The following is a 135,549-nucleotide window of genomic DNA, read 5'->3' on the forward strand; positions in this document are numbered from 1 at the left end:
AGATGTGAGTGGAATAGAGAAAGTGTAGAGAGGATTCACCAGATGTGACTGGAATAGAGAGAGTGCAGAGGGGATTCACCAGATGTGACTGGAATAGAGAGAGTGTAGAGAGGATTCACCAGATGTGACTGGAATAGAGAAAGTGTAGAGAGGATTCACCAGGATGTGACTGGAATAGAGAAAGTGTAGAGAGGATTCGCTAGGATGTGACTGGAATAGAGAGAGTGTAGAGGGGATTCACCAGATGTGACTGGAATAGAGAGAGTGCAGAGGGGATTCACCAGGATGTGACTGGAATAGAGAGAGTGTAGAGAGGATTCACCAGATGTGACTGGAATAGAGAGAGTGCAGAGGGGATTCACCAGATGTGACTGGAATAGAGAAAGTGTAGCGGGGATTCACCAGATGTGACTGGAATAGAGAGAGTGTAGAGGGGATTCACCAGATGTGACTGGAATAGAGAAAGTGTAGAGGGGATTCACCAGATGTGACTGGAATAGAGAAATTGTAGAGGGGATTCACCAGATGTGACTGGAATAGAGAGAGTGTAGAGGGGATTCACCAGATGTGACTGGAATAGAGAGTGTAGAGAGGATTCACCAGATGTGACTGGAATAGAGAGTGCGGAGGGGATTCACCAGATGTGACTGGAATAGAGAGTGCGGAGGGGATTCACCAGATGTGACTGGAATAGAGAGTGTAGAGAGGATTCACCAGATGTGACTGGAATAGAGAAAGTGTAGAGAAGATTCACCAGGATGTGACTGGAATAGAGAGAGTGCAGAGGGGATTCACCAGGTTGCTGCCCTGGACAGGAAGATTTTAATTATGGGGAGAGATTGGAGAAGGTGGGTTTGTTTATCCTGAAGTGATGGAGGCTAGGGGGTGATGAGATAGAGATGTGTGAGGCATAGGTTGGGTACATAGAATCTTTTTCCCATTTTATCAGAACAATAGGGAAGGAGTTGAAGGTGAGAGGACAGAGTTTTAAAGGGGATCTGAGGGATCAGATTTTCTAGGGAGTGGGTGATCTCTGGAACTCACTGATAGAGTAGTGGGTGGTATTTCTCTGTTTAATAGATGTAGAGACAGAAACAAAACTAGGCAAGGATTAAAAGGATGCAATCCTAATGAGGGCAAATGGGATTAGTGTAGGTGGCCAAAAAGGTTGAGATGGTGAATGGGAGCAGAAGGGACTCTGTGACTATGACTCTGGCATTTTTATGGTTTAAAGACAGTAAGTGATAAGCAGCAGCTCACTGACAGCACAGTCCATGTCTGGTCAGTATGATCATTCAAGAATAAAAGACAAGGGTGGCCCAACACTGGATTTTGATTGCACCACTGCGGAGGTAAAAGCCACTGTCAACAGACTTGCTGGTTTAGATGATGACTATAAGATGTAGAAACAGAATTAGGCTATTTCTGTATTGCAATGTGCTGCTGCAGTAAACCAACAAATTTCATGACATATGCCAGTGATGTTTAACCTGATTTTGATTCTTGTGAGTACAATCAGGACCTTGGTTACCAGTATATCAGCCAGTAACCTGTTAACTTATCATAATTTAGCAGGATGGAGGAGTCAGCTAATTAGTGTGAGCTCATGGGACCAGGAGAACTTGTTGGATCTTGTGGAGAGGTTCAGATCTCCCTGGCCAATACGACATGGTGATTCACTGCTCAGTCACAATCCCTTCCTGTCGTTTTCAACAGTTAATGTGCTTTTAAAACAGGAAATACAAGCAACTGGAGCCCATCACTGATTTATTTTTACAGCGTCAAGATCTGCCAGAAGTGTCGAAGAGGACATTTGGGGGTTGGGGCAAGGATTGTGGGAACGAGGCCTGGGTCACGGATCCAGGAGCAGTCGATAAATTCACAGTGAGCAAGCAGAATGCGCTCGGCAGGCAGCCCACACGTCACTGAGAACCGGGAGGGATTTGTTTCATAGTTTTCTACAGAATAAGATACAGATGGCAGTGGTGGGAATCTGATCAGCTCAGTGATCCTGGGAAAGGGCTGACGCTGTGACCGGCAGAGTGGGGAGTGGGAGAAATGTGAAGTCAGATACCAGGTGTTTGTAATTCAGCCCATCCACTCCATACCGACCTCCAGCACCCACTCTCTCTATGCCTGTCACCTGAGACTCCTTCCCTTACCGTCACTAATCCACGCCGAACTCTGCCACTCACAGTGACATCTAACCCACCAACCCGCACATCCCGAGGGCTGGGGAAGCCCGCACAGTCACAAGGGAAACAGACCATGGTGGCATAGTGATTAACGTGACTCTAAGACAGTTTGGGGTGTCGGACTTCAATTCTAACGTCCTCTGTTGGGAGTCTTTGTGCATCATCGTCGTAGAACGTATGGGTTTTCTCCGGGTGTTCCCACAGTTCAACGATGTACTGGGCAGGTTAATTGGTTATCATAAATTGTCCCGTGATTAACTAGATTAGGGTTAAATCAGGGTTGTTGTATTTCCAAAGTAAAATAAATAAATAAATAAACATGCAAACTCCACACAAACAGTGCCCAAGTTGGGATCGAAATTGGGTCTCTGGAGATGTGAGACAGCAGCACTACCTCCTGCCCCACACCGAGCCCCACTGGTCGATTCATCAATTGGTGTGGAGCAGGTCCGTAGACTGTGAAATCCATCAATACAGCTCAGAATCCTATCTGTTCAGCACCACCCCCACTCCAGTCCTGTCACCAACCCACATTCAAGGCAAATACTGACCTTCCCTCATCACTCCCCTCCCCTTGTCTGTCTGCCTGAGGACACAGGAAGGAGACCCCCACTAAATTAGTGTGGTCTGCATTACCACAGGCCGTCAGTGGTGGGATCCAGTCCGGGACCCAGACTCAAGTGGTTCTCCGAGCTCCGGCTGGGGCTGACCTCAGTTGACTTCAAGTTCACTCCGTGTGAAAAGCAGCAACCTCCCAGGGTATTTCAAATCTGCAAAACAGTCCCAGACACTCGCTTTTGGCAATTAACAACGTACAAATTCCCAAAGGATAGTGCAGCACTTGGTTTTCAGAATTTCACTTTAATCGTTCACAGATTCTCTGCCGAGCTGATTTCTGCCTCTTGTGACAATGCCTGCCAATCCACAGTACAATCTGCAAGCTTTTCTCATTGGCAAAGTCTCCGCTAGAACTAACTTGGCAACCAGAATCACAATCAAGTTTAATATCACCGGCATACGTTGTGAAATGTGTTGTTTTGTAGCAGCAGTACAGAGTAGTACATAATAATAAAGAATAAATTATAATAAGTATATATAAGAAAAATTAAATTAAATAAATAGTGCAAAAAAAGGAAAAATAGTGAGGTAGTGTTTATGCATTCATTGTTTGTTTAGAAATCTGATGGTGATGGGGAAGAAGCCATGTCTGAATCGTTGAGTGTGTGTCAAGCTCCTGGACACCCTCCTTGATGGTAACAATGAGAAGAAGGCTTGTTCTGGATGATGGGGTTCCTTAAGGATGGATGCTGCCTTTTTGAGTTGTTGCCTTTGTAAATGTCCTCAATGCCCATGCTTGTGGAGGCTTATGCCCATGATGGAGCTGGCTGCATTTACAACCACAAGCTGAGGCAGTTGCTAACGATTCCCGGATCCAACTATTATGGAATATCACCGTCCCTAGAGCATCCAATCACCTCCCCTCCTGCTGTCCTGGGAGAGGCTTCCTGGGGAAAACCTCCCACGATGCTCTGAATCAGAACATGGTGTGGACTTGTCAACTCCAGCTGGACAGTCCTGAAGGTTTTATCACATGACCCCACACAGTCAATCATTCTGGTCCTAACGTACAACATAAGGGTAATCAAGAGGGTAGATGAGAAAAAGCCAGTGGAGTTTGTCTATTTGGACTTTAGCAAGGCATTTTGACAAGGTCTTGCATGTTAGGCTGGTCTCACAGGTTAGATGCCACAGAACTCAGAGCGAGCTACTCAGGAGGTTTCAATATTAGCTTGGGGGTAGGAAGCAGGGGGCAGGTTCAAATTTGTTTCTGGGAGCAAAGGCCAAAGACTAACGGTGTGCTGCCGAGGTCAGTGTTAGAACCCTTATTATTCATTATTTATATAAATGTTATTTATGTAGAGATACAGTGCAGAACAGACCCTTCCAGCCCAATGAGCCACGTCCCCACCATCCTGCAACCCACCGATTATCAGTGGCCTAATCCCAGGACCACTTACAATGACCAATTATATGTATATTAACTTACTAACCAGTACATCTTTGGACTGTGGGAGGAAACCAGAGCACCAGGAGGAAACACATGCGGTCACGGGGAGAATGTACAGACTCCTTGCAGGCAGCGCCGGAATTGGACTCTGACATCCTGAGCTGTAATGGTGTCACACTAACCACTTTGCCACCATGGTGCCCTTGATAAATGACTTAGATGTGAATGCACAAGGCTTGATTAGGAAGTTTGCAGATAGTGTGAATCAGGAGCCTTACGGTTGTAGGGTAAGATCTGTTCCTGAACCTGATGGTGTGGGGCCTAAGGCTCCTGTGCCTCCTGTGTAATGGTGATATCAGGAACAGAGCATGACCTGGATGATGCAAGTCCTTGATGAGCAATGCTGCTTTCTTGTGGTAACACTCCATGTAAATGTGCCCAGTGGTGGGGAGGACGGAGTGATGGACTGGGCTGAATTCGTCACTTTCCGTTCCTAGGCATTGGTGTTTCCATACAAGGCCACGATGTAACCAATTAGGACTCTGTACATTTGTAGAAGTTTGTCAAAGTGTTTGATAACATGTTAAATCTACATACGTGGTGTCTCAGTGCTTTCTTACATTTGTGTAAAAAACCTGCCTCAGAACGTTAACATTCATTTCAGAAACACACAAAAAGAAAATGCCGGAGGAACTCAGCAGGCCAGGCAGCATCTATGGAAAAGAGTACAGTCGACGTTTCTGGGCTGAGACCCTTCATCATTTTGTGCGTGTTGCTTGGATTTCCAGTATCTGCAGATTTTCTCGTATTTATTTCAGAAAGCTGGTCATCTAACATCGCTTAAAGCCAAGCTGTGAGTGCCACATCAGCTGAGGTGAACACCTCTGAGTGCCAAATAGCTGATCGCAGACATTATAAACGGAAATGCTTCCATCTGGTGGAGAAATGCAGAACAGGGAAACAAAGTCAATGACAAAGTGAAGACCTGGCTCCCACTGAAAAGATTCAAGATTGTTTAATGTCATTTCCTGTACACAAACATAAAGGAGAACAAAATAATTACTACTCTGGATGCGACGCAGCACAAAATAAGCACAATAAGATAAAGAACATAATAATGCAAAAACACAATAAATATAAATACACAAGATAGCTTATATACATAGATTGCTAGTATAAGACCATAAGATATAGGAGCAGAAGTCAGCCATTCAGCCCATTGAGTCTGCTCCACCATTCAATCATGGGCTGATCCAATTCTTCCAGTCATCCCCACTCCCCTGCCTTCACCCCATACTTTTGGATGCCCTGGCTAATCAAGAACCTATCTATCTCTGCCTTAAATGCACCCTTAAGGTGATGCTAGGCACAGGAGCGTCTGTACATAAGTAACTGACAGGAATTGATGAAGTAGTGGTGGTTGAGGGTGTGAAAGAGGAAAAGTGTTGATCAGCCTTACTGCTCGGGGAAAGTAACTGTTTTTGAGTCTGGTGGTCCTGGCCTGGATGCTTCATAGCCTCCTTCCTGATGGGAGTGGGACAAACAGTCCATGAGCAGGGTGAGTGGGATCCTTTGTGATGTTATTGGCCCTCTTTCAGCACATTTCTATGTCCTTTATGGCAGTTCGACTGCATTAGGGCAGTGATCTGTTGGACAGTTTATACTTCTTGTTGTAGAATCTTCCTGTTCACCACAGTGTGGTTTCCATACCAGGCAGTGATGCAGCTCTCTAATGCACATCTGCAGAATGATGTGAGTATAGATATGCAAAGTCCAGCTCTCTTCTGTCTCCTCAGAAAGTAGAAGTATTAGTAAACCTTCCTGTGTGTAATGTGTTCTGGGACCATGGGAGGTTGTGTGAGATGTGCACACCCAGGAGACTGAAACTGTCGTTGATGTATGGGGGAGTGTGTATGGTGTGAGTTCTCCTGGAGTCGATAACTACCTCTTTTATCTTGTTGACATGAAGGAAGAGGTTATTTGCCTGGCACATAACCTCAGGGTCTTCCACCTCCTCTCTGTAGGCCATCTCATGGTTGTTGGAATGAGCCCCACCACTGTCATGTCATCGGCGACTTGACAATGTGATCAGTCGGGTGTTTGGTTGTGCATTTGTGTATGAGCAGAGTTTACAGCAATGGGCTCAGCCCACAGCCCTGGAGGCCACCCATGTTGAGGATGATAGGGATGGAGGAACGGTTGTGAATCCTGACTATCTGAGCTGTGTTGGTTTGGAAGTCCAACACCCAGTTGTACAGTGGTGTATTTATTCTGAGGAGTAGAGGTCTGTGGGATAATAGTGATGAATGCCAAACTGAAATCCAGAAATAGCATTCTGGCACGACCATAAGACAGAGGAGCAGTAGGAGCAGAATTAGATCATTCAGCACGAGTCCACTCTGCCAGTTCATCACGGCTGATCCAGTTTCCCTCTCGGCCCCAATCTCCTGTCTTCTCCTCATATCCCTTTATGCTCTGACTAATCAAGAACCTCTCAACCTCCACCTTAAATACACCCAATGATTTGGCCTCCACAGTCACCTGTGGCAATGAATTCCACAGATTCACCACCCTCTGGCTAGAGAAACTCTTCTTCATCTCCATTCTAAATGGTCGCCCTTTTATTCTGAGACTGTGCCCTCTGGCCCTAGACTCCCCCACTAGAAGGAACATCATCTCCACATCCATTCTATCTTGGCCTTTCAGCATTCAATGGGTTTCAATAAGATCCCCCCTCATTCATAGAAACATAGAAAACCTACAGCACAATACAGGCCCTTTGGCCCACAAAGTTGTGCCAAACATGTCCCTACCTTAGAAATTACTAGGGTTATCCATAGCCCTCTATTTTACTAAGCTCCATGTACCTATCTAAAAGTCTCTTAAAAGACCCTATCGTAACCGCCTCCACCACCGTTGCCAGCAGCCCATTCCACGCACTCACCACTCTCTGCATAAAAAACTTACCCCTGACATCTCCTGTGTACCTACTCCCCAGCACCTTAAACCTGAGTCCTCTTGTGGCAACCATTTCAGCCCTGGGAAAAAGCCTCTGACTATCCACACGATCCACATTCTTCTAAATTCATTTGAGTACAGGCCCAAAGTCATCAAATGCTCCTCATATGATAAGCTTCTCTATCCAGGAATAATTATTGTGAACCTCCTTTGAACCCTTTCCAATGTCAGCACATCCTCTCTTAGATCTGGGACCTAAAACTGCTCTCAATACTCCAACTCAGGCCTTACCAGTGCCTTATAAAGGCTCAGCATTACATACTTGTTTTATGTTCTAGTCCACTCGAAATGAATTCTAACATCACATTTGCCTTCCTCACCACTGATTCAACCTGCTAATTAACCTTTAGGGAATCCTGCATGAGAACTCCCAAGTCCCTTTGCACCTCTGATTTTTGAATTTTCTACCCATTTAAAAAATAGTCTACATTTATATTTCTTCTACCGAAGTGCATGATCATACACTTCCAGAAATTGTATTCCATCTGACACTTCTTTGCCCATTTTCCTAATCTGTCTAAGTCCTTCTGCAGACTCTTTGCTTCCTCAACACTACCTTCCCCTTCACCCATCTTTGTATTGTCTGCAAACCTGACCACAGAGCCATCAATTCCATCATCCAAATCATTGACATATAACATAAAAAGAAGTGGTCCTATCACAGACCCCTGAAAAACACCACAAGTCACTAGCAGCCAACTAGAAAAGGGTCCTTTATTCCTATTCTTTGTCTTGTCAATCAGCCAATATTTTATACATGCTAGAATCTTTCTTGTAATACTATGGGCTCTTATTTTGTTAAGCAGCCTCATATGTGGCATCTTGTCAAAAGTCTTCTGAAATTTCAAGTACACAACATCCACCAATTCTCCTTTGTTGTTCTGCTTGGCGTTTCCTCAGAGAATGCTAACAGATTTGTCAGGCAAGATTTTCCCTTGAAGAATCCATGCTGACTTTAGCTTATTTAATCATGTACCTTGAAGTACCCTGAAACCACGTCATTCACAATTAACTCCAACACCTTCTAATCATTGAGGTCAGACTAACTGGCCTATAATATCTATTCTTCTGCCTCACTCCTTTCTTGGAGTGGAGTGACATTTGCAATTCTCCAGTCCTCCGGAACCATGCCAAAATCCAGTGTTTCTTAAGCGTCCTTGTTTTCCAGGTGTGTCAGGGCCAGGTGCGTGACAGATACCAGAGCATCTGTTGTAAAGCAGTTTTGTCGAAGCAAATTGGTGAGTGTCCGATATGGCAGGAATGGAGTGTTTAGTATGTGCCATTACTAGCACTTGATGATGAATGGTGTCAGTGCCACCAGGCTTTAGTCGTTTAGTTCCGAAGATGTAGAGTTCTTTGGTACAAGGATGATGCTGTCTGATTTGAAGCATGTAGGGACAGCAGCCTGGATGAGTCAAATACTAAAGATGTCAGTGAGCTGGTGTGCACACTCTCTGAGTATTAGGCCTGGGATGTTCTCCAGCTGGCTGCTTTAGAACACTGACTCTCTGCAGAGTCCTTCTCACATCCACTGCTGTTACAGACAGGGGCTGCTCACCTGGGACGGGGTGGGGGGGTTAGGGTTAGGGTTAGGGGCTGACTCTCTGCAGAGTCCTTCTCACATCCACTGCTGTTACAGACAGGGGCTGCTCACCTGGGACGGGGTGGGGGGGTTAGGGTTAGGGGCTGACTCTCTGCAGAGTCCTTCTCACATCCACTGCTGTTACAGAGAGGGGCTGCTCACCTGGGACGGGGTGGGGGGGTTAGGGTTAGGGTTAGGGGCTGACTCTCTGCAGAGTCCTTCTCACATCTGCTGTTGTTACAGACAGTGGCTGCTTACCTGGGAGGAAGGAAGTGGTCAGTTTGCTAGTTTTCAGTTAGGTCCTACCACCAAACATTTTTATTTCCCCCCACCCTCCACACTTGACTTTCTGCAGGGAGTGTTTCTCCATGAATCCCTTGTCTTTTTAACTCTCCCCACTAATCTTCCTATGGTATACTAATTATTGAGGGGAATTGACTCAGCAATGCTCTGTGCTAACTGCCTATTCACTGTCCCATTCCTTCACCCGATGGTCACCCAGCTACTCACCTCCTGCAGCTTAGGGGTGACTACTTCCCTGTAACTCTGATTGATTATCTCCTCACTCTCCTGTACAAGCTGAAGGTCATCCAGTTGCTGCTCCAGATCCCTAACACGGTCTTCAAGGAGCTGCAGCCAGATGCACTTCACACAGATGTAATTCTGTGACTCCAACATCTGGCATGAAGAACACACAACGGCCATTTAAACTCCACTAAATACCCCTGATGTGGTAAGAAAATGGAAAACTTAACAAAAACAAAAACTTACCCAGCAACTTACTCAGAGCCAATGCCTCTTCTGAGCCAAAGCCTGGCACTCCCACTCTCACCACTGGCCCACTCCCAACAATGGCCACTCTGTTTGTCCCTTCTGTACTTTTATTTACTTCTCTCTGAACTGGTCCCACCACTGATTAGGCTACTGGAATGACACCAAACCCCCACCAAGCTCTCCTTTTAAACAAGTACCACCAACCTGCGAGAAATCTCTTTGCTGTGCACTGCTCCCACTGCTGATTGGGCCACCAGAATGATGGAATTGTTAAGCAACTCTGCTCCATCTGTCAAAAGCAGAATTTCCCAACCATTTTAATTCTTATCCCATTCCCATTGCAACATGTCAGTCCATGGCCTCCTTTTCTGCTACAATGAGGCCTTTCTCAGGGTGGAGGAGCAATACCTCATATTTTGTCTAGGTATCTTCCAACCTGATGGCGTGATCATCGATTTGTCCTTCCGGTAATTTTTTCTCTTTCCTTTCTTTTTTCCTCCCCCTGCCCTCTTCTTCCATTCCCCACTCTGGGCTCTTACCCCTTCTCCTCACCTGCCTATCTCCTCACCCTGGTGCCCCTCCTCCTTCCCTATCTTCCATGGTCCACTCTTCTCTCATATCGGGTTCCTTCCTCTCAAACCAATTGCCTTTCCCACCCACCTGCCTTCATCTATCACATACTAGCTGGTTCTTCCACTTCCCCTACCTTATTCTGGCATCTTCCCCCTTCCTTTCCAGTCCTGATGAAGGCGCTCAGCCTGAAACATTGACTGTTTATTCATTTTCATAGATGCTGCCTGACCTGCCCTGTTCCTCCAGCATTTTGTGTGTGTTGCTTCAGTTTGCTATGCTGTACAGTACAGGAAAGATTGGCAATTAACCGTCCTGCACATAGGCACATCCAGTTAAAGTCGACTTCATTGTCTGTGCACAGGTTACTTACAGACACAGCATAAAATAATCAGCATTCACATGAAAATCAATAAATTAAGCATAAAGTATACACAATTTTTACAAGAAAGAACACAATTAGAACAAAAAATGTCTGTTTTAGTACAGATTGATTATAGTCCTCTAGTGATTATAGTTATATTGATCGGTTCAAGAACTGAATGGTTGAAGGGAAGTAGCTGTTCCTGAACCTGGTGGTGTGGGAATCCTGATTTAAAGCTGCCCTGGATATAACTGTCCTGTGTGTATACGAGGAGTGATTGATAAGTTTGTGGCCTAAGGTAGAAGGAGTCAATTTTAGAAAACCTAGCACATTTATTTTTCAACATAGTCCCTTCCTACATTTACACACTTAGTCCAGCGGTCGTGGAGTATATGGATCCCTTCTTTGTAGAAGTGGTCCACAGCAGGGGTGATTGATAAGTTCATGGCCTAAGGTAAACGGAGATGAGTTATTAACTTCAAACCTTCTGCATTATCACTCAAAGAGTTGAACCGCATGTGCATGCAACGAGAGCGTCTTGGACCTCCAGGTGGTCCACAACAGGGGTGATTGATAAGTTCGTGGCCTAAGGTAGAAGGAGATAAGTTATACAGCTCTCATTACACGCACGTGCAGTTCAACTCTTTGAGTGAAAATGCAGAAAGTTTGAAGTTAATAACTCATCTCCTTCTACCCTAGGCCACAAACATCAATCACTCATCCGTAGACGCTTTCTGGAGGTCCAAGATCCTTATGCTCCACAACCGCTGGACTAAGTGTGTACATGTAGGAGGGGACTATGCTGAAATATAAATGTGCTAGGTTTTCTAAAACTGACTCCTTCTAGCTTAGGCCATGAACTTATCAATCACCCCTCGTACATGCAGAAACGATCAGTATTGTGCTGCTACACATATACAACTGCACTGTTGCATGTATATATCAAGGAATTAAACTTGTTGTGTATGTACACTCCTCTAAACCAACTGTCTGGTTTGTGTATGCATTAAGTAGCAACAGCTGTCCCATGTGCGTACACATATACTGTACAAATTTAGTTGCCCAATATGTGTGCATCTTTAGCAGTTAACTGAACTATGTGCATACAGTTGTAGGAACCAGCTCCGTACACGCCCAGGGCTCAGCAATCCTGTACACCTTGCAACCAGCAGTCACGTGTGTACAGATAAGTGGAACCAGTTCCCTATTTGTGTACACGACCATTACCTGCAGGTGGGTCTGTTGGTTTATACTGTTTAATTATTACTTTTCTTGTAGCTTAACAATTAATTATCTGCTTGTGCTTTATATAACAACTTATATACATGTAACTGTTTAGTATGCTTACAAGTGGTCACAGTATGTATATGCAGTTGTTCAGAGTGCCTCCAGTGGTCACAATGTGTATATGCAATTGTTGAGTATATCCCCTTGTTCAGTAGTCACAGTATGCATATGCAATTGTTCAGTGTGTCCCCCAGTTGTTACAATATGTAGCACTTGTTAAGTGTCCTCTGTCTGACGGAACTGATCCTCACTTTCAATAATTTCTCCTTCAGCTCCTTCCACTTCCTTCAAACCCAAGCTGTATCCATTGGCACTTGCATGGGTCCCAGCTTTGCCTGCCTTTCTGTTAGCTCTGTGGAACAGTCTATGTTCCAAGCCTACACTGGTATCACTCCCCAACTTTTCCTATGCTACATCGACGACTGCACTGGTGCTGCTTCCTGCACCCATGCAGAACTCATCGACATCAACAACTTTGCCTCCAACTTCCACCCTGCCTTCAAATTTACCTGGTCTATTTCCAACACCTCTCTCCCCTTTCTCAATCTCTCTGGAGACAGTTTATCTACTGATATCTTTTATAAACTCATGAATTATCACAGCTACCTGGATTATACCTCTTCCCACCCTGTCATGTAAAAATGCCATCCTCTTCTCTCAGTTCCTCCATTTCTGCTGCATCTGCTCTCAAGATGAGGTTTTTCATTCCAGAATGAAGATGTCTTCCTTCTTCATAGAAAGGGGCTTTCCTTCCTCAACTGTCAATGCTGCCCTCACCTGCATCTTTTCCATTTTGTGCACATCTACACTCAGCCCATTCTCCCACCATCCTACCAGGGACAAGGTTTCTCTTGTTCTCACCTACCACCCCACCAGCCTCTGTGTTCAGCATATATTTTTCTGTAACTTCGGCCATCTCCAATGGGATGCCACCACCAAACCCATCTTTCCCTCCCCTCCACTTTCCACAGGGATTGCTCCCTATGCAAATTCTTTCTCCATTCATCCCTCCCCACTGATCTCCCTCCTGGTACTTATCCTTGCAAGTGAAACAAATGCCACACCTGCCCCGACACATAGACACGTCAGTTGATAGCCTCCTTTACTGTTGGAATGAGACCTCACTCAGATTGGAGGAGCAATACTTTATATTCCGTTTGGGTGGCCTCCACCTTGATGGCATGAATTTTTATTTCTCAAACTTCTGGTAATTGCCCCTCACATCTCCTTCACCATTCCCATTTCCCTCTCTCACCTGCCCATCACCTCCCTCTGGTGCTCCTCTCTCTTCACTTTCTTCCATGGTCTTCTACCCTCTCCTATCAGATTCCCCATTCACCAGCCTTTGTCTCTTTCACCAATCAACTTCCCAGATTTTTACTTCACCCCTCCCCCCTCCTGGTTTCACCAATCATCTACCACCTTGTCCTTCTTTCTATCCTCCTCTCCCACATTCTTACTCTGACCTCTCATCTTTTTTTCTCCACTCCTGATGTAGGATCTTGGCCTAAAACATCGATTATTTACTCTTCTCCATAGATGCTGCCTGACCTGCTGAGTTCCTCCAGGATTTTGTGTGTTTTGCTTGGTCATGTTATGTTACTGCAGTTGTTCAGTGTCCCCTAGTGGTCACAGTATGTATATGCGATTGTTCAGTGTGTCCCCTAGTGGCGACATCGTATATATGTTAGTTGTTTTTTTCTCTCTCTCTCTCTGCCCATCACTCTGCCTGTTCTCCATCTCCCTCTGGTGCTCCCCTCCCCCTTTCTTTCTCCCTAGGCCTCCCGTCCCATGATCCTTTCCCTTCTCCAGCTCTGTATCACTTTTGCCGATCACTTTTCCAGCTCTTAGCTTCATTCCACCCCCTCCGGTCTTCTCCTATCATTTCGCATTTCCCCCTCCCCCTTCTACTTTTAAATCTCTTAGTATCTTTCCTTTCAGTTAGTCCTGATGAAGGGTCTCGGCCCGAAACGTCGACAGCGCTTCTCACTATAGATGCTGCCTGGCCTGCTGTGTTCCACCAGCATTTTGTGTGTGTTGTTTGAATTTCCAGCATCTGCAGATTTCCTCGTGTTTGCTCGTATATATGCAGTTTTTTTTACAAAACTATAAAAGTTTCTTTACAACACATATACACAAGGTACAGACAATCAATATTTACAAGACAGTAAGTATACACAAATTAAAATATGGTTACTACCATCTATAAAACAGTTGTTCAGTGTGTCCCCTAGTGGTCACAGTATGTATGTGCAATCAACACCTCCAGGAGACAAACTGTTTCTGCTTGGTGACACATAACACGAGGGTTGGCAAAAACGTCAGAAACTGGAAAGAGGAGCTGGGTCTGCATGGTGTTGGCAAAATGAACAGTAACAGTCTGCTGTTGTTGAGCCTCTGTGCTGCAAATGATCTGACTATCACCAACACTCTGTTCAGGCAAGCTGACAAATACAAGACAACGCAGAAGCATCTGAGATCCAAACAGTGGCATCTGATAGATTTTCTTATCACTAGGAGGTGGGACGCTGGTGACTTCAGGACAACCAGAGCAATGAACGGAGCAGGGTGCTGGACTGATCATCAGCTGGTTAGATCAATTCTTACAATATGCATTGCTCCTCAACATCTCAGGAAGCCAAAGGCCATCCGACAGCCATTCAAGCCATCCGAAGCTGAACCACCCCTGGCATCGGGAACAATTTGTAGACAATCTGGGTGACAAGTTGATGTTACAAGGCTCCCTCACTGGAAACCCCACACAGAATGGGAGGACTATAAAGCCTGGGTAACAGAGCTGGCTACATCTGTTCTGGGGTCTAGAAAGTGAAACCACCAAGTCTGGCTTGATGAAAATGATGTGAGCATTGCCAAGATCTTGTGAGGAAAGCAGGAAACACTTACTGCATGGCAGAATGACTTGTCTTATATTATGAAACATGATCAGTTTAAGCACCTCCAGAGACAAGCACAGAGTCGCTGCGCAGAATGCAGGATGCATGGTGCGACGGAAAAGCAGAGAAAGTTCCGGTGGAATATAAAGTCAATCTGAGCATAGCCTCATCATGACTGTAGAGGAGGCTATGGTTTGACATAACAAAATGAGAATGGGAAGTGGAATTAAAAATGGTTTAAATGAAAGTGGTTTCAATGAAATTGCTATCATTTTTGTGAACCTGCTTTGAACTCTCTCCAGTGTCACCTTTCTAAGATAAGGGGCCCAAAACTACTCACAACACTCCAAGTGAGGTCTCACTAGTGCTTTATAAAGCCCCAAAGTTAATCCTTGCTTTTATATTCTAGTCCTCTTGAAATGAAATGAATGCTAACATTGCATTTGACTTCCCCACTACTGACTCCACCTGTAAATTAACCTTTAGGGAATCCTACACAAGTCCCTTTACACCTCAGATTTCTGTATTTTCTTTCCATTTAGAAAATCGTCAACCCTTTTGTTTCTTCTACCAAAGTGCATGATCATACACTTTCCAACACGGTATTCCATCTACCACTTCTTTGCCCATTATCCTAATCTAAGGACTCCTGTAGCCTCTCTACATCCTTGAATCTTCCTGCCCCTGAATCTACCTTCATATCATTTGCAAAATTTGCAACAAAACCATCAATTCCATCATCCAAGTCATTGACATATAACGCAAGAAGAAATGGTCCCAACTCAGACCCTTGTGAAATACCACTAGTCACTGGCAGCCAACCAGAAAAGGTTCCCTTCATTCCCGCTCTTTGCCTCCTGCCAATTAGCCACTACTTTATCAATGCTAGAATCGTTCCTGTAATACCACGGGCTTGTAGCTTGTTAAGCAGCCCCATGTGTGGCACCTTGTCAAAGCCCTTCTGAAAATCCAAGTACACATCAACCAATTCTCCTTTGTCTACCTTGCCTATTATTTCTTCAAAGAATTCCAACAGATTTGTCAGGGGAGATTTTTCCTTGACCATGGCCTATTTTATCTTGTGCCTCCAAGTATTCCGAAACCACATCCTTAACAATCCACTCCAATATATTCCCAACCACTGAAGTTAGACTAACTTTCTTCTGCCTCTCTCCCTTCTAGAAGAGGGGAGTGCCATTTGCAATTTTCTAGCCTTCTGGAACCATTCCAGAATCTAGTGATTCTTGAAAGGTCATTACTAATGCATCCACAATCTCTTCAGTCATCTCTTTCAGAACCCTGGGATGCACACCATCTGGTCCAGGTGATTTATCTACCTACAAACCTTGCAGATTTACAAGAACATTCTCCCTAGTAATAGCTAATTCACACACTTCTGATCCCTCACACTCTTGAATTATAGGCCGGTTAGCCTGACTTCAGTAATCGGGAAGATGTTGGAGTCCATTATTTAAGGAAAAACTTCTTCTCCCAGAGAGTTGTGGGGGTCTGGAATGTACTGCCTCAGAAGGCAGTGGAAGCCAATTCTCTGGATGCTTTCAAGAAGGAGCTAGATAGGTATCTTATGGATAGGGGAATTAAGGGATATGGGGACAAGGCAGGAACCGGGTATTGATAGTAGATGATCAGCCATGATCTCAAAATGGCGGTGCAGGCTCAAAGGGCCGAATGGTCTACTTCTGCACCTATTGTCTATTATTAAGGATGAGGTTTCAGGGTATTGGAGTCCAAAGTCCAAGTGGTTTCCTAAGGAGAAATCTTATCTGACAAATCTGTTGAGACAAAGGAGAGTCAATGGATGTTGTTTACTTGGATTTGCAAATGGCTTTTGACAAGGTGCTCTGCATGAGGCTGCTTAACAAGATAAGAGCCCATGGTATTATGTGAAAGATACAAGCATGGATAGAGAATTGGCTGATTGGCAGGAGGCAAAGATGGGAATAAAAGGGGCTTTATCTGCTTGGCTGCTGGTGACTAGTGGTGTTCCACAGGGCTCAGTGTTGGGACCGATTATTTTTATGTTATATGTATGACGGAATTGATGAATTTGTGACCAAGTTTGCAGACAATACAAAGATAGGTGGAGGGGCAGATAATGTTGAAGAATCAGGGAGTCTGTAGAAGGACATAAACAGATTAGGAGAATGGGCAAAGAAGTAGCAGAAGGAATACATTTTGGTAGAAGAAGTAAAGTCATAGATTATTTTCTAAATGGGGAAGAACATTTAAAAATCAGAAGTGCAAATAGACTTGGGAGCCCTTGTGCAGGATTCCCTGAAGGTTAACTTACAGATTGATGCTAGCGTTCATTTCAAGAGGACTAGAATATTAAAAACAAGCATGCAATGCTGGGGCTATGTAAGGCATTGGTTAGACCGCATTTGGACTATTGTGAGCAGCTTTGAACCCCTTACCTAAGAAGTGTTGGCATTGAACAAGATCCAGAGGAGATTCACAAGAATAATTCTGGGAATGAAAGTCTGACTCTGTGATTCAGAAGGGAAGGGGGGAGAAGAGGTGAGCTGTAGTGATAGGGAATTCATTAGTTAGAGGAACAGAAAGGAGGTTCTGTGGGCGAGAATGAGTTTCCCAGATGGTGTGTTGCTTCCTGGGTACGAGGGCCCGGGACATCTCAGATCAAGTCCTCAGCATTCTTAAGTGGGAGGGTGAACAGCCAGAGGCTGTGGTCTGTGTAGGCACCAATGACATGGGTAAGAAGAGTGACGAGGTTCTGCAAAGGGAGTACAGGAAGTTAGGTGCTACATTAAAGGGCAGAAACTCCAAGCCTGTGATCTCAGGATTGCTGCCTGTGCCATGTGCTAGTGAGCCACAAATAGGAAGATTATACAGTTTGTGTAGGAGAGAGGGCTTCAGATTTTTTGAATCATTGGGCTCTCTTGCAGGGAAGCTGGGACATGTGCAGAGGAGATGTTTTGCACCTGAACTAGAAGGGGACTAATATCCTAGAGGGAAGGTGTGCAAGTGCTACGTGGTGGGGTTTAAACTAGAGTTGTGGGGGATGGGAACCAGAGAGCCAGAACAGTTAGTGGAGAGCTTGTGGAGACTTCTGATAAAGTCAAGAATCAAAAGGTTGAGCATGGTGTGGCTAATTTCCTGAGCTGCATACATTTCAAAGCAAGAAGTATCATAAGAAACACAGATGAGCTCAGGATCAACACCTGGAATTATGATATTGAAGCCATTAGTGGGACTTGATTGCAGGAGGCGGAGGACTGGCAGCTCAATATTCTGGGCTTCCATTGTTTTAGATGTGACAGAGCGTGAGGGATTATAGGAGGAGAGGTGGCGTTAGTATTCAGGGAAAATGTCACAGCAGTACTCCATCAAGGCAGATTGGAGAATTTGACTAGTGAGGTGTTATGGGTGGAATTGAGGATTAAAAAATATATGACCATGTTAATGAGATTATATTACAGACCACTCAACAGTCTGAGGAATTTAGAGGAACAAATTTGTAGAGAGATCGCAGACTGTTGCAAGAAACAAAAGGTCGTTATAGTTAGTGATTTTAGCTTTCCACATATCGACTGGAACTCCCATACTGTAAAAAGACTGGATGGGATAGAATTTGTCAGATGTGTTAGGGAGAGTTTCCTTCCTCGGTACGTAGAAGTCCCAATGAGAGAACATGTGATACTGGATCTGCTATTAGGGAATGAGACGGGGCAGGTGACATAAGTTTGTGTAGGGGAACACTTTGCCTTCAGTAACCACAATTCCATTAGTTTCAAAGTAAATGTGCAAAGAGCTAAGTCTGGTCTGTGGGTTAAGATTCAAAATTGGAGAAAGGCCTATTTTGATGGTATCAGAAATGATCTGGCAAGTGTGGACTGGGACAGGCTGCTTTCTACCAAAGGTACACTTGGAAAGTGGGAGACCTTCAAAAACAAAATTTTGAGAGTACAAAGCTTGTATGTGCCTGTCAGAATAAAAGGTAAAGATAACAGATGTATGGAACCTTGATTTTCGAGAGATATTGAGGCTCTGGTTAAGAAAACAAAAGGAGGTGCATAGCAGTACAGGCAGCTAGGAACAAATGAGGTGCTTATGGAGCATGAGAAATGCAAGAGAACACAAGAATAAATCAGGAGTGCTAAAAAAAAAAGGCACCAGTTTGCTCTGGCAGACAAGGTGAAGGAGAATCCTAAGGGATTCTTCAGATGTGTTAAGAGCAAAAGGATTACAAGGGATGAAACTGGTCCTCTGGAAGATTAGAATGGTAATCCATGTGTGGAGCCAAGAGAGACGGGGGTGATCTTAAATAATTTTTTTTGCATCTGTATATACTCAGGTGATGAACACAGAGATGACAGAAGTGAGGTAAAGTGGCAACAACTTCATGGGTCTGATACAGATTACAGAGGAGGAGTTGTTTGTTATCCAGAGGCAAATCAGGGTGGGTAAGTCTCCAAGGCCTGTCAAGGTTCCCTCACACCCTGCAGGAGGCGTGCAGAAATTGCCAGGGCCCTAGCAAAGATATTTAAATCATCCTTAGTGGCACTTGAGGTACCAGAGGATTGGAGGACAGCTAATGTTGTTCCGCTGTTTAAGAAAAGCTCTAAAAATAAACCAGGAAATTATAGTTCAGTGAGCCTGACATCAGTGTTGGGAAAGTAATTGGAAGGTATTCTGATGAACTGGATATCGAAGTATTTGGACAGACATGGACTGATCAGGATAGTCAGCATGGCTTCATGTGTGGTAGGTCATGTCTAGCCAATCTTTTCGAGGAAGTTACCAGGAAAGTTGAAGGCAAGGCAGTGGATGGTGTCTACATGGACAACATATTTGACAAGGTCCTGCATGGGAGATTGGTCGAGAAGGTTCATCCAAGCCTCTCTGTCTGGAGGCCTGCGACTAGTAGAGTGCTGCAGGGAGCAGTGCTAGGTCCATTGTTGTTTTTCATCCGTATCAATGATATGGATGATAATGTGGTTAAATGGATCAGCAAATTTGAAGATGACACCAAGTTTGGGGGTGTAGTGGACAGTGAGGAATACCATCATGGCTTGCAGAGGGACCAGGACCAGCTGGAAAAATGGGCTGAGAATGGCAGATGGAATTTAATGCAGACAAGTGTGAGGTGTTGCACTTCAGAAGGGCCAACCAGGTAGGTCTTACAAAGTAAACGGTAGGGCAGTGAGGAGTGTGGTAAAACAAAGGGATCTGGGAGTACAGGTCCATAATTCGTTGAAAGTGGTGTCACAGGTAGATAGTGTCATAAAAAAAGAGCTTCTAGCACATTGGCCTTCATAATGTATTGAGTACAGCAGATGGGATGTTACGTTGAAGTTGAATAAGTCATTGATGAAGCCTAATTTGGAGCATTCTGTGCAGTTCTAGTCCTCTACCTACAGGAAAGATGTAAATAAGCTCAATAAGTAAATAAGCTTAAGAGAAGTTTGGAGGGGTATGGAGGGCCATGGTCTCAGTGCAGATCAAGAGTTTAAATGGTTTGGCACAGAAGGGCCCATTTCTATGACTATGAAAGGGTATAAGGCGCATTTGAAGTTCTTGGCCTGTACTCATTGGAGTTTAAAAGAATGAGAGGGGATCACATTGAAACTTATCCAATATTGAAAGGCCGAGATAGATTGGATGTGTGAAGATGATGTTTCCAATAGTGGGGGAGTCTAGAAACTGAGGGCACAGATTCAAAATAGATGATGTATGTTTAGAAATGGCAGACGAGGGGGGAAGGAGGAATGGGGGAGGAAGGGTGAAGAGGGGAAGGGGAGGGGGAGAATGAAGGGGTTAGGATGGTGAAGGAGGAGATAGGAGGGGGAGGGGGATAAGGAAGAAGGTAAGGAAAGGGAGAAAGGCCTTATGCCATCTCAGCTAATCAAGGGAAGGCTGTCGATGATTGCAACCTGCCAACCAGTTATCACATGTGTACACAACAGGATAGGCACTAGCTGCCTTCTCTACACATCCAGGGGTCAGATGTTCTATGTGGGACCCATTCTGGGATTGAAACAGGGAAACCTGGAGACACTCAGCTGGTCAGGCAGCAGCTATGGAGAAAGAAACCATCATCCAATTGGTGAGTGATCCTTCGTGAGGATATTCAGCATCCATATACACACCAGTCGTGTGTAATTACACACCGGGTAGTGTCCACAGGCATCTGGAAACAGGCAGTCCTGTGTACAAACTCAGGGGGGCTATAAATGCCATGGAATCGATGGGCCAGATGGTCCAATTCTGCTCCTATGTCTTACGGAATTAACTGGAAAACTCACAGAGCAGGAATGAAAATCTATGGAGGGTGAATAAACTCTTGATGGGTATCTCACTGTAATGGTGGGGTATTAAATTCCTAGAGTGGAGATTAACCCCTGAATTCCTAAAGTGGGGGAATTAACCAATAATCCCATAGTGAGTATTAGCCCAGAATCAGAATGAGGTTTATTATCACTGACATATGTGGTCAGATTTGTGGAAACGATAGGGTCTTTTAAGAGATTCTTGGACAGGTACATGGATCTCGGAGAAATAGAGGGCTACGGGTAATCCTAGGCAATTTCTAAAGTAAGTACATGTTCAGCACAACATTGTGGGCCAAAGGGCCTGTATTGTGCTGTAGGTTTTCTATGTTTCTAAATGGCAGAGCAGACTCGATGGGCAAGGTGGCCCAATTCTGCTGTTATATCTTATTGTCTTATGGAAATTTACCAGAATACTGCCTGGATTGGAGAGTGTTTCTTCTGAGGAAAGGCTGAGCAAGCTTGTGTTTTTCATTTTGGAGCAAAGGAGGATGAGAGATGTACAAGATGATCAGAGGCATAAAGAGCTAACACCTGGATGAAAGTGCTAATAGGAGAGGGCATCATTTAAGGTGATTGGAGGGACATCAGAGTTTTATTTTACACTTAGGGAGGTAGTTGTGTGGAACACTCTGGTGGTGGGGTACAGGCAGATACATTGGATATTCAAGAGGCGCTGAGGTAGGCACATCAGGAAAGGAAAAGTGGAGGGTTATGTGGGAAGGAATGTTTGATTTATCTTAAGAGTAGTTGAAAAGGTTGGCACAACATTGTGGGCCGAAGGGCCTGTACTGTGCTCGAATATTCTGTGTATCCGCCTTTACCACCATCGTCGGTAATGCATTCCATACATCCACCATTCTCGTGTGTAAAAAAAACTTACCTCTGACATCCCCCTTGTACCTACATCCAAGCACCTTAAAACTATGCCCCCTCGTGTTAGCCATTTCAGCCCTAGTTTTACTCTCCCTTTGAAAGCGAGCATAAATGAGCCCATCTGGGAATGAAGTATCACTGCTATTCATGACATTAGGTTTCATTTCTGTAGTGAGGGAGCGTTTATTAACTCCCCGTAGTGGCGATTAGACCCCGGGAACGTACTGTCTGCCCGAAGATTGGCTGGATCGCCCATAAAATCTGAAATCGCGTTCTTGGCACCCAGGGGCCCGACTACGGTTTAGTCTCGGCCGGGGAAAAGCTGCCAACAGCGGCTATCGGCCCTGCCCCAGTTCCGAACGGCACGCAGTCCCTTTGCGACCCCGCCTCCACCCCAGTACAGTACCACCCGGTCCCCGCCCTTGAACTTTGCTCTGACCGCCGCCGTTTCCCACTTGTCGGCCTGCGCCATGGATTTGAGCAACTGGCAGAAGGTGCTCGGAGTGACGGGCCTCGGAGTGGGCTTGGTTGTAGCAGTGGGTCTGGGTGAGTGAGTGATCGTGACGCTCCTGCACACCTTTCACTTCCTTGCCTTCGTCTGCCGACCGGACTCGCCTTGGCGGTCCCTGTACGCAGGGTGCTTCCTCTGTACTCTGGGACCTGGGGTGGAAGCTGTTGCGTCGAGCAGTCTTGTACAACAGGTTCCTCAGCAATTTCATGGCTGTCCATGCTGCGGTGCGAGGAGTACACGGGATGTGAGAGGTTCCAGTCCCACGCTCCTCATCTACGGGCAAGTTGAGGGGGTGAGAGAGAGCGGGGAGGGAGGGGGGTGAGAGAGAGCGGGGAGGGAGGGGGGGTGAGAGAGAGCGGGGAGGGAGGGGGGGTGAGAGAGAGCGGGGAGGGAGGGGGGTGAGAGAGAGCGGGGGAGGGAGGGGGGGGTGAGAGAGCGGGGGAGGGAGGGGGGGGTGAGAGAGCGGGGGAGGGAGGGGGGGTGAGAGAGAGCGGGGAGGGAGGGGGGTGAGAGAGAGCGGGGAGGGAGGGGGGTGAGAGAGAGCGGGGAGGGAGGGGGTGAGAGAGAGCGGGGGAGGGAGGGGGGTGAGAGAGCGCGAGGAGGGAGGGGGGTGAGAGAGCGGGGAGGGAGGGGGGTGAGAGAGAGCGGGGAGGGAGGGGGGTGAGAGAGCGGGGAGGGAGGGGGGTGAGAGAGAGCGGGGAGGGAGGGGGTGAGAGAGCGGGGAGGGAGGGGGGTGAGAGAGCGCGGGGAGGGAGGGGGGTGAGAGAGAGCGGGGAGGGAGGGGGGTGACAGAGAGCGGGGAGGGAGGGGGGTGAGAGGAGAGCGGGGGAGGGAGGGGGGTGAGAGAGCGCGGGGAGGGAGGGGGGTGAGAGAGATCGGGGAGGGAGGGGTTGGGAGAGAGCAGGGGGAGGAGGGAGGGAGGGGGTGAGATCCTGTGTGTATAGATGGGGAGGCACTAACTGCTCTATATGCCTAGAAGACAGTTGACCTGTGTGGGTCCTGTCCTGTATTGAAATGGTAAGGTCAGTCAATGGAGTTTGACATTGTCAAGTACAGTGATGATGTCACCAGTCTGGGACAGAACAACACCTGATGTGAGGGAGTTTGGAAGAGTCAATGAGAAAGAGTTGTTCAGAGCATGAAAGTGTTGAGTCACTATATATACACTGTCTGATTAAGTACTAAGATAGGCAGCCAATACACAGAATACAGATTTTGAAAGTAAGTTTAACATTAGTTGATTAAGAATGATGAAATCTGAGATCCAAAACTTCCAATGTTTTACGGACAAGAGAAAATTTGCAGATGCTGGAAATCCAAGCAACACACAAAATGCTAGAGGAACTCAGAAGGCCAGTCTGCTTCTATGAACAAGAGTACAGTTGAGATTTCAGGCCTCAACCCTTCAGCAGGACTGGAGGAATAAGGATGAGGAGTAGAGTTAAAAAGTGAGGGGAGGAGAAACACAAGGTGATAGGTGAAACTGGGAGGGGAGGGGTGAAGTAAAGAACTGGGAAGTTGATTGGACAGAAGATTGGATAGGAGAGGACAGAAGGCCATGGTAGAAAGAGAAGTTGTGGGGGGTGGGAATTACCAGAAGTTTGAGAAATCGATGATCATGCCATCAGGTTGGAGGCTACCCAGACAGAATATAAGGTGTTGTTCTTCCAACCTGAGCGTGGTGTCATCGTGACAATCGAGGAGGCCATGGATGGATATTGATGGATGGGAAGTGGAATTAAAATGGTTGGTCACTGGGAGATCCCGCTTTTTCTGGTGGACAGAGCTTAGGTGCTCGGTGAAGTGGTCTTCCAATCTACCTTGGATCTCACCGTTATACAGGAGGCCACACCCAGAGCACCAGACGCGGTATATGACCCCAACAGGCTCACAGGTGAAGTGTCACCTCACCTGGAAGGACTGTTTGAGGCCCAGAATGGTTGTGAGGGAGGAGGTGAAGGGGCAGGTGTAGCACTTGTTCTGCTTGCAAGGATAAGTGCCGGGGGGGGGGGGTGGGGGGGGGGGAGATCAGTGAAGAGAGGTGAATAAATAATGGAGTCGCATAGGGAACGATCCCTGCGGAAAGCAGAAAATAGGTGGGGGTGAGGGAAAGATGTACTTGGTGGTGGGATCCCATTAGAGGTGGCAGAAGTTATGGAAAATTATGTGCTGGTGGGGTGGTAGGTGAGGATAAGAGAAACCTTATCCCTGGTACGTAGTGGTGGGAGGATGGGGTGAGAGCAGACATGCATGAAATGGGAGAGATGCAGTTGCGAGGTGTGTGGACCATGCCACTACAGGGAAAAGTCCTATCGAACTTCTCTACGACTGCAAATTGAGAAAGAAGTTACCAGACATCAAGGAGGTACACACAGCAGAACTGGGAGTATGAGACTGGGACACAGAACAAGTATCTACTGTAAAAGAGGCGCACAAGAGTCTACTGTAAAAGTTGGGGGACGTGGTGCTTATCCAGCAAGAAAAGATGGTGAATTCACCATACCTTTCAACACAACACCACACTGGGGGTGGTGAGGAAATCAAGTGGTAGTTGAATCTCCAACTGGAGTGCAATATACAAGGAACACCACACATAAAAAAAGTTTGACACACAAGAGCCTTTTGACAAACAGGAGGGAATTAAAGGATTTGCTAATGAGATACTGGGACAGGAGAACAATATGATGGACAGTTACAGACAAGCTCAGGTTCACGGTGAACAAGAGCCATTACCAGATATTAAAAGCGAAAAGGTACTGGTAGAAAAGCATTAGAAAACAACTTCTGAAGTTTAATGATTTTGTATTAAAGTAGAGCTTTAAGTTGTGGGTTTTGAAACAATTAAAACTGTTGGAAGTTGAAAATGAAGTTTTCAGTTCCAGAATTATCATTAAATGTGTTGGTTATAGTCATGCATATCAGAGAATATGTGTTGAATTGAAATGGTTAAATCTGTGAGTCGAATGTGTACTAATACTTTGAAGTTCATTTTTCAGGAAAAAAGGAATGTCATGATATATCCACTATCTAATTAGTACTAAGATAGGTTGCAAATGCGCAATAGGACTCATTCTGGGATTGAAATAGGGAAGCCTGGAGGTACTCAGCAGGTCAGGCAGCAGCTGTGGAGAAAGAAACCATCAACCATAAGATGCAGGAGCCACTTTTGTATCAAGGTCTTTCACCACTCAATAGGTTTCAATGATGTCACCCCTTATTCTTCAGAATTCTGGTAAATTCAGACCTAGAGCCAGCATACACTCTTAATATGACATCTGGTATGATTCTTCATGAAGACTTTCAGTATCTGTACACACACCAGTCGTGTGTAATTATACACTGGACAGTGTACACAGGCATCTGGGAACAGGCAGTCCTATCTACAAACTCAGGGCTATAAATGCCATCAGCAGGTATCAGCACTGCCCCAGTCCCCATTCCCCACCCACCAGGCTGGACACAGGCCCTGCCTCAACCCTGCCATAGTGGGGGAGTGAGTATTAACCCTCTGCAGTGGGGATTAGGCCCCGGGATTGACTGGAGCACACATAGGCCCTGACTGCGGTCCAGGCTGGGCAGAAAGAGCTGCTAACAGCAGGAATTGGCACCATCCCTGTTCCAACCCCCACCATCGGTCGGTCAGTCCCACCCCTGAGTGAAGGAGGGGAGAAAGGGTGAAGGGGAGGAGGAAGCAGGGAGAACATGAGAGAGAGGGAGGGGGAGAGTAGGAAAGAGGAGAGGGACGGGGATAGGGCAAGAAAGAGGGAGGGGAGAAAAGGGGGAGAGGGGCCTTGCACCATGTACAAAACCATGTGCTTCATAAATAATATCATTGTACTTGCCTCGATCACTTCCTCTGGCAGCTCCATCGGTATATTCACCACTGTTTGCATGGAAAAGTTACTTATTAGGTCCTTTTTAAATCTTTCTGCTCTCTAAACCTCGGCCTCCTGGCTTTGGGCTCTACTACCCCGCAGAAATGTCCATCTTACCTATGTCTCTTGTAGTTTCAAACATTTCTGTAACACTTAGACAGCTTGGACTGAGGAATAATTGTAGGAGAAAATGCAAAGGTTGAGGTTGCTTTACAAAATTATTCACATTTGCCCTAATCTGTAATTGGAGTTCCCAGAATCTGAGGCACTATTTTCAGAATCAGGTTTATTATCACCAGCATGTGTTGTGAAATTTCTTAACTTAGCAACAACAGTTCAATGCAATACATAATATAGAAGAAGAAGAAAATGAATTACAGTATGCTTATATTGAATAGATTAAAATCATGCAAATACAGAAATATATATTAAATAGGTGGGGTAGTGTTCATGGGTTCAATGTCTATTTAGGAATCGGATGGCAGAGGGGAAGAAGCTGTTACTGAATCGCTGAGTGTATGCCTTGACGCTGCCTTTCTGAGAAACCGCTCCTTGAAGATGTCCTGGTACTTTGTAGGCTAGTACCCAAGAAGGAGCCGACTAAATTTACGACTGTCTGCAGCTTCTTTCAGTCCTGTGCAGTAGCACCCACCCCATACCTGTCAGAATGCTCTCCTCAATACAGCTGTAGAAGTTTTTGAGTATTTTTGTTGACATTTTGAATCTCTTCAAATGTCTAATGAAGTATAGTCACTATCTTGCCTTCTTTATAGCTGCTTCGATATGTTGGGACTAGGTTAGGTCCTCGAGATCTTGACACCCAGGAACTTGAAATTGCTCTTCCACTTCTGATCCCTCCGAGGATTGGTATGTGTTCTTTCGTCTTACCCTTCCTGAAGTCCACAATTAGTTCCTTCGTCTTATTGACCTTGAGTGTAAAGTTGTTCCTGCGACACCATTCCACTAGTTGGCAGTCAGCTGAGAAGATCATCGGGGTCTCTCTTCCTGCCATCACGGACAGTTACACTACACACTGCATCCGCAAAGGAAACAGCATTATGAAGGACCCCACGCACCCCTCATACAATCTCTTCTCACTCCTGCCATCTGGGAAAAGGCTCCGAAGCATTCAGGCTCTCACGACCAGACCTTGTAACAGTTTCTTTCCCCAAGCTATCAGACTCCTCAATACCCAGAGCCTGGACTGACACCTTGCCCTGTTGTCCTGTTTATTATTTATTATAATGCCTGCACTGTTTTTGTGCACTTTACGCAGTCCTGTGTAGGTCTGTAGTCTAGTGTAGCTTTCTCAGTGTTTTTTTTTTATGTAGTTCAGTCTAGTTTTTGTACTGAGTCATGTAACACCATGGTCCTGAAAAACGTTGTCTCATTTTTACTATGTACTGTACCAGCAGTTATGGTCAAAAGGACAATAAAAGTGACTTGACTTGACTTGACCTTGCTCCTGTATGCCCTCTCATCACCATCTAAGATTCTACCAACAACAGTTGCATCATCAACAAGATTATAGATGGTATTTGAGCTATGCCTAGCCACACAGTCATGGGTATAAAGTGAGTAGAACAGTGGGCTAAGCACACACCCCTGAGGTGCAACAGTGTTGATCGTCAGCGAGGAGGAGATATTATCACCAATCCACACAGATTGTGGTCTTCCTGTTAGGAAGTCAAGGATCCAATTGCAGAGGGAGGTACGAAGGCCCAGGTTCTGTAACTTATCAATCAGGATTGTGGGAATGATGGTATTAGATGCTGAGCTATAGTCGATGAACAGCATCCTGACATAGGTGTTTGTGTTGTCCAGGTGGTCTAAGGCCGTGTGAAGAGCCATTGAGATTGCATATGCCATTGACCTATTGTGGCAACAGGCAAATGCAAGGGGTCCAGGTCTTTGCTGAGGCAGGAGTTCAGTTTAGTCATAACCAGTCTTTCAAAGCATTTCATCACTGTCAATGTGAGTGCTACTGGGCGATAGTCATTAAGGCAGCTCACATTCTTCTTCTTGGGCACTAATATGTGAAGCAAGTGGGAACTTCCACCCGTAGCAGTGAAAGGTTGAAAATGTCCTTGAATTCTCCCACCAGTTGGTTGCACAGGTTTTCAGAGCCTTACCAGGTACTCCATCAAGACCTTCTGCCTCGCAAGGGTTCACCCTCTTTAAAGACAATCTAATATCGGCCTCCAAAACAGAGATCACAGGATCACTGGGTGCAGCAGGGATCTTCACAGCTGCAGTTATATTCTCCTTTTCAAAGCGGGCATAGAAGGCAGTGGATTCATCTGGTAGTGAGACATCACTGCCAATCATGCTATTGGATTTTGTTTTGTAGCAAGTGTTTTTCACCAATGTCTATTGCTTTATATGAGATTATATTGTTAATCATGTTTATTTTTACTGTGTTGGCATGTGGCCAAGTGGGTAAGGCAATGGTCTAGTGATCTGAAGGTCGCTAGTTGAGCCTCAGCTAAGGTAGTGTGTTGTGTCCTCGAGCAAGGCACTTAACCACACATTGCTCTGCGACAACACCGGTGCCAAGCTGTACCGGCCCTTGTCCTTCCCTTGGACAACATCGGTGCATGGAGAGGGGAGACTTGCAGCTTGGGCAACTGCCAGTCTCCCATACAACCCTGCCCAGGCCTGTGCCCGGGAAACTTTCCAAGGTACAAATCCATGGTCTCTCGAGTCTAACAGATGCCTATTATTATTATTTTTTTATTGTAACACCATTATCTGTATTTCTGTTCACACCTTGGGATTTGTCAAGTTAATATTTGCATGTTTTTAGATTAATTCAGAACTGCTTTGTCTTTCCTTCAGGGAAGAGGTTCTTTTCTCAGTGTCATGTAAGATCTTTTAAGAGTCACGGAGGTGCCAAAGATGATCCTTTGATGAAATACCTCCTACAGAATTCCCTGCGGGAACATCCTGTGCTGCAGAAGCTGAAGCAGGTCAGTGAAAAGCAGTGATGATTACCCCTGCAGTATCTACGCCATCAGGCATGAGGCAGGGCGTAAGATTAGCCACGGTTACAGGGAGACTCTCAGCTGAAGCAAATTGGGTGACATCTCTGGACTGGGTATGCACCCCCCCCCCCCCACTGTAGACAGGGGGAGCAGTTTATGTCTCCAGTTACTGAAGGAATGGCTTTGGGATTAGTAACTGGTCCGGGTCTCTGCTGAGAAGAACAGGCCCCCAGTCCTTGGGGTCGCGTTGTCAGTGGCCGTTGGCAGGGGCATCTTAATGCGCTCGGCAGAGGATAGTTCTCGGAGAAGCTGTGCCGGAGAGGATGGTTGGAGGCTTGGAGGTTCGACAGACTCTGAGTCCGCTGCAGTCGGGGTGCTTTCAGTGTGTGCTATGTCTGCAAGGCTGGGTTCAACGGAGCTTTCATTGTATGCTGTGTCTACAAGGCTGAGTCGGGCAGCGCCGTGGAAGTCCATAGCGGGGTTATTCCCTTCTGCCGCCTGCGTGGGATGACGAGTCTATCGGGACCCTGAGGACTTGTGGAAACTGTGTGGTGGTTTATTTCGAAATTATAGTCTTTTAATGTCTTTGGACTATTTTTACTGTGCCCGTGGTCTGTTTTTTTATCAATTATGCTATTGTTTGCACTGTCGTAACTATATGGTTTTGTGCAGGTCTTGTAGCTTTAGTTTTTGATCTTGTTTTGTCTGGTGGAATTGGAGCTCCTTTCCGGGGAACATGCTAAGATGGTAGCGCGATATTAATACGCAGCAGCCTCTCCGGACTCTGGATTGGGGATTGCCAAACGTTATGTTGGATTTTCTGGTGTAGTCTGTTTTGTCATGTGCTTTTATGATATCATTCTGGAGGAATGTTGTCTCATTTTTTAACTGCATTGCATTTGTGGTTTTGAAATGACAATAAACTGAATCTGAATCTGATATAGATAAAAAGATTAACTATATTCTTCACATGTACATTGACACATACAGTGAAATGTGTTGTTGGTATCAATGATCAACACAGTCTGAGGATGTACTGGGAGCAGCCCACAAGTGTCCCCACGCTTCCAGCACCAACATAGCATGTCCACAATTTACTAATCATAACCTGTATGTCTTTGGACTTGGAGAAAACCAGAGAAAATGGAGGAAACCCACAAGGTTATGGGGAGAATGTACAAACAGCAGCAAGAATTGCAGCAGCTAGCATTGTAAAGCGGTTGTGCTAACCTCTACACAGGGGAAGGGAATGTGAAAGTTTGGAGATGTGCAGGAGTGTACCTCCCTGTGATTAGATAATGAATGTTTTTCTCCTGTCGTGTCTGCATTCCTAAGTTATATGTCTGGCCTGAAGGTTGTTAAGAGAAGAGGGTGTGCAGCTGGTACCACTAGGAACGATACTGGGGTGATAGTTGTATTATGCTTTGAAGGTATCTTAAGGAGTATAAAAAGGGCACTTTCTTGATGCAGTTGTTTTAGGCTAGATCATAACTTTGGCTAGTGCTAAGGACTGGAGAAGACAGGGACAAATACATATAGAGATTTGGGGGGGGCGGGGAAGGCTGCATGAAGCTTGTCAGCATTCTGCAGATTAGCTCGTTTAGTGAACAATAAGTATTTTGATCACTGTAGACATTTATCTTTCTTTGTATTGCAGTTCTAATAAAGTGTGTACTTGTGTTTAGAAGGTATGCGGTGCCTCCCTTTGTAATTGCTTGAGCTGAATCAGGAAAGAATACAAAACAAATTTTAAAATAATAAACCCCTCTCACTCAGTATCTTCTGAAATTCTTCTCCAGCGGACTCTAGAGGATCAGGGTTATTTAATGATGGTGTCGTGTGAGGAATCTCAGCTACTAGCAAACCTGGCCACGCTCATCAAAGCCAAGAAGGTTATCGAAGTAGGTGAGTTCCATCTGAGAAGCCTGCCGCAAGAGCTGCCTGATGCCCATCACTGTGGGTCACCACACATAAGACAAAATCCAGTTGAATTAAAGCAATATGAGCAGAGGTTCTTCAAGGGATTGTCACCTCACTTGTCACTGTTGCTATTTCTACTGCCACTCCCCTTCACCTGGATCCATCCATCACCTGCTGGCTCTTGCTCCATTCTGTCCCTCCAGCTCTTTTTATACCAGATATCTCTCCTCTACACTTTCAGTCTGGATGAAGGGTCTCAATTGACTGTCCATTTCCTTCCATGGAGTTCGCCTGACCCTCTGATTCCACCAGCAGGTATTTAAGGTTGGTGTCACAGATAATGGGCTCTCCTCCCTTGTACCTATCATCCCACCCACACTGCTCATGGACTGTTTTCCACTCCCACCAGGGAGGAAGCTACATAGCATCCGCACCAAGACGAGTACTTTCCCCAAGCAGTAAGGCTGATCAACACTTCCAACACTACTTTATTATTTCCTACCAGTCACCTATGTACAGTCTAGTGTCACTTTATTGACGTACAATTACATAAGTGATCTTATGTATTTATATATTTTTTCTTGATTATTGTGTTCTTTATCTTCTGTGCTATTTTATTTCTGGAGTAATAGATATTTTGTTCTCCTTTACACTTGTGTACAGGAAATGACATCAAACAAACTTGAATCTTGTTGAAAAGTAGCAATTGCAAGTGTTATAAAAGGTCCCCATAAACCTCCTGAGGAAAGGAAGTTACCTGCTCGTGAAGCAGCTGCAGAGAGTGAGGGATTGCATTGTCACTCTGGGAAGGGAAAGGCTGGGAGGGGCCAGAGTCAATGAGTAGGAGGGGCTCAGCTGCAAAGGGAGAGGATAGGGGCAAGATTACCTGAGTCAAGGTGGGTTGAGTTTTCTTGGGCTGTGCTCCGCTGAGGGGGAGAGCTGAGCTGGTTAGGTGGTGGACAGCATTGTCATGGAAAGGAGAGAGTCGAGTTTCGACAATGGCTTTGGGACATATTTAAATAGAAGACAATCTCGGAGATTGCCAACTACTTTCTGTAGGTTGTACCGAGCAGTGTCCCCACAGCTGTGATGGAAAATGATTGTAAAAATAAATCATTAAGTCCTTCATAACCCGGAACAGCAGACTTGAGATCTATGGCTTTGACAGTCTGAGGCTGATGAGAGAGCAGTCAATCTGAAGCTGGGACTGATGGGACAGTGAACTCTGAGGGCTGACACACTGATGGTCTGAAGCTGGAATGAAGAGGGCAGTGGACACAGGTCCATCACACTGGCAGTCTGAAGCTAGAACTAACGGAGCAGTGGACTCTGAGGTTGATCACACTGGCAGTCTGAAGCTAGGACTAACAGAGCAGTGGACTCTGAGGTTGATCACACTGGCAGCCTGAAGCTGCCATCTCCTGTCACATCTGTTTCTTACAGTATTTGAGAGTGCAGTTGTAGACTGATTGAATTATCTGACAAATCTGGTTTGTATGACTGGTGGAGCAGTGTTCAGCTCCATCTTTGTGATTTTGCCAAGGGATGGAGGGACCTTCATCTGAAAGGGTCAATCTATTGGAAACATTTGATAGCTCTGAGCCTGAACTCTTTGGAGTTTAGAAGAATGGGGGGTATCTAATTGAAACCCATCAAATATTGAAAGGCCTAGATAGAGTTGTTGGCCTATATGTTTCCTATAGTGGGGGGAGTCTTGACCAGAGGGTACATTCAGAACAGAGATGAAGAGTAATTTCTTTAGCTGGTGGGTAGTGAATCTGGAACTCATTGCGACTGACAGCTGTAGAGGCCAAGTCTTTGGGAATATTTAAAGCAGAGGTTGATAGGTTCTTGATTAGTCAAAGGTTACAGGGAGAAGGCAGACAAGTGGGGCTGAGAGGGATAATAAATCAGCCATGATAGAATGGTGGAGTAGACTCGATGGGCTGAATAACCTAATTCTCCTCCTATGGCTGCTGGTAGTCCACTGCGTCCCAGAGCCCATGCTAAGCTGTTGCCTGGGGCTGGGGCAGTGAAGTCTCCTCCAGCTCAGGGTGTAGAGAGCACTCAAGATAATGGACTGACCACAATCCTACAGAATAGGGGAGCAGCTTTCCTTTGTCTCGCCTTGGCCAGTTTGATGGCGATGGTCTTGGTTTTGTGCTGTTTCTTCAGGAGTCTACACCGGATACAACATGCTGAACATGGCCCTGAGGCTGCCAGCTGATGGTGTGGTCGTTGCCTGCGACATCAACATGGACTTTGCCAACATTGGGAAACCATTTTGGAGAGAGGTGAGAAGAGATTTCAAATAAAACGAGGTTACTTCCAAAGAGTAAACTTTTTTGTGAGTGACGGTTTTCAAACTAATTGTCCCTGCAGAGAGTGTGTATGTTTGTAGAGAAGGGGGTTTGTAGAGAGTTACCACTGTTTATTTTGCTTTGGACTCTGATAAAATGTTGACCTCATACACAAACTTCGCTTTTAAATTTTGATCTTCTGAAGTTGTGCACCTCATGTTGCATTACTTCAATGTCGACATCTGCAGGTAAACACAAAACACCTGTCCCAGTCGCTGGGTCTGTACTGAGCAGAGGCTCAAAGGGAACAGTGAATAAGGAGAAATAGACTATGGAAATGAATTGTTCATCGTGTAGAGTTCCTGTGAGAATATACATTGTGGATATTTACGCTGCTTGTCTGCTCCTGCCACTTTTGCTGATGGCCCCACTGTGTACTGGGCTGACGTGAGTCAGATGCAGAGGGTCTGAGGCAGTGGAGTTTCCAACCAGATTCCTCTTGGCCGCCAGCCAAGTCTATACTGAATGCAGTGAGTGATTCGTCTTCAGTGTGATATCTCCCCCCCCCCCGCTCCCTGTTCCCGATCTCCCCCCCGCTCCCCGTTCCCGATCTTCCCCCCGCTCCCCGTTCCCGATCTCCCCCCCCGCTCCCCGCTCCCGATCTCCCCCCCCGCTCCCCGTTCCCGATCTCCCCCCCCCGCTCCCCGTTCCCGATCTCCCCCCCCGCTCCCCGTTCCCGATCTCCCCCCCCGCTCCCCGTTCCCGATCTCCCCCCCCGCTCCCCGTTCCCGATCTCCCCCCCCGCTCCCCGTTCCCGATCTCCCCCCCCGCTCCCCGTTCCCGATCTCCCCCCCCCGCTCCCCGTTCCCGATCTCCCCCCCCCGCTCCCCGTTCCCGATCTCCCCCCCCCCGCTCCCCGTTCCCGATCTCCCCCCCCGCTCCCCGTTCCCGATCTCCCCCCACCGCTCCCCGTTCCCGATCTTTACTCTTTATTATTCTCCCTTAAACCTTCATCATCAGTAATGGCACTGAGGCCAAATTTAGCAGTTATTTGTTGCTCTCCACAGCAGAATGGGATATGTATATCCTATCTTGCTGATGGCTTTGTCAAGCGGGCAGGGTCACTAATTTCACCTGAGCATTTATACACCAACACTTGAGGGCTCATGCCACTGAGGGTTGAGAAGAGAACTGAATTTATCACCTCGTATTCCATCCGGGTAGCTCCCAACCTGATGGTATGAACATCGATTTCTCTAACTTCCGATAGTTTCCTCTCTTTCCTCCTTCTCTTTTTTTTATCTTTCCCCTTTCACTTCCCTCTTACCCCTTCTCTCCTCACCTGCTTATCACCACCCACTGGTACCCTTCCTCATTCTCTTCTTTCCATTGACTACTGTCCTCTATTAACAGATGTTTTTCTTCTTCGGTCACTTGCCTCTTCCATCTACCACTTCCCAGCTTCTCACTTCATCCCCCACCCCCCCAGCCACCCACCTTATCCCATCACTGGATCTCACATATCACCTCTCAGTGTGAACTGCTTCCCCATCTCCAGTTTCTTATTTTGGCTTCTTCCCCCTTTCTTTCCTGTCCCGATGAAGACTCTTGGCCTGAAAGGTTCCACATGGTAGGCTTATTCAGAAAGTCAGAAGGCATGGAATCCAGGGAAGTTTGGCCAGGTGGATTCAGAATTGGCTTGCCTGCAGAAGGCAGAGGGTCGTGGTGGATGGAGTACATTCAGATTGGAGGGTTGTGACTAGTGGTGTCCCACAAGGATCTGTTTTGGGACCTCTACTTTTTGTGATTTTTATTAACGACCTGGATGTGGGGGTAGAAGGGTGGGTTGACAAGTTTGCAGATGACACAAAGGTTGGTGGTGTTGTAGATAGTGTAGAGGATTGTCGAAGATTGCAGAGAGACATTGATAGGCTGCAGAAGCGGGCTGAGAAGTGGTAGATGGAGTTCAACCCAGAGAAGTGTGAGGTGGTACACTTTGGAAGGACAAACTCCAAGGCAGAGTACAAAGTAAATGACGAGATACTTGGTAGTGTTGAGGAGCAGAGGGATCTGGGGGTACATGTCCACAGATCCCTGAAAGTTGCCTCACAGGTAGATAGGGTAGTTAAGAAAGCTTATGGGGTGTTAGCTTTCATAAGTCGAGGGATAGAGTTTAAGAGTCGTGATGTAATAATGCAGCTGTATAAAACTCTAGTTAGGCCACGCTTAGAGTACTGTGTCCAGTTCTGGTCGCCTCAGTATAGGAAGGATGTGGAAGCATTGGAAAGGGTACAGAGGAGATTTACCAGGATGCTGCCTAGTTTAGAGAGTATGGATTGTTACGAACCCCGTAACTGGGTCACTTACCAGCAAAGATAGAGAGGTCCGTTGAAGTCTGATGGTACTATTTTTAACAGTGTTTATTAGTAAAAATACACAAAAATAATATCAATGCAAACATACAGATAATATATGTCGTCAATACTAAATCTAAAAGTGCGGGTATAATAATAATCAATAAGAAATAAGCTCTATCGTTGTCTAGGGGATAATGTATTGTCCGATGGAAATATAAAAGTCACTCAGTTCATTCAGGCTGCAGCCTTTGGTTGGAGAGAAAGAGAGATTTTTGAGAAACTTGCCGGCTTTTCTTTTTATGATTTCGATCCTTCGGGAGTCCCGTTGGGGTGGTCGTTCACTTGTGGCCTCTCCTTCTTCCGTTCTTCCGTGGTGAGGCCACCAATCCCAGGTAAAGGGAAAGGACGCACACAAGCCCCCCACCGGCTGTCACTATTAAACGCTGTCACGGGATTTCTAGCATTTCTCCTGGTGCGTCTAAAGGGGTTGTTCCCCAGACCCTCTTTTATCCTTACTCACGGGGTCTCAGATGTCAATCAGGTTGGGATGATGCAATCCCTGAACCAGCCCACTCTGGTCATCCCCTGAGGGGCTTCAATGAATAGTACAGTACTCAGTACACAATTCTGTCTCCAAGAGACAATAGCCGTTATCAGGGGTTTTGTTTTCGCTGAGGCCAGGACACATTCCAAAACCTTGTGGATTCTCTCTCATTTCCTGGGTCCCAGACCCGAATTAATAGCGATCTTGCGATTCTCAAAAAGGAGGGGGCTACTTTGTACCCTTCGGCCCCTCAGAGTTGTGGCACATTCGTAACAGGATTATGATCAGAGATTAAGGGAGCTAGGGCTTTACTCTTTGGAGAGAAGGAGGATGAGGGGAGACATGATAGAGGTGTACAAGATATTAAGAGGAATAGACAGAGTGGACAGCTAGAGCCTCTTCCCCAGGGCACCACTGCTCAGTACAAGAGCACATGGCTTTAAGGTAAGGGGTGGAAAGTTCAAGGGGGATATTAAAGGAAGGTTTTTCACTCAGAGAGTGGTTGGTGCGTGGAATGCACTGCCTGAGTCAGTGGTGGAGGCAGATACACTAGTGAAGTTTAAGAGACTATTAGACAGGTATATGGAGGAATTTAAGGTGGGGAGTTATATGGGAGGCAGGGTTTGAAGGTTGCCACAACATTGTTCTATGAAACATCGTCTGTTTATTTTTTGCCATAGACATGCCTGACATGCTTATTTCCTTCAGCATTTTATGTGTGTAAGCTAATCTTTATAATTGGAGCAAGCTGTCCCTACTCTTGTACTCAAATACTCTTGCAAAAGAAAACCAACATGCCATTAGCCTTTCTGATTTTTTTGTTATATTGGTACGGTTACTTTCAGTGGCTCATGTACTGTATAAGGTTAAACAATCTGCTGGAGGAACTCATTAGGTCATGTGGCATCTGTGTAAGGAAAGAAATTGTCGATATTTCAGATTGAAAACCTGTATGAGGACACATACCAGGATGCCCAATGCCTCTCAAATTCTCACTTCGTAGAGACACCACTTTTCTATTTCTTTCTACTGGGTGATCGTACAATTTTCCACATTTTATTTCATCTGCCATGACTTTGCACATTGTTTATTTCTCCTGAAACCTCTCTGTATCCTCCAACTTGCAACCTAGCCTTGCATCTTCAACAAACTTGCATAAGAAATCAAGTACAGGCAGTGCACAATCACATTACAGTGCCAGCATCAATTGGGGTTTGGTTCCTCCCCATGACCATCTGGGTTTCCTCTGAATGTTCTAGTTTTCTCCTACGTCCCAAAGGCTTATAGTTAGGATTATTGATTTATGGGCTTGCAATTTTTGCACTGGAACCATGACGGTACTCATGGGCTGCCAGCAGCATATCCTCAGACTGTGTTGGTTATTGATGCAAAATGATGCGTTCTACTGAGTGTTTCGATATTTTGATGTATATGTGACAGACAAAGCTGATTTCTCCCTTCAGTGATTTGGCATTTCCAAATCATTGATATGGATTGAAACCATGCATTAAACCCTATGTTTCTCCACTAGTCCCAACCTCCCAAATCAAAAACAAGACACTTATTGTTCCTGCTATCTGACCCTGAACCAATCTTCAATCAACACCAGTATATTGCTCCCAAATTATGAGACACTTTATCAAAGGTCCACTGAATGCCCAACTATTCCTGTCAACTGGCTCATCCTAATCCGTTCTGTTACAACCTCAGAACATTAAAGATTCAAAGTACATTTATTCTAAGTGTATGTGTGCAGTATACGACCCTGAGATTTGTCTTCCCACAGACAGCCATGAAGCAGAAACCCATTCAAAGAAAACATCAAACATCTAACATGCGAAAAAAGACCAAATTGTGCAAACGTCAAAAAAAAGTGAAAAACACAGAATATAAAACATCAAGCTACAAAGTCATTGAAACAGCCCAGGAATGTTCAGTTTGTTCAGTTCAGATCAATTTAACGCTGTATCATTTATTGACTGCAGGCCACTGAGCCAATCAAAATCACATAAAATAGCAATAAAAAGAAAGAGTAACCAGAAACCAGAGACACATCATAACATGAACTATAGTGTCCAATCCACAAACCATGTTGAATAAACCTTGCCCCCAGCCCAAGACTCCGGCACCATCCTCCAGCAGCATTGAGCGAGAAGGAGAGAGACAGAAACTGGTCAAATGTAGGCAGGTGGCGCACAACACTTGCTCGCTGACCTTGTTGATGTCAGTCTTCCTGGATGCTTCAGTCAGCAGGATCGGTGAGAAATGGAGTTGATCATGGGCTCACCCACCATCTTTGGGCTTCTTGGCCTCCAATCCACACACTCTGTTCAAAACCTCACCAAACTCCCTTGAAGAGAGCAAAGTGCCAGATCGCTCAATCGGCCTGAAAGCACATGATCAAAATATAAACCACAGGGTCCAATTGTAGCAGGATCATATTTGAAAGAAGTAAAAGAACATTAACAGATTTGTCAAAAATTTCCCTTTCATGTATCAATGTTGATACTGTCTAATTCTATTATTTTCTCTTTGTCCCTCTAACTACTATTTATACCACTTACTTAATAGTGGATTAGAGTATTTTCCCTCCTGCCAACTTCTATCAAATTGGTCCATCACTTTCTGTTTATTTATTTATTTTTATTTAGGGAGACAACACGGTAACAGGCCCTTCTGGCCCAAAGTTTCCATGCTGCCCAATTACACCCTTGTGAGGAATGAACCAACTAATCCATATGTTTTTGGATTATGGGAGCAAACCAGAGCACCCAGAGGAAACTGATATAGCCACGGGAAGAACGTACAGACTCCTTATAGACACCGGTGGGAATTCCCTTCCTCTCATAAATAGTGGGATTGGGATTATATTTTTAATCATGGGAATCATTCTAGACTGTATGGAATTTTGGTGGATTGATGCATCCACTGGTTGAAAAGAAAGGCATTTCCTATGTTATTGCTTAAGGGTATTGAGAGAGAGTTCTGTGGCCATGAAAAAACTTTAGTGACTTCATTATATCCAAGCAAGCCCCATTAATCACCCATTGAAAATTGTCCTCACAAAGAAGCAATGATGTAGGCAGTTTTCATGATGAGTTCTCTCATTTATGTACAAAATGACAGATATAATCAGTTTTACAGTGGAGTAAAGGAAATCACAGAGCCATGAGTGAAGACTTGGCCAGACTTGATTTGAAAAGAACACTGGCAGGGAATTTCTGGAAGCAATTTGGAAGGCATGGGATATATACATCTCAAAGAGGAAGAAGTATTCAAAAAAGGAAAGATGACACAACTGTGGCTAATGAGAGAAGTCAAAGCCAACATAAAAGCCAAAGAGAGGGCATATAGTAGAGCAAAAATTAGTGGGAAGTTAGAGGATTGGGAAGTTTTAAAAAACCAAACAGAAAGCAACTAAAAAAGTAATTAAGAAGGTAAATCAAACCAGGTTTAATTGTCATTCAACCCATACATGGATACAGCTAAATGAGACAGCGTTTCTCTGGGGCGAAGTGCAAAAACATACAGGTGCATTCAAAATAGCGAGAAAGAAAAGAAAAGAACATAGTCACGCAAGAAAACACATTTTTAGTCCAGGACCCTGAACGACAAGTCCTGCAAATTGATGGTTCTTGGTAGTCCAGCCTGTAATTCTGCTGATCCAACACTGGAGGGCAGCACAGATGGGAGCGACAATCCCAACTGAGTACAGACACCACGGAAACCCAAGGATTGAGACCTAGTCCGCACTACAACCGAGGCAACACTGCTGCCTTATCATCTGTCTCACCACCAATCAAGGGAAGCACACCTGCGGCAATCAATGTCCAACAGGGTCTTGTGATTGTAAAAGGAACAGCCAAGACAGGACTTATGGTTTCACTACACTCCACCTTCATGCTAAATCCGGTGCCTTCAAGTAGCAGGCAGTAGCATGATCTCCATGCAGCTCAGATCTTCTGAACCCAATCCGTCTGCTCTTGCGCCCAGCCACCTGAGATGAATCTCCTGGCATGATGGCCAGACTTGAATCCCCAGGCCTGATGGCCCAGTTCGAATCCCCAGGCCCAAAGGCCTGGCTCGCATTTCCCAACCTGACAGCCAAACTTGAGTTCCCTGGCCCAACAGCCGACTCAAATCCCTCGGCCAGAAGACCCACCTTGACCACCCCAGCCTGATAGCCTGACGTGACTCTCTCGGCCCTGTGGGGTGACTCGCCTTCTCTGAACTGCTAGCTGGCTCTTTAGACATCCCAGATGACTACCTGAACAATGGGCAGCTCACCGATGTAGTGGATGTGCTGTACACATAGTTGCTGGTGTCATGAATAGTCTAAGTATAGAAATATATTTAACAAAGTGAAAAACACCTTTGGTTGGCTCCCAAGATGCCGCTGCGTGCATATGTGCTGCTACCTTACCGGAAATAAAGATGGAATACGAAAGTAAGCTGACCAATAATATTAAGGAGGATACCAAAAGCTTTTTCAGATACATCGTGTAAAACAGAGGCAAAAGTGGATAGTGGAGAGTGGAAAATGATACTGGAGCGGTAGTAATGAGGGACAACAAAATAACAGATAAACTGAATAAGTATCTTACAGCAGTCTTCATTGTGGAAGACACTAGCAGTATAGTGGAAGGTCCAGGCATCAAGGGTCATAAAGTGTGAGAAGTTACCATAACTAGAGAGAAGGCTCTTGAGAAACTGAAAGTCTGAAGGTAGATAAGTCACCTGGACTAAATGGTGTACACTTCAGAGTTGTGAAAAAGGTGGTTGAAGAGATTGTGGAGGCATTAGTAATGATCTTTCAAGAATCATTAGATTCTGGAATGGTTCTGGAAGACTGGAAAATTGAAAATGTCATTCCACTCTTCAAGAAGAGAGAGAGAGCCTAAAGGAAACTATAGGCCAGTTGGTCTGACCTCAGTGGTTGAGAAGATGCTGGAGTTGATTATTAAGGATGAGGTCTTAGGGTACTTGGAGGCACATGATAAAATAGACCTTAGTCCACATGGTCTCCTCAAGGGAGAATCTTGTCTGACAAATCTGTTGGAATTCTTTGAAGTAACAAGCAGGATAGACAAAGGAGAATCGATTCTGTACTTGGATTTTCAGAAGGCCTTTGACAAAGTGTCACACAAGAGGCTGCTTAACAAGCTGTGAGCCCATGGTATTATAGGAAAGGTTCTAGCATGGAGAAAGCCGTGTCTGATTGGCAGGAGGCAAAGATTGGGAATAAAGGGAGCCCTTTCTGACTGGCTGCCGGTGACTAATGATGTTTCACAGGGGTCTGCTTGGGGACCGATTCTTTTTATGTTATATGTAAAATATGCCAGACTGCGCAGGCCTGTGATGTCCGCCATTGAGCGCGAACAGTTTAAAAAGGGCAAGGAATCTGCAGAAGTTTTTGATTCGGAACAAGAAGGCAGCGGGAGAGCACCTAAGGATTTCCAGCAGGAAGACATTTTGAGTTCTCGGGGGAAGAGAGAGGCCGGACTGTGCAGGTGCGTGACGTCAGCCAGTTGAGCACGAACAGTTTAAAAAGAAGGCAGCCATATCCAGCGGGCAGCAGAGTGAGAGGCAGAAAAGTGAAAGGGCTTTGGCTCCACGGCCTTCGGCGGTAATGGGACAAGGTGAGGCAGTTGTTGATTGCAAAAGGAGGTAGTATGTGTGTGAGACCAGTTTTCTGTGGTCGGTGTCAGATGTGGGAGGTCCTGGAGTCTCCCGGCGTCCTGGACAAAGGGACCTTGGGGTTCAAATCCATACATCCCTCAAGGTCGCTGCATTGAGGTTGATAGGGTAGTTAAGAAGGTCTGTGGGATGCAAGGCTTCATTAACAGGGGGATTGAGTTCAAGAGTAGAGAGGTCATGTTGCAACTCTACAAATCTCTGGTGAGACCGCACTTAGAGTATTGTGTTCAATTCTGGTCACCTCATTATAGGAAGGATGCGGAAGCTATGGAGAGGGTGCAGAGGAGAATTACCAGGATGTTGCCTGGTTTGGAGAACAAGTCATATGAAGCAAGGTTAGCAGAGCTGGGACTTTTCTCTTTGGAGCGTAGAAGAATGAGAGGGGACTTGATAGAGGTCTACAAGATTATGAGAGGCATAGATAGGGTGGATTGTCAGCACCTGTTTCCCAGGGCACCAATAGCAAACACCAGAGGGCATATGTACAAAATTAAGGGAGGGAAGTTTAGGGGAGACATCAGGGGTAAGTTTTTCCACAGAAGATTGTGAGTGCCTGGAATGACTTGCCAGGGATAGTGGTGGAGGCTAAAACATTAGGGGTATTTAAGAGCCTCTTGGACAGGCACATGGATGAAAGAAAAATGGAGGGTTATGGGGTAGTGTGGGTTTAGTACTTTTTTTTAAAGGATTATGTGGGTCAGCACAACATGGAGGGTTGAAGGGCCTATACTGTGCTGTAGTGTTCTTTGGTTCTATGTCAATGATTTGGATGATGGAATAGGTGGCTTTGTTGCAAAGTTTGTAGACAATATGGATATAGGTGGAGGGGCAGTTAGTTTTGAGGAAGTAGAGGCTGCAGAAGGACTTAGACAGATTAAAAGAATCTGTCTAAATGGCAGATGGAATGCAGTGTTGGGAATTGTATGGTCATGCACTTTGGTAGAAGAAACGGAAGGGTTAACTATTTTCTAAATGGAGAGAAAATATGAAAAACTGAAGTGCGGAGGGACTTGAGAGCGCTTGTGCAGAATTCCCTGAAGGTTAATTTGCAGGTTGAGTCTGTGGTGAGGAAGGCAAATGCAATATTAGCATTCATTTCAACATTTAAGAGAAATTTGGATAAGCCACAAGGATGGGAGAAGAATAGAGGGATAGGGTCCATGTACAGATCAATGTGAGTTGCAGAATAAGAGTTCGGCATAGACTGGATGAGCCAAACAGCCTGTTTCTGTGCTCTAGTGCTTTATGCCAAAGTTTCCAGCAGTATAGGAGTTCTATTTCACTCTCATCTCTACATATCACTTGTCTTCATTGCCAGAGTCGATTTGGATTAATCATTCTCGGGACAAGAAGAGCAGGACAAGTGGGAGAGTAGAACAGCACAACTAATGGAGCTGCTGCTCCACATCTCCAGTGATGAGGGCTCAATCCAGACTGCCACAGTAGTTTATGTGGAGCTTTGACCGTGTGGGTTTCCTCCAGGTGCTCTGGTTTCTGCCTACATCCTACAGATGATTGTTTTGGTATTTTAATGTAGGCCACACTCTCTTCTCACTACTACCAGACATGAGGTATGGGATCCTTAGGTGCTACACCACCAATTCAGGAGCACTGATTACACTTCAACCATCAGGCTCCTGAACCAGCGTGGATAACTTCACTCACCTCAGTTTTGAACTGATTCCACAAGACTCAGACTCACTTTCAAGGACTCTACATCTCATGTTGTCAGTATTATTTATTTATTATTTGCATGATTTGTCTTTTTATGCACATTGTTTTTTGTCAGTCTTTGTTTATGTATATATTTTTTATAAATTCTATTGTATTTCTTTAACTTCCTCTTAAATGCCTGTAATAAAATTGATCTCAAGGAAGTAAATGGTGACATTTACGTATTTTGATAACAAATTTACTTTGAGTTTGGCTTAATTGACCACTGACAATTGCCCCTTGCATGCAGATGCGGAAGAATCCTGGAGAAGCTGATGGGAATATGGAGGGAATTAAAAGGATTAGCATAAATGAAAGTTTGATGGTTGGTGCAGACAGTGGGTCAAATCTTTCTATGTTATGTGAATCTGTATAACTCTTCCAATGGGGCCTAGCAGACTGGCTGGCAATATTCTATACTGTATTGTGAATTGGTGAAGACAGCAAACATAATCAGAGACAAATTGAATATATGTGTTCTACTAAACCTTGTTCATTCTTTTGTGCCAACACAACACACACCTGATTCAGTAACAAAAATGGGGCATGGAATATGCTCCATTTGTGTAGTGAATGTTTATGATTCTACGAAAGGACCTGGGCTTGTATCCAAGTTGCCCTCAGGAAGGAGCCTCCAACTGTGAAGACAAAGAGATACCCCTGCAACAGCAGGCCAGTGGAACTAGTTATTCATTCTTTATAGTACTGCATTGAATCAAAGTTTTAAGATTTCTGTCATTTGGAGAACTTTAATGTGGAATACCAGAAGTAATTCAGGTGCAGGTAGGAGCGGAATTAATCTGTGGGAGACCCTAAATTTTACACAGTAGTACAAGTAAACATAGCTTATCCTTACTGGTGTTAAATAAGCATCACTGTGCAAAAAGTACTAATGGATTAATGACTCTTTGTCCTTGATAAATTCAGTTCTATTTCCAACTCTCAGTGGCAGGAGCTCTCAGGTGTTCTGCTGTAATAAATGATCTGGTGAAATCAGTGAACCTGTGCTTGACAGAGCCATCAGCAAGTTGGTGTATACGCATCTGATACTGCTCTAGTGAGCAACAGGTCACTACTAAATTTGGCCTCAGTCCCATTACTGCAGATGAGGGTTTAAGGGAGAATAGTAAAGAGTAAATAGCGCTGATCAAGTTCACATGTGAAGAAAGGCCAACTTGGTTAAATGACTGAGTTCTTGGTGTCTGACTAAGGGAAGCCAGCCAACGAGGGTACAAAGGTTTGTGTATCAGTGTAACACACATACAAAATGCTGGAGGACCTCAGCAGATCAGGCAGCATCTACAGAAAGAAATAAACAGTCAATATTTTGGGCTGAGACCCTTATGAAGAGTGACAGCCTGAAATGTCGACTCTTTATTCCTTTCTCTGATGCTGCTTAAGTGGTGGGGTGGAGATACGTCCCTACCAAAGGAGGTGTGAGGCACTCCTTCCCTCCGCTAGTCTGCAGGTCATCCTTGGGCAAGGTGTTGTACCTGCTTAGACCGCAATCAGGATCTCATGAAGCTATGGGAACAGGTGGTGGATGTTCATATGAGCAGCTGGTACACATCACAAGTCCATGATCACCCATGTGAACGTGACATGGCACATAACGATGATGATAGACACTGCCTGACCTCCACAATTTTGTGTGAGTTACAGCATCTGCAAGATCTTGTGTTTATGGATGTCAGTGTGCCCAGTAATATCATTATCATATTTCAACAAGAAAAATATGCTTCCATTGAATAAACATCGCAAATTCATAAAGAGACAGACAAACCATCAGTGTTAATTGCTCTCTCGGCACCACCCACACTATTTCAAGCCAGTTTGTGCGTTAATGCCAAGTGGTGCATCTCAGGACAGTGTGGAATTATAAACAATGAATTAAGTTATCCCGACAAGAAGAGTTGCTCCCGTCGCGAGAACTCTGCCTGCAGGATCAAGTTATACACTGAAGTAATGTAGGAAAGAGCTGTTTTGCTGCTGTTCAAGGATTTCTGTAGATCCATGAAACAAATCACAAGTGGTGTCCGACCTGTGGGGAATGCACGCTGGGTCTAGATGGAAGTGTGGCAGTGACTCCGGAAGAAGTGAGGACACGAAGTGAGTGAGCATTGAAGCTAAGGTTCAGCTAGGACAATGAGTGCAGAATGTGAAGGTCTTTCCAACCCCAGCTGCCCATGGGACCAATCTATTACAGATATAGTGGAATTCCAGGGGTTACACAATATCAGTGATACCCCTGGCTGCAGCCCAACTCACAGATTCCAGCCATACTGTTGGCAGAGGAAACCAGTAATAAATCCTTATATTGAATATCTTCTTGTGAACCTAGTCCCAGAGGGTCTATTTGTATAGAATTCTATTTTCCTGGTGATGCAAACTCATATTTAACTTGTGATGTGGTAGCAATTTTCCATGTATATTGTTATATATTTTCTACTGAATCATGCAATACACTTGTAAATCCTTTATGAGCTGCCTTTTCTGGCACCATACCATCTTACATATACTAAAAAAAATCTGGTATACAGCAAGCAGGCTGTTCTGCACCAAAACTGAAGCTAAGTGAACCTTAATCAATTGGTATAAAAACAAGCCTCTAGACCAGGTTATTCCAATAATTTCTGTTCTGCTTCCTGCAAAGCTCGCCCTCTATGCAACTTTTGTCCACTTGTTCCTCCTCATGGATCTCCCTCCGACCATTTCCCCCTGCAAGCAGCCCAAGAACTACACCAGCTCCAACATCTCCTTCCTCACCACCACTTAGAGCCCCAAACAATCCTTATGGGTGAGGCAACACCACCTGTAAGTCTCTTGGGATCACCTATATAGGGCGCTCCCAGTGTAGCTGCCTCTACATCCCCCCCCCCCCGCTCCCGATCTCCCCTCCATGCTCCCGATCTCTTCCCCCCCGCTCCCGATCTCTTCCCCCTCCGCTCTCGATCAACCCCCCCCCCCGCTCCCGATCTCCTCCCCCTCCGCTCTCGATCCCCTCCCATTCCCTGTCCCTGATCTCCCACCACTTCCCTCCATGGTCTTGTCCCCCCACTTCCTGTTCCCAACATCCTGCACCCCCCGTCCTGATATCTGCCATTTCCTGCTCCCAGTCTCTCCCTTCCTGATCTCCCCACTTCCCATTCCCAGTTAGTTTTATTTGTAAAGTGTCTCTGTATGTCCTCCCCAGGGAATGCACGTGTTTTCTCAGATTCTCAGTTTTCCTCCCAGAGTCCAAAGTCAAACTGGGTAGGTTAATTGGTCTTTGTAACTTGTCGGGTGATTAGGTTCGGGTTAAATTGGGGCTGTTGGATGTTGCTGGTGTGACGTGACTCTAACCAGAAGGGAATGTTCTGCACTGTATTTCTAAATAAATAAATAAGCTGAGGAGGAATTGCATTTAACTCTTTCCTTACAGTGGATGAGGAGGTGAGTTGTGTGGGTGTTCAGGGAGAGTGGGGAATGGGGCTGATTAAGATGGGAAGGGAATGTGGAGGGGTTCATGGGGAGGGATTGTGGTGGTGAGGAGAGGCGTGTGGGACAACTGTGATAACCAGAAGGCCTGGCCCAATGAGTGGGTTATCTGCCTCACCCTGAACACCACCACAACCCCATCTCCAACATTCTGTGCAGCCCTGAGCCTTATTCAGGCCCTGATATTGTCCTCATGTCAAGATCCCAACCTAACCGTTGTCCACCATAATGAAATTCCTGTGAAATGGGGGGAATGGAAATGTGGGAATCAGGGTCAGTGGATCTGGTATCGATGGCTATGGACCTCAGCACCCTGCCTTGCTGTGTCATCTCAGCCACTAAGGCAGGGGTTCCCAACTCTTTGCCTGCCATGGAATCCTACCATTAACCAAGGGGTCTGTGGACCCCAGGTTGAGAACCTCAGAGGCTGTGGTCCCAGCACAGAACCCCTGTGTGATATGTACATATCCTCAGTGTCTCAGACAGTGCTGCAACCCGTAGGAACAAGTCACCCGTGGTATTGTTCACTTATCGTGTGATGTGTCAATTGCAGGCTGGAGTGGAACATAAAATTGACCTTCGCATTAAACCGGCTTCAGAGACACTTGGTGAGTAAGTCCCACACCAGCGAGGGAGTAACAGTGAATGTACTAAACTCCTTCAAACCTCTGGTTGTTTTTGGACCAGAGTTCTGTCCCAGAGGCAAGGTAAGTGGGTGATCTGGTCAGGGAGCCACTTTCCCACAGCCAGCAGCACAGGGCAGTCCCTTCAGAAGCTCAAGTCACTCTGTGGACCTCATTGCTGTTTATCCAAAACCCAAACATGTCAGTATGGATCGGTGGACTTCACATTTACGCCTGGGCCTGGAGGTGTTGAACCCAAATTGCAAGGACAACCTCCAGTGTAACTGCCCATGTACTGGACACCTGCACCATTCTGTCCAACTATGCTCCCAGTGAGTATCAGTAACGTGTGTCATGTGCTTGTAGGGTTCTTATATACAAGAGGAAAGATATCCCCTATAATTATACAAGACCTTGTTTGAAAGCACTTTAGGAATATCATCTGCAGTTTTGGTCATAGTACCTGAAAATAATTTACTTGCTATGGGAATGCAGAGAAGATTTCTGGACCAGTTCCAGGTCCAGGAGGGAAGGTTGAGGAGATGATACATTTATTCTCTGGAGCTTGGAAAAGTGAAGTGTACAAAACTATTGAGCAGATTCAGAGTGAATGCCTTCTCCTGTCCCAGGAGTTCACAGACTTGAGAGAGAAACAAGGAAAAATCTGTTTGGTGGTGGGTGGGGGTGAATCTCTGAAAATCTGTTCGGTGGTGGGTGGGGGTGAATCTCTGAAAATCTGTTCGGTGCTGGGTGGGTGTGAATCTCTGAAAATCTGTTCGGTGCTGGGTGGGTGTGAATCTCTGAAAATCTGTTCGGTGCTGGGTGGGTGTGAATCTCTGAAAATCTGTTTGGTGCTGGGTGGGTGTGAATCTCTGAAAATCTGTTCGGTGCTGGGTGGGGGTGAATCTCTGAAAATCTGTTCGGTGCTGGGTGGGTGTGAATCTCTGAAAATCTGTTTGGTGCTGGGTGGGTGTGAATCTCTGAAAATCTGTTCGGTGCTGGGTGGGTGTGAATCTCTGAAAATCTGTTCTGTGCTGGGTGGGTGTGAATCTCTGAAAATCTGTTCGGTGCTGGGTGGGGGTGAATCTCTGAAAATCTGTTCGGTGCTGGGTGGGGGTGAATCTCTGAAAACCTGTTCGGTGCTGGGTGGGTGTGAATCTCTGAAAACCTGTTTGGTGCTGGGTGGGTGTGAATCTCTGAAAATCTGTTCGGAGCTGGGTGGGTGTGAATCTCTGAAAATCTGTTCGGTGCTGGGTGGGTGTGAATCTCTGAAAATCTGTTCGGTGCTGGGTGGGTGTGAATCTCTGAAAATCTGTTCGGTGGTGGGTGGGTGTGAATCTCTGAAAATCTGTTCGGTGCTGGGTGTGAATCTCTGAATATCTGGACCTTGGAGAGCTGAGGAGACAATCATTGATGCTGTTTGATACTGAGACGGAAGAATGTCGGGAATGGAGGGAGAAGGCAGGAAAAGGTGTTTTGAGATGGAAGGTATTGAGTGAGGGATTAGGCACAAGGGGCTGAATAGACTTGTCTGATTTTGTGCTGTGGGTACAGAGTACCTGCCTTCTGTAAACGACCAGGCCCAGGCCCCTGTCCAGCCCAAACTGCACTGATCTGAGTGGTCTTCCAAGACCTAACAAAAACAAGAGTGATCTAGAGATCACTAGAAACCAGTAATCTAGAGAGTACTGTAAGACCCTGGAAGACTTCCTTACCTGGAGAGTGTTCATGAACCAGATGGGATTCTATTGTAATCTAGAAGTTTCATGGTTAACATATTAAACAATATTGACTGGTTACTGCATAGTGGAGATTGGCTGAGCCAGAAGCAGTAGGAAGTAGGCTCCATACACAGAGGACCTCAGCTTCTGATGGAGGGAGAAGGGGATGGATTGCTTTAAGACTCAGAATCCCAGGAAAGTATTCATGAACCAGGCAGGATTCTATAGTATCTAGAAGTTTCAAGTTGACAACATTTTGTTAAATTCCAGGTATACCTCTGAATCAATTAACAATTGAAGTTTTCTGCTACCTGGAACTGTATCAAGGTGAATGGATCACAGATCTGATACACTGCTGCAGGGCAGGGTTTCCCAGCACATAGACGTAGCAATTAGTTTCCACGTTGACACTGTGCCTTGAAGAATTTATCCCCTTGTTTCAGAACAAGGTGACACCGGGAATAGCTAAATGCTAACTTCAGGTTGAGCTTGTGTCATTCAGAGGCAATTTGCACTGATTGGCTTGAGGCACCATTGATGTTATTTCCTGATGGTCTGCTCCACCTTCTGACACTCCCCTTTTGTATGAGTTAGTAGTCCTAAAATTTGTGGAATGAGCAGTAAGTCAGAAACTGCAGGATTGGCATGGATTCATAGTAAAAATCCCTCAGACTAATTACCTGAATACACAAGGCCATGAGATTCCAGTCCTTTAAACTGTTCATTGTTTGGAATTAACTTGTGGTTATTTTTTTGCCAATTAATCTTAATTTGTTATTTTAGAATTTCAAATTGAGTTGAAGATTAATTTTCAGCTTGCTAATTGAAACTACATCGGCCGCATTGTATGATCTTCCCAACATATGAAGCTATCACCATGAAGCCCATTGCCATTAATCACTTTGTGAAGAAAAAGGATATAGTGCTTTCCTGGTATATATGACGATTTCTCTGAAGCCCATCATCATTAATCAGTTTGTAAATTGAACGGGTTCCACTCCCTGTAAGCATCCTAGCCCCGTCTAGGACTGACCGCAGGTGTTTGAGTGAGGCTGGTGCCCATGCTGTGAATAGATTGTGATGCCACACTTGCCCTGGCTCAGTAGAAACACGGCCCAGCCTTACCCTGGAGTGGCGCTCACAGCCCTCGACTGCGGGAAGGTCTGGTGCGGGGCAACACAGAGATGGTGTGGTTGTAGAGATCTGTTGACTGTCCCACCACCAGTGTCAAACCCATTGCTTTAAGATAAAAGGTTAGTTTTATTTGTCACATGAACATTGAAATATACAGTGAAATGAATTGTTTATGATAATGATCAACACAGTATGAAGGTGTGCTGGAGACAGCCTGCAAGAGTCACTACACTTCCAGCACCAACATAACATACCCAAAACCGGTATGTCTAACTGGTATGTCTTTAGACTGTGAGAAGAAACCGCAGCACCTGGAGCAAACCCACACAATCATGGGGAGAACGTACAAACTCCTGACAGAATGGACTTGATGGCAGTTATAGCCTGAGCGTTCTCCCACCTCACCGGTCCAGCTATCTGTCAATCAGAGCCAGTGCCTCAGACAGCACTTATCCGGAGTATTTGAATTGAACCAGAGTCCACCTCTCCCAGTGAGAGCCATTCCCTGCCCACTGAGCTCGCAGCGGAACTTAATGAGATCCACAGAACAGGGAGACAGGATCCATTGAGGGCCTTATGTGATTTTTTTTAAAAGACTTATTGGAAATTTAGAGCCACTGAAAAATGTGGATACAGCAGACAGGATCACTGATGTGAATAGTCATAAACGTAATCAGGATGTGTACCAGATATCTTCCATCTACACGGTTAGAAATTGGGGAAATTAATTTGCAGACAGTGTGGTCTGGTTGTTCAGAGTATTTGCTCAGGGTGGTCTGCTCAGAGAAATAAAACAGTCCATCCCCTTACACCTCCATCAGAACCTCAGATCCTCTGCACAGGGACCCAACTGCTTCAAGCCCAGTCAACCACCACAATGCAGTAACGAGTAAATATTGTTTAAGATGATAACCATGAAACTTTTAGATTACAATAGAATCCAGTATGGTTCATAAATAGTCTCCAGGGAAGGAAGTCTTCTTGTGTCTAAGAGTGCTCTCAAGTTTAAATGCTCACTCTTGGGATTCTTCAGTGTTGGAACAACACTCAGAACAGGACAGTTTGGACTGAACTGGGTGGCAGGCGTTGTTGTTACAGTTTGGACTGGATGGTAGGCGTTGGTGTTACAGTTTGGACTGGACGGTAGGAGTTGGTGTTACAGTTTGGACTGGGTGGTAGGAGTTGGTGTTACAGTTTGGACTGGATGGTAGGCGTTGGTGTTACAGTTTGGACTGGACTGGACGGTAGGAGTCGTTGTTACAGTTTGGACTGGACTGGACGGCAGGAGTCGGTGTTACAGTTTGGACTGGACTGGACGGTAGGCGTTGGTGTTACAGTTTGGACTGGACGGTAGGCGTTGGTGTTACAGTTTGGACTGGACGGTAGGAGCTGGTGTTACAGTTTGGACTGGACTGGACGGTAGGAGCTGGTGTTACAGTTTGGACTGGACTGGACGGTAGGAGCTGGTGTTACAGTTTGGACTGGACTGGACAGTAGGAGCTGGTGTTACAGTTTGGACTGGACTGGACAGTAGGAGACGGTGTTACAGTTTGGACTGGACTGGACGGTAGGAGCTGGTGTTACAGTTTGGACTGGACTGGACGGTAGGAGTTGGTGTTACAGTTTGGACTGGACTGGACAGTAGGAGCTGGTGTTACAGTTTGGACTGGACTGGACGGTAGGAGTTGGTGTTACAGTTTGGACTGGACGGTAGGCGTTGGTGTTACAGATTGGACTGGACGGTAGGAGCTGGTGTTACAGTTTGGACTGGACTGGACGGTAGGAGCTGGTGTTACAGTTTGGACTGGACTGGACGGTAGGAGCTGGTGTTACAGTTTGGACTGGACTGGACGGTAGGAGTTGGTGTTACAGTTTGGACTGGACTGGATGGCAGGAGTTGTTGTTACAGTTTGGACTGGACGGTAGGAGTTGGTGTTACAGTTTGGACTGGACTGGACAGTAGGAGTTGTTGTTACAGATTGGACTGGACGGTAGGAGTTGGTGTTACAGTTTGGACTGGACGGTAGGAGTTGGTGTTACAGTTTGGACTGGGTGGTAGGAGTTGGTATTACAGTTTGGACTGGACTGGGCGGCAGGAGTTGGTGTTACAGTTTGGACTGGACTGGACGGTAGGAGTTGGTGTTTCAGTTTGGACTGGACGGTAGGAGTTGGTGTTTCAGTTTGGACTGGACGGTAGGAGTCGGTGTTACAGTTTGGACTGGACTGGACAGTAGGAGTCGGTGTTACAGTTTGGACTGGATGGTAGGAGTCGGTGTTACAGTTTGGACTGGACTGGACGGTAGGAGTTGGTGTTAGGGTTTGGACTGGACGGTAGGAGTTGGTGTTACAGTTTGGACTGGACTGGACTGGATGGTAGGAGTCGGTGTTACAGTTTGGACTGGACTGGACGGTAGGAGTCGGTGTTACAGTTTGGACTGGACTGAACGGTAGGAGTCAGTGTTACAGTTTGGACTGGACTGGATGGTAGGAGTCGGTGTTACAGTTTGGACTGGACGGTAGGAGTTGGTGTTACAGTTTGGACTGGACTGGGCGGCAGGAGTTGGTGTTACAGTTTGGACTGGACGGTAGGAGTTGGTGTTACAGTTTGGACTGGACTGGACGGTAGGAGTTGGTGTTACAGTTTCGACTGGACTGGACGGTAGGAGTTGGTGTTACGGTTTGGACTGGACTGGACGGTAGGAGTTGGTGTTTCAGTTTGGACTGGACGGTAGGAGTCGGTGTTACAGTTTGGACTGGACTGGACGGTAGGAGTTGGTGTTAGGGTTTGGACTGGACGGTAGGAGTTGGTGTTACAGTTTGGACTGGACTGGACGGTAGGAGTCGGTGTTACAGTTTGGACTGGACTGGACGGTAGGAGTCGGTGTTACAGTTTGGACTGGACTGAACGGTAGGAGTCAGTGTTACAGTTTGGACTGGACTGGATGGTAGGAGTTGGTGTTACAGTTTGGACTGGACGGTAGGAGTTGGTGTTACAGTTTGGACTGGACTGGGCGGCAGGAGTTGGTGTTACAGTTTGGACTGGACGGTAGGAGTTGGTGTTACAGTTTGGACTGGACTGGACGGTAGGAGTTGGTGTTACAGTTTCGACTGGACTGGACGGTAGGAGTTGGTGTTACGGTTTGGACTGGAGGGTAGGAGTTGGTGTTACAGTTTGGACTGGACTGGACGGTAGGAGTTGGTGTTACAGTTTGGACTGGACTGGATGGTAGGAGTTGGTGTTACAGTTTGGACTGTACTGGACGGTAGGAGTTGGTGTTACGGTTTGGACTGGACTGGACGGTAGGAGTTGGTGTTACGGTTTGGACTGGACTGGACGGTAGGAGTTGGTGTTACAGTTTGGACTGGACGGTAGGAGTTGGTGTTACAGTTTGGACTGGACTGGACAGTAGGAGTCGGTGTTACAGTTTTGACTGAATGATAGGAGTCGGTGTTACAGTTTGGACTGGACTGGACGGTAGGAGTTGGTGTTACAGTTTGGACTGGACTGAACGGTAGGAGTCAGTGTTACAGTTTGGACTGGACTGGACGGTAGGAGTCGGTGTTACAGTTTGGACTGGACTGGGTGGCAGGAGTTGGTGTTACAGTTTGGACTGGACGGTAGGAGTTGGTGTTACAGTTTGGACTGGACTGGACGGTAGGAGTTGGTGTTACAGTTTGGACTGGACTGGACGGTAGGAGTTGGTGTTACGGTTTGGACTGGACTGGACGGTAGGAGTTGGTGTTACAGTTTCGACTGGACTGGACGGTAGGAGTTGGTGTTACGGTTTGGACTGGAGGGTAGGAGTTGGTGTTACAGTTTGGACTGGACTGGACGGTAGGAGTTGGTGTTACAGTTTGGACTGGACTGGATGGTAGGAGTTGGTGTTACAGTTTGGACTGTACTGGACGGTAGGAGTTGGTGTTACGGTTTGGACTGGACTGTACGGTAGGAGTTGGTGTTACGGTTTGGACTGGACTGGACGGTAGGAGTTGGTGTTACAGTTTGGACTGGACGGTAGGAGTTGGTGTTACAGTTTGGACTGGACTGGACAGTAGGAGTCGGTGTTACAGTTTTGACTGAATGATAGGAGTCGGTGTTACAGTTTGGACTGGACTGGACGGTAGGAGTTGGTGTTACAGTTTGGACTGGACTGAACGGTAGGAGTCAGTGTTACAGTTTGGACTGGACTGGACGGTAGGAGTCGGTGTTACAGTTTGGACTGGACTGGGTGGCAGGAGTTGGTGTTACAGTTTGGACTGGACGGTAGGAGTTGGTGTTACAGTTTGGACTGGACTGGACGGTAGGAGTTGGTGTTACAGTTTGGACTGGACTGGATGGTAGGAGTTGGTGTTACGGTTTGGACTGGACTGGACGGTAGGAGTTGGTGTTACAGTTTGGACTGGACGGTAGGAGTTGGTGTTACGGTTTGGACTGGATGGTAGGAGTTGGTGTTACGGTTTGGACTGGAGGGTAGGAGTTGGTGTTACAGTTTGGACTGGACTGGAAGGTAGGAGTTGGTGTTACAGTTTGGACTGGACTGGATGGTAGGAGTTGGTGTTACAGTTTGGACTGTACTGGACGGTAGGAGTTGGTGTTACGGTTTGGACTGGACTGGACGGTTGGAGTTGGTGTTACAGTTTGGACTGGACTGGACGGTAGGAGTTGGTGTTACAGTTTGGACTGGACGGTAGGAGTTGGTGTTACAGTTTGGACTGGACTGGACAGTAGGAGTCGGTGTTACAGTTTTGACTGGATGGTAGGAGTCGGTGTTACAGTTTGGACTGGACTGGACGGTAGGAGTCAGTGTTACAGTTTGGACTGGACTGGACGGTAGGAGTTGGTGTTACAGTTTGGACTGGACGGTAGGAGTTGGTGTTACAGTTTGGACTGGACTGGGTGGCAGGAGTTGGTGTTACAGTTTGGACTGGACGGTAGGAGTTGGTGTTACAGTTTGGACTGGACTGGACGGTAGGAGTTGGTGTTACAGTTTGGACTGGACTGGACGGTAGGAGTTGGTGTTACGGTTTGGACTGGACTGGACGGTAGGAGTTGGTGTTACGGTTTGGACTGGACTGGACGGTAGGAGTTGGTGTTACAGTTTGGACTGGACTGGGCGGTAGGAGTTGGTGTTACAGTTTGGACTGGATGGTAGGAGTTGGTGTTACAGTTTGGACTGGACTGGACGGTAGGAGTTGGTGTTACAGTTTGGACTGGACGGTAGGAGTTGGTGTTACAGTTTGGACTGGACTGGACAGTAGGAGTCGGTGTTACAGTTTTGACTGGATGGTAGGAGTCGGTGTTACAGTTTGGACTGGACTGGACGGTAGGAGTTGGTGTTACAGTTTGGACTGGACTGAACGGTAGGAGTCAGTGTTACTGTTTGGACTGGACTGGACGGTAGGAGTTGGTGTTACAGTTTGGACTGGACGGTAGGAGTTGGTGTTACAGTTTGGTCTGGACTGGGTGGCAGGAGTTGGTGTTACAGTTTTGACTGGACGGTAGGAGTTGGTGTTACAGTTTGGACTGGACTGGACGGTAGGAGTTGGTGTTACAGTTTGGACTGGACTGGACGGTAGGAGTTGGTGTTACAGTTTGGACTGGACTGGACAGTAGGAGTTGTTGTTACAGATTGGACTGGACGGTAGGAGTCGGTGTTACAGAATGGACTGGACGGTAGGAGTTGGTGTTACAGTTTGGACTGGACGGTAGGAGTTGGTATTACAGTTTGGACTGGACTGGGCGGCAGGAGTTGGTGTTACAGTTTGGACTGGACTGGACGGTAGGAGTTGGTGTTTCAGTTTGGACTGGACGGTAGGAGTTGGTGTTTCAGTTTGGACTGGACGGTAGGAGTCGGTGTTACAGTTTGGACTGGACTGGACAGTAGGAGTCGGTGTTACAGTTTGGACTGGATGGTAGGAGTCGGTGTTACAGTTTGGACTGGACTGGACGGTAGGAGTTGGTGTTAGGGTTTGGACTGGACGGTAGGAGTTGGTGTTACAGTTTGGACTGGACTGGACTGGATGGTAGGAGTCGGTGTTACAGTTTGGACTGGACTGGACGGTAGGAGTCGGTGTTACAGTTTGGACTGGACTGAACGGTAGGAGTCAGTGTTACAGTTTGGACTGGACTGGATGGTAGGAGTCGGTGTTACAGTTTGGACTGGACGGTAGGAGTTGGTGTTACAGTTTGGACTGGACTGGGCGGCAGGAGTTGGTGTTACAGTTTGGACTGGACGGTAGGAGTTGGTGTTACAGTTTGGACTGGACTGGACGGTAGGAGTTGGTGTTACAGTTTCGACTGGACTGGACGGTAGGAGTTGGTGTTACGGTTTGGACTGGACTGGACGGTAGGAGTTGGTGTTTCAGTTTGGACTGGACGGTAGGAGTCGGTGTTACAGTTTGGACTGGACTGGACGGTAGGAGTTGGTGTTAGGGTTTGGACTGGACGGTAGGAGTTGGTGTTACAGTTTGGACTGGACTGGACGGTAGGAGTCGGTGTTACAGTTTGGACTGGACTGGACGGTAGGAGTCGGTGTTACAGTTTGGACTGGACTGAACGGTAGGAGTCAGTGTTACAGTTTGGACTGGACTGGATGGTAGGAGTTGGTGTTACAGTTTGGACTGGACGGTAGGAGTTGGTGTTACAGTTTGGACTGGACTGGGCGGCAGGAGTTGGTGTTACAGTTTGGACTGGACGGTAGGAGTTGGTGTTACAGTTTGGACTGGACTGGACGGTAGGAGTTGGTGTTACAGTTTCGACTGGACTGGACGGTAGGAGTTGGTGTTACGGTTTGGACTGGAGGGTAGGAGTTGGTGTTACAGTTTGGACTGGACTGGACGGTAGGAGTTGGTGTTACAGTTTGGACTGGACTGGATGGTAGGAGTTGGTGTTACAGTTTGGACTGTACTGGACGGTAGGAGTTGGTGTTACGGTTTGGACTGGACTGGACGGTAGGAGTTGGTGTTACGGTTTGGACTGGACTGGACGGTAGGAGTTGGTGTTACAGTTTGGACTGGACGGTAGGAGTTGGTGTTACAGTTTGGACTGGACTGGACAGTAGGAGTCGGTGTTACAGTTTTGACTGAATGATAGGAGTCGGTGTTACAGTTTGGACTGGACTGGACGGTAGGAGTTGGTGTTACAGTTTGGACTGGACTGAACGGTAGGAGTCAGTGTTACAGTTTGGACTGGACTGGACGGTAGGAGTCGGTGTTACAGTTTGGACTGGACTGGGTGGCAGGAGTTGGTGTTACAGTTTGGACTGGACGGTAGGAGTTGGTGTTACAGTTTGGACTGGACTGGACGGTAGGAGTTGGTGTTACAGTTTGGACTGGACTGGACGGTAGGAGTTGGTGTTACGGTTTGGACTGGACTGGACGGTAGGAGTTGGTGTTACAGTTTCGACTGGACTGGACGGTAGGAGTTGGTGTTACGGTTTGGACTGGAGGGTAGGAGTTGGTGTTACAGTTTGGACTGGACTGGACGGTAGGAGTTGGTGTTACAGTTTGGACTGGACTGGATGGTAGGAGTTGGTGTTACAGTTTGGACTGTACTGGACGGTAGGAGTTGGTGTTACGGTTTGGACTGGACTGGACGGTAGGAGTTGGTGTTACGGTTTGGACTGGACTGGACGGTAGGAGTTGGTGTTACAGTTTGGACTGGACGGTAGGAGTTGGTGTTACAGTTTGGACTGGACTGGACAGTAGGAGTCGGTGTTACAGTTTTGACTGAATGATAGGAGTCGGTGTTACAGTTTGGACTGGACTGGACGGTAGGAGTTGGTGTTACAGTTTGGACTGGACTGAACGGTAGGAGTCAGTGTTACAGTTTGGACTGGACTGGACGGTAGGAGTCGGTGTTACAGTTTGGACTGGACTGGGTGGCAGGAGTTGGTGTTACAGTTTGGACTGGACGGTAGGAGTTGGTGTTACAGTTTGGACTGGACTGGACGGTAGGAGTTGGTGTTACAGTTTGGACTGGACTGGACGGTAGGAGTTGGTGTTACGGTTTGGACTGGACTGGACGGTAGGAGTTGGTGTTACAGTTTGGACTGGACGGTAGGAGTTGGTGTTACGGTTTGGACTGGATGGTAGGAGTTGGTGTTACGGTTTGGACTGGAGGGTAGGAGTTGGTGTTACAGTTTGGACTGGACTGGAAGGTAGGAGTTGGTGTTACAGTTTGGACTGGACTGGATGGTAGGAGTTGGTGTTACAGTTTGGACTGTACTGGACGGTAGGAGTTGGTGTTACGGTTTGGACTGGACTGGACGGTTGGAGTTGGTGTTACAGTTTGGACTGGACTGGACGGTAGGAGTTGGTGTTACAGTTTGGACTGGACGGTAGGAGTTGGTGTTACAGTTTGGACTGGACTGGACAGTAGGAGTCGGTGTTACAGTTTTGACTGGATGGTAGGAGTCGGTGTTACAGTTTGGACTGGACTGGACGGTAGGAGTCAGTGTTACAGTTTGGACTGGACTGGACGGTAGGAGTTGGTGTTACAGTTTGGACTGGACGGTAGGAGTTGGTGTTACAGTTTGGACTGGACTGGGTGGCAGGAGTTGGTGTTACAGTTTGGACTGGACGGTAGGAGTTGGTGTTACAGTTTGGACTGGACTGGACGGTAGGAGTTGGTGTTACAGTTTGGACTGGACTGGACGGTAGGAGTTGGTGTTACGGTTTGGACTGGACTGGACGGTAGGAGTTGGTGTTACGGTTTGGACTGGACTGGACGGTAGGAGTTGGTGTTACAGTTTGGACTGGACTGGGCGGTAGGAGTTGGTGTTACAGTTTGGACTGGATGGTAGGAGTTGGTGTTACAGTTTGGACTGGACTGGACGGTAGGAGTTGGTGTTACAGTTTGGACTGGACGGTAGGAGTTGGTGTTACAGTTTGGACTGGACTGGACAGTAGGAGTCGGTGTTACAGTTTTGACTGGATGGTAGGAGTCGGTGTTACAGTTTGGACTGGACTGGACGGTAGGAGTTGGTGTTACAGTTTGGACTGGACTGAACGGTAGGAGTCAGTGTTACTGTTTGGACTGGACTGGACGGTAGGAGTTGGTGTTACAGTTTGGACTGGACGGTAGGAGTTGGTGTTACAGTTTGGTCTGGACTGGGTGGCAGGAGTTGGTGTTACAGTTTTGACTGGACGGTAGGAGTTGGTGTTACAGTTTGGACTGGACTGGACGGTAGGAGTTGGTGTTACAGTTTGGACTGGACTGGACGGTAGGAGTTGGTGTTACGGTTTGGACTGGACTGGACGGTAGGAGTTTGTGTTACTGTTTTCACTGGGCAGTAAGTGTTATTGTTCTGGTGACACACACATTCCATTAGTAAATAATAACCTTTCAAAGCAAAGTATTTTCCCCGCTTTTTGCACTGCTTTTTTAATTTCTAGGCATCCGTTAGTCTCGAGAGACCATGGATTTGCGCCCTGGAAAGTTTCCAGGGCACAGGCCTGGACAGGGTTGTATGGGAGACCAGCGGTTGCCCATGCTGCAAGTCTCCCCTCTCCACGCCACCGGCATTGTCCAAGGGAAGGGCAAGGGCCAATACAGCTTGGTACTGGTGTCGTCACAGAGCAATGTGTGGTGAAGTGCCTTGCACACGCTGCTATAGCTGAGGCTCGAACTAGCGACCTTCAGATCACTAGACCTACACCTTAACTACTTGTACATGCGCCAACAATTTAGCCTCCTTTTTAAATATGTACTTGTTATAATTGATAGGATATTAAGATTGTGTATTGCAATATACTCTTGCACAAGCCAACAAGTTCCAGGGCACACTGAATGCTAGTGCCATTCTGATTCTGATAACTTGCCAGTGAGAGCATTGTCCAGATCTTTCTTTTATGTTCCTCACTGTGAGAGCAGCTGGGCAACATGTAATTCCTGGAAAGAGCCTCCCATAAATTCCCTGATGGCCAAAGGTTGTGTTCTGTGGGATCCCTGGCACCCAGCAAGGTACACAAAGAAGTGATCTGTGCACCAAAAATGAAAACTTAAATTAGCTGTTTAAATATTTTACAGATTAATAAATAAAGATTGGGTTATGGAAATCACTCGGGTAGTATTGTGTTTTGAAATTGGTTAGCATTCAAAATAATGATATTATAATACAGAAGCTTGAGATTCCCTTTGTCGAGCTGCGTGGTTTGATAAGCAGACCTTGTGGCTCAGCGTGGATTTCCAGCCTCTGCAGATTTTCTCTTGTTTAAGCTCAGCTTGCTGCTGTTTACTCTGAGTGAGCTCAGTAAGTGTTAGCCAAACTTCAGGGCTTTAAATAGACCTTGTTTACCTTTGGGGTCATACAGTTTTTAAAGAGGCATGTTAATTCATATATTTGAGGTGTACATCAATAATTCACTTGATTACTTTACCACTCACAGTGGGAGAAGTTGTGGGAATGTAAATACCAGTCCGTGCCCAAGCAGCTACTGATTCCAATGTTCTGGGAATGACTGGACTTCTGTCCGTCTCCTCAAACTGAAATAGGAGGATAAAGATCATGAGATGGTTCTGTGCCAATATTCACTGGAGTTTAGAATGAGTGGTGATCTCCTTGAAACTTATTAAATATTGAAAGTCCTGGATAGAGTGTATGAGGAGAGGACGGCCCTGATCTTATGACTTTTACTTTTCACTTTTCAACCAGTCTGTCAGGTTGGAGACCACACTGAGCTCATTGCTCTGGCTAACAATAAGACCATACCACACAGGAGCAGAATTAGGCTATTTGGCCCATTGACTCTGCTCTGCAATTCTATCATAGCTAATTTATTATCCCTATCAGCCACATTCTCCTACCTTCCCCCCATTATGGGACTCCCAGGAGGCATGCCGCCTCCCAGGTGCCAGGGTCTGGGACATCTCGGATCTTGTCTACAGCATTTTAAAGAGGGAGTGAGAGCAGCCAGATGTCTTGGTTTATTTTGGTACCAATGACTTAGGAAGGAAAAACAATGAGGTCCTAAAGAGAGAATTTAGAGAGCTAGGCAGAAAGCTGAGAAGCAGGACCTCCAGTGTAGTGATTTCTGGATTGCTGCCTGTGTCACATGCTAGTGAGGGTAGAAACAGGATGATTTGGCAGATGAATGCGTGGCTGAGAAGCTGGTGCAGGGGGCAGGGCTTCAGGTTCTTGGATCATTGGGATCTCTTCTGGGGGAGGTATGACCCGTTCAAAAGTGATGGGTTGCACCTGAACCCGAGGAGATCCAATATTCTCACAGGCAGGTTTGTTAGACCTGTTGGGGTTGAGTTTAAACTAATTTGGCAAGGGCTGTGGGAACTGGAACGAAGAGACTCAGAAAAGGACAGATGATAAAAAAGCAAAGATAGCATGCAGTCAGACTGTCAGGAAGGGCGGGCAGATCATAGGATAAAATTGCAGCCAGCAGGGTGAGTATCAGTGCACTAGGGATGCAAAATCAAAAAGGATAGCAAATACAGCACTCAAAATGTTATATCTCAATGCATGAAATATAAGAAATAAGGTGGATGATCTTGTTGCACTATTACAGATTGTCAGGTATGATGTTGTGGTCATCACTGAAACATGGTTGTAGTTGGGAGCTGAATGTCCAGGGTAACACGTTGTATCGGAGGGATAGGAAGGTAGGCAGAGGGGGTGGTGTGGTTCTGCTGGTAAAGAATGGCATCAAATCAGTATAAAGATGTGACATAGGATTGGAAGATGTTGAACCCATGTAGGTTAAGTTGAGAAACTGCAAGGGTAAAAGGACCCTGATGGCAGTTATATACAGGCCACCCAACAACGGCTGGGATGTGGAACACAGATTACAACAGGAAATATAACCATATAACAATTATAGCGTGGAAACAGGCCACCTTGGCCCTTTTAGTCCGTTTCGAACGCTTACTCTCACCTAGTCCCACTGACCTGCACACAGCCCATAACCCTCCATTCCTTTCCTGTCCATATACCTATCCAATTTTACTTTAAATGACAATACCGAACCTGCCTCTACCACTTCTACTGGAAGCTCATTCCACACAGCTACCACTCTCTGAGTAAAGAAATTCCCCCTCGTGTTACCCTTAAACTTTTGCCCCCTAAGTCTCAACTCATGTCCTCTTGTTTGAATCTCCATACTCTCAGTGGAAAAAGCCTACCCATGTCAACTCTATCTATCCCCCTCATAATTTTAAATACCTCTATCAAGTCCCCCCTCAACCTTCTACGCTCCAAAGAATAAAGACCTAACTTGTTCAATCTTCCCCTGTAACTTAGGTGCTGAACCCAGGCAACACTCTAGTAAATCTTCTCTGTACTCTCTCTATTTTGTTGACATCTTTCCTATAATTCGGTGACCAGAACTGTACACAATATTCCAAATTCAGCCTTACCAATGCCTTGTACAATTTTAACATTACATCCCAACTCCTATACTCAATGCTCTGATTTATAAAGGCCAGCATACCAAAAGCTTTCTTCATCACCCTATCCACATGAGATTCCACCTTCAGGGAACTATGCACCATTATTCCTAGATCTCTCTGTTCTACTGCATTCTTCAATGCCCTACCATTTACCATGTGTATCCTATTTGGATTATTCCTACCAAAATGTAGCACCTCATACTTATCAGCATTAAACTCCATCTGCCATCGTTCAGCCCACTCTTCTAGCTGGCCTAAATCTCTCTGCAAACTTTGAAAACCTACTTCATTATCCACAACGCCACCTACCTTAGTATCATCCGCATACTTACTAATCCAATTTACCACCCCATCATCCAGATCATTAATGTATATGACAAACAACATTGGACCCAGTACAGATCCCTGAGGCACACCACTAGTCACCGGCCTCCAACCTGACAAACAGTTATCCACCACTACTCTTTGGCATCTCCCTTCTAGCCACTGCTAAATCCATTTTACTACTTCAATATTAATACCAAACGATTGAACCTTCCTAACTAACCTTCCGTGCGGAACCTTGTCGAAGGCTCTACTGAAGTCCATATAGACAACATCCACTGCTTTACCCTCGTCAACTTTCCTCGTAACCTCTTCAAAAAATTCAATAAGATTTGTCACACATGACCTTCCACACACAAATCCATGTTGACTGTTCCTAATCAGACCCTGTCTATCCAGATAATTATATATACCATCTCTAAGAATACTTTCCATTAATTTACCCACCACTGACGTCAAGCTGACAGGCCCATAATTGCTAGGTTTACTCTTAGAACCCTTTTTAAACAATGGAGCCACATGAGCAATATGCCAATCCTAATGCACCATCCCCGTTTCTAATGATATTTGAAATATTTCTGTCAGAGCCCCTGCTATTTCTACACTAACCTCCCTCAAGGTCCTAGGGAATATCCTGTCAGGACCCAGAGATTTATCCACTTTTATATTCCTTAAAAGCGCCAGTACTTCCTCCTGTTTAATCGTCATAGTTTCCATAACTTCCCTACTTGTTTCCCTTACCTTACACAATTCAATATCTCCTTAGTGAATACCGAAGAAAATAAATTGTTCAAAATCTCCCCCATCTCTTTCGGCTCCACACATAGCTGTCCATTCTGATTCTCTAAGGGACCAATTTTATCCCTCACTATCCTTTTGCTATTAATATAACTGTAGAAACCTTTTGGATTTCTTTTCACTTTACTTGCCAAAGCAACCTTGTATCTTCTTTTAGCTTTTCTAATTTCTTTCTTAAGATTCTTCCTACATTCTTTATATTCCTCCAGCACCTCATTTACTCCATGCTGCCTATGTTTATTGTAGATATCTCTCTTTTTCCTAACCAAGTTTCCAGTATCCCTTGAAAACCATGGCTCTCTCAAACTTTTAAACTTCCCTTTCAACCTAACAGGAACATAAAGATTCTGAACCCTCAAAATTTCACCTTTAAATGACCTCCATTTCTCTATTACATCCTTCCCATAAAACAAATTGTCCCAATCCACTCCTTCTAAATCCTTTTGCATCTCCTCAAAGTTAGCCTTTCTCCAATCAAAAATCTCAACCCTGGGTCCAGTCCTACCCTTCTCCATAATTATATTGAAACTAATGGCATTGTGATCACTGGACCCGAAGTGCTCCCCAACACATACCTCCATCACCTGACCTATCTCATTCCCTAACAGAAGATCCAATACTGCCCCTTCTCTAGTTGGTACCTCTATATATTGCTGCAAAAAACTATCCTGCACACATTTTACAAACTCCAAACCATCCATCCCTTTTACAGTATGGGCTTCCCAGTCTATGTGTGGAAAATTAAAATCCCCCACAAACACAACCCTGTGCTTACTACAAATATCTGCTATCTCCTTGCAAATTTGCTCCTCCAATTCTCGCTCCTCATTAGGTGGTCTATAATACACCCCTATAAGTGTTACTATACCTTTCCCATTCCTCAATTCCACCCAAATAGTCTCCCTACACGAGCCTTCTAATCTATCCTGCCAGAACACCACTGTAATATTTTCTCTGACAAGCAACGCAATACCTCCCCCTCTTGTCCCTCCAATTCTATCACACCTGAAGCAACGAAATCCAGGAATATTTAGTTGCCAATCACACCCCTCCTGCAAACATGTTTCACTAATAGCTACAACATCATATTTCCAGGTATCAATCCATGCTCTAAGCTCATCCACCTTTCTTACAATGCTCCTAGCATCAAAATAAATACATTTTAGAAATTCTCCACCTCTTCTTCCCTGTTTATCTCTTAACAGTACAAAGAACTTCACTGTCTTCTTTTTCTTCCTTCTTCCATACATCTGTTCCTGCACTCTGGTTACCCTCCCCCTCATATCTAGTATAAATCCACTGGAGCCTCTCTAGCAAACCTACCTGCAAGAATATTTGTCCCTCTCCAGTTCAGATGTAAACCGTCCCGCCAGAACAGGTCCCACCTTCCCTGGAAAACTGCCCAATTATCTATAAATCTGAAGCTCTCTCTCCTGCACCATGTCTTCAGCCACATGTGGAACTGCACTATCTTACTATTTCTAAACCCAGCTGCACGTGGCACTGGTAGCAATCCTGAGATTGCTATCATGGAGGTCCTATCCTTTAACTTGGCACCTAGCTCCCTAAACTCACCTTTCAGGACCTCCTCATTCTTCCTACCCACGTCATTGGTCCCTACAAGGACCACGACATCCAGCTGCTCACCCTCCCTCTTGAGAATACTGAGAACTAGAAATAGAAAAGATGTGTCAAAAGGGCAATGTTATGATAGTCATGGAAGATTTTAACATGCAGGTTTATTAGGAAAATCAGGTTGGTAATGGATCTCAAGAGAGTGAATTTGTTGAATGCCTATGAGATGGCTCTTTAGGGCAGTTTGTTATTGAGCCTATGAGGGGATCGGCTATACTGGACTGGAGTTATGTGTTGAATTAGGGGTGATTAGGGAGCTTAAGGTAGAAGAACCCTTAGGAACCAGTGATCACAATATGATTGAGTTCAACTTGAAATTTGATAGGAAGAAAGTTGGAATTTGTTGAGGAGATTACAAATAGGATCGATAAAGGGAATGCAGTGAACATTATGTATTTGGACTTTCAGAAGGCCCTTGACAAGGTGCCATATATGAGGATGCTTACCAAGCTAAGAGCCCATGATATTACAGGAAAGTTACTAACATGGCTAGAGCATTGGCTGATTGTAGAAAACAGTAAGTGGGAATTAAAGGATAATGTTTGGTTCACTGCCAGTGACTAGTGGTGTTCTGCAGGAGTTGGTGTTGGGACCGCTTTTTATGCTGTATATAAATGATTTAGATGATGGAGTAGATGGCTTTGTTACCAAGTTTGCAGATGATACGAAGTTTGGTGGAGGGGCAGGTAGCATTGAGGAAACAGGTAAGACTTCAATTAGGAGAATTGGCAAAGAGAGTGGCAAATGAAATACAATGCTGGAAAATGCATGGTCATGCAGTTTGGTAGTAGAAATAAATGTGCAGACTATTTTCTAAACATGGAGAAAATCCAAAAATCTGAGATGCAGAGGGACTTGGGAGTCCTTGTGCTGAACACCCTGAAGGTTAACTTGCAGATTGAGTTGGAGGAAGGCAAATGCAATGTTAGCATTCATTTGAAGAGGTCTAGAATACAAGAGCAAGGATGTGATGCTGAGGCTTTATAAGGCACTGGTGAGGCCTCACCTTGAGTATTGTGAACAGTTTTGGGCCCCTTATCTGAGAAAAGATGTGCTGGTATTGGAGAGGGTCCAGAGGAGGTTCACTGGGATGATATCAGGAATGAAATGGTTATCATTGAGGAAAGTTTGATGGCTCTGTGTCAGTGGTGGGGGGGGGGGGGGGGATCTCATTGAAACCTTTTGAATATTGAAAGGCCCAGACAGAGTAGTTGTGGAAAGGATGTTTCCCATGGTGGGAGAATCCAGGACAAGAGGGCAGAGCCTCAGGATAGAGGAACGTTCATTTAAAACAGAGATTCAGAGAAATTTCTTTAGCCAGAGGTGGTGAATTTGCAGAACTTGTTACCACAAGCAGCTGTGGAAGCCGGGTTGTTGGGTGTACTTAAGGCAGAAATTGATAAGTTCTTGATTAGACATGGCATCAAAGGTTACAGGAAGAAAGCCAGGGAATGGGGTTGAGGAGGGGAAAAAAAGGATCAGCCCATGATTGAATGGCAGAGCAGAGTCAATGGGCCAAATGGCCGAATTCTGCTCCTATGTCTTATGGTCTTATAATCTTCAACACCTTGATTAATGAAGAACCTGTCAATTTCTGCTTTAAATGTACTTCCCCTCCACAATCAAATGTGGTAATGAATTCCACAGATTCACCACCATCTGACTAAAGAAATTCCTCCTCATCTCTGTTCTAAAGGGACATCCTTGTATTCTGAGGGTGTGCCCTCAGTTCCTAGACTCATCCACTATAGGAAAAATCCTCTCCATTTACAGCCTCAGTGTGCAACTTCAATAACTTTGGCAAAGTTCCTCTTAAACTCCTGGCCCTTACCAGCTTAGCCAAAAGCAGCAGGCACACGGGAACGCCGCCACCTCCAAGTTCTCCTCTGCTGTCTTTCTCTCCGGAGATTTACCAGTTCCCTCATTGTTGATGGGCCCAGAACCTGGGACTCCCTCGCTGAAACCTGGGGTCCCTTGACAGCACCTTCACCAGGAGCTCTGTGGTTTCAGATGATGGTTCACCCACACCTTCACAAGGGCAATGTTGGCCTTGCCTGTGTCCTGGAGAGGTGGGTGGAATATGTCACTGACTGGGCTGTGACCGTAGCTCAGTAAACCCATCAGGTAACATGCAGGCTGAGCTCCTCAGTGTCAGTGACCACTCTGCCACATTGGTTAACGTCACTCACCCCCTGATAAACCCTCCGGTTCCTCAACAGATGAGCTCCTCCAGGCTGGTGAGGCTGAGACCTACGACTTTGCCTTCATAGACGCCGACAAGGTGAATTATTGCTTATATTATGAGAAATGTCTACAACTTATCCGCAAAGGAGGAATAATCGCAATTGACAATGTAAGTACACACAATGTCCATAAACACTGGCCAGTAAGGGGGGCTGTGGGGTTGATGAGAGGGGGTGGGGGGGGCAGACAGCACCCGAGGTTTTGAATTGAACCTGGGTCTCTGGGGTTCTGAGGCAACATTGAAATCAGTTGTAATATTGCAGTGCATCATCGGAAGGCAGAAACAAGAGAGCTTCACCCTCAGAGGGGCGGGGCCGAGGGAGGATCCCCTTCGCAGGGGCGGGAGCAAGGGAGCATGTGAGAGTTTGCACGTGTGTGTGCATTTAAGTGTATACACATGTGTTTGTGCCTCTGTGTGTGCACTTATGTGTGTATGCACGTGTTTGTGTCTGAATTTGTGTATGTGCATGCATGTCTGAGTTTGTATGCGCGTGCATGTGTGCGTGTACACCCTCCAGAGCATGCACTGATTTGAATTCTCTCTGGTGCTGATAGATTCTGTGCATTTCCCAGAGAAATGGTTCACTGTTCATTTGGAACATTTCAGACTCTGAGAGAGGAACAGTCCCTGCTCCTCCCTGCAGTGGCCGGTACAGCCTGTGTTAGCCAAGTTCTGCCTTTCCTGTGGAGTGACTCACCTGTGCTTTCACTACAGGTTCTTTGGAAGGGCCGTGTTCTGAGCCCAGGAAATGATGCAGACACACTCAGCATTGACAAATTGAACAAGAAGATCTCCAGGGACAGTCGGGTGAACATCAGCATGCTTGCCATTGGTGATGGAGTCACCCTGGCCTTCAAGCTGTAGTGGTTCCACCTTCCACCGGGCTGAGACAGTTCAAACACTGCAGAGTCCCAGCAATGGGCCACTTGGCCCATTACCTGAAACCTTTCTGCACTTTTGATTTTGATTTCCCCTGTAACCTGCTGCCTGACTCAGTGATTCACCCCACTCACAGTAACAGACCATCTCCTTCACAGAAGTGTTTGCTAGAACCAAACAAGCAAAGACTGAAAAATGGAGTAAATTCTTCAAATTACAAACACAGGAGACTGGAGATACTGACATTGAAAACACATACACAATCTGCTGGAGGAACTCTGGGCTGAGCAGTGTCTATGGAGAGAGAATGTTTGTTAATCCAGATTTCAGCATCTGCAGCCTCGTCTGTCTTCTTTCATTGGTCAGTCTGTACTCTGTCCATACCCAGAAGGAAAATCAACATGGAGGAAAGTAAGAGGCTTACTGGAGTTCAGAAATGTGATTTCAGCACACATTTGAAAAAAGTCCCAGTGCATGGCACCTGCCTGTGGCATACGGTGCTGTGTGTAACACACACTTGAACACAGCCACGTGACACACGGGTCCAGGCCCTGCACTGAAGGATGTGCCCTGGCACAATACCCGTCAGGATTACTCCACGGGCTCCATGTGGGTCCTGCTCCCCCTCACACTGTCTCACCAAGCCTCCGATCACCTCCAGCCTCAATACAACCTGTTCCAAGCCTCCCCTGCCATCCACTATCACCAGATGAACATTGTAGATAACTGACATTGCAGAAAGATGTCCTTGCCTTAAATGATGTCAAAAGATGGTGGGAGGATTGGGGGCTTCTTGGGAGCAAGTAACTGGGGGCAAATGCCTGCCTGGCAGCCCCTATGAAGCATAACTGGAGCAATTTTTTTCACCAAATGTAGCTTTTAGATTGAATTCTTTGACTTTTGGATTAAAGCTTTACTAGGTTTTGTGGAGAGTTACATGGGGTAATACCAGCAATTGATACAGCTGCTCTATCATAAATCACTAAATCTCTGTCGCATTGAAGTTAATTTTATTTGCAAATGAAAAGACAAATCAAATCAAGAAAGCTTTTGAAGAAGATATTAAATGAAGCCATAAAAAGGGTTTATTACCAAAGTGACCCTTTTCATTATTTACTCTGCCGAAGTGAGATATTGTTGAGTGCAGAGCTTCGGTTAACAAACAATTTCTGTAAATGTTGTTATTGATGTCTTCTGTATCACTAATAAACAATATTAAACTTCCCTAAGGGAGAGGATTAATAATCTCATGGAAAGACAGGCACTGATTAGAGGCAATGTGGCCTTCTCAGAGCCAGATTCTGTCTGAGTGAATTCGATGAAGTAGTAACATAGGTAATGAGGGTCGGGAGTAGATGTGTTTACAAGGACGTTGCTAAGTCCTTTGCCAGACTCTGGTTCTGACATTTGGACACTGGTTCAAAATGCTGGGGTCCATGGAATCCAGGGCAAGTTGGTGTGGAAGACACAGGGTGATGGTGGAGTTTTGGTTTTGCAATAGGATGCCGGTCAGTGCTGGAGTGATCAGGTGCTTATCCAGACAGTGCTGGGCAGTGGGGTTAATACAGAGGGGTGGTCTGAATGATTTGGGCTGAATGGCCTGTTTCCATGTGCACGATCGGCAACACAGGTAGGATTCCTGGAGTCACCATGAAAGGTGGCAATTCATCCTGGTGAGAACGCACCAGCCACTAACATTTACACCAACCTACACAAATTCCATCAGCACACCCCTCCTGCCTTTCCCCTACACCCTGGGAGTAGTTTACAGTAGAGAGTTAACTAACCAATCTGCACTGCATTGGGATGTGAGAGGACACTGGCAGACCGGAGGGCAGGACCTTGGGTGGGCTGATCTGCATCAGGGCTGCTTTACACAGCCTCCACACTTCTCAACTGCCCCTCCATGCTTGAACGCACTTTCATTTCAAGCTCTTCATCCTAATAAATGCTGTTAAACCGGAATGGCCCTGGTTTCTCATTGGCTCACACCCAATTCCTACACTGCCAACTATTCAGTGTATACCCAGATCCCTTCCAGGCAGAGGGCAGAACTGTGTTAGCAATGGGGTCATTTACTTATCCTGAGGCAGACAAATGAGGCTGTCTAATTGGATCTTAGCTTGCCAGAAAATAGAATAAAATTCTACCTATTTCGAAGGAGCTTCTTGGATCTCCCAGTGGCCTTGTACTTTGCTCTGCAATATTAATCATTGTGGCATTTAATACAGGTTCTTGAAATTAGCTATTTGCTGACGTCTCAGTAGAATCCTGAGAATATAAAGAAACCCCTTGTTTTCAGGGAGAAGCAGCCGAGATTCACACTGCAATTATCGCATGAAAAAGAAAATATTTAAGATCTGCACTAATTTCCTTACAGCCAGGAGATGGAATTCTAAACTGGATTCTGTTTGCTGCTGTATTGTCCCTTCTGTATGCCTCTGGGTTCATAAGCATAGGAGATTCTGCAGATGCTGGAAATTCTGAGTAACACACACACAAAATACTGGGGGAACTCAGCAGGTCAGGCACCATCTATGGAGAGGAATAACAGTTAACATTTTGGGCCAAGACCCTTCATCGTGAATCCCCATGAAGGGTCTAAACCTGAAACGCTGACTCTATAGATGCAGCCTGACCTGCTAGGTTTCCTCAGTACTTTGTATGTAGACAGTTATTTTCTATTCCAGGCTTATACCAGTGAGGTCTGGGCCCTGCTGGTAAAGCTGATATGTGTTACTCTCTAACTGCCCTTGGAAAAAGATGCAGTGAGACACCGCCCTGAATCACTCCTGGTTATTTAGCTGGCAAGAATTTCAGTCAACCTGAAATAATTCATATTCAAACCTGAAGCCATAATCCTGGCATTTATTCCCCTTTAGACAGCAGTTCTCAGGAGTAACTGGAATCTTGGACTGCTGGAACTTTCTGGAAAATCAATCATTTCTCTCAGTAGTAACATGAAGTGGAGGGAGAAATCTTGTACAAGACACCACAATTTGGGGTGTAGAGAACAGCAAGGGAGCTTGCTGAGGGATCTCAATCAACTGGAAGAATGACTGATGGAAGTTAATGCAGACAAGTGTGAGGCTTTGCACTTTGGGAGGATCAATCAGGGTAAGTCTTACACAGTAAACGGTAGGGCACTGAGGAGTGTGGTAAAACAAAGGGATCTGGGAATACAAGTCCATAATTCATTGAAAGAGGTGTCACAGGTAAATAGGGTCATAAAGAAAGCTTTTGGCACATTGGCCTTCATAAATCAATGTATTGAGTACAGGAGTTGGGATGTTGAGGTTGTATAAGACATCAGTGAGGCCTGATTTGGAGTATTGTGTACAGTTTTGGTCACCTACATACAGGAAAGATGCTAATAAGATTGAAAGAGTGCAGAGAATATTTACAAAGATGTTGCCGGGTGTGAAGGACTGAGTTACAGGGAAAGGCTGGATAGGTTAGGACTGTATTCCCTGTGGTGTAGGAGAATGAGCAGAGATCTTATACAGGCATTCAAAATTATGAGGGGTATAGACAGGGTAAATAGATGCAGGCTTTTTCCTCTGAGGTTATGTGAGACTAGAACAAAAGGTCATAGTTTAAGGGTGAAAGGTGAAATATTTAAGGAGAACCTGAGGGGGAGCTTCTTCACTCAGAGGGTGGTGAGAGTGTGGAATAAGCTGTATGAGCCAGAACAGTTAGTGGAGGCAGATGTTGGTAAGACCTCAGACAAAGGGTTTTAAAAGTGTATCGGAGTCAAAAGATTGAGCACGGTGTGACAAAATTGAAAAGGGTGAATACAGGACTGAAGGTGTTGTACTTGAATCTGCGCAATATTCAGAATAAGGTTGATGAACTTGTAACACAGTTACAGATTGGCAGGTATGATGTAGGCATCACAGAATCATGGCTGGAAGATTACAGCTGGGAGCTTAATGTCCAAGGATACATGTTGTATCGAAAGGATAGGCAGCAAGACAGAGGGGGTGGCACTTGAAAGAAGTGACATAGAGTCAGAAGGTGTTGAATTATTGTGGATAGAGCTAAGGAAATGCAAGGGTAAAAAGACCCTGATGGGAGTTATATACAGACCTCCAATCAGTAAGGATGAGTCTAAAAATTACAACAGGAGATAGAAAATACGTGCCATAAGGGCAATGTTACCACAGTCATGAAGGACTTAAATATGCAGGTAGATTGGGAAAATCACGTTGGTGCTTGATTACAGGAGGGGAATTTCTAGAATGTCTATGAGATGGTTTTTTAGAGCAGCTGGTGGTTGAGAGCTAGGGAGTCAACTATTCTGGTTTGGGTGTGGTGCAATAAAACAGAATTGATTAGAGAGTTTTAGGTAAAATAACCCTTAGAGGATAATATGATCGAATTCACCCTGAAATATGAGAAGGAGAAGCTAAAGTTAGATGTAGCAGTATTACAGTGTAATAAAGAGAATTACAGAGGCATGAGACTGGAGCTGGCCAGAATTGATTGGAAAAGAACACTGGCAGGATGACGGCAGAGCAGCAATGGGTGGAATTTCTGGAAGTACCTCAGAAGGCACAGGATAAACTTCCCAAAGAAGAAGAAGCATTCTAAAGGAAAGATGACACAATCATTGCTAATAAGACAAGTAAAAAACAATATAAAAGCCAAAGAGACAAAATAGAGCACAAATTGGTGGGAAGTTGGAGGATTGGGAAGCTTCTAAAAACCCAATAGAAGGCAACTAAAAAAGTCATTAAGAAGGTAAAGATGGAATATGAAAGTAAGCTAGCCAATAATATTAAAGAGGATACCAAAAGTTTCTTGAGATACATAAAGTGTAAAAGAGAAGTGAGAGTGGATATCAGACCACTGGAAAACAATGCTAGAGAGGTAGTAATGGGGGACAACAAAATGGTGGATGAACTACATAAGTATTTTGCATCCGTCTTCTCTGTGGAAGACACTAGCAGTATGGTGGAAGTTCCAGGTGTCAGGGGACATGAAGAGTGTGCAGTTACCATAACTAGAGAGAAGGTTCTTAGGAAATTGAAATTCTGAAGGTAGATAAGTCACCTGGACCAGATGGTGTACACCCCAGAGTTTTGAAAGAGGTGGCTGAAGAGATTGTGGAGGTATTAGTAATGATCTTTCAAGAATCACTAGATTCTGGAATGGTTCCAGAAGATTGAAAAATTGCAAATGTCATTCCACTCTTCAAGAAGGGAAAGAGGTAGAAGAAAGGAAACTATAGGCCAGTTAGTCTGACCTCAATGTTGGGAAGACATTGGAGTGAATTATTAAGGATGAGGTCTCAGGGTACTTGGAGGCACATGATAAAATAGACCGTAGCCAGCAAGGATTCCTCAAGGGAAAACCTTGCCTGACAAATCTGTCGGAATTCTTTGAAGAAGTAACAAGCAGGATAGACAAAGGAGAAGCAGTTGATGTTGTGTACTTGGATTTTCAGAAGGTCTTTGACAGGTGCCACACATGAGTTTGTTTTACAAGCTACAAGCCCATGGTATTACAGGAAAGATTATAGTATGGATAAAGTAGTGGCTGATTGGCAGGAAGCAAAGAGTGAGAATAAAGGGATCCTCTTCTGACTAGTAGTGTTCCCCAGGGGTCTGTGTTGGAGCCAATTCTTATTATGTTATTTGTCAATGATTTGGATGATTTTATTTTATTGATTTTGTCAATGATTTTATTGGTGTTTTTATTTACAAATTTTGCAGACAATATGAAGATAGGTGGAGGGGAAGGTAGTTTTGAGGAAGTAGAGAGGCTACAGAAGTCCTTAGACAGATTACCAGTGTCAGGAAGTGTATGGTCTTGCACTCTGGTAGAAGAAATGAAAGGGTTGATTATTTTCTAAATGCAGAGCAAATTCAAAAATCTGAGGTGCAAAGGGACTTGGGAGTACTTGTGCAGGATTCCCTAAAGATTAATTTGCAGGTTGGGTCTGTGGTGAGGAAGGCAAATGCAATGTTAGACCATAAGACATAGGAACAGAATTAGGCCATTTAGCCCAGTGCATCTGCACCGCTATTCAATCATGGCTAATCCTTTTTTCCCCTTTTCAGCCCCACTTCCTGGTCTTTTCCCCATAACCTTTGATGCTGTGGCCAATCATGAACCGATCAATTTCCACCTTAAATACATCCAACAATCTGGCCTCTACAGCTGCCCATGGTAACAAGTTCCACAAATACACCATCATCTGGCTAAAGAAATTTCTCTGCGTCTCTGTGTTAAATGGATGCCCCTTTATCGTTGGGCTTTGCCATCTTGTCCTAGACTCTGACTAGTCCTTTCAACATTCAAAAGTTTCAATGAGATCCCCATCCCTCTAAATTCCAGCTAGTACAGACCCAGAGCTATCAAACATTCCTCATACGATAACCCTTTCATTCCTGGAATCATCCCTGTGAGCCTCCGATGAATCCTCTCCAATGCCAGCACATCTCTTAGATAAGGAGACCAAAACTGTACACAATACTCAAGGTGAGGCCTCACCAGTGCTTTATCAAGCCCTAGCATCACATCCCCGCTCTTACAGTATATTCTAGATCTCTTGAAATAAATGCTAACATTGCATTTGCCTTTCTCCCCACCAATTCAACCTGCAGGTTAAATTTTTGGGTACTCAGCACAAGGACTCCCATCCCTTTGCATCATTTCTTCCACCAAAGTGCATGACCATGCATGTTCCAGCATTATATTTCATTTGCCACTTGCTTGCCCATTCTCCTAATCTGTCTAAGGTCTTCTTGTTTCCTCAACACTATCTACCCCTCCACCAATCTTCATATCATCTGCAAACTTGGCAACAAACCCATCTATTCCAGCATCTAAACCATTTATATACAGCATAAAAAGAAATGGTCCCAACACCAACCATTATGGAACACCACTCCGCACTGGCAGACAACCAGACAGGGCTCCTTTTATTCCCCCTCGCTGCCTCCTACCAATCAGCCAATGTTCTAACCACGTTAGTAACTTCCCTGTAATACCATGGGCTCTTAAGTTGGTAAGCAGCGTCATGTGCGGCACCTTGTTAAAGGTCTTAAAAATCCAAATATACAACAGTCACTGCATCCCCTTTATCTAAACTACTTATAATCTCCTCAGAGAATTCCAACAGGTTCATCAGGCAAGATTTTCCCTTTAGGAAACTGTGCTGACTTTGTCCTATTTTGTCTTGTGCCACCAAATACTCCATAACCTCATTCTTACCAATTGACTACAACAGCTTCTCAACCACTGAGGTCAGGCTAACGGGTCTATAATTTCCTTTCTGCTGCCTCTATCCTTTCTTAAGAATGGATTGACATTTGCAATTTTCCAGTCCTCCAGAACCATGCCAGAGTCATATGATTCTTGAACGATCATTACTAATGCCTGCACAATCTCCATTGCTACCTCTTTCAAAAACCTAGAGTGTAGTTCATCTGCTCCAGGTGACTTATGCACCTTTAGGTCTTTCAGCTTTTTGGGCACCTACTCCCTTGTAATAGTAATTGTACTCACTTCTCTTCCTCCACACCCATCAACTCCTGGCAATGTCTTCCACGGTGAAGACTGATGCAAAGTACTCATTTAGCTCACTTGCCATTTCCTGGTCCCCTGTTACTATTTCTCATTTTCTAGTAGTTCTATATCCACTCTCATCTCTCTTATTTGTTTTACATACATGATAAAGCTTTTACTCTCCACTTTGATATAGTTTGCTTTCAAGTTTATCTTTTCCCTTCCAATGATTCTTTTAGTTGCTCTCTGTAGGTTTTTTAAAAAGCTTCCCAATCCTCTGTCTACCCGCTAATCTTTGTTTTGTTGTATGCCCTCTCTTTTGCTTTCACATTAACTTTGACTTTCCTTGTCAATCACAGTGGTACTATTTTGCCATTAGAGTTTTTGGAATACTGATGTCCTGTACTGTCCTCATTTTCCCCAGAAACTCAAGCCATTGTTACTCTGCTGTCATCCCTGCCAGCAGGTCCTTCCAATTTACTTTGGCTAACTCCTCTCTCATGCCACTGTAATTTCTTTTACTATGGGTTCCTTTAGCTTAAGCTCCGGTTCATTACATAACACCTGATCCAGTACAGCTGATCTCCTAGTAGGCTCAATGACAAACTGCTCTAAAAAGCCATCTTGTAGGCATTGAACAAATTCACTCTTTTGGGATCCAATACCAACCTAATTTTCCCAATCGACCTGTATGTTAAAATCTCCCATGACTATCATAACATTGCCTTTTTGACACGCCTTTACTATTTCCTGTTGTAATCTGTGGTCCACATCCCAGCTATTGTTGGGTGGTCTGTATATAATTGCCATCAGGGTTCTTTTACACTTGCAGTTTCTTAACTCAACCCATAAGGATTCAACATCTTCTGATTCTGGTCATGCCTTTCTAATGATTTGATACCGTTCTTTACCAGAAGAGCCACACCACCCCCTCTGCCTACCCTTCCTATCCCTCCGATACAATGTGTAACCTTGGACATTCAGCTCCCAACTACAACCATTCTTCAGCCATGATTCAAAGATGGCCACAACATTATACCTGGCAATTTGTAAAAGTGCAACAAGATCATCCACCTTATTTCTTATACTCCTTGCATTGAGATATAGCACTTTGAGAACTGTATTTGCTACCCTAGATTTTGCATCTCTAATGCACTGATACTCACCCTGCAGGCTTCAATTTTGTCCTATTATCTGCCTGCTCTTCCTGACAGTCTAACTGCATACTATCTTTTTTTAAAAAACCATCTTTCCTATTCCAAGTCCCTTCATTCTGGTTCCCACAACTCCTACCAAATTAATTTAAACTCTCCCCAAAAGCTCTAACAAACCTATGTGCAAAAATATTCGTCCACCCCCGGGTTCAGGTGCAACCTGCCACTTTTGAACAGGTCATACCTGCCCCCAGAAAAGATCCCAATGATCCAAGAACCTGAAGCTCTGCCCCTTGCACCAGCTTCTCAGTCACATATTTATCCTGTCATAGGTATAGGTGGCATAGGTAGTGATTCAGAAGTTATTACTCTGGAGATTTCATTTCTCAGCTTTCTAAGTTCTCTCTTCAGGACCTCTTTGCTGAGACTCCTGTACTTTCTACCTGATGACAGCAGCAAGAAGAGAGCATGACCTGAGTGGTGGGGATCCCTGATGATTGATGCTGCTTTCATACAGTTGACATTTTGGGCCAAAACCCTTCGGCAGGACTGTAGAAAAAAAGCCGAGGAGTAGATTTAAAAGGTGGGGGAAGGGGAGAGAGAAATGCCAGGCGATCAGTGAAAGCTGAAGGGGAAGAGATGAAGTAAAGAGCTGAGAAGTTAATTGGTGAAAGAGACAGAAGGCCATGGAAGAAAGAAGAATCAGGGAGGAGCACCAGAGAGAGGCAATGGGCAGGCAAGGAGATAAGGTGACAGAGGGAAAAGGAGATAGGGAATGGTGAGGGGTGTTGGGGTCCATTACCAGAAGTTTCAAGAATTGATGTTCGTGTCATCAGGTTGGAGGCTACCCAAACAGAATACAAGGTGTTGTTCCTCCAACCCAAGTGTGGCCTCAGCACAACAATGGAGGAGGCCATGGATAGACATATCAAAATGGGAATGGAAAATGGAATTAATATGGGTGGTCCAAAACGTCGACTGTACTTTTTTCCATGGATGCTGCCTGGACTGCTGAGTTCCTCCAGCATTTTGTGTGTGTTGCTCGGATTTCCAGAATCTGCAGATTTTCTCTTGCTTGTGATTTGACAACGGTGAAGATGTTGGTTCTGGAATACAGATATTAAACACAACAGTAAGGACATCCGTTCCAAGACACAGACATTAAACACAACAGTAAGAACATCTGTTCTGAGATATGAACATTAAATACAAAGGTAAGGAGATATGGAGATTAAACATAACGGTAAAGATGTCTGTTCTGATATATGCATTAGCGGCAGACCAATTGATTCATAATTCATTCACAGGAGCAAAGAAGTAAAGCAGGGTCAGAGTGGAGCAGCCATTTTGTGAGTGGACCAGTGTAGGAGTGGGAACTTGAGAATTTGGCTCCAGAGGCTTCGGCGAGAAGGCACAGGTAAGTAGCAGGTAAGGCTGTTGTAGTGTTTGAATAAAAAGTCACTGAATTACAGCTAATTAAATAAAGCAGGATGATGCAGGATCAGGTGATATGCTGTAGCTGCATGATGTGGGAGCTGGTGTACCCCTTTGTGGTTCCTGGTGACCACATCTGCAGCAACTGTCGGCGGCTCGAGGAACTCAGGCTCAAAGTAGATGACCTGGAATCTGAGTTTCAACCACTGTGGCACATCAGGGAGGGGGAGAGTTACCTGGATTCTCTGTTTCAGGAGGTACTCACACCCATTAGATTAGCTGCTTCAAATTCAGTCTGTGGTCAGGGACAAGAGGGTGTGACTGCGAGTGAGGTGGGTAGTGGGATCCAAGAGACAGTGCTGGAGGAGCCTCAGCCCTTGAGCTTGTCCAACAAGTCTGATATTTTTGCTCCCTGTGTGGATGAGAGTGGGGACCACATGAAGGATGAGCAACCTGTTATGCCGTTGGCCCCCTCCTTTGTGAAAATCGCAAGAACCCTAGTTAAGGGGGGTCAACTGACCCAAAAAGAGAGAGAGACCATGTTCTCCCAAGAAGCAGAATGAAGGTGACCTTGACTATTGTCTCATGGAGACCACGTGAAAAGCCCTCGGGCAAAGTGGGCTGGTTGAGAGAGAGATCGCATTACCTGCAACTTGATTGACACCTGCGATCCCGTGAAGAAGTATAAAGGCGGGTCTGAAGGGGGGAACCCTCAGACGCACCCAGCAGACACCAAGGAAACACGATATCGATTCCCGTGGGAGCGGGACGCCATGTTGAAGGAAGCCACGTGCGTTAGATTCCGAATTTGAATCTGTGGTTAAAACCAACGAAAGACTGCTTTTAAATAACAACGGGGAAGTCTGCTCCCCTGATTCCAAGGATTTGCTCTGCCAAGACGACGGGCAAGTGTTTATCTTTTCTAAATCACCTCTTTCTCTCTACAACGTGAAAACCCCAGCGGTTCCCAAAAAGGAAAAGCCTGCAAACTTCTGAGTGACTCTTTATATTTCCGTTGGACTCAGTATTAACCCCTAGACAACTGTAGAGCTTATTTCTGATTGATTATGGTTACACCGGTGTTTTAGATTGAGTTTTGACGATGTATATGATCTGAATGTTTTGTATTAACCATACGTTTGTGCCCTTATTGAATAAAATGCTTGAAAATAGTAGCATCCGACTCAGCTGATCCATCTATCTTTGCTGGTAAGTTACCTGGTTACGGGGTTTTCGTAACAAACCTAACTGCGGCACCGTAGTTCAGAGAGCCATTCAAGAAGGGGGAGAGAAGAGAAATATAGTGGTAATTGGGGATAGTATAGTCAGTGGAATAGACAGAGTTCTCTGTCACGAGGATAGAGCATCCCAAAGGCTGTGCTGCCTCCCCAATGCCTGGGTTCAGGACATCTTATCTGACCTGTAGAGAAATTTGCAGTGGGAGGGGAAAGATCCAGTTGTCGTGGTCCATGTGGGTACCAACGACATAGGCAGAATAAGGAAAGAGGTACTGCTGAGGGAATTTGAGCAGCCAGGGACTAAATTAAAAAGCAGAACCAAAAAGGTGTTAATCTCTGGGTTACTACCTGAGCCATGTGCGAATTGGCATATGGTCATGAAGATTAGAGAGTTAAATGCGTGGCTCAAGAATTGGTGTGGGAGAAGTGTGTTTGAATTCATGGGAAATTGGCACCAGTATTGGGGAGGGAGGAAGCTGAACCAATGGGACAGGCTCCACCTGAACCATGATGGGACCCGGATCCTAGCGAATCACATAACTAGAGCTGTGGATAGGGCTTTAAATTAAATAGTAGGGGGGTGGGTTGAACAGATTGGAGAAGTATGGATAAAGTAAAAAAGAAGTGTGGGTAAAGATAAAGAAAAAGCAAAAGATAAAAAAGGGAAAAGTCAAGAGCAAAAGAGAAAAAGATTATAAGATTTTAAAAGTATGATGAGTGTAAGCACACTTTATCTGAATGCCCGACCTTGCTCGAGCAAGGTCAGTGAACCTGTGGCACAAATCAGTACAAAAGGTTATGATTTAGTGGCCATTACAGAAATGAGGTTGCAGGCTGGAGAGGATTGGGAATTAAATCGCCAAGGATATTGGGTAATACGGAAGGATAGGCAGGAAGGTAAGGGAGGTGGGGTCGTGCTCATAATTAAAGATGAGATCAGGGAGATAGTGAGATGATATAAAATCTAAGGAGCAGAATGTTGAATCCATCTTGGTAGAGATTAGGAATAGTAAAGGGAAAAAAATCACTGGTGGGAGTTGTCTTTCTGCCACCAAATAATAACATTACAGTGGCATAGGCAATAAACAGAAATATCTGAGGCATGTAAAAATGGGGGACTTACATTTGCACATAGATTGGGTGAATCATGTTGGTTGAGGCAGTCTTGAGGAGGACTTCATAGAATACATCTGTGGCTTTCTTGACAACATGTTACTGAACCCTACAAGGGAACGTGCTATCTTAGATCTGGTCCTATGCAATGAGACAGATGAAATTAGTGATCTTGTAGTTAGGGATCCTCTTGGAAAGTACAATTGTGTTTCTCATACAAATGGAGGGTGCAATAGTTCAATTCAAAGAATTACTGAAAGAAATGGCTGAAGTTATAGTAGAGGCTTTGGTGATGACTTACTAAAATTCTCTGGACTTTGAGCTGGTCCCGGTGGATTGGAAGACAGTGAATGTCACACCACTGTTCAAGAAAGGATGTAGGTAAAAGGTAGGTAACTATAGACCAGTTAGTTTAACATCTGTAGTTGGGAAAGTGCTTGAAGCGTTCATTAAAGAAATAGTGAGGCATCTGGAAAGAAATGGATCCATCAGGCAGACACAGCATGGATTCAGCAAAGGCAGGTCCTGTTTGACAAACTTACTGGAGTTCTTTGAGGATATAACAAGCACAGTGGATAGAGGGGAACAGATGAACGTTATTTACTTGGATTTCCAGAACACGTTCGATAAGGATTTATGCGTAAAATAAGGATGCATAGGGTTGGGGTGATGTATTAGCTTGGATAGAGGATTGGTTAACTATTAGAAAGCAGGGAGTTGGGATACATGGCTTTTTATACACTGATCAATAGAAAAGACACTTTGGTGTCAAAGTGAAATCAAATTTCTACAAATTGGTCTAAATTTATTATAATTATTAAACACAAAATAATTGATCACTTAGTTACTCACCCCCTTCAAGTCAATATCTAGTAGACACACCTTTGGCAGCAATTACAGCCTTGAATCTGTGTGGATAGGTCTTTATCAGCTTTGCACATCTGACACTGCATTTTTTTCCCCATTCTTCTTTTTAAAACTGCTCAAACTCTGTCAAATTGCATGGGGGTTGTGAGTGAACAGCCATTTTCAGGTCCAGCCACAAATTTTCCATTTGATTGAGGTCTGGACTCTGACCTGGCCACTCCAGGACATTAACTTTGTTGTTTATAAGCCATTTCTGTGTAGCTTTGGCTTTATGCTTGGGGTCATTGTCTTGCTGGAAAACAAATCTTCTTTCAAGTCGAGTTGTCTTGCAGAGTGCATCAGGTTTTCCTCCAGGATTTCCCTGTATTTTGCTGCATTCATTTTACCCTCTACCTTCACAAGCCTTCCAGGGCCTGTTGCAGTAAAGCATCCCCACAACATGAAGCAGCCACCACCATGCTTCACAGTAGGGATGGTGTGTTTTTGAGTAAGTGTGGTGTTTGACTTACGCCAAACATAGCATTTAGTCTGATGGCCAAAAAGCTTTTGTTTCATCAGACTATAGAACCTTCTTCCAGGTGACTTCAGAATCTCCCACAAGCCTTCTGGCAAACTCTAGCTGAGATTTCATGTGAGTTTTTTTTCCAACAGTGGCTTTCTCCTTGCCACTCTCCCATAAAGCTGTGACTGGTGAAACACCCGGGCAATAGTTGTTGTATGCACAGTATCTCCCATCTCAGCCACTGAAGTTTCCCTCACTAGTCCACCTCTTGCACAGTCACTCAGTTTTTGAGGACAGGTTGTTTTAGGCAGATTTACATGTCATATTTTTTCCATTTCTTGATGATTGACTTAACTGTACTCCAAGGGATATTTTCAGTGATGGCAATTTTCTTGTATCGATCTTCTGACTCGTGCTTTTCAATAACCTTTTCACAGAGTTGCTTGAGTGTTCTTTTATCTTCATGGTGTAGTGTTTGCCAGGATATTGATTCACCAGCAGCTGGACCTACTTCTTCTTCTTCTAACTTCTAATGGCGGTTGGCAGATTCATTACCACCACCAACTGGACTGGAGTGTGGTGTAGAGTTGGAAAATAAAACCCCTACTAATTTTTTATCAAATGGAAACTAAATTACCTCCAAAAAGCCCTGAAGATTGTAAATAATGAAAGACAGTATTGTGAATGAAATTAAAGTCACTTCCATAACTTAGTAAAGTTTTTAAATAAAAACTGTCAACCCCCCAAAGATAATAGTGCAGCCTGCATTTGCTTTCTTTCAACCTTATATGCTTCACATTTTTGAAGAATGCGTTCATCTATTTCATAATGATGACAAAACCTACACACCACAGAATGATGTTTTCCAGCAAGATGCAAGGAATAATTAAGCATAGTAGCCCAATTCTAAGTTGAGTCAATGTAATTCCGTCTCTTCTTATGTTACCCCCTTCTCCCATCAATCCAACAGTTTTATGTATTCTGTAAGGGTGTCTCTGCTTAGGCCCATTATCCCACAAGTCTTGCCATTATTCCCTTATTCTTAGCCCCACTAACCCCTTGTGTTCTGATTTGCTAAGTCTATATCCACAGTTGAAATTTCAACAGCATTTTTGGCCAAACAATCAACTCACTTGTTCCTTCCAACACCTCTATGTGCAGGGACCCATAAAAAGCAGATATGTAAGCCAATATTTTGAATTTGAAATAAAATTTGAAGAGCTTCCAGCAGTAAATATGACCCACTGCTAAAATGACCTGTTTTGAGACAAGTCAAAACCAAAAGAGAATCTGAACAAATCACAACTTTGCAAGAACAGATTTCCTCCACCCACTGTAAGCCCAAAATGATGGCAACCAATTCTACTGTATATCCTGATAAATGGTTAGTGAGACGTTTCTTTATTGCTACCTGTAATTCAGGCACAAAAACAACCACACCAACATTTCCAGTTAAATTATCTTTTGATCCATCAGTAAAAATGGTTAACGTATCACAATAATTTTCCTTAACATATTGATGAACCAACAGACTCTCAGGCATATGAGGATCCTTGGACTTCATTAAATCATGCAACCTAAGTTCGACTAAAGTTCGACCATGGAAAAAACCATGGTGGGGGTTACCAAAAAAGCTGCAGTGGGACATATTGCATAATCCAGCAAACCCATATTCCTAACGTGATAAAAACCCAGCCATCATGCAGATGTTTCTGTAAGAATTGTGATGTTCCTAACAGTCTTCCAACACATTTTTTAATAATGTGATCACTTCCCTATCCCCTCACATTAATCCAGTATGTTAACATCAACTTCAACCTCTGCAACTTGTAAGGGTAATTGTCCAGCCATTAGACCTTCCAGACAGATGCATTTTTACTGCAATCAATTGAAACACCTTAACTGTAAACAGGTGATCTCCGCTTAACTAATTATGTGACTCTAAAACCAATTGGCTGCACTAGTGATGATTTGGTTTGTCATATTAAAAGAGGTGAATACTTATGCAATCAATTATTTAGTGTTTTATGTCTGTAATTTATTTAGATCACTTAGTAGAGATCTGTTTTCACTTTGACATGAAAGAGTATTTTTCTGTTGATCAGTGTCAAAAAAGCCAAATTAAATCCAATCACAAAGATGATGAGAGGCATTGATCGTGTGGATAGTCAGAGGCTTTTTCCCAGGGCTGAAATGGCTAACATGAGAGGCCACAGTTTTAAGGTGCTTGGAAGTAGGTACAGAGGAGATGTCAGGGGTAAGTTTTTTACGCAGAGAGTGGTGAGTGTGTGGAATGGGCTGCTGGTGACTGTGGTGGAGGTGGGTACAATAGGGTCTTTTAAGAGACTCCCAGACAAGTACATGGAGCTTAGAAAAACAGAGGGCTATGGGTAACCATAGGTAATTTCTAAGGTAAGGACATGTTTGGCACAGTTTTGTGGGCCGAAAGGTCTGTATTTTGCTGTAGGTTTTCTATATTCTATGTTCTACAGACAAGAAAAAATCTGCAGATGCTGGAAATCCAAGCAACACACATAAAATGCTGGAGAAACTCAACAGGTCAGGCAGCATCTATGGAAAAGAGTAAACAGGTGACATTTCGAGTCAAGACCCCGAAATGTTGACTGTACTTTTTTTCCATAGATGCTGCCTGACCTGTTGTGTTCCTCCAGCATTTTATGTGTGTTGTCCGAATTAAATGGACTGTGACTCAATGTTGTAAAACAATAAAACATGAAAACTTCCAAGGGGCAGGGAATATTTTTATAGGCACTGTACTTACAGAGACACCTAGTTTTGTACAATCGACAAATGTATGTAGATGATGATAACACCAATCTGCTGAAGAACTCAGTAGGTCAGGCAGTATCTGTGGAGACCGAGGGATGGCCAAAATTTCAGTTCAAGATCCTTCATTAATCCTAATTCAGGGTCTTGATCCAAGATGTCCACTATCCCTTTGCCTCCACAGATCTGCTTGATGCACTGAGTTTCTCCAGTAGTTCAGTATTTGCTCCAGATCTCTGCCCTCCTGGGGCTCCTCTCTCCTTACCTGTGTGGTATTTAGTTCCCTTGAGTCACTGCTAGGGATCGTGAGTAGCTGCGGCCAGGATTTAGCTCGCCGTAACTCAGCCTGCCAAAATGAGAAACACCATGTTTATTCCCATTCAACAGTTCTGTCTATTAACCAGTTCTCAATCTGTGCAGGTAGTATCTCAGTTTCCCAGGCATTTCAACCATGCAGTCAGGCACCAAAGCTGAATGTGTGGCAGTGGGTGCTGAAGTGGTCTGTGGTATGTCCTCATGTTTACCAATCCAACGCCTATGACATATGATTTAATTAAATGAATTTTATACATTCAGTGGCCACTTTATTAGGTACAGGAGTGTACTTAATAATGTGACCACAAGAGTGGAACCCAGTGTGGTCTTCTGCTGCTGTAGCTGATCCACTTCAAGGTTCAACGTGTTGTGCATTCGGAGGTGCTCTTCTGCACATCATTGTTGTAAAGCCTGGTTAATGGAATTACTGTCACAGAATGGAAGCACATTCTCTCAGTATGATTCTATACTAGGCATTGTTACTGTCCGACTTACAATAGCAAGGGTAGTTATGATGCTTAAACAAACTAATCGACAGACAAGTCAATGGTTGTTAGATGACAGGATAAACCCATACTTAACCTCAGCATTGTAAACTGGTGTAATTCAATCCAATTGAAGTAGATTTTAGATAAACCTCCATCAACCAGCCTCTGCACAATTAAAGTATCTGATGGTTTTATCACTAATTAGAGCTTAAGATGAGAGGATTGAAGGGGACTAGGTAATCATTAAATTATTGCAATCCAAAGATTACATTTCAAAGATCAACTGACCTGGCATGGTTATGAATATAATTTGTGAATTATTGGAGTGTGAGTTAGAGAGGTTGTAAGGATTGTCTAAGTTTGCTGCATTAAGTTGCAGCTGTAAGACTCAGCTGCCGGTGACTGAGATACAGCCCCACCCCCCACCCCCCACTGTGAGATTGGACTCTTCAGTGTCTGTCTCCTTTGCACAGCCTTTCTGTTCAATCCTGGGAACCACAGACCAGGACAAGATAAAGAAGCAAATGAAGTTTCTTGGACAGTTATCGTGCTAATTCTCAATTATTATTGGCCTTTAACATATAGAGTTAATTGGTTATTTTAACACCTGAAATATGTATTATAACTTGTATTTAAATAAGCAAATGATGGGATTCAGAAATGCACCATGTTTCTATTGAGACAATATTTCTATACAAATGGTCAATTTCTGTATAAAATTGGCATTTCTTTGTTCAAACTTCAGAACAGTTTGGTGACAGGGCCAGACTGTTCTCCTTGTGCACAATTAAATAAAGAGTGATTGAATTTGAGTTTTCAGGATTGAATTAATCAGCAACGACACACCTTCTTGTCTGCCAGTGGAATGGTCCCTCTCAATGCTAACCCTGACCCAGATCACTTCACTCCTGGGAAGAGCTGGGAGCAGACAAGTCCCAGTGCTCAAGCATTCTGTGGTTATCAGAACCATGGAGTATCAGAGGTCACACAGCTTGGGACGAAAGGAGAATCAAATTTTCAGCTCCAATGTCAGAACTGAAGGAAGGTTTCAGATGCAGGAAGAGAAGATTGGGAATGTGTTTGGCAGGATGAGGGAGAGGGGAAACAGATCTCCCCTTTCCCCTATCTTGTCTGAAAGTCAGACCTGCAATGATAAATCTGTCTGTCCTCCATGGATGATGCATTTAGGTGGCACCTCTAAAGCAATCCAGTTCACTTCAGAGGAATGTTCGCTGGCAATGTATTTGGTGGAGAACCCGGGGAGGATTGTTTGGAATCTGTTTCAGGAGTTATCCGGTGGTCTTCTCAGAGAGAGGAACAAAGTGAAGAGGCTTTAGTGATTCTAGAAGCACAGCAATGTAAAGAGGTGTTCAGAGCTGTGTGATCTCAGAATCACATTTACTATCACTGGTATATGTTGTGAAACATGTTTTGCAACAGCAGTACAGTGCAATACATAATAACTTTTTTACAAACTTTAAATTACAATAAGTATTCATTTTTAAAAAAGAACATTAATTAAATATGTAAGCAGTGCAAAAAGAGAAGGAAAAGTACAGAGGAAGTGTTCATGGGTTCGTTGTCCATTCAGAAATCCAGTGGTGGAGGGCAAGAAGCTGTTCCTGAAACATTGAGTGGTGTGTCTTCAAGCTCCTGTACCTCCTGAATGATGAAGCAATGAGAAGAGGGTATGTCCTGGCTGATGGGGGTTCTTAATGATGGATGCCGCTGTTTTGAGGCATTGCCTTTTGAAGGTGTCCTGGATGCTGGGGAGGCTGGTGTCCATGGTGCAGCTGGATGAGTTTACAACTTCCTGCAGCTTTTTCCTATCCTGTGGACAGAGAGCCTCACTCATGACGAGTCAGAGTTTGGGGCGAGGTAGTGATAACACCGGCAGATGGCACACCAGGGCATGCCCTTTTCTCACTGTTACCATCAGATAGGAGATACAGAAGCCTGAAGGCACACACTCAGTGATTCAGAAACAGATTCTTCCCTTCTGCCATCCAATCCCTAAATGGACATTGAACCCTTGGACACTGCCTCACTTTTTTAAAAATATACAGCATTTCTGTTTTTGCACATATTTTTAATCTATTCAATATACGTAATTGATTTACTTGTTTACTTTTTTTTTTGTCTTTTCTGCTAGTTTATATATTGCATTGACCTGCTGCTGCTAAGTTAACAAATTTCACGTCACATGCCAGTGATAATAAACCTGATTCTGATTCCAAGCCCTGTGATCTGACTCTGTTTTTCTGACCAGCTCTCCTTGGCCTACTCAGAGTGCAGATTGGAAATAGCTTCATGCTGTACTGACCCTTTAAACCACAGGTGGCAGTGCCAGAATCTCAGCACAAGCTCACAGCTCCTCAGCATGAAAATGAACATTTAAAGGACATATTGTTCAGGCAGATCTGAGAGCATGTAACACCCCAAACACAGGAGAGAATTACCACGTTGATATTCTCACCCAGCCTCTTGCTTTAGTAATGATAATATTTCTGCGGCTCCTGAAAAAGTGAGCCGATTGACGTTTCTATAACACTCACTAAACTACCGGTGTAATCCAGAGAAACCTAGCAGCAGAGCCCCAGAAATAGCCCTGTGATTAATGACCTGTTCATCAGGTTGATATTAATGTCAGGATATGATCATTGGCCAAGAGAACATGAACTAACTCTCCTCCAGCCGAGGCCTTTCCTGAGATCTCCTGTATCCCTTGAGGGGTGTCATCTAAACCAAGTTACCCAGCATTACTTCCTTTCCAAGGGATACACATAGATCTGTTCTGATCTTAACCATCACCCTCAACAGGGACTGCAGTCCAGTAGCTCTCTTCTCGCTGCTGTCATTGAGAAGGAGGTGTAGAGCCTTAGGGCCCACACCACTAAGTTCAGAAACTGTTATTACCCCATGACCTTCAAGCTCTTGAACCAGTGAGGATAACTTCACTCACCTCAGCACTGAACTGATTCCACAACATACAGACTCACTTTCAAGGACCCTACAACTCAGCTTTTCAATATTTACTGTACTAGTACAGTTTGTCTTTTGCACACTGGTTGTTTGTCAGTCTTTGTGTGTAGTTTTTCATTGATTCTATTGCATTTCTTTGGAAGAATGGGCCAAAAAAATGGCTGATGGAATACAGTGTTGGGAAATCTGGTATCTTGGTAAAAGGAACAGTAGTGTAGACTATTATCTAAATGGGGAGAAGATTCAAACATCAGAGCAGCAGGGGACTTAGGAGCCTAGAAGTCCCTAGGAGGTGCAAGACTCCTAGAAGGTTGAGTCTGTGGTAAAGAAGGCAAATGCAATGTTGCCATTTATTTCAAGGGTGTGAAATTACAAGCCGCACCATCAAATGGGCACATTAAAGTGTCCTATAGCCGACAGTCAGGAGATGAGTGGGGTCTCTTGGTTTGAGGAATATTTACTATGTTGTTGTAACCAAGGTCTGTTTTGTTTAGCTGATTCAAGTTTGGACTCTAGAACAGTTCTGTTGAATTTGTAAACATTTTGGGTAAATAAAATCCCTATTTTTTTTCACCTTTACCTGCTCTCCCAGTTTTATGCTTACCCTGGTCCTTCACAAAGGGGAATAGAATATAAAAGCAAGGAGATAATGCTGAATCTTTATAGGACAATAGTCAGGCCGCACTTGCAGTATCGTCAACACTTTTCAGCTCCATATCTCAGAAAGGATGTGTTATCATTGGAGAGAGTCCAGAGGAGGTTCATCAGGATGATCCTGGGAAAGAAAGAGTTAACATATGAGGAGCGTTTGACAGAGTGTTTAGCCCTATACTCACTCTAATTTAGAAGAATGCAGGGGTTCTCATTGAAACCTACTGAATGTTGAAAGGCCTAGATAGGGTGGATGTGGAGAGGATGTTTCCTGTGCTGGGGGTATCAAGAACTAGAGTATACAGCCTCAAAATTGAGGGGCAATGCAATGCTTTAGAACAGAGATAAGGAGGAATTTTTTTTAGCCAAAGAGTAATAAATTTGTGGAATGCTCTGCCACAGACTGTGGTGGAGGCCAAGTCCATGGATATATTTAAGGCAGAAGTTGATCATTTCCTGATCGGTCAGGGCATCAAAGGGAATGGCAAGAAGGTAGGTCTATGGGGTTGAGTGGGACCCGGGATCAGCCATGATGGAATGGCGGAGAAGACTCGATGGGCTGAATGGCCTAATTCTGCTCCTATGTCTTATAGTCTTACTTTAAATGCCTGCAAGAAAATTGATTTCAGAATTGTATATGGTGACATATATGTACTTTGATATTAAATTTACTTTGAAATTTGAACTTCAGTGAAAGTAAGTAAATCATTGCCCTCAACAGGGACTACTGTCCAGTAACTTACCGCCTCCTTCTCCCATGAACTCAAGTGATATGGGGTCTCAGTACATGATAATTAGTCTACAGGACCAGCAAGCAATCTGAGAGGTCAATGGAATTTCAGCCTTTACTGGGAGTGGTTTAGAGTCTAAAAGCAGGAAGTGATGTTCCATGGTATTAGTGTGGCCACATCTGGAGAACTGTGCATGGTTCTGGTCTCTGGATTTACAGAAGGATGGGCTTTCATTGCAGAGGTGAAGGGAAAGGTCACTGGCTGGTCTGAAGGCATTGGCGTATGAAGGGAGGTGGAGCCAATTGGGTCGAAAACCCTGGAGTTTGGAAGGACAAGAGGTGACAGAGAATTGACAGGGGTGAGTGTTGAGGTCACATTTTCCCCAAGTGGGGTATCTGCAGATACGGATAATAGCTTCACAATAAGTGCCTGGCCATTTTTGACAAGGAAGAATTTCTTCAGGCAGAGGATTCTGGATCTCTGAAATTCTCTACTCTGGAAAGCTGTGGAGGATAAGTCACTGATGGTGGAGGGGTATGGAATGCAGAAGGGCTGTTGATCAGCTAGAACATCGTGCATGGTGGGAGGATATATGCCTCAATCCTGCTCCTGTTCTCAGTCCATCCACTTCTTAGATCTCCCTCTGTCTGAATCCTACAGTGGCCAGCCCTGGCTTAGCCTCCATGGACCATAGGAGTCACCATGCAGAGAAATGCTCAAGTTCTGCCAGCAAACAACTGTCCACAGTTGCCCTGAGGACCTGAGTTTACACCATCCATCCTCCCTTACTGCCTGAGCCTATGGAATCTCCCTGGAGCAGAACTGAGATTAATCTTTTAGATAATTAGATGATTAACTACTTTCCTGGATATTACAATATATTCGAAGATATATTATCTTCACCTAGAAAAATAGCTCACGTGTTGACCTAGTTAGTTAAATAACTCCAGTTTCAACAGATTATTTTCTTTGCTCTGTGAGATCTCAATTTCCAAGCCAGCTGAACCCTGGAATCCTTCAGCCAGGTCTTGATCCCTTGTCAGAAGTCAGTAAAACACGGGTGGGATCTGGGACCACTCCGATTAATATTGTGTCTCTGACCTGGCTGAACGTATGCCATGATGAATGTTGCCACCACCAGTTGTCCAAAGTAGCCCCCAGTCTGATCCCAGCCCATGAGAAGATGTCAGTGACCATAGCTCCATCACCCCCTGCACATTTTGCCTGTTGACTAAGGAATGAATTGCAGGAGCTTCACAGTATAATGAAGGGAGGGTGAGTAATAGTGATAATGAAGAGAGGGTGAGTAATATTGATAGTGAAGGGGGTGAATAATGGTGATAGTAAAGGGAGAGTGAGTAATAGTGATTGTGAAGGGAGGGTGAGTAATAATACCCACATGAGTTTCAAAAGCAGGTTCAGTAAGATACCGTATTAATAAACTGAGCCTCAGAAAATAGGAAGGTTGGAGTCTCAGTGAATTGTCCATCTGACAGCATCTTGTGATAAGTGGTCTTTTGACAGGAGGTCGGCAGGTGCACCAGAAGACCAGAGGCAGCCCCACCGCTTTCCCTGACACACAGAAATGACCCAGAATATTGGAAAACTGAGGAAGTATTCTAACTGTGCTGATGATTCCAAGCCTGGAGCTGTGGGAAAGTGAGAATGATGCCCGACGATTGCAGCTGGACAGAGGAGAAGGCGGGATTGGCAGAGAGATACAGGGCGTGTGCAAGTGTGAGGTGATACTCTTTAATGGGGGGAGGGGTTGAAGAAAGGCACTGTTCTGAAGTATATAGGAACAGAAGGACTTTGGGTGCTGTTGAGATGTTTGAAGGTTCAGAGCACATCTGGAGAATAGTTAGCAGAACACATGGGAACCTGTGCTTCTTTAAGAGACATTCAGTGCAAAACTCATTCAGCTCATTGGGTGTCACGGTAGGGTAGTGGTTAGCACAAAGCTATTACAGCTTGGGCATCAGAGCTCAGAGTTAAATTCCAACATCCTCCATAAGGAGTCTCTGTACATCCTTCCCATGGAATGTGTGGGTTTTCCCAGGTGATCTGGTTTCCTCCCACAGTCCAAAGATGTTCCAATCAGCAGGTCATTGTAAATTGCTGTGTGATTAGGTTAGAGTTAAAATCGGGTGTTGCTGGTATCATTCAAAGGGTGAAATGGCCTGTTCTGTGCTGTATCTAACTAAACAGACAGATCGGATAGATAGATAAAAACAGGGTGCCCCAGCAGAACTTTCACTTAGTGAGTCCAGAATTAGAGTGTTGTATCCAGAATTGGCTCCCACATTTCACAAAAGACTGAAGAGCAAGCATTGAGGGATTTTAGCCACAAATGGCTGGAGAAGCAGGACTCATTCTCCTTGGGGGAGAAGAGGTTGTGGGGAGATGTGGTTGAGAGGAAAAGGACCATGATGAGTTTAGGAAGAAGTGTAGACAGAGGAAAGCTGCTGTCATTAGCTAATGAATCAAGAACCAAAAGCTGCAGGTTCTGGGCAGAGAGGGTATGGGGAGATCATGAAGACCCAGAATTGACTGCCAAGGTCAGTGTGAAAGGAAGAGCCAGTGACCTCAAAAGGAAAATTTGAGGGAAATAAGTTTGTTAGCTGCGGGGTGATGGAAATTACTGGATTGTACTGTGTGACCTATTCACAAACACAGGCTAGATAATCATTCTGTACAGGAGCGAAAGTTAACACTATGTCAATAAATAATTAAACTCAAATAATGTATCTTGTTCCCCAGAGTAATTCGGTTGTACAGTTTTTATTAGGAAATATAAATAGCAGGGTGTTTGTAAGCAATGCTTGGCTGCAAAACATTTGAATCAGTTCAGAAGAGTCTTTCCAATCTCCTAATGACAATCTACTCAGATCTGAGACTGAAAAACTTACAACACTGTGTTGCCAATCAGCTACACATTAATATTCTGTTATAGCTTATTTGTCAGTTGTCTCCCAGTCCCTTTCACAGAACCCAGCCAAGGACAGTAACCACAGTGACCCTCTCTATCATAGTGTGACCATAAGACCATAAGACAAAGGAGCAGAAGTTGGCCATTCGGTCCATCGAGTCTGCTCTGCCATTTCATCATGAACAGATCCAATCTCCCCTTTAGTCCCATTCCCCCGCCTTCTCACGATAACCTTTGATGCCCTGACTACTCAGATACCTATCAATCTCTGCCTTAAATACACCCAATGACTTGGCCTCCACTGCCGTCCATGGCAACAAATTCCATAAATTCACCACCTTGTGGCTAAAAAAAATTTTTCGCATCCCTGTTCTGAATGGGCGCCCTGCAATCATCAAGTCATGTCATCTCGTACTAGACTCCCCCACCATGGGAAACAACTTTGCCACATCCACTCTGTCCATGCCTTTCAACATTTGAAATGTTTCTATGAGGTCCCCCCTCATTCTTCTAAACTCCAGGGAGTACAGTCCAAGAGCGGTCAAACGTTCCTCATATATTAACCCTCTCATTCCCAGAATCATTCTAGGGAATCTTCTCTGAACCCTCTCCAATGTCAGCACATCCTTTCTTAAATAAGGAGCCCAAAGCTGCACACAGTATTCCAAGTGAGGTCTTACCAGTGCCTTATAGAGCCTCAACATCACATCCCTGCTCCTATACTCTATTCCTCTAGAAATGAATGCCAACAATGCATTTGCCTTCTTCACCACCGACTCAACCTGGAGGTTAACCTTAAGGGTATCCTGCACGAGAACTCCCAAGTCCCGTTGCATCTCAGAACTTTGAATTCTCTCCCCATTTAAATAATAGTCTGCCCATTTATTTCTTCTACCAAAGTGCATGACTGTACACTTTCCGACATTGTAATTCATTTGCCACTTCTTTGCCCATTTCCCCAATCTATCCAAGTCTCTCTGCAGACTCTGTTTTCTCAGCACTACCGGCCCCTCCACCTATCTTTGTATCATCAGCAAACTTAGCCAGAAAGCCATCTATTCCATAATCCAAATCGTTGATATACAACGTAAAAAGAAGTGGCCCCAACACGGACCCCTGTGGAACACCACTGGTAACTGGCAGCCAACCAGAATGGGATCCCTTTATTCCCACTCTGTTTCCTACCAATCAGCAAACGCTCTATCCACATATATAACTTTCCTGTAATTCCATGGGCTCTTATCTTGTTTAGCAGCCTCATGTGCGGCACCTTGTCAAAGGCCTTCTGAAAATCCAAATACACAACATCCACTGCATCTCCCTTGTCTAGCCTCCTTGTAATTTCCTCAAAAGATTGCACTAAGTTTGTCAGGCAGGATTTTTCTTTAAGGAAACCATGCTGAGTTCTGCCTATCTTGTCATATGCCTCCAGGTACTCCGTAACCTCATCCTTGACAATCAACTCCAACAACTTCCCAACCACCGATGTCAAGCTAACAGGTCTATAATTTCCTTTTTGCTTCCTTGCCCCCTTCTTAAATAGCGAAGTGACATTTGCAATCTTCCAGTCCTCCGGAACCATGCCAGAATCTATTGACTTTTGAAAGATCATTGCTAATGCCTCCGCAATCTCCACTGCTACTTCCTTCAGAACACAAGGGTGCATTCCATCGGGTCCAGGAGATTCATCTACCCTTAGACTATTCAGCTTCCTGAGTACTTTCTCTGTTGTAATTGTAACTGTGCATATTTCTCCTCCCTGACACCCTTGAATGTCCAGTATATTGCTGATGTCTTCCTCAGTGAAGACTGATGCAAAATACTCATTCAGTTCCTCTGCCATCTCCTTATCTCCCATTACAATTTCTCCAGCATCATTTTCTATCGGTCCTATATCTACTCTCACGTGTCTTTTACTCTTTATATACTTGAAAAAGCTTTTAGTATCCTCTTTGATATTATTTGTTAGCTTCCTTTCATAGTTCATCTTTTCCCTCTTAATGATCTTCTTAGTTTCCTTTTGTAAGTTTTTAAAAACTTCCCAATCCTCTGTCTTCACACTAATTTTTGCTTCTTTGTATGGCCTCTCCTTTGCTTTTACTTTGGCTTTGACTTCTCTTGTCAGCCACTGTTGCATCCTTTTTCCATTCGAAAATTTCTTCTTTTTTTGAATATATCTGTCTTGCACCTTCCTCACTTCTCACATAAACTCCAGCCACAGCTGCACTGCCGTCCTCCCGCTAGTGTCCCTTTCCAGTCAACCTTGGCCATTTCCTCTCTCATACCACTGTAATTTCCTTTACTCCACTGAAATACCGACTCATCGGATTTCAGCTTCTCTTTCTCAAATTTCACAGTGAACTCAATCATGTTGTGATCACTGCCTCCTAAGGGTTCCTTCACTTCCATCTCTCTAATCATCTCTGGTTCATTACACAATACCCAATCCAGTTCAGCCGATCTCCTAGTGGGCTCAACAACAAGCTGTTCTAAAAAGCCATCTCGTAGACATTCTACAATTTCTCTCTCTTGAGATCCAGTGCCGACCTGATTTTCCCAATCCACTCGCATGTTAAAATCCCCCACAATTATCATAACACTGCCCTTCTGGCAAGCCTTTTCTATTTCCTGTTGTAATTTGTAGTCCACATCACTGCAGCTGTTTGGAGGCCTGTAGATAACTGCCATCAGGGTCCTTTAACCCCTGCGATTTCTTAGCTCAACCCATAAAGATTCTGCACCTTCTGATCCTATGTCAACTCTTTCTAATGATTTAATATCATTTCTTACCATTAAAGCCATGCCACCCCCTCTGCCTACCTGCCTATCCTTCTGGTACACCGTGTATCCTTGGATGTTCAGCTCCCAGACACATGCATCCTTTAGCTACGTCTCAGTGGCTAAATATCATACCTGCCAATCTGTAACTGTACAACAAGATCATCCACCTTATTCCTTATGCTGCATGCATTTAAGTATAACACCTTAAGTCCAGTACTTGGTACTTTTTGCATTGATTGCATTGCAACTTTATTGCACTGCAACTCATCCCAATGGCTGCAAGTTTGCTCCAACTCCTGCCTGTCCTTCCTGACATCCTTACTGCTCAATATCTTAGACAATAGACAATAGGTGCAGAAGTAGACCATTCAGCCCATCGAGCCTGCACCGCCATTCTGAGATCATGGCTGATCATCTACTATCAATACCCAGTTCCTGCCTTGTCCCCATATCCCTTGATTCCCCTATCCATAAGATACCCATCTAGCTCCTTCTTGAAAGCATCCAGAGAATTGGCTTCCACTACCTTCTGAGGCAGTGCATTCCACACCCCCACAACTCTCTGGGAGAAGAAGTTTTTCCTTAACTTTGTCCTAAATGACCTACCCCCTATTCTCAAACCATGCCCTCTGGTACTGGCCTCTCCCAGCATCTGGAACATATTTCCTGCCTCTATTTTGTCCAATCCCTTAATAATCTTATATGTTGCAATCAGATCCCCTCTCAATCTCCTTAATTCCAGCGTGTACAAGCCCAGTCTCTCTAACCTCTCTGCGTAAGACAGTCCGGACATCCCAGGAATTAACCTCGTGAATCTATGCTGCACTTCCTCTACAGCCAAGATGTCCTTCCTTAACCCTGGAGACCAAAACTGTACACAATACTCCAGGTGTGGTCTCACCAGGTTCCTGTACAAATGCAAGAGGATTTCCTTGCTCTTGTACTCAATTCCCTTTGTAACAAAGGCCAACATTCCATTAGCCTTCTTCACTGCCTGCTGCACTTGCTCATTCACCTTCAGTGACTTAGATCTATTTCTGTTTTCCCGCTCCTCTGCTCCATCATTCCAGTTCCCATCCCCCTGTCAAATTAGTTTAAACCCTCCCTATCAGCTCTAGTAAACCTTCCTGCCAGGATATTGTTCCCCCTGGGATTCAAGTGTAACCCATCCTTTTTGTACAGGTTGCACCTGCCCCAAAGGAGGTCCCAATGATCCAGTAACTTGATTCCCTGCCCCCTGCTCCAATCCATTAGCCACACATTTATCCTCCACCTCATTCCATTCCTACTCTCACTGTCATGTGGCACAGGCAGTAATCCCAAGATTACTACCTTTGCAGTCCTTCTTCTCAACTGCCTTCCTAACTCCCTATATTCTCCTTTCAGGACCTCTTCCCTTTTCCTACCTATGTCATAGGTACCTATATGTACCACAACCTCTGGCTCCTCACCCTCCCACTTCAGGATATTTTGGACGCGATCAGAAACATTCCGGACCCTGGCACCAGGAAGGCAAACTACCATCCAGGCCTCCTGATTGCGTCCACAGAATCGCCTATCTGTCCCCTAACTATTGAGTCCCTATTACTGCCTTCCTCTTCCCTACCTTTCTGAGCTACAGGGCCGGACTCTGTGCTGGAGGCATGGCCACTGTTGCTTCCCCCAGGTAGTACTCAAACAGGAGTACTTATTGTCAAGGGGTACAGCCACTGGGGGTACTCTCTAGTACCTGACTCTTCCCCTTCCCCCTCCTAACCGTGACCCACCTGTCTGCCTCCCGTGGCCCCGGTGTGACCACCTGCCTGTAACTCCTCTCTATCAACTCCTCACTCTCCCTGACAAGATGAAGGTCATCGAGCTGCAGCTCCAGTTCCCTAACATGGTCCCCTAGGAGCTGCAGCTTGGCGCACCTGGCGCAGATGTGGACGTCCGGGAGGCTAGGAGACTCCAGGACCTCCCACATCCGACACCGAGAACAACAAGTTGCCCTCACACTCATACTTCCCCTTTCCTCAACTAACAGGAAAAACTGAAACCTAAACCTACCTTGCCTTGCCCGCTTCCACCTAAGCCCAGTGAGCCAAAGTCCTTAAGCCTACACTCTGCTCCCGGCTCACTCCACTGCCCGCTGTATAAGGCTGTGTCCTTTTTAAATCTTCCCCGCTTCACTGCCCGACGTCACACGCCTGCGCAGTCCTGCCTCTCTTAACTCCGATGAGAATAAGAAAAAATCAAAATGGATCCCACTGCACTCCCGTTCTGATCCTCCGACTTCCTTCTCCAAATGAAACCCAATTTAGAATTTCTGCCCTTTTTAAATCTTGTTGAGGATTATGTACCAAAGTGGACAGTATGGGTATTCCCAAACCGGAAACCATGGAAGAAATCCACTCCCTACTGGTCTAGGTCTGCAGCATTTAACTCCAGTGATCCTGACCTTTATAAACTTTACAGCCTCTGTAAAGCTATCAGATGCCAAGAAACAATAAAACTGCAAAAGTAAAGCCCAGGCCAGCTTATGTTGTGGAAGGGCTTGCATACATTCTGATGTACATGTGAGAGATAAACCTGAATCTGAACGGGCTGCAAAACAAAGCCAGGCAACAGCAGATCCCTTCCCAATGTACACTTGAACAGAAGGGGATTGGAATATTGCCACCCGCCCAAACAGCCGTCGGTGTTCCTGTGTGAATGAGTAATGGCTGGATAAACTTGGGGGGGGGGGGGGGACAGGAAACACCAGAGACCCTGCGGGAACTCAGTGGGACAAGCCTCATTTATGGAGGGAAATGGACTGGCCATGTTTCAGTTCAAGACCTTTCACCTGAACTCTGTTTCATGTGGACAAACTGGGGCTGCTGTCCATAAGAGTGTAGGACATTAGGCCATTCAGCCCTTCGAGTCTGCTCTGCCATTCCATCATGGCTATCCTCTCAACCCCATTCTCCTGCCTTCTTCCTGTAACCACTGATGCCCTTACTAATCAAGAGTCTATCAATCTCCACTTTAAATATACCCAGTGACAGCCTCCACAGCTGTCTATGGCAATGAATTCCATAAGACCCTAAGACCACTCTCTGGCTTAAGAAATTCTTCCTCATCTCTGTTCTAAAAGGACGTCCCTCTATTCTGAGGCCCTGTCCTCTGGTCCTAGACTCCCCCACTATTGGAAGCATCCTCTCTATGTCTAAAGTATCTAGGTCTTTCATTCGAACAGCTAGGAAATTTAATATAGATCTCTGAAGTTAAGAAGGGCCTAGATAGAGTAAATAGGAAAAAGCTGAACCCTTTTCAAAGAGCTTGAAGTGCCTGGGCTTGATTGAATGTGGAGAGTGGAGATGAAAGAAAACTGTTTTCCCCTGGAGGGTGGGGCAGACCACTGCTGGGGCCCTCGCCCCACACTGAAGCAGCAGCTGGAGGTATAGTTGAGGACCAACTGCCTACAGAACAGCATGCTGTGCTGAGGAGTTCTCTATCAATTAACACAGGCATAGATGGACTGAACAGTCTCCTTCAATGTTGTGATGACTCTCACCCAAAGGATGGAACATTCAAAACAGGAGAGGTGTGGACTCTGGGAGTGTCTGACAGTTGGAGTGAGTGAAAAAGGATAGGGCTGGAGGACAAGTGAAGGCATTGGGGGAGAGTGCACATCAGCCAGCAGTGGGCTGGGCAGCGAGCAAGACTGGGTGCTGGATGGACACCCCCATTCAGGCTTGTTTTCACTTGTGGCAAAGTTATGGCCATGGGGAAACAGGCAGTCTGAGGTGTGGAGAAGTTTCCTCCTTCAGGGGGCCTGTGTCTCTGGAACTCTCTGCCTCCAGGGCGGTAAATCTATTAGATATGTTAAGCTGGAGAGAGATAGTTATTTGAAGAATGAAGAGCTTTGGGGAACTTGGGAAAATCAGAGAGTGTGGAACCAGCTGCCAGCTTAAGTGGTGGCTTTGACCGCAACACTTAAGAGAAGTTTGGAACGATAGATGGATGGAAGGGGTATAGAGGACTCTGGTCCAGACGCAGGTAGCTAGGATTAGGTAGATCAGGTTGGCATGGACTAGATGGGCTGAAGGGACTGTTTCTGTGCTGTGGTGTTCTACATTTCATCCAGCTTCATCATGGGTACAACCCTTCCCATCATCTTCATGGGGCAGTAGTCAGAGCAACAGTTCAGCAAAGACTAGATGGGCCAAAGGGCCTGTTCTGTGCTGTTGAATTCTGTGCCTCCTTTAGAGGAGTTTATAGATGAGCCATGATTTTACTGTGTGGGGGTGGGGTGCCTCCTTCTATACCTAGCATTATTGTGCTGAATGATATGGGAGGGAGGCAGATATACTTCAGTCTGTTTCTGATTATTTAGTCCCGAGGCAGAAACAGAGAAAGAACTCGAGGGGAAGGGTATAATTGTAAACTGGGAGGCACTTTAGTCTGTGTGGTAATATCTGCTCCAGCTAGTGCAGAGAACTTCCTGCTCCCAGTGATTCTATCCATTTACCATGATATATGAGCCAGTGATTTCAGCAATCAGCCATCTCCTTCTGCCTGATGCTGTTCAGCCGTTCCCTCACCCGCCTGCTGCTTCATTCAGCAGCTCTAGCTCACTGCCAAGGTCACCTTTGCAGGATGTCTGTTCACCACAAACCTCCAAAGCCAGCTGGGAATTTGTTGTGCCATCAATTGATTTTCTGTAGGTCAGTGTTGTTAGAGGAGAGAGGACATTCATTCCCTGGAGAGCTCATCAGTTAGCAGAAAGTGCCAGGGACCAGCCTGATCCAGCTGCACTCATCTGGCACCCTGCTCACGGGCACATTTATATCCAGACACACAGCATCCAAGGTGGCCGTGTATGTCGCACAGAGGTCCCACAGGGTAGATAATCCCACACAGGCAGCACAGAGTCACACCGCATCCATTTCACACGGAAGAGCTGAGTTCAACATCCCAGATTATTCAGTCATTTCCAGTACACAAGTGTAAGAGAGAACAAAATAATTGTTACTCCAGATCCGACGTGGCACCAAAATAACACAATTAGATAAAAACACAATCATAATAAAAAAACATAATAAATAGAAATACATAAGCTAGCTTCTATCCATTGATTGATTGTATGTCCATAACGTGAGGCCAGGCACAGGAATGTCTGTACTGACAGGAAATGGTGAGGGTGTGGGTGGGTTAGTGGGTGGGTGTTGTGGAGGGGTGTGTTAGTGGATGTGGGTGTGAGTGGGGTTGTGGTGGGGTAGGTTAGTGGTTGGGGGTTGTAGAGGGGTGGGTTAGTGGGTTGGAGTGTGAGTGGGGTTGTGGTGGCGTGGGTTAGTTAGTGGGTGTGTTAGTGGATGGGAATGTGGAGGGAAGGGTTAGTGGATGGGGTGTGGCTGTGTTAATAGGTGGAGGGTGTGGGTGGGTTAGTGGATTGGGGACTGAAGGGTTTAGTGGGTGGGGTTGTGGGTGGGTGGGTTAGTGGATGGGGTGTGTGGGTGTCGGTCATTGGGTGAGTTAGTGGTTGGGGGTGTGGTGGGTGGGGTGTAGAGGGATGGGTTAGTGGGTGAGGGTGAGGGTTTGGGTGAGTTAGTGGGATGGGGAGTGAAGAGGTTAGTGGGTGGGGGTGTCGGTGGGGAGTGTGGGTATCGGTCGGATAGTGGGTGGAGATGTGGAGTGGTGGGTTAGTAGTTGGGGGTGTGGGTGGGTTAGAGGTTAGGGATGTAGGTAGGTCAGTAGATGGGTTAGTGGGTGTGCCAGTGGATGAGGGTGTGGATGGGTGAGTTAGTGGGTGAGTCATTAGGTGGGTTAGTGGATGGGGGTTGTAGAGGGGTGGGTTAGTGGGTGGGGTTTGGAGGGGTGGGTTAGTGAGTAGTGATGAGGGTGGGTCAGTGGGTGGGTTAATGGGTAGTGGTGTGGATGGGTTATTTGGGATGGGAGGGATTGTGAAGGGGTGGGTTGATGTGAAACTCATAGAAAGGGTTGTTAGAAAATTCCCTGTGTACATCGTATAGGGTTCACTCAACCTATACGATGAGTAACTTCCAATTCAACTAACTTCCTTGCAAATCTCTGCATTCTCTCTATGGCATCCACATCCTTCCTGTAAAGGGGTGACCAAAACTGAACACAGAACCCCAAGTGGGGTCTAAGGTCTTATACAGCTGTAACATTTCGTCATGGCTGTTGAACTTGATCCCTTGGTTGATGAAGGCCAACACACCATACACACTGTTTGGCATGGACTAGAAGGGCCAAGATGGCCTGTTTCCATGCTGTAATTGCTATATGGTTATATGCCTTCTTAAAAACACTGTCACTCTGCACAGTAGTTTTGAGTGGACATGGACCCCAAGATCTTGTTGATCCTCCATACTGCCAAGAGTCTTACTATTAATATTATATTCTGCCTTCAAATTTGACCTACCGAAATGAATCACCTCACACTTATCTGGGTTGAATTCTATCTGCCACTCCCCAGCTTAGTTCTGTATCCTATTCATGTCCCAATGTAACCTCTGACAGCCCTCCCGACTATCCACAACATCCAATCGTCTACTTCCTCATCCAGGTCATTTATAAAAATCACAAAAAGGAGATTCCCAGAACAGATCCCTGCAGAACAACACTGGTCACCATCCCCCAAGCAGGATAGCAGCTTGGTCCTGAAAAACATTGTCTCATTTTTACTGTGCACTGTACCAGCAGTTATGGTCAAAATGACAATAAAAAGTGACTTGACTTGACTTGATATGAATCATCCACAACCACCCTTTACATAGAAACATAGAAAGCCTACAACACAATACAGGCCTTCGGCCCACAAAGCTGTGCCAAACATGTCCTTACCTTAGAAATTACCTAGGGTTACCCACAGCCCTCAATTTTTCTGAACTCCATGTACCTGTCGAGGAGTCTTTTAAAAGACCCTATCGTATCCACCTTCACCACTGTCGCCGGCAGCCCATTCCACACACTCACCATCTCCTCTGTACCTATTTCCAAGCACCTTAAAACTGTGACCGCTCGTGCTAGCCAATCCAGCCCTGGGAAAAAGCCTCTGACTATTCACATGATCAATGCCTCTCATCATCTTATACACCTCTATCAGGTCACCTCTCATCCTCTGTCGCTCCAAGGAGAAAAGGCTGAGTTTGCTCAACCTTTTCTCATAAGGCATGCTCCCCAATCCAGGCAACATCCTTGTAAATTTCCTCTGCACCCTTTCTATGGCTTCCACATCCTTCCTATAGTGAGGCGACCAGAACCAAATACAGTTCTCCAAGTAGGGTCTGACCCAGGGAGCTATATAGCTGCAACATTACCCCTCGGCTCCTAAACTCAATTCTACGGTTGATGAAGGCCAATGCACCGTATGCCTTCTTAACCACAGTGTCAACCTGTGCAGCTGCCTTGAGTGTCCTGTGGACGGACCTCAAGATCCCTCTGATCCTCCACACTGCCAAGAGTCTTACCATTAATACTATATTCTGCAATCATATTTGACCTACCAAAATGAACCACTTCGCACTTAACTGTGTTGAATCCATCTGCCACTTCTCAGCCTAGTTTTGCATCCTATCAATGCCGCGCTGTAACCTCTGACAGCCCTCCACACTATCCACAAGACCACCAACCTTAGTGTCATCAGCAAATTTACTAACCCATCCCTCTACTTCTTCTTCCAGGTCATTTTAAAAAATCACAAAGAGCAGGGGTCTCAAAACAGATCCCTGAGGCATTCCACTGGTGACCAACCTCCATGCAGAATATGACCCGTCTACAACCACTCTTTGCCTTCTGTGGGCAAGCCAGTTCTGGATCCCATGCCTCCTTACTTTCTCAATAAGCCTTGCATGAAGTACCTTGTCAATTGCCTTGCTGAAATCCATATACACTATATCTAATACTCTATCTTCATCAATGTATTTAGTCACATCCTCAAAACATTCAATCAGGCTCGTAAGGCACGACCTGCCTTTGACAAAGCCATGCCGACAATTCCTACTACATCTACTTGCCTAATAAAGCCCCTGAAACATTTAATTTCTTTAAACCAAGGGACTTTGAGAGATGGCTCAGAAGCTTTGAGAGATTTAGGGTTGCACACAATTTCACTCAGGGTTCAGAAGAGCATCAATTAAGCACAATGATACACTGAATGGTGACAAATCGGATGACATCATGGGTGGATTAGGACTGACAGGTGCTCAGAAATGGGTACAAAACAGTGCAGGACAAATTCAAATAGTATTTCACAGGAAAGTGAAATGTGATATATGAGAGAGCAAAGTTCAACTCCAGAAAACAGGAGCCAAATGAAAGTGTAAATGACTCATTACAGCATTGTCTGCCCTGTCAGACAACTGTGCATATGGAAATCTGAGAGATGAGCTCATTAGGGATAGGATTGTTGTTAAGCTACTGGGCACCAAATTGTCAGAGAGACTTCAGTTGCATGCAAACCTCACACAGGAGAAAGTTGTGACTATAGTCATGCAAAATGAGAGTGTTCGTCAGCAACACACAGAACTTGGGCACGAAAACGATGCCTTAATAAAGCAACCAAGGACTCAGCCAATGCCCCTTCCTTTGGTTTAGGGGGAATGCTCATGCAAAACTGTAATGGTGCATGGAAACTGGTGGCATATGCATCAAGAGCACTGGCTCTAACTGAACTACATTATGCCCAAATTGAAAAGAAGATGCTTGCTCTCAAGTGGGCTTGTGAACCCTTTAGCTGCTTCTTGATAGGCACAATTCCTATCTGAAATGGACCACAAGCCACTTGTCAGCCTCCTCAGCTCAAAATATTTGGATGACTTGCCTCCATATCTGCAAAGATTCAGAATAAGGCTTCTGCGATACTGTTATGACATTGAATGTGTCATAACACCAGACACCCTGTTGAGGATGCAAAAGTGAGTGGACGGAGGTTGACTCGAGCCTTATTAAAGACGCCAACATCTACTTAGCTCAGGTACCCGAAAGCTTTCCAGAGTAAACTGGATGAAATTCACATTGAGTTGAAAAAGGACCAAATCTGCAGCAAGGTCATGCAATACTGTGAGCATGGATGACCAGCTGTTCCAAAAGGAGCTCACGAACTCAGACCTTGCTGGCTTGCTGCTAGAGGGCTCCAGACTCGTCATTTCTGCTTCCATACACGCCAAAATCATCAGTAAAATCCACCAAGGACATCAAGGCATCGAAAAGTGTTGGCTAAGAGCAAGGCAATCCGTGTGGTGGCCTGGTCTGAGCACACAGCTGGAAGATCATGTAAAGCAATGTGAAACATGCAGAAACCTGCACAAAAATCATCCTGAGCCTCTCTGCCCCGTAGAATTCCCAGTTTCCATGGCAAATGTCAGGCACAGACATCTGAGCTGAAAAGAGACAGCTATCTTCTCACTGAGGATTTCTGCTCATGGAATGTTGAGGTGTCCAAGCTGTCCTCTACATCCTCAGCAGCAATTATACAGCATCTGAGAGAAGTATTCACTCACAATGGAATACCAGAAATGGTCACAATTCTGCTGCTCAGAATTCAAAGCCTTTGCTAGGTGTTATGAGTTCAAGCACCAGCCAAGCAATCCACAGTTCCCACAGGCAAATGGAGAAGCAGAAAGAACAGTGCAAACTGTTAAGAGTCTCCTACTGAAGGCAAAAGACCCCTACAGTCAATGTTTCAGGCCGAGACCCTTCATCAGGACACACCTGAGTGGGAGGGTGGCAGATCTGGGATCAGAGATCTGACACCAATAGAGGGTGAATTCCTCCCTACTCTCTGTGGGTAGAGGACATCCCTCCCTTCTGGCACCACATAGTTTCTAGAGGCTGCCCTGGAACCTCTGATCTCACCTCGAGAAGAGCGATACTGTCTCACCAACTGGGTAGGACTTCACCCTCAGTCCCAAGGACTGGGCGCTGGTCCCTTCACCCCAAGCCAGGCTCCCCTTTGCTCTGCTGAACCAGAGCTGCCAGGGGAAGTGGTAGATGCAGGTTCAATTTCAACATTTAAGAGAAATTTGGATAGGTGCATAAGTGGGAGGGCTATGTTCTGGGTGCTGGTCAATGGGAATAGGCAGAATAATAGTGGACTAGATGGGCTTAAGGTCCTGTTTCTGTGCTATTATGCTCTATGACTCCATTTTGGAAGTGGAGTTGAATGTCCACCCTGGGCTCCTCCCCATACTGTGAACCAGTCCGTTATCTCAGACCTACAATTTCATTTTCTCCAGCTCAAGGTGCACTGTCTCACAACATTAAATATTCATGGTCCAGATGAATTATAAAACTGTAATTACTTCGCTAAATCACAAAACTACACAGTAAATTAATGCTACATATTCAACCACCCTTAGTATTCAGGTGGGTCTATTGCTGAACATGAATTACAATATGGTTTGCTATTTAACTATAGGAAAGGAACATGGAGCTTCTCATAAACCAGAGCCTTGTGGAAGGTACTGTACACAGAAGCTGTGCTGCACTCTTCTTTCTCTAATCAGTCTAACTGGCCAAGTGTATTAGCCTCTGACAATAGACAATAGGTGCAGAAGTAGACCATTCAGCCCTTCGAGCCTGCACTGCCATTTTGAGATCCTGGCTGATCATCTACTATCAATACCCAGTTCCTGCCTTGTCCCCATATCCCTTGATTCCCCTATCCATAAGATACCTATCTAGCTCCTTCTTGAAAGTATCCAGAGAATTGGCCTCCACTGCCTTCTGAGGCAGTGCATTCCACACCCCCACAACTCTCTGGGAGAAGAAGTTTTTCCTTAACTTTGTCCTAAATGACCTACCCCCTATTCTCAAACCATGCCCTCTGGTACTGGACTCTCCCAGCATCTGGAACATATTTCCTGCCTCTATTTTGTCCAATCCCTTAATAATCTTATATGTTGCAATCAGATCCCCTCTCAATCTCCTTAATTCCAGCATGTACAAGCCCAGTCTCTCTAACCTCTCTGCGTAAGACAGTCCGGACTTCCCAGGAATTAACCATGTGAATCTACGCTGCACTTCCTCTACAGCCAAGATGTCCTTCCTTAACCCTGGAGACCAAAACTGTACACAATACTCCAGGTGTGGTCTCACCAGGGCTCTGTACAAATGCAAGAGGATTTCCTTGCTCTTGTACTCAATTCCCTTTGTAATAAAGGTCAACATTCCATTAGCCTTCTTCACTGCCTGCTGCACTTGCTCATTCACCTTCAGTGACTGATGAACAAGGACTCCGAGATCTCTTTGTATTTCTCCCTTACCTAACTTTACACCGTTCAGATAATAATCTACCTTCCTGTTCTTACTCCCAAAGTGGATAACCTCACACTTATTCACATTAAACATCATCTGCCAAGTATCTGCCCACTCATCCAGCCTATCCAAGTCACCCTGAATTCTCCTAACATCCTCATCGCATGTCACACTGCTACCCAGCTTAGTATCATCAGCAAACTTGCTGATGTTATTCTCAATGCCTTCATCTAAATCGTTGACGTAAATCGTAAAAATCTCTGGTTTGAGAGTTCCTTCTTCCACAGCACGTTCATCACTGCATTAATACCATTTCCATCTCCACCTATTGATGGTATTGAACAGGATCTTACAAATATTAACTGGGTCAACATTCCAAGAACTAAGGCCCAGTTACTTCTTTTCTCTAATATTTGCAGGGTCAATACCAGAAGCTGTTACTGTTGTAAGCTGAGAGCATCTTCAGGACATCTTCAAAAGTCAATGCTTCAGAAAAGTAGCATCCATCACTAAGGGCCTTCACCACCCAGGACATGCCCTCTTCTCATAACTACCATCAGGGAGGGGGTACAGGGGCCTGAAGACACACACTGAATGTTTTAGGAACAACTTCTTCCCCTCCACCATCAGATTTCTGAACGGTATTGAACCACAAACATGACTTCATTATTTTTGCTCTCTTTTTGTGCTACTTAATCAATCTGGATATATATTTCTTATCACAAAGAGGAGAAAATCTGCAGGTGCTGGAAATCCAAGCAGCACACACGGAATGCTGGAGGAACTCAGCAGGTCAGGCAGTATCTGTGGAAAAGAGAACATTTCTTATTGTGATATATGATATATGTTAGGTACTGTACTGCTGCCACAAAACATTTCATGACATATGTCAATGATAATATACCTGACCGTCTTCTGTTGATATGTAGAGATGCTGTAATAAAGTCCTTTATGAAGGGCAAGGTGAGTGATATATTGCACAAAACACATCCCACTTGACAACAAAATGGGATCAACAACTTCTCCTGGGAGAGGACACTGTGTCTGCTGATTCACACAAAATTTATGCTGAGGCTTTATAAGTCATTGGAGTATTGTGAGCAGTTTTGGGACCCTTATCTAAGAAAGGATGTGCTGGCATTGGAGAGGATCCAGAGGAGGTTTACAAGAATCTGTTAGCATATGAGGAGGGGTTGACGTCTCTGTGCCTGTTCTCACTGGAGTTTAGAAGAACAAAGTGGGATCTCATTGAAACCCATCAAATATTGAAAGACTAGATAGAGTGGATGTGGAGAGGTTGTTTTCACACCAAATTCAGAAGCAAATCGGAATCTATGTGTGGAACCATCTGCCAGCACAAGTGGTCCATGTGAGCTTAATTTCGATGTTTAAGAGAAATTTGGATACATACATACGGGTATGGAAAGCTATGGTCCTAGTGCAGGTCGATGGGAGTAGGTATTTTAAATAGTTCACCTGGACTAGATGGGCCAAAGGGCCTATTTCTGTGCTGTACTTTTCTATGACTCTACTTTCCCTTAATCTAAAACTTCTTACTCATTCCCTCCATCAGAGTAAGCAGGGCCAGAATCTCTCAGCAGAACTGTGTGGAATTCTGTGGACTCCACAATGCTGAGTCCATCAGCAAGTGCCAATTTCCTCCAGTCCCCAATAATTCCAGCAGGAATCTGCCTCAGATCCTGACCCAGGATACAACGGCACAGGAGACCTACATTCCTTAGTGTCAAAGGAGAGGGGCGGCCCCCAGCAGCCGGGGGTGGAGGGTGGAGAGGTGAGTTCAGGTAAGTCACACTTCTCAACTATTTACTTAATATCTGTTCTCTCTGTTTTATCGATTTTGTACATTATTAATGCTGTAGTACTTCGCTTAACTTTCAACTGTACTTGCCTCTTTTGAGCACATGAACACTGCCTCACTGTTTTGCTCTTTTTGCACCATTTATTTTTATATACATTCTCATTGTAATTTACAGTAATTTTATGTATTGTACTGCACTGCTGTCACTAATCAACAAATTTCACTGACACATACTCAGTGGCCACTTTATTAGGTACACATGTTCACCTGCTTGTTAATACAGATGTCTAATAGGCCAATCATGTGGCAGCAACTCAATGCATAAAAGCATACAGACATGGTCAAGAGGTTCAGACCAAACATCAGAATGGGGAAGAAATGTGATCTAAGTGACTTTGACCGGGAATGGTTGTTGGTGCCAGACAGGGTGGTTTGAATATTGCAGAAACTGCTGATCTCTGGGATTTTCACATATAACAGCCTCTAGAGTATACAGAGAATGGTGTGAGAAACAAAAGGCATCCTGTGAGCAGCAGTTCTGTGGGCGAAAACATATTGCTAATGAGAGAGGTCGGAGAAGAACGGCCAGACTAGTTCAAGCTGACAGAAAGGTGACAGTAACTCCAATGACCATGTGCTAGAAACATGGTGTGCAAAGAGCATCTCTCCATGCACATCATGGTGAACGTTGAAGTGGATGGGTCACAGCAGTAGAAGACCATGAACATACACTGAGTGGCCACTGTATTAGGTACCTCCTGTATATCGGTGATGATAAAACTGATTCTGATTTTTGAACAGAAATTACAGAACAATTTCTATGCAGTCCCATGGTGCTAGATTTCCATGTTATGTAATCAGCAGCCAGCTGCCTGCTGTACCTTCTTTAATGTACATGATGTCTTCATTAGTCTCCTACTGAAATTTAGCAGAACTGTTCTCCTGGAAGTGATAAAAGGCAATGATAGGGCCATGGAGATGACCTACAGCACCTTCTCAATGAATGAAAGGACCATAAACATCAAATCAAGTGCTACATCATTGCTCTTGCAATACTGGGCAGAGACTGAGATGGATTACAGGAACACAAAGCAATTTGTAAACCATGGTCTGCATTTGAGGAATTGATATTGGAGGGGTTTAGAGAGGTTGCAGTGGATTTAAACTAGATACAAGGGAAAGGGGAACCAGAGTGTAGGAACAGATGTATGGGAGAAGGAAGAAAAAGAAGATAGTAAAGTTGTTTGCACCATGAGAGATAAACAGAGAGGAAGAGGTGGAGAATTTCTTAAATGCATCTATTTTAATGCTAGGAGCATTGTAAGAAAGGTGGATGAGCTTAGAGCATGGATTGATACCTGGAAATATGATGTTGTAGCTATTAGCGAAACATGGTTGCAGGAGGGGTATGATTGGCAACTAAATATTTCTGGATTTTGTTGCTTCAGATGTGATAGAATTGGAGGGACAAAAGGGGGAGGTGTTGCATTGCTTGTCAGAGAAAATATTACAGCGGTGCTCTGGCAGGATAGATTAGAGAGTTCATCTAGGGAGTCTATTTGGGTGGAATTGAGGAATGGGAAAGGTGTAGTAACACTTATAGGGGTGTATTACAAGGTGGGGAGCTGAATTGGAGGAGCAAATTTGTAAGGAAATAGCAGATATTTGTAGTAAGCACAGGGTTGTGATTGTGGGAGATTTTAATTTTCCACACATAGACTGGGAAGCCCATACTGTAAAAGGGATGGATGGTTTGGAGTTTGTAAATTGTGTGCAGGATAGTTTTTTTTTTGCAGCAATACATAGAGATACCAACTAGAGAAGGGACAGTGTTGGATCTCCTGTTAGGGAATGAGATAGGTCAGGTGACGGAGGTATGTGTTGGGGAGCACTTTGGGTCCAGTGATCACAATGCCATTAGTTTCAATATAATTATGGAGAAGGATAGGACTGGACCCAGGGTCAAGATTTTTGTTTGGAGAAAGGCTAACTTTGAGGAGATGCAAAAAGGAGTGGATTGGGACAATTTGCTTTATGGGAAGGATGTAATAGAGAAATGTAGGTCATTTAAAGGTGAAATTTTGAGGGTACAGAATCTTAATGTTCCTGTAAGGTTGAAAGGAAAGGTTAAAAGTTTGAGAGAGCCATGGTTTTCAAGGGATATTGGAAACTTGGTTAGGAAAAAGAGAGAGAGCTACAATAAATATAGGCAGCATGGAGTAAATGAGGTGCTCGAGGAATATAAACAATGTAAAAAGAATCTTAAGAAAGAAATTAGAAAAGTTAAAAGAAGATACAAGGTTGCTTTGGCAAGTAAGGTGAAAATAAATCCAAAGGGTTTCTACAGTTATATTAATAACAAAAGGATAGTAAGGGATAAAATTGGTCCCTTACAGAATCAGAGTGGACAGCTATGTGTGGAGCCAAAAGAGATGGGGGAGATTTTGAACAATTTCTTTTCTTCAGTATTCACTAAGGAGAAGGATACTGAATTGTGTAAGGTAAGAGAAACAAGTAGAGAAATTATGAAAACTATGACGATTAAAGAGGAGGAACTACTGGCACTTTTGAGGAATATAAAAGTGGATAAATCTCCGGGTCCTGACAGGATATTCCCTAGGACCTTGAAGGAAGTTAGTGTAGAAATAGCAGGGGCTCTGCCAGAAATATTTCAAATGTCATTAGAAACGGGGATGGTGCCGGAGGATTGGCGTATTGCTCATGTTGTTCCATTGTTTAAAAAGGGTTCTAAGAGTAAACCTAGCAATTATCGGCCTGTAAGTTTGACGTCAGTGGTGGGTAACTTAATGGAAAGTATTCTTAGAGATTATCTGGATAAACAGGGTCTGATTAGGAACAGTCAACATGGATTTGTGTGTGGAAGCTCATGTTTGACAAATCTTATTGAATTTTTTGAAGCGATTACGAGGAAAGTTGAGGAGAGTAAAGCAGTGGATGTTGTCCATATGGTCTTCAGTAAGGCCTTTGACAAGGTTCCACACGGTAGGTTAGTTAGGAAGGTTCAATCTTTAGGTGTTAATATTGAAGTAGTAAAATGGATTCAACAGTGGCTGGATGGGAGATGCCAGAGAGTAATGGTGGATATCTGTTTGTAAGTTTGGAAGCTGGTGACTAGTGATGTGCCTCAGGGATCTGTACTGGGTCTGATGTTGTTTGTCATATACATTAATGATCTGGATGATGGGGGTGGTAAATTGGATTAGTAAATATGCAGATGATACTAAGAGTGTGAGGTGCTACATTTTGGTAGGAATAATCAAAATAGGACATAGCTGGTAAATGGTAGGGCATTGAAGAATGCGGTAGAACAGAGTGATCTAGGAATAATGGTGCATAGTTCCCTGAAGGTGGAATCTCATGTGGATAAGGTGGTGAAGAAAGCTTTTGGTATGCTGGCCTTTATAAATCAGAGCATTGAGTATAGGAGTTGGGATGTGATGTTAAAATTGTACAAGGCAATGGTGAGGCCAAATTTGGAGTATTGTGTACAGTTCTGGTCACCGAATTATAGAAAAGATGTCAACAAAATAGAGAGAGTACAGAGAAGATTTACTAGAATGTTACCTGGGTTTCAGCACCTAAGTTACAGAGAAAGGTTGAACAAGTTAAGTCTTTATTCTTCGGAGCGTAGAAGGTTGAGGGGGGGACGTGATAGAGGTATTTAAAATTATGAGGGGGATAGATAGATTTGACGTGGATAGGCTTTTTCCATTGAGAGCAGGGGAGATTCAAACAAGAGGACATGAGTTGAGAGTTAAGGGGCAAAAGTTTAGGAGTAACACGAGGGGGAACTTCTTTACTCAGAGAGTGGTAGCTGTGTGGAACGAGCTTCCAGTAGAAGTGGTAGAGGCAGGTTCAATATTGTCATTTAAAATAAAATTAGATAGGAATATGGACAGGAAAGGAATGGAGGGTTATGGGCTGAGTGCAGGTCAGTGGGACTAGGTGAGAGTAAGCATTCGGCATGGACGAAAAGGGCCAAGGTGGCCTGTTTCTGTGCTGTAATTGTTATATGGTTATATGGTTAAATGGGTTTAGAGAAACATGATTCTGTGGTCTCAGCCCGTGACTATGCAGCTGTCTCTGCTGCTCTGGATTTCCACAACCTGTCATTGCCTTTCCACTGACCCCTACAACCTCATCCCCAAAAAGCAGCACAGAGACCTCATGAAACCCCCCTTACCAACCAGCACCAACACCCACGTGAGGATCATCCAGTCCTGCCCTTCCCTAGACCATGGCTAATATCAGGGGGCATCATTTTAAGGTGATTGGAGGAAAGTATAGAGGGGATGACGAAGGTATGTACTTTTCTCAGAAAGAGGTTGCTGTGAGGAGTGCACTGCCACCATAATGAGAGAGACGGGATACATTAGAGACATCTGAGAATTTCTTAGGCACATGGATGATAGGACAATGGATGGTTATGAGTGAGGGAAGGGTTATATTGATCTTAGAGTAGGTTGAGAAGCCTGTACAATGCTGTTCTGTGTTCTACTCAGCTACCAGGTTCAGGCCAGCTCTAGTTGCCATGTTGAGCCAGTGCTCTTGCTCTCTCTCATGGCCTCACCTGATTCATCACCTCAACTAGAGGCTCCTCCTGCTGCTGACTCACCATATCTGCTGTGGTCACTGATGGGATGATGCTGCCAATCATGAGTCACCCGGTAAATATAAACATTCTGTAGATCCAAGAGGGTCAAATTGCTGGTAAATATCGTCGCACTCCACAAAGAATGTATCCCCTCATTAGGACTGAGTGGGACAGATGATACCCAATCCACAACATCCGATGACAATGTCATTGTCAATTAACTTAAATCAGACAACTCACACTTGTTCCTCAATCACACTTTATTTAATTGTGCACAAGGAGAAGAGTCTGGTCCCTGTCACCAAACTGTTCTAGTTTCAGCAAACGTGCCCTTATTATACAGAAATTGACCAGTTGTATAGAAATATTGATCCAATATCAAATGTGTGTACCTCTGAATCCTAACATTTGCATATTTACAATAAGTACCAATCATAATATATATATATATATTTTGGTATTAATAACTAATTAAATCAATGTGGTAAAGGCCAATAATACTTGAGACTTAGTAAGATAACTGTCCAACAGTAAGCGTTACCCAGGAATCCTTCACTTGCATCTGTATCTTCAGGAGTAGAAAACCAGAGATCCATGAGCCAGACCTCATTGGAGAAAGAAGATAGTTAAGAACAATGTTGGGCCCTTGAAGAATGAATTGGGTGAAATTGTTATGGGAAACAGAGAAATGGCAGAAGAATTTAATGAGTACTTTAGATCTGTTTTCACTAAGGAAGACACAAGTAATCTCCCAGATGTATGGATGGGCCAAGGACATAGGGTAACAGAGGAAATGAAACAGATTGACATTCGGAAGGAAATGGTGATGAGAAGACTGATGAGACTGAAGGCTGACAAATCCCCAGGTCCAGATGGTCTGCATCCTAGGGTACTAAAGGAGGTGGCCCTGGAAATTGCAGATGCATTGGTAATCATTTTCCAATGTTCCTTAGATTCAGGATCAGTTCCTGAGGATTGGAGAATGGCTAATGTTATCCCACTTTTTAAGAAAGAAGGGAGGGAGAAAACAGAGAACTATCGACCTGTCAGCCTGACATCGGTGGTGGGAAAGATGCTAGAGTCCATTACTAAGGATGAAATAGTGGCATATCTAGATAGCAGTGATAGGATTGGGCCGAGCCAGCATGGATTTACCAAGGGTAATTCATGCTTGACTAATCTGTTGGAGTTTTTCGAGGATGTAACCAGGAAGTTAGACAGGGGAGATCCAGTGGATATAGTGTACCTCAATTTTCAGAAGGCATTTGATAAGGTCCCACATAGAAGATTGGTGGGTAAAATCAAAGCTCAGGGCATCTGGGAGAAGGCATTGACATGGATAGAAAACTGGTTGGCAGATAGAAAGCAAAGGGTAGCGGTGAATGGGTGTTTCTCGGAATGGCAGGTGGTGACTAGTGGGGTGCCACAGGGCTTGGTATTGGGACCACAGCTGTTTACGATTTACATCAACGATTTAGATGAAGGCATTGAGAATAACATCAGCAAGTCTGCTGATGATACTAAGCTGGGTGGCAGTGTGACATGTGATGAGGATGTTAGGAGAATTCAGGGTGACTTGGATAGGCTGGGTGAGTGGGCAGATACTTAGCAGATGGTGTTAAATGTGAATAAGTGTGAGGTTATCCACTTTGGGAGTAAGAACAGGAAGGCAGATTATTATCTGAGCGGTGTAAGTTAGGTAAGGGAGAAATACAAAGAGATCTAGGAGTCCTTGTTCATCAGTCACTGAAGGTGAATGAGCAAGTGCAGCAGGCAGTGAAGAAGGCTAATGGAATGTTGGCCTTTATTACAAAGGGAATTGAGTACAAGAGCAAGGAAATCCTCTTGCATTTGTACAGGGCCCTGGTGAGACCACACCTGGAGTATTGTGTACAGTTTTGGTCTCCAGGGTTAAGGAAGGACATACTGGCTGTAGAGGAAGTGCAGCATAGATTCACGAGATTAATTCCTGGGATGTCCAGACTGTCTTACGCAGAGAGGTTAGAGAGACTGGGCTTGTACACGCTGGAATTAAGGAGATTGAGAGGGGATCTGATTGAAACATATAAGATTATTAAAGGATTGGACAAGATAGAGGCAGGAAATATGTTCCAGATGCTGGGAGAGGCCAGTACCAGAGGGCATGGTTTAAGAATAAGGGGTAGGTCATTCAGGACAGAGTTAAGGAAAAACTTCTTCTCCCAGAGAGTTGTGGGGGTCTGGAATGCACTGCCTCGGAAGGTAGTGGAGACCAATTCTCTGGATGCTTTCAAGAAGGAGCTAGATGGGTATCTTATGGATAGGGGAATCAAGGGATATGGGGACAAGGCAGGAACCGGGTATTGATAGTAATTGATCAGCCATGATCTCAAAATGGCGGTGTAGGCTCGAAGGGCCGAATGGTCTACTTCTGCACCTATTGTCTATCAGAGATGGAGAGGGTCAGCAACTTTAAATTTCTCAGTGTTATCATTTCAGAGGACCAGTCCTGGGCCCAGCACGGTGCAATTATGAAGAAAGCACGGCAGTGCCTCTACTTCCTTAGGAGTTTGCAGAGATTTGGTGTGACGTCTAAGACTTTGACAAACTTCTATAGATGTGCAGTGGAGAGTGTATTTATTGGCTAATCACAGCCTGGTATAGAAACACCAATGCCTTTGAACAGAAAATTGTACAAAAAATAGTGGATAAAGCCCAGTTCATCATGGATAAAGCCCTCCCCACCATTGTGCACATCTGTACAGAGCACTGCCACAGGAAAACAGCATCTATCATCAGGGAACCCTACCACCCAGGACATGCTCTCTTCTTTCTGCTGCCATCAGGAAGCAATACAGGAGCCTCAGGATTCACACCAACAGGTTCAGGGACAGTTATAACCCCTCCCCACCCAACTATCAGGCTCTTGAACCAAAAGGGATAAGGGGATGATCCAGTCAAGATGACACTAGCATACAATGCTCCCTTGGTCGACATTTTTCAGATAGCTCACGAAAATGTCTTTTTTACTTCTTTTACACCTGTTTCTCTCCTTAACTGTGTTTCTGGGACTGTTTGGGCCTATGATATAGAGTTTGGAGATAATTTGAATGAACCAGTAGGTTGCTGTTTCCGACATGATTCCGGGAAGTGAGCACGTACTCGGGCAGCCTCGATGCGAAGAAAGGGCACGAGCCGATGGTTGACGCCATGTACCGGTTAAAGCAGCTAAGAAGATTTGCCACATCAAGGTGATTGTGGAAGGCAAGCGAGAGTTTGGCACAGACTGCTCTCCTTTTGATCACTGCCGGAGAATCCGTGAGCAGCCTATCACTGTGTGGCTTGCTGTGGCAGGCAGATGGATAGGACTCTTTGCCTCGTGTGGTGTCCCTCTCCTTCAATGAGTGTTGGTGATATCGCAGGATGGTATCGTGGTGTGTGTCTATGGATTGGACTACTGTGTTTATGGACTGTGTAGTTTTTCAGACTTTCGGTTTTTATATTCTATGTTTTTTTTCACTCATCCCGTTTTGTAGTACTGTATTTTGAGAGTTCTGTTAGTTTTGTTGTGTGGGAGAGAGGGGCTTTGTGGTTAATGCTGTTCTATTTTGTGCAGGGTGGGCTGAACTTAGAACATAGAACATAGAAATCTACAGAACATTACAGGCCCTTCGGCCCACAATGTCATGACGACCATGTAACCAACTCTAGAAACTGCCTAGAATTTCCCTACTGCATAGCCCTCTATTTTTCTAAGCTGCATGTACCTATCTAAGAGTCTCTTGAAAGACCCTATTGTATCTGCCTCTACCACTGTCGCCAGCAGCTCATTCCATGCACCCACCACTCTGTGTGGAAAAATGTACCTCTGACATCCTCCTTGTACCTACTTTCAAGCACCTTAAAACTATGCCCCCTTGTGCTAGCCATTTCAGCCCTGGGAAAAAGCCTCTGACTATCTACACGACCAATGGCTCTCCTCATCTTAAACACCTCTATTAGGTCACCCCTCATCCTCTGTCGCTCAAAGGAAAAAAGGCCAAGTTCACTCAACCTATTCTCATAAGGCATGCTCCCCAATCCAGTCAACACCCTTGTAAATCTCCTCTGAACTTTCTCTATAGTATCCACATCTTTCCTGTAGTGAGGTGACCAGAAATTAACACAGCACTCCAAGTGGGGTCTGATCAAAGTCTTGTATAGCTGTAACGTTACATCACAGCTCTTGAACTTGATGAAGGCCAATACGCCATAAGCCTTCTTAACAACACTGTCAACCTGCGCAGCAGCTTTGAGCGTCCTATGGACTCGGACACCAAGATTCCTCTGATCTTCCACACTGCCAAGAGTCTTACCATTAATATCATATTCTGTCTTCAAGTTTGACCTACCATTTATCTGGGTTGAATACCATCTGCCACTTCTTAGAGTTCGGCATCCTATCGATGACCTGCTGCAATCTCTGACAACCCTCCAGACTATCCAAAATACCCTCAACATCAGCAAACTTACTAACCCTCCCTTCTACTTCCTCATCCAGGTCATTTATAAAAATCACACAGAGGAGGGGTCCCAGAGCAGATCTCCGCGGAACACCACTGGTCACCATCCTCCATGCAGAATATGAACCATCTACAACACATCTACCACAGGGGCATGACGTCAGCCAGTAGAGCGTGAAAGGTTTAAAAAGGCAAGGAATCTTCAACGGTTTTTGATTCAGAACAAAAAGGCTGCGAGTGAACTGTTGATTTTTCGGAGCGAAGGGAGTTTTTTTACTACTCGGGTTAAAGAGAGGCGAGACTGCGCAGGCGCGTGACATCAGCTAGTAGAGCATGAAAGGTTTAAAAAGATGGCAGCCAGCAGGCAGCGGAGTGAGAGGGAGGCAGAGTGGTAGGGCTTTGGCTCAACGGGCTTAGGTGGTAACAGGACGAGGTGAGGTAGGAAGAATGTGTGTGAGGCCCGTTTTCTGTGCTCGGTGTCAGACGTGGGAGGTCCTGGAGTCTCCCAGCCTCCCAGACGGTCATATCTGCACACAGTGTGTCGAGCTGCAGCTCCTGAGGGACCGAGTTAGGGAACTGGAGATGCAACTTGATGACCTTTGCCTGGTCAGGGAGAGCGAGGAGGTGATAGAGAGGAGTTACAGGCAGGTGGTCACACTGGAGCCACAGGAGACAGACAAATGGGTCACAGTCAGGAGGGGGAAGGGGAAGAGTCAGGTACTAGAGAGTACCCCTGTGGCTGTACCCCTTGACAATAAGTACTCCTGTTTGAGTACTGTTGGGGGGTACAGCCTACCTGGGGGAAGTGGCAGTGGCCGTGCCTCTGGCACAGAGTCTGGCCCTGTGACTCAGAAGGACAGGGAAGGGAAGAGGAAGGAAGTAGTGATATGGAACTCTATAGTTAGGGGGTCAGACAGGCGATTCTGTAGACGCAGGAAAGAAACCCAGATGGTTGTTTGCCTCCCAGGTGCCAGGGTTCAGGACGTTTCGGATCGTGTCCAAAATATCCTGCGGTGAGAGGGAGAACAGACAGAGGTCGTGGTACATATTCGTACCAATGATGTAGGTAGGAAAAGGGAAGAGGTCCTGAAAAAAGACTACACAGAGTTAGGAAGGAAGTTGAGAAGCAGGACCGCAAAGGTAGTAATCTCGGGATTACTGCCTGTGCCACGCGACAGTGAGAATAGGAATAGGATGAGGTGGAGGATAAATGCATGGCTGAGGGATTGGGACAGGGGACAGGGATTCAGATTTCTGGATCATTGGGACCTCTTTTAGGGCAGGTATGAACTGTACAAAAATGACAGGTTGCACTTGAATCCAAAGGGCACCAATATCCTGGTGGGGAGATTTGCTAAGGCTGCTGGGGAGAATTTAAACTAGAATTGTTGGGGGGTGGGAACCGAACTGAAGAGACCGGGGAAGAGGACGTTAGCTCACAAATAGAGAAAACTTGTAGACAGTTCAAGAGGGAGGATAGGCAGGTGATAGAGAAGGGATGCACTCAGACTGAAGACTTGAGATGTGTCTATTTTAATGCAAGGAGTGTTGTGAACAAAGCAGATGAGTTTAGAGCGTGGATCAGTACTTGGAGATATGATGTGGTGGCCATTACAGAGACTTGGATAGTTCAGGGACAGGATTGGTTACTTCAAGTGCTGGGTTTTAGATGTTTCAGAAAAGATAGGGAGGGAGGCAAAAGAGGTGGGGGCATGGCACTGTTGATCAGAGATAGTGTCACAGCTGCAGAAAAGGTGGACGCCATGGAGGGATTGTCTATGGAGTCTCTGTGGGTGGAGGTTAGGAACAGGAAGGGGTCAATAACATTACTGAGTGTTTTTTTTAATAGGCCGCCTAATAGTAACAGGGATATCGAGGAGCAGATAGGGAAACAGATCCTGGAAAGGTGTAATAATAACAAAGTTATGGTGATGGGAGATTATAATTTCCCAAATATCAATTGGCATCCCCCTAGAGCAAGGGGTTTAGATGGGTGGAGTTTGTTAGATGTGTTCAGAAAGGTTTCTTCACACAGTATGTAGATAAGCCTACAAGAGGAGAGGCTGTACTTGATTTGGTATTGGGAAACAACCCTGGACAGGTGTCAGATCTCACAGTGGGAGAGTATTTTGGAGATAGTGATCAAAATTCTAGCTCCTTTACAATAGCATTGGAGAGAGATAGGAACAGACACGTTAGAAAAGTGTTTAATTGGAATAAGGGGTATTATGAGGCTATCAGGCAGGAAATTGGAGGTATAATTGGAAACACATATTCGCAGGAAAAAGTACAGAAGAAATGTGGCAAATATTCAGGGGCTATTTGTGTAGAGCTCTGTATAGGTACGTTCCAATGAGATGGGGAACTTATGGAAGGGTACAGGAACCGTGGTATACAAAGACTGTAATAAATCTAGTCAAGAAGAAAAGAAAAGCTTACAAGAGGTTCAGAGAGCTGGGTAATGTTACTAGCAAGGAGCTTAAGAAGGAAATTAGGAGAGCCAGAAGGGGCCATGAGAAGGCCTTGGTGGGCAGAATTAAGGAAAACCCCAAGGCATTCTACAAGTATGTGAAGAGCAAAAGGATAAGATGTGAAAGAATAGGACCTATCAAATGTGACAGTGGGAAAGTGTGTATGGAACCAGAGGAAATAGCAGAGGTTCTTAATGAAAGCTTTACTTCAGTATTCACTATGGAAAAGGATCTTAGTGATTGTAGTGATGACTTGCAGCAGACTGAAAAGCTTGAGTATGTAGATATTAAGAAAGAGGATGTGCTGGAGCTTTTAGAAAGCATCAAGTTGGATAAGTTGCTGAGACCGGATGAAATGTATGCCAGGATACTGTGGGAGGTGAGGGAGGAGATTGTTGAGCCTCTGGCGATGATCTTTACATCATCAATGAGGACTGGAGAGGTTCCAGAGGATTAGAGGGTTGCGGATTTTGTTCTTTTATTCAAGAAAGGGAGTAGAGATAGCCCAGAAAATTATAGACCAGCAAGTCTTACCTCCGTGGTTGGTAAGTTGATGGAGAAGATCCTGAGAGGCAGGATTTATGAACATTTAGAGAGGTGTAATATGATTAGGAGTGGTCAGCATGGCTTTGTAAAGGGCAGGTCGTGCCTTACAAGCCTGATTGAATTTTTTGAGGATGCGACTAAACACATTGATGAAGGTAGAGTAGTAGAAGTAGTGTATATGGATATCAGCAAGGCATTCGATATGGTACCCCATGCAAGGCTTATTGAGAAAGTAAGGAGGCATGGGATCCAAGGGGACATTGCTTTGTGGATCCAGAACTGGCTTGCCCACAGAAGGCAAAGAGTGGTTGTAGACGGGTCATATTCTGCATGGAGGTCACCTGTGGTGTGCCTCAGGGATCTGTTCTGGGACCCTTACTCCTCGTGATTTTTATAAATGACCTGGATGAGGAGTGGAGGGATGGGTTAGTAAGTTTGCTGATGACATAAAGGTTGGAGGTGTGGATAGTGTGGAGGGCTGTAAGGGGTTACAGCGGGACATTGATAGGATGCAAAACTGGACTGAGAAATGGCAGATGGAGTTCAACCCAGATAAGTGTAAAGTGGTTCATTTTGGTAGGTCAAATATGATGGCAGAATATAGTATTAATGGTAAGACTCTTGGCAGTGTGGAGGATCAGAGGGATCTTGGGGTCCGAGTTCATAGGACGCTCAAAGCAGCTGCGCAGGTTGACTCTGTGGTTAAGGCGGCATGTGGTGTATTTACCTTCATCAATCGTGGAATTGAATTTAGGAGCTGAGAGGTAATGTTGCAGCTATATAGAACCTTGGTCAGACCCCACTTGGAGTAGTGTGCTCAGTTCTGGTCACCTCTCTACAGGAAGGATGTGGAAGAGAAATGGAGGTCATTTAGAAATGGCCTGAATGTCCAATTTGGGCAGTCTTCCATTGATTCTGTTATGGTTATTGTTCTGTTATGAATGTATTGAGTATGCCCACAAGAAAATGAATCTCTGGGTTATGTATGGTGACATATATGTACTTACAGTAGATAATAAATTTACTTTGAACTTTTATTTTGTCTTGGTCTGCCTAGTGAACTTGGTTCCCAGGTTTCAACAGAAAGGCTGTACTAACTGTTTGGCTTTCAAGGACCATGCCTGCACTATGTCTGCATACTGTCTTTGTCACTTTGTCAACTTGTCACCTTGACTGTTAGTGCATTTTCACACATAGAAAGGCTGTGCAAAGTGCCTATGTTCTGTTAGCACACCATTTTATCCCTCACTTTCCTGCAACCTCCACAATGAGACATAAAGCCACACCCCAGGTTTAGCCAGCTGTCAGTTGTGTCAAAAATAATTAGTGTTTCTTAATGTTCCAGTCACTCAAGCACCTCAAAAAGGATTTAGAATATACAAAAAATCTATTAAACAGTGAGTTTGAGAAGCACCTGACCTAATGTTATAAAACCACTTCTCAGGTAAGAGCTAACTTGCTGTTTGGCAAGTACAGAGGGACAGAGGAACAGAGGGACTTAGGAGTCCTTGTGCAAGACACCCAAAAGGTTAAGTTACAGGTTGAGTATGCGGTAAAGGAGGCAAATGCAATGTTGGCACTTATTTGAAGGGAAATAGAATATAAAAGCAAGGAGATAATGCTGAGCTTTTGTAAGATACTAGTCAGCCCTCACTTGGAGTATTGTCAACAGTTTTAAGACCATAAGACATAGAAGCAGACAGGCCATTTAGCCCATTGAGTCTGTTACACCATTCAATCATGGCTGATCCTTTTTACCCCCTCCTCATCCCCACTGCCCGGCCTACTTTCTGTAACCTTCTTGTCCAATCAAGAATCTATCAAGTTCTGCCCAACAATCTAGCCTCCACAGCTGCCTGTGGTAATAAATTCCACAAATTCACAATCCTCTGGTGAAAGAAATTTCTCCACATCTGTTTTAAATGGACGCCCCTCTATCCTGAGGCTGTGCGCTCTTGTCCTAGCCTCCCCCAACATGGGAAACATCCTTTTCACATCTACCATATCTAAGCCTTTCAACATTCATAAGGTTTCAATGAGATCTCCCCTCATACTTCTAAATTCCAGCGAGTACAGACCCAGAGCAATCAAATGTTCCTCGTACAATAACACTTTCATTTTCAGAATCATCCTTGTGAACCTCCTGTGAACCCTCTCCAATGCCAGCACAACTGTCTTAGGTAAGAAGCCCAAAACTGTTCACAATAATCAAGGTGAGGTCCTGTCAATGCCTTATAAAGCCTCAACATCACATCCCTGCTCTTGTATTCTATGTCACACGGTGGGTGCTGGGAGCAGACCCAAATGCAAGACACAGACACTGAAGTACTGGGAACTGGACTGGACTAGAGTTAGGGATGGGACAGGACACAGACTAGGAGCTGGGACAGGAACACAGACTTGGGCTAGGACTTTGGCTAGGAAAGTGGGACCAGGATAAGGAACTGGGAACTAGGATCCTGGGCTTGGACTCCGAGCCGGAGAATGGACAAGAACTCAGAGCCTAGGTCTTGACTCAGGCTCGGACCCCAGAACTAGGCGAGGACATGACGTGGCTACAGGACTGGACAGGGCTTGGGTTCTTCGAGGCTTGGCTGCAGGACTAACCATGGAACTCCTGCACAGGACGAGTCACATAGACAGGACAAGAACCCAAAGCCTCAACTTGGTCTTGGGAGAACAGGAACACAGAGCCTTGGACCTCTACATCTGTGTTTCTACAAAGTGTTTTTGGACCTAGGAACAGGACTTGGGCTAGGGCTCTACACAGAGTCAGGACCCCTCTGAGGGAACAGGACATAGGGCCAGGACTTGTACACGGAACACAGAGAGACAGTTCATAACACAAGGTAGCAGCAAACAGCCAGACCTACCTAGCGAAGGTGTGGACACGGAGGCATTTCCAAACAATGATAGATAGTTCCTTATCTAGACATAGCAAGGCTCCAGTCTTGCTTCAGCGGTGGGTCGGGTCGGGTCGGGTCGGGTCGGGTAGGGTAGAAGGGAACAGTCCAGCAAATGAAGCTGAGCCCAGTAGCTATTTATGTAGCCAGCCCAAAATGAGAATCAGGTGCCTCAATTAGAGCACCCAACAGAACAAGGGAAACTGGAAAACCTGGAATAAGGGACATGGCCCAGACCGTGAACCGGAATGCAGACTTCACGGACCGGACCATGACATTATAGACCTCTTGAAATTAATGTTAATATGGTATTTGACTTCCTCACCACTGACTCAACCTGCAAGTTAACCTTCAGGGTGTTCTGCACAAGGACTCCCAAGTCCCTCTGCATCTCAGATTCCTGTATTTTCTCCCCATTTAGAAAATAGTCCATACATTTATTTCTACTACCAAAGTGCATGACCATACATTTTCCAACATTGTATTTCATTTGCCACTTTCTTGCCCATTCTCCTAATTTGTCTAAGACCTTCTGCATCCTACCTGTTTCCTCAACACCACCTACTCCTCCACCAATTTTCATATCATCTGTAAACTAGGAAAAAAAGCCATCTATTTCATCATCTAAATCTTTGATATAGAATATAAAAGAAATGGTCCCATCACCATCCCCTGTGGAACATCACTAGTTACTGGCAGACAACCAGAAAAGGATCATTTTTCTCCCACTCGCTGCCTCCTACCAGTCAACCAATGCTCTAACCATGTCAGTAACTTTCCTGTAATACCATGAGCTCTTATTTTAGTAAGCATGTGTAGCACCTGAAAGTCCAAATATACAATAACCACTAAATTCCCTTTATCTATCCCATGTATAATCTGCTCAAAGAATTCCAACAGTTTCGTCAGGCAAGATTTTCCCTGAAGGAAACCATGCTGACTCTGTCCTACCTTGTTCTGTGTCACCAAGAATTCCATAACCTCATCCTTAACAATTGATTCCAACATTTTCCCAAACACTGAGGTCAGGCTAACTGGTCTATAATTTCTTTTCTGCTACCTTCCTTCTTTCTTAAAGAGTGGAGTGACATTTGCAGTTTTCCAGTCCTCTGGCAGCATGCCAGAGTCCAATGATTTTTGAAAGATCATTACTGATGTCTCCACAATTTCTATCACTACCTCTTTCAGAACCCTGGGGTGTGGTTCATCTGGTCTGAGTGACTTAAGTACCCTTAGGCCTTTTTGCTTTTTGAGCACCTTCTCTCTTGTAATAGTAACTGTACTCACATCTCTTCCCTCACACCCTTCAACAAATGGCACACTGCTAATGTCTTCCACAGTGAAGACTGATGCAAAATACTCTTTTAGTTCATCTGCCATCTCCTTGTCTTCCGTTATTATTTCTCCGGTCTCATTTTCCAGCAGTCGTGCATCCACTCTCATCTCTCGTGTATTTTTTACATACTTGAATAAGCTTTTACTATCCATTTTCATATTGTTTGCTAGCTTTCTTTCATATTTCATCTTGTCCCTCCTAATGAATCTTTTAGTTGCTCTTTGTTGGTTTTTAAAGCTTCCCAATGCTTTATCTCACCACTAATTTTTGCTTTGTTGTATCCTTTTCTTTTGCTTTTACATTACTGTTGCCTGGATTGGGGAGCATGCCTTATGAGAATAGGTTGACTGAACTCAGTCTTTTCTCCTTGGAGCGACGGAGGAAGATAATGAGAGGCATTGATCGTGTGGATAGTCAGAGGCTTTTTCCCAGGGCTGAAATGGTTGCTACAAGAGGACACAGGTTTAAGGTGTTGGGCAGTAGGTACAGAGGAGATGTCAGGGGTAAATTTTTTACTCAGAGAGAGGTGAGTGTGTGGAATGGGCTGCCGGCAAGGGTGATGGGGGCGGATGCGATAGGGTCTTTTAAGAGACTTTTGGATAGATACATGGGGCTTAGAAAAACAGAGGGCTATAGATAAGCCTAGTAATTTCTAAGGTAGGGACATGTTCGGCACAACTTTATGGGCCGAAGGGCCTGTATTGTGCTGTAGGTTTTCTATGTTTCTATTAGCTTTGACATCTCTTGTCAGCCAAGATTGTACTATTTTGCCATTTGAGTATTTCTTTGTTTTTGGAATACATCTATTTTGCACCTTCCTCATTTTTTCCCAAAAACTCATGCCATTACTGTTCTGCTGTTATCCCAGCCAACATTTCCTTCCAATTTACTTTGGCCAATTCCTCCCTCATACCACTGTAACTTCCTTTACTCTACTAAACTATTGCTACACCAGACTTTACTTTCTCCCTATCAAATTTCACATTGAACTCAGTCATATTGTGATCACTGGTTCCTAAGGGTGCTTTTACCTTAAGCTCCCTGATCACCTCTGGTTCATTACATAACACGCAATCCAGTATAGCTGATCCCCTAGTAGGCTCAAAGGCAAAAAGCCATCTTAGGCTTTGAACAAACTCATTGTCTTGAGATCCATTACTGTCTTGTTTTTCCCAATCGACCTGCATGTTAATATATCCCATGACTATCATAACATTCATGAGGAAATCTGCAGATGCTGGAAATTCAAACAACACACACAAAATGCTGGTGGAACACAGCAGGCCAGGCAGCATCTATAAGGAGAAGCACTGTCGACGTTTCAGGCCGAGACCCTTCATCAGGATTTTGTGACTATCATAACATTGCCCTTTTGACTCGCCTTTTCTATTTCCCGTTGTAATCTATGGTCCACCTCTCAGCCACTGTTGGGCGGCCTGTAAATAACTGCCATCAATGTCCTTTTACCCTTGCAGTTCCGTAACTCAACCCACAAGGATTCAACATCTTCTAATCCTACGTCACATCTTTCTACTGATCTGATGCCATTCTTTACCAGCAGAGCCATGCCACCCCCTCTGCCTACCTTCCTATCCCTCTGATACAATGCGTAAACTTGGACATTCAGCTTCCAACCACAACCATCCTTCAGCCATGATTCAGTGATGGCCACCACATCTTACCTGACAAAGAGAACTATGGAGCTATGAGGGAGGAGCAGGCCAAAGTTCAGTGGAACAATACCCTAGCAGGGAAGACAGTGAAACAACAATGGCAGGTATTTCTGGGAATAATGCAGAAGGTGCAGGATCGGTTCATTCCAAAGAGGAAGAAAGATCCTAAGGGGAGTAAGGGGCAGCCATGGCTAATGAGGGAAGTAAAGGGCAGTATAAAAATAAGAGAGAAGAAGTATAACATAGCAAAGATGAGCGGGAAACCGGAGAACTGGGAAGCTTTTAAAGAGCAACAGAAGATAACAAAAAAGGCAATACGCCAAGAAAAAATGAGGTACGAAGATAAACTAGCCAAGAATATAAAGGAGGATAGTAAAAGCTTCTTTAGGTATGTGAATAGCAAAAAAAAGTTAAGACCAAAATTGGGCCATTGAAGACAGAAACGGGTGAATTTATTATGGGGAATAAGGAAATGGCAGATGAGTTGAACAGGTACTTTGGATCTGTCTTCACTAGGGAAGACACAAACAATCTCCCAGATGTAATAGTGGCCAAAGGAACTAGGGTAAAGGATGAACTGAAGGAAATTTATATTAGGCAAGAAACGGTGTTTGGATAGACTGTTGAGTCTGAAGGCTGATAAGTCCCCAGGACCTGATGGTCTGCATCCCAGGATACTTAAAGAGGTGGCTCTAGAAATCGTGGATGCATTGGTAATCATTTTCCAATGTTCTATAGATTCAGAAACAGTTCCTGCGGATTGGAGGGTGGCTAATGTTGTCCCACTTTTCAAGAAAGGAGGGAGAGAGAAAACAGGGAATTATAGACCGGTTAGCCTGATGTCAGTGGTGGGAAAGATGCTGGAGTCAATTATAAAAGAGGAAATTATGACACATTTGGATAGCAGTAGAAGGATCAGTCTGAGTCAGCATGGATTTATGAAGGGGAAATCATGTTTGACTAATCTTCTGGAGTTTTTTGAGGATGTAACAATGAACATGGACAAGGGAGAGCCAGTGGATGTAGTGTACCTGGACTTCCAGAAAGCTTTTGATAAAGTCCCACATAGGAGATTAGTGGGCAAAATTAGGGCACATGGTATTGGGGGCAGAGTACTGACATGGATTGAAAATTGGCTGGCTGACAGGAAACAAAGAGTAGTGATTAACGGGTCCCTTTCGGAATGGCAGGCTGTGACCAGTGGGGTACCGCAAGGTTCAGTGCTGGGACCGCAGCTGTTTACAATATACATTAATGATTTAGATGAAGGGATTAAAAGTAACATTAGCAAATTTGCCGATGACACAAAGCTGGGTGGCAGTGTGAAATGTCAGGAGGATGTTATGAGAATGCAGGGTGACTTGGACAGGTTGGGTGAGTGGGCAAATGTATGGCAGATGTAGTTTAATGTGGATAAATGTGAGGTTATCCACTTTGGTGGCAAGAACAGGAAGGCAGATTACTATCTAAATGGAGTCAAGTTAGGAAAAGGGGAAGTACAACCAGATCTAGGTGTTCTTGTACATAAGTCAATGAAAGCAAGCATGCAGGTACAGCAGGCAGTGAAGAAAGCTAATGGCATGCTGGCCTTTATAACAAGAGGAATTGAGTATAGGAGTAAAGAGGTCCTTCTGCAGCTGTACAGGGCCGTGGTGAGACCCCACCTGGAGTATTGTGCGCAGTTTTGGTCTCCAAATTTGAGGAAGGACATTCTTGCTATTGAGGGAGTGCAGCGTAGGTTCACAAGGTTAATTCCCGGAATGGCGAGACTGTCATATGTTGAAAGATTGGAGCGACTGGGCTTGTATACACTGGAATTTAGAAGGATGAGAGGGGATCTGATTGAGACATATAAGATTATTAAGGGATTGGACACACTGGAGGCAGGAAGCATGTTCCCGCTGATGGGTGAGTCCAGAACTAGAGGCCACAGAATAAGGGGTAGGCCATTTAGAACTGAGATGCGGAAACACCTTTTCACACAGAGAGTGGTGGATATGTGGAATGCTCTGCCCCAGAAGGCAGTGGAGGCCAAGTCTCTGGATGCATTCAAGAGAGCGTTAAATAGAGCTCTTATAGATAGCGGAGTCAAGGGATATGGAGAGAGGGCAGGAACGGGGTACTGATTGTGTATGATCAGCCATGATCACAGTGAATGGTGGTGCTGGCTAGAACGGCCGAATGGCCTACTCCTGCACCTATTGTCTATTGTCTAATATAGGGAGCCTTTTCTGGCTATCTGCTGGTGACTAGCAGTGTTCCACCAGCGTCTGTATTGGAACCGATTTTTTAAACATTATATGTCAATGATTTGGATGATTGAATTGATGGCTTTGTTGCAAACTTTGCAGATGATATGAAGACAGGTGGAGGAGCAGGTAGTTTCAAGGAAATATGGTGGCTACAGGAGGACAGACAGATTAGGAGAATGGGCAAAGAAATGGCAAATGGAATATAGTGTTGGGATATGTATGGTCATGCATTTGGTAGAAGAAATTAAAGGGTTAACTCATTTTGAAATGAAGAGATAATAGAAAAATTCAGGGTGCAAAGGGATTTGGGAGTCCTTGTGCAGGATTCCCTAAAGATTAATTTGCAGGTTGAGTCTGTGGTGAGGAAGGCAAATGCGATGTTAGTATTCATTTCAGAGGACTAGAATATAAAAGCAAGGATGTAATGTTGAATCTTTATAAAGCACTGGTGAGGCCTCACTTGGAGTATTGTGAGCCAGAGAGTGGTGAGTCTGTGGAGGCCAAGTTGTTGGGTATATTGAAGACAGAGGTTGATAGATTCTTGATTAGTCAGGGTGTGAAGGGATATGGGCAGAAGGCAGGAAATTGGAGCTGACAGGAAAATTAAATCAGCCATGGTGAAATGACAGAGCAGACTCAATGGGCCAAATGGCCTAATTCTGCTCTTATTATGGTCTTATTACATTTGCCTTCCTTACCACCAACTCAAACTGCAATCCCAAGTCATTTTGCACCTCTGAGTTTTGTATTCTCCTCTGTGAGATAATAGCTTCTACCGAAGTGCATAACCATACACTTCCCTACACTATAATCCAACTGCCAGCTCTTTGCTCAGTCTCGCAATCTATCCACGTCCTTTGGCAGACTTTCTGCTTCCTCATCATCACCGGCTGCACCACTTATCTTTTGTATTGTCTGCACAATTGGCAGGAAAGCCATCAATTCTGTCATCCAAATCGTTGGAAGTAGGTGCAGAGGAGATGTCAGGGGTAGATGTTTTACGCAGAGAGTGCTGAGTGCGTGGAATTTAGCTGCCAGTGACGGTGGTGGAGGTGGATATGATAGGGTCTTTTAAGAGACTGCTGGATAGGTACATGGAGCTTAGAAAAAGGGCCTTGGGTAACCCTAGGTAATTTATAGGGTAAGGACATGTTCGGCACAACCTTGTGGGCTGAAGGGCCTGTATTGTGCTGTAGGTTTTCTATGTTTCTAATATTAAAAGAAGTGGCCACAAAGCCAATCCTTGCGGAACATCACTACTTACCATCAGCCAAGCAAAAAAGGCCCCATTTGTTCCAACACTTTGCTTCCTGCCTGTCAGCCAATCTTCTATCCGTGCTGTTATGCTTTCTGTAATACCATGGACTCTTATCTTGTTAAGCAACATTGTGTGCAGCACCTTTACGAAGGCCTTCTGAAAATCCAAGTGAACATATCCTCTGACTCTCCTTTGTCTTCTACCTGTTACTTCCTCAATCAATTCCAACAGATTTGTCAGACAATCTATCCCCTTAAGGGAAGCCTACTTTATCAATCGCCTCCAAGTACCCCATAACCTCGTCCTTTATAATGCTGTCCTGCATCTTTCAAACCTCTGAGGTTAGGCTAACTGGCCTATAATTTCCTTTCTTTTGCCTCCTTCCCTTCTTAAAGAATGGATTAATGTGCAATTTTCCAGCCTACCAGAACCTTTCCAGAATCTAGTGAATCTTGAAAAATCATTACTAATGCCTCCCCAATCTCTTCAGCTCTTTCGGTACCCTAGTCCATCTGCTCCAGGCCACTTATCTACCTTCAGACCTTTCAGCTTCTTCTTAGTAATAGCAACTACACTCACACATCCCCCTGATACTCTCAAATTTTTGGTCTTTTGCTAATGTCTTCCACAGTGAAGACTGAGGCAAAATACTTATTACGTTTGTCAGCCATTTCTTAGTCCCCCATTCGTACCTCTCCAATGTTACTTTCCAGAGGTCCGATGTCTACTCTCGCCTCTCTTTTACACTTTATATATCTGAAAAAACACTTGGCATTCTCTTTGATATTATTGGCTATATTATCTTCATATTTCATTTTTTCCTCCTTATATTTTTCTATGTTGATTTCTGTTTTTAAAAGCTTCCTGGTCCTCTAATTTCCCACTGATTTTTCCTATATTGTATACCCTCTCTTTTGCTTTTATGCTGTCTTTGACATCCCTTGTCAGCTACGGTTGCCACATCTTCCTATTAGAATACCTCTTCATCTTTAGGGTGTACCTTTCCTGCACCTTCTGAATTGTCCCTAGAAACTCTGGCCATCGTTGTCTGCTATCATCTCTGCAAGTGTCCTCTCCCAATCAATTTTGGCTAGCTCTTCTCTCCTGCCTCTGTAATTCCCTTTACTCCACTGGAATACTGATACATCCGACTCTATCTTTTCCCTTATGCCGGGTAAATTCTATCATATCGGGATCACTGTCTCCTAAAGGCTCCTTTGGCTTATATCCCTCATTAGATATGGTTCATTACACAACATTGCCTTTCCTCTCGTGGGTTCAATCACAAACTGCTCTAAGTAACCATCTTGTAGGCATTCTACAAATTCCCTCTCTTGAGATCCATTACCAACCCAATTTCCCCAATCTACTGGCTTACTGAAATTCCACTTGACTATTGTAACATTGCCCTTATTAAAAAAAATTTCTATTTCTCATTAAAATTTCTTTTCCACATCTTGGCTACTGGATATGACACCCATCATGGTCTTTTTACTCTTGTGGTTTCTTAACTCTATCCACAAGGATTCTACATCTTCCAATCCTATGTCACCTCTTCCAAAGCATTTGATTTCATTTTTTATCAACAGAGCCACTCCACCTCCTCTGCATACCTGAAATTCCTTGCAGTACAATGTATATCATTGGACGTTAAGGCCCAACTATGATCTTCTTTCAGCCATGACTCAGTGATGGCCACAATGTCATACCTGCCAATCTCGAACTGCACTACAAGATCATCTGTCTTATTCTGTATAGTGTGTGCATTCAAATATAACACCACCAGTCCTATATTGATCACTCTTTTTGATGTTTGCCCCATGTTACACTCAATTTATCCTACTGCATGCAATTCTGCTCTTTCATCTGCCTGTCTTCCTTACAGGCATGATACACACTGCTCTATCCTTCGCCCTATCGCTCCGGTTCCCATCCCCGTGCCAAATTAGTTTAAATGCTCCCCAATAGGTCTCGCAAACCTGACACAAGGATTTTGGTGCCCCTGGGGTTCAGGTGTAACTTATTCCTTTTGTACAGGTCATAACTTTCCCAGAAGAAAACCCAGTGATTCAGAAATCTGAAACCCTGACCCTGCCCCATTGCTCCAATTTACCAACCACACATTCATTTGCCAAATCAATTTATTCTTATTCTCACTGGCACATGGCCCAGACAGTAATTTAGAGATTTCTAGAGGTCCTGCTCTTTAGCTTTCTACCTTAATCCCTGTATTCTCTCCTTTGGACCTCCTCCCTCTCTCTCCTACCAATGTCATTGGTACCAGTATATACCATGACTTCCAGCTGCCCTTCACCCCTCTAGAGTAGTGTGGACCTAATCGGGGACATCCCTAACTCTGTCACCTGGGAAGCAACATACCATCCAGGTGTCTCTTTCATGCTTACAGGTTCTTCTGTCTGCTCCTCTGACTACGGAATCTAACTACTGCAGTCCTCTTCTGCTTTTCCATCCATTCTGAGCCATAGTGCCAGAGAACCAGTCACTGCAGCTTCCCGCTGGTAGGACGTAAGACCCCCAACAGTTTCCAAAGTGGTGTTATTATTATTAAGGGGAAAGCCACAGGAGGAGTCTGCACTGGCTGCCTATTTCTTATCCCTCTGTTGACAGTTATGAAGGTCCCTGCCTCCTGCAACTTAGAGGTAATTACCTCACTATAGCTCCTAGCTATCACCTCCTCATTTCCCAAATGAGTTGAAGGTCATCAAGCTACAGCTCCAGTTTGTTAGCACATAGGAGTCTCAGCAATGTGATACAGCGTTGTCCCGGGTCAGTGCTGATTAACTTCTTGAAGTCCAGGCTGAAGAACGTAGCATTTGAAAAAGAATAGCAGACAAGAACAGAGTCAGTAGGGGTTTTTGAAAACAGGTTTGACTAATCTGGTGGAGTTCTTCAAGGATGTGACTTGGCGTGTAGATCCGAGATAGGCTATGAGATGTTTCTGCACCTCAAGCAGGACTGGAGAGAGGCTGTGCGAACTCCAGTCTGGGCTAGTTGACACATGGGGACCCACCAAGGCTATAGGAGTTTCCAATGGTTATACACAAACTGTTGAGATCTTCTTGATTAGTTGGGTTGCTAATTGACTTTTTCAGAAAACTTTGGCTAATATTCACAGATGAGCTTTAGTAAAGTCCCTGCCCCACCCACTCACACTACCACCCAGCTAAACCTTTAAATTCTGCATCACGCATTGCCTGTTAGTATAGGCACTAAACACTGCCATTGGACAGACAGGCAATGCTGAGGGAAGAGTAGGGTTGAGTAACAGCAGCACTGGAGGTACTACTCCAATGATGTGATGAGTGGCGATTGTGGGCAGGCAGTGCCAAGGGAGAGGCCAAGCTTAGGGCTCAGTTAGTGCCAAGGGTGTTAGTGGTATAAGGGACAGCAGTGAGGAGATGTTGGACCAATTCTTGATTAACTGATTGAAGGGAATATGCTGGGTATAAAAGCTTTAACTGTTGCTCACTGTTGTTTGTGGACGTTTCCTTTGCAGAAACTGGTTGGCAAATTTCCCACACCGCAGCAACAATGCTACACTTCAAAAGCATCTCATGGGGTTGGGAGTAGCTATTTCAGGTTTACTGTAGTCATAAAAAGTGCAAAAAACACAACTTTCATTTGCTCCGGGTTATTAGGATAAGTAAGGGTACTAGAGGCAAAATCAATTCACTGCTGCAGGTTGCTCCCTGGTAAACACATTGGAACCTTCGCACTGGTCTCTGCAAGTTCTGAGAAGTCCCTGTGGTATTCAAGAATTATACTATGCTTCCTGTTTACTTGTCAGAAAAAAAAACCCAATTTTAAAAGGTACTTATAAATGTGACCCACAAGTGAACCCAGGTCATGGTATGGCAAAGAAAAATCTTATCTGCGGAAAATAAACTGCCAATGAGCCTCCGCCCCACACACCACAAGTACCAGAGAGAGCAAGCACTGGTTTATCAAAGAGAGGCCTGCAGAACTGATCAAAATCCTGTTAGAACTTTGTCCTTTTGCCTGTGGACTTAGTACAAATCTCACTCAGTAATGGTTGCTTTTGTCGGTAATTTGTTCTGAAATTGCAAGTTTGAAGAATAACCCTGTATTTTCTTTACCATTAACAGATTACTTCTATAAATTCAGCAGGGTAAAAAGTTTATTATTGCCACATGTGCTGGAAGTACAGTGAAAATCTTTGTTTTGCATGCCACCCATACAGAACAACATTACAACAGTACTTTGTGGGGTAGTACAAATAGAATTCAGAGACAGTGCAATAAAATGCAAGGCCGGATTATGAGTTGAAGAGTCCACCTTATCCTAGTAGAGAACCATTCAATGGTCTTATTACAATGGGGTAGAAAGTGTCCTTGAACCTGGTAGGCTTTCAGGCTTTTGTATCATCTGTATGTTGGGAGGAAGGAGAAGAGAGAATGACTAGGGTGGGTGGG

At 44.8% G+C, this 135,549-nt stretch overlaps 1 protein-coding gene across 2 annotated transcripts; it reads left to right on the forward strand.

The window, feature by feature from the left end:
- Nucleotides 1-22,040: 22,040 nt before the first annotated feature.
- On the forward strand, nt 22,041-70,238 carry comtd1 (catechol-O-methyltransferase domain containing 1). 2 transcript variants are annotated; one of them, XM_073025709.1, is made up of 7 exons: nt 22,041-22,422; nt 29,101-29,231; nt 31,046-31,151; nt 33,342-33,460; nt 47,808-47,862; nt 68,109-68,242; nt 68,849-70,238. In XM_073025709.1, the coding sequence occupies exons 1-7, from the start codon at nt 22,347-22,349 to the stop codon at nt 68,996-68,998; spliced, it is 771 nt and encodes a 256-aa protein (XP_072881810.1). In that variant the 5' UTR covers nt 22,041-22,346; the 3' UTR covers nt 68,999-70,238. The 2 variants fall into 2 exon arrangements, with proteins under 2 accessions (XP_072881810.1, XP_072881812.1); XM_073025711.1 differs by lacking the exon at nt 22,041-22,422 and adding an exon at nt 22,661-22,679.
- The last annotated feature ends 65,311 nt before the right edge of the window (nt 70,239-135,549 follow it).

The sequence above is a fragment of the Hemitrygon akajei genome, chromosome 21, assembly GCF_048418815.1.
Source record: "Hemitrygon akajei chromosome 21, sHemAka1.3, whole genome shotgun sequence".
NCBI lineage: Eukaryota > Metazoa > Chordata > Chondrichthyes > Myliobatiformes > Dasyatidae > Hemitrygon > Hemitrygon akajei.

Excerpts from the sequence above, each read along its gene's own strand:
- comtd1 (XM_073025709.1), top strand. The coding sequence starts at position 22,347 with ATGGATTTGAGCAACTGGCAGAAGGTGCTCGGAGTGACGGGCCTCGGA. Across the intron at positions 31,152-33,341 it reads CAAGAAGGTTATCGAAGTAG|GAGTCTACACCGGATACAAC; the intron begins GTGAGTTCCATC and ends CTGTTTCTTCAG. Across the intron at positions 33,461-47,807 it reads GGAAACCATTTTGGAGAGAG|GCTGGAGTGGAACATAAAAT; the intron begins GTGAGAAGAGAT and ends TGTCAATTGCAG.